At 36.2% G+C, this 144,179-nt stretch overlaps 2 protein-coding genes across 4 annotated transcripts; both read left to right on the forward strand.

Moving 5' to 3' along the window:
* The first annotated feature begins 10,019 nt into the window (after positions 1–10,019).
* LOC149239804 (uncharacterized) lies at positions 10,020–101,843 on the forward strand. Of its 2 annotated transcripts, none has more exons than XM_089373546.1 (2): positions 10,020–10,600; positions 100,945–101,843. In XM_089373546.1, the coding sequence occupies exons 1-2, from the start codon at positions 10,586–10,588 to the stop codon at positions 101,497–101,499; spliced, it is 570 nt and encodes a 189-aa protein (XP_089229672.1). In that variant the 5' UTR covers positions 10,020–10,585; the 3' UTR covers positions 101,500–101,843. The 2 variants fall into 2 exon arrangements, with proteins under 2 accessions (XP_089229672.1, XP_089229674.1); XM_089373548.1 differs by lacking the exon at positions 100,945–101,843 and adding an exon at positions 11,436–12,503.
* Positions 13,212–16,559, forward strand: LOC149239805 (uncharacterized). Of its 2 annotated transcripts, XM_089373545.1 has the most exons (4): positions 13,212–14,022; positions 14,236–14,720; positions 15,478–15,561; positions 15,742–16,559. In XM_089373545.1, exons 1-4 carry the CDS (start codon positions 13,710–13,712, stop codon positions 15,772–15,774), a joined length of 915 nt encoding a protein of 304 aa, XP_089229671.1. In that variant the 5' UTR covers positions 13,212–13,709; the 3' UTR covers positions 15,775–16,559. The 2 variants fall into 2 exon arrangements, with proteins under 2 accessions (XP_089229671.1, XP_089229670.1); XM_089373544.1 differs by having other exon boundaries at positions 13,212–14,720.
* Positions 101,844–144,179: the final 42,336 nt, after the last annotated feature.

Raw genomic sequence — 144,179 nt, forward strand, 5'->3', positions numbered from 1 at the left:
GAGTGAGAGCTGAGGCTACAACCTCGCCCTATCCATGATCTCCTCGCATATGCCCCCACCTAGCCCCCTTTCTCCCAACCATCTTCTTGCCTATCCTCATTGGTAGAGCATTGTCAACCAGGTTGCTTTCTCGCTGATGGTGACAATCCTCCAATCAAACCCCCACCCAAAATCAAATTTAACAACCCCAAAACTCTAGAGCTTCTAGCAAGAAAACCATGCACCAGCGAGTGAAGCTTTTACTACAAAACACTAGGTATACAAACCAAGAGGACCCCCACAATGGTTGGGTCAACTACCACTAGACACCACAGAAGCGTTGAAATGCTAGCGACCATAAAATGCACCCGAGGTCAACACGCAATTATAGCTAGCTCCACAACTTAACCCACTAAGTCACAATGAGCTCAGGACCTCCAAACTAATACAAAGGGATGTTAACTAAGCTCAAACACTAGACCAATAAGTTCAGTACCAAAACATCATACCTTACGGCTTCCTTTACCCCCCACCAAAATGGACATATAATGCATGCTATTGAGTGCCAAAAGGTTTTCCCAACCTAACTAGTGAGAAGCTAAACACAATTCCCCTAGTCCAAGGCCCTCAACCCTCTAACAAAATAACAAACCCACCACAACCTAGAGCTAACACAAAAGGTTTAAAAATACAATGAACAACAACAACCACTGAGCACCACCTTACAATAGCTTTGAAACCAATCTCTTTAGAAAAGAAATAGACAGACTGAGGGAGAGAACCATACTTTCTTACCTCATTCCAAGCATGGAGCTTCCATGACTCGTTTTGGAGCAATATCGGTGCACCCACGGCATAAACTGGCTAGACAAGATTAATTGACTCTCTAGACAACTTCAAGCAACCTCACCATATTCCAGGATCCCAATTAAGTTTTAGTTGAATCGATCGTCCTCCTCTCCAACCTCCCCAGACAAAACAAAAACACCCCTCGACAAGCATTCCCAAGATGCACAGACAACTATCCCCATTATCCTTGCCACCCTACTTAGAAAATGCATGTTAAAAATACTCCCATGTCCATCTCATACAAGTCTAAATAACCTACAAACAACAAATAGGCTCTCTTTCCTGCGTCAGTATCACAACACTGCAAATCCACCTAAATTCCATTAAATATAATAACTATCGAGTAACCTCAGCCTCCTCTCTCACACGAGGGTGCATGTCACTAGGTGCCACACCACCCCTCATTAAATTCCCAAAGGATCATTGGGGTGGTGAGAACCCACCACAGTCCCCACATCTCCACATCCCCACGATGATAAAATTTAAACCCTAGCATTCAACATTATAAATTTTAGGGTTTAAACTCTCATATATTAAACATTAATGTTTATTAATTCCTAGCGTTTAATAATCCCTTGTGTTTTAAATATTGATTCCAAGATATTAATAATCCTTAGGAAGTAATATTGTAAACCCACATTAATTTATAAACCCAATGAATTATTAATATTATAAACCTAAATGACTAATAAACCTAAGGGTTTAATATTATAGACCTAGTAAATTAATAAATTCAAAAGATAAATATTATAAATTGTAAAAAAATGTATATATTTCTTCTTAAATATAAATTTAGAAAAAAATATTTACTTACATAAAATATCTGAATTTTTTTTGGGGAGAACTTCTAATATATATATATATATAAAACAAATTTATTTGTGATTATGTGTATTTTTTAAAATATAATAACTATAAATAATTTTTCATATGCTATATTCTCTTTATCCATTGTGTTATATTCTCTCTCCATTAAATCGTGATTTGTGTTATTGTTTTTTTTTCAGCATGAAATATATATATATATATATATCAGATGGGCCATGTACATAATATCAGCATGTATAACATGAATTATCAGAATCTCCAGACAATCCTGTGAGCATGCTCAATGAGATCCCAAATAAAAATCATGTACAATCATGTACATAACAATGTTGAGAGAACCAAATAAGAGATGCATGAGAGAAACAACATGTATGTAAAAGATAATTTGAATCAACTAACTCCTACAAGAAGCTAGTGATGAAAGCATAACAATCCATATACATAATATTTCTTGTAATTTTAAGACTCCATTTGATGTCAATCCTTGTACCATACAAAAAACAAAACTATTATACAAAAAAGATATAAACCATATGCATGTACTATCTAGGAAACGGGTACTCCATCGTGCCAATCCTCTTGTCTTCTATGATTATATCCATCTACACTTCTCCCATGATGCCTTGTAGTCCTTTTTTTGGGAGCTCATCTGCAATCTGATTATGTTCTCTGCCAATATGACTGATTGAAGGCTTCCTAAGTTGAGTCCAGAGACACTGTATTCTCCTTAACCAACCATGTAGTGTTGGTTGTTTAATCTGAGCCTTTCCTTTCACATGATCCACTATGATCTTTGAATCCCCATAAATATGAATCTCAGGTATATTGAGAAATTTTATAAGCCACAACATACCCCAAAGAGCCATAGCCTCTGCCTTGTTATTTGTTCCCAGGCCAACATTCCATTGAGCTTTATATTGTATATGCATTGATACAACTATCCAGAAACCGCAGCCGCATATATTATTTTGAGTCGCACCATCAAAATAAGCAGTCGGGAATTCCATGTGTGGAAAAATACTCCTTTATTTATTTATTTTTGGAGTACTGTCATGTGTAGGATACAAAACATATAAAGAGATAATTTTTTCATGTATCAGACTGAAATCCACTATCCTATTCTCAAAAATATACTTATTTCTCCATTTCCAAATGGTCCAGAAGAGAAAGTGTGGAATAGTTCTCCAGACAGGTTTCTGTTTATTCCACCATCCCATATAATCTGCAATGTCCTAATATTGATGATATGGAAAACCAAAATGTATAGCTAATTTAATCCATACCTGGATCACCTTTTGACAATTGAGAAACATATGATCATTATCCTCCACCTCCTGTTTGCAAATCACACATATACTGGGTCCATGCCATTGATGCTTTTGCAAATTCTCCCACGTGAGATTCTTGTTGTGGTATACTAACCATGAGAAGCAAATGATTTTAATAGGAATATGATTACTCCAAAGACCAGTAAGAGTCGGGTTCTCCATATTGTTGTCGTCGCCTCCACATAAAGTAGTATATACATCAGCCACGCATATGTTGCCCACCTTCATCTTCCCCGCCCACACCATTTTATCTCGGTGTTTCTCTCGGCATATACCAAAAACTTTATAGCCTACACAAACATTCTTCCATTCTGTAGCCAAGTTTCTGTCCATCACCAATTCATGTGAAGTTTTCCATATAGAATATCTATTCCTCCATGTGTTAATCAATTGATTCCATAAAAAAATACCATGATTATAAATAAAAGTCAGTAAAGTTTCAGAAAAATAGCAGTCCTCACTGACGCCTAGTATCTTGTCCACCCCAATAATAATTGAGTGTCCCGATCCCATACTCCACACCAATTGTTGTATGAAGTAAGATGACACCTTTTGCATATTGTTCCAGATAGCCGATGCACATGATAAACTAATGCTGTGTTTGCGATACCAAAATAGAAATTCTCGATTCTTCATATATTTATGTTTTATCACCTTTCTCCATATACCAGATCCGAATATGGCATGCCAAAGTAATTTCACCCGCTGTGAAATTCCAAAGGATTTTAAATTCATTATACCCCATCCTCCCATATTTTTTGGACGAGCAATATGAGACAGTTTAGTTAAGTGAATTTTGTGGTGATCATTGCTACCAGTCCATATAAACTTGGCCATAATAATATTAATGTTGTGTACAATGGCCATCGGGATTTGATATAAGTGCACCCAATAAACCCCAAGTTGTGCCAGAATAGCCTGCATGAGAATAACATGCCCCCCAGTGATAGACAACGAAATTCTCATCTAGCAACCTGTTTGAAGAAACGATCAACCAACCATTGCCAATCAAAGTTCCCACAACAATTTGGTTTAATGCGATATCCAAGATATTGCATACCATGCAACATTGGTTCCGCATCAATGCCAAAAATATTTTTGATATATTCAATGATCTCCATATCGTCAGAATGATTATATACAATAGATTTATTTAAATTCATACTCAAGCAAGAAGCAATAGCAAATTTGTTAAAAATATGGAAAATGTTCAGCGATGTAAGATGATTCAACATTGCCATAATAAGCACATCATCAACAAAAAAGCTATGATAAATTTTGATATTGATACCCATTACCAGTGCCTGAATGTGTTCTTCCTCCACCACTTTTTTGATGTGTAAACTCAATCCATCCATAGCTAATATGAACAGGAGGGGAGATATTGAACATCCTTGATGCAACCCACCTCTAGCCCGAAAAATGTGAGTTAGAAATCCATTGACAATTACAACATAGTTTATATTCAAGACACAAGCCATGACCCAATTCACACATCTAGGCTGTAAACCAATTTTGAACAAGACCATTCTCAAATAACCCCAATCTATGCAGCCATAAGCTTTTTGTATATCCACCTTCATAATGCGAGCATTAATGTGATTTGTGTTATTGTATTATCACACACTATGTTATATTTTCTTTGTGCATTAGCTCATTATTTGCCTCTCCTTTATTATCTTAATAAATTCTTTATATTCTACGTGTGTTGGCTGCAATATCTCAGTATTCTTATTGTATTCTCCTTCCGCAGAACATTGTTATTCATTTGGGCTATGTTATATCCTGTATGCAAACAAATTTTTTCTCGCGTTGGCTTTATAATAAGACTATGTGATTCTTTTCACTAGTTTCAATCCCACTTCTTCACCCCTGTGAGCATCGCCTGATATAATGAGTGCTAAGTGGACAATTCAAAAATCATGAGAAATTAGTCAGTTACGACTACCTCTCATGGAAATGGTCATAGATGAATGACTTTCTTAATGCATTTGAATCCCAAAATGATATCTAATATAATGCACTGTGAAATACCCTCAATACTTAATTACATAAGAGTGAAGGGAGCTCTGCTTGAATGGTTCATGAGGCACAATACTTTCTAAGGTTTTGCAAATGGGGTAGGCTAAGTGGGCTTCATTGTGGGAAAACCTCCACAATGAAGCGTGCTTGAGCCAAAGGCAATCTGGGATGGGTGACCTCCCGGGAAGTCTTGGTTACTGGGTGCAAGCCCCGGAAGTGATGGTTGATGCTATGTGATTCATTTCACTAGTTTCAATCCCACTTCTTCACCCCTGTGAGCATCACTCGATGCAATGAGTCCTAAGTGGACTATTCAAAAATCACGAGAAATTAGTCAGTTACAACTACCTCTAACGGAAATGGTCATAGATGAATGACTTTCTTAATGCAGTTGAATCCCAAAATGATATCTAATGTAATGCACTGCAAAAAACCCTCAATACTTAATTACAGAAGAGAGAAGGGAGCTCTACTTGAATGGTTCATGAGGCACAATACTTGCTAAGGTTTTGCAAATGGGGTAGCAAGCTAAGTGGGCTTCATTGTGGGCAAAACTCCACAATTAAGCGCGCTTGAGCCAGAGGCGATCTGGGATGGGTGACCTCCCGGGATGCCTTGGTTACCGGGTGCAAGTCCTGGAAGTGATGATTAACGCTATGTGATTCATTTCACTAGTTTCAATCCCAGTTATTCACCCCTGTGAGCATCACCCAATGCACCCGATGCAATGAGTGCTAAGTGGACTACTCAAAAATCATGAGAAATTGGTCAGTTATGACTACATATCATGGAAATGGTCATAGATGAATGAGTTTATGACTACCTCTCATGGAAATGGTCGTAGATGAATGACTTTCTTAATGCAGTTGAATCCCAAAAAAATGATATCTAATATGTGTTATATTCTCTTTTCTTAAGAAGCATTTACTCTACTTGATATTTTTAGGAAGTAAAATAGATAATTATATTATAGATATCACAATATTATATGTGTTATATTCTTTACCTCCTCTTCAGAGGAAGGAATATATTGGATAATGGAATTATATTTTCTTTTCCTAAAGAGTCTTTACTCTGTCTAATATTTCAAAGAATTTCTTAATATGGCCGGTATTATATGGTTTTTTATTTGGTATTCATAGGAATTAAGATAGATACTCAATGCAATGAGTGCTAAGTGGACTATTCAAAAATCATGAGAAATTAGTCAGTTATGACTACCTCACATGGAAATGGTCATAGAAGAATGACTTTCTTAATGCAGTTGAATCCCAAAATGATATCTAATATGTGTTATATTCTCTTTTCGTAAGAAGCCTTTACTCTACCTGATATTTTTAGGAATTAAGGTAGATAATTATATTACAGATATCACAGTATTATATGTGTTATATTCTTCACTTTATCTTCAGAGGAAGGAATAAATTGGATAATGACATTATATTTTCTTTTCCTAAAGAGTCCTTACTCTATCTAATATTTCAAAGATTTTCTTAATATGGTCAGCATTATATGTGTTATATTTTTTATTTGGTATTCAAAGGAATTAAGATAGATAATGCCATTACATGTGTTATATTTTCTTTTTTTAAATATTTTTTATTCTCTGAGGAATCATGCTAGATAATATTTCTAAGAATTAAGGTAAATAATTGCATTACAAATATTCTCTATTCTTAACATTGACTGTATTATATGTGTTATATTCTATTTTGAGGAATTAAAGTAAACTAGCAATTGCACCAAATGTTGCAAAGGAAATGCAGTAAGGCATAAATTGAAGAAGAATCGTGGCATATAAAAATCCATTATGTAGGTGCATAATTTGTCATTAATTCGTCCTCTTGGATCTGAAATCACTGCATATTCATCCTCTTGGATCCGAAATCACTGCATATTTTGAGAGCTCTGGAGGTGATATCAACCTCTTTCCCATTTGCAAACTACTATACCACTAGATTTGCCTCCCTTCAACCTCTTTCCCATTTGCAAACTACTATACCACTAGATCTTTCCCATTTGCAAACTACTATACCACTAGATTTGCCTCCCTTCAACCTCTTTCCCATTTGCAAACTACTATACCACTAGATTTGCCTCCCTTCATCAGATGGTTGGATGTCTGATAAGACATAACACTCAAATTCCTAAGACAGAAACTTGCAAACCTAAAATGCACAAGAATATTGATTCCCAAAACATTTGTATCTTATGCTTCTAAGAAAATTTATTTTATAAGATTTTACTTAAGATGAGATCTGATTAGTTTAACTAAGAAACAATATAAACTGAAAATGCATAGTGCTAAAGATTAACCATGCCTTTATTATCCTACAACTAACTATTAAGACTAGCTATAAATGATTGCCAGATGTGGCACATCATTTCTTCATTATTTTAGCAAAAATGACCCCACCTTCTCAACAAGGGGTGGGAAGTTATGATCAAAAGTAACCTGAGACGACCGTTTTTCCTAAGAAGGAAGTTGGCTTTGGTGCCCAACAAGATACGTCGTAGTCTAATGCTATAGGTCTAGTAGTGTGTCTTCCTCCAACAACTATTGAAAATCCAAAATTTTATCAGGTGGGTGGGAAATGTGAACTTCCTCTTCTAGAATAGGAGGTTCATAGGGCTTGAGATGATTAACATTAACCACATTATGGAGGCAATGCTAGCAAGCCAAATCTAAATGACATGCATTCACACCAACCTAGGCTTGAGATGATTAACATTAACCACATTTTCGAGGCAATGTTGGCAAGGCAAATCTAAATGACATGCATTCACACCAATGTGCTTGAGAATAGTACAGGGACTATAGTATAGGACTATGCTTGAGAATAGTACAGGGACTATAGTAGGGAGAATACTATAGGGACTATAGTAGGGACTATAGTAGGGAGAATAGTACAGGGACTATAGTAGACGTGCTTGAGTTTATGATGTCACTTCACAAACAAATTTAAAAATATAATAAATAACAAGTCATTATTTGACCAAAAAAATTCTACTATTATACTAAATATTAAAAATATTTACTTACTAAAAATCATAAAATAAAATATCAAAAATTTTATTAAAATATTTAAATAGAAAGTAAACTTTTTATGAAAAAATTAAGATTATTATATGAAAATAAACTTCAAAATAATTATTCTTGATTTAGTAAAAATATAATAAATAAAAAGTCATTATTTGCCCACAAAAATTCTATTATTATACTAAATATTAAAAATATATACTTACTAAAAATCATAAAATAAAATATAAAATTTCTTATTAAAATGTTTAAAAAGAAAGTAAAATTTTTATGAAAAAAATAGGATTATTATATGAAAAATAATTACCATCTAGTACTCATAATATTTAGGGTTTTTTTTTTAATACAAAGTCTTTTGAAAAATATATATAATGAAAATATTTATTTTTCAATTTCGTAATTCCTTGCACATATCAATCATCACTTTTGTCTCCTAAACACTATTTAAAAAAACAAACAAATTTAAAAATATAATAAATAACAAGTCATTATTTGCCCAGAAAAATTCTACTATTATACTAAATATTAAAAATATTTTCTTACTAAAAATCATAAAATAAAATATTAAAAAAATTATTTAAATAGAAAGTAATTTTTTTAATGAAAAATTAGGATTATTATATTTCTACTCACAGTTTTAACCTTTCTCAACTTAAATGAAGTAATTTTCCTTTAACTAACACTCATTAACAATTTATTATGGTTCATAAAATAAAATATCAATTTTTTTTTTAAAATATTTCAATAGAAAGTAAAACTTATAAAAAAATAGGATTATTATATGAAAATAAACTTCAAAATAATTATTCTTGATTTAATATCCATAAGATTTAGGGATTTTATTTTAATACAAAGTCTTTTGAAGAATATATATATAATGAAAACAACTTTTTTTTAAACAAATTTTATTTTTCAATTTTGTATTTGGTTGCACATATCAACCATCACTTTTGTCTCCTAAACACTATTAAAAAACAAACAACTTTAAAAATATAATAAATAACAAGTTATTATTTTATGAGAAATTTTTTACTATTATACTAAATATTAAAAATATTTACTTACTAAAAATCATAAAATAAATATCAAAAAAATTTATTAGAATATTAAAATAGAAAGTAAATTTTTTTATTAAAAAAATAAGATTATTATATTTCTACTCACACTTTTAACCTTTCTAAACTTACAAATGAAGTAACTTTTCCTTTAACTAACACAATATTAAAAATATTTACTTAATAAAAGTCATAAAATAAAATATCAAAAGATTTATTAAAATATTAAAATAGAAAGAAATTTATCTACAAAAAATCATAAAATAAAATATCAAAAAATTATTAAAATATTTAAATAGAAAGAATTTTTTTTTGAAAAAATTAAGATTATTATATTTCTACTCATAGTTTTAACCTTTGTCAACTTAAATGAAGTAATTTTCCTTTATCTAACACTCATTAACAATTTATTATGGTTCTTATTGGATTGCATGTGGATGAAAATAAACTTCAAAATAATTTAATTCTCATAAGATTTAGGGATTTTTTTTAATACTAGTCTTTTGATATATATATATATATATATATATATATATATATATATATATATATATATATATATATATATATATCATAACTTTTTATAAAACAAATTTTATTTTTCAATTTTGTAATTCCTTGCCCATATTAATTATCACTTTTGTTTCCTAAACACTATTTAAAAAAATAAACAATTTTAAAAATATAATAGATAACAAGTCGTTATTTTCCCAATTTTTTTTTGCTATTATACTAAATATTAAAGATATTTACATACTAAAAATCATAAAATAAAATATCAACAAATTTAACAAATTTAATAAAATATTTAAATAGAAAATAAAATTTTTTATTAAAAAATTAGAATTATTATATTTGTATTGACAGATAACTTTTCTCAACTTAAAAATAAAGTAATATTCCTTTAGGCTCATTTTCTGAACGCTTATGTTGTATTGGTTAAGAATTGTCTTTGATGTTTTATCAAGTGTAGCAGGCTCTTCAAATTGACAAACCATCCAACCGGTCCTGGAAAAGTTTGTTTCAAGTCCTGATCAAACAATCAGGGTTCGCAGTATATATTACCTGTCTATTAAGGTTACTTTGTTTATCCTCAGGCATTTCAGGAGCAGATTCTTCCAGATCTATCTTGACAGATGCGAGTCCCCGAATCAGATCTGCGATCTGGGGCTGTGATCCAGTGCGGAAGGGAGCCTTTGTGTGACCATGGCCCTGGGCAGATGCAGAACAGATATCTGCATAAACCCTCGCCCTTCCCTTCGTGTACGCTCCATTCCTGCTACCCGCTCGGTCTATGCTTGTCAGGTCTCTCGGGTTGCCCTCCTTGCAAACCAGATCCACTTTTTCCCATTCATTCTTCTCTCCTTCGCCGCTGAGGTAGCGAGAAACCCGTCGCGCAAACCCTTCCTTCCCGTTTTCGCTGATCTGGTTCAGCTTCGTGGCCAGGGCTGGAAGCTTATGGATCCGATGGATCTCGGCTGCGGATGAAACAGCTGCAGGTGCGGCGGCCATTTTCGATCGCACGAAAACTCCCTCAGGACCAAATCCCTTGTATTATACAACTGTTATACAACAGATATATAAATTTTGGTTTTTCTGTCAATTCCTCCTCTTCTTCTGTGCTATTCTGTTTTCCTCTGTTGCTGTTCTGTTTTGTCTACATACAATTCAAGCAAATGCTTGATCCTCATTTGGGATATTTGTTTTGTTTTTAAACATTTGGTGGGTCATTTTTATCTAGAGTACATGTTCAAATATTAAATGAGATAAATAAGACGTCAATTTTGTAACCCATTATGTGTAATTTTCCAAATATGCTTGGAGTTAAATTCAGCGTAATTGGTGCGTTCTTCCTGCAGTAACGCAGCTTCTATGTTTTCAGTGTTCTTTTTGTAAGTTGGTTTCTCTTTGGCCAACACTAAGTATTTTTTTTTTTTTCCGAAGGTGGTAAAACCTATCAACTCAACTCAGGTGTCAAACCAACAATGAGGAAGGCCAACACTAAGTATTAATGATCGGACCAGATTGTATATTTTTAATATTGGGCACTTTCCAGTTTATTATAAATATATCACTTTCCTATACTACATAATGAAATGCAACAGATATTTAGATTTAGTCTGTGTCAATTTATCTTCTTCCTTTTTCCCCTGAATGGATTCAAGATTCTGGTCAGTGCTTTCTGCTTTTAAAGAAGGAAATCTAAAATTCGTTATATTGAAATATAACGAATTTAGTGTCTAGCTTGACAGTAATCTTAAAATTATTAATAATTAGATAATAATAAGTATTTTCTGGATTACTATCTGACCACCACTACCTTTATGTAACCAGGTTTCGATGGATCTTGCCATCCTCCAAGAAATTGGGCTACAGCTAGCAAATCGCACGCTGGATGAAATAATTATTGAAAATATTCTACTAGCAGCGAACAGACTGCAGATATTGCACTTTATAGAAAAGAGGGATAGAGATAATAGTCGAATGATAATGTGGGGATTGTAACGCGCATATAATCAGATCTTCAATGAAGCAAACGTATTGCTTTATTTTAAGAGGATTTCAGGTATTATATAAGAGGATTTCAGGTATTATTTGATGGGTGGTTTTGAACGTCAAAATTATGGAGATCTCCCAAATTATGGATTTTTCCCCTCCTCCCATCAAAATAATCCCTGAAATCCTCTTAAAATAATTACGCCGTAAGGACCTAGGCAAGGACCCAGATAAGTTAGCAAATGGAATATGTAAACCCTCCATCTTTGACAAGTTACTAAGCTGCCACAGATTCCCGCTTGCGTAAGAATTGTGCCCGGTCATCATATCCCTGAGCTCTGCTGGGATTGAACCAGTGATCTCATTGAAGGAGGAGCAGAATTGCGAAAGATAACACTGCAAATTCATTTCAACGACATTGAGTGTCCTATGAAATTTAGATAAAAATGGAGACTTGATGGGATCTACTTTTGAGATTATCAACGTAGCTAGTACACACATCCACAACAGTGGTTACTGGTCAAACCGAACCAGCTTATCGGTCACCCCTCCAGAAATTACAGCCACCATCAGTGACTATCAATATCATATAAAGCCAAAATTGTCTGATATTATATGGCCCGGTGAAAGTGAAACTACGGCGCGGGATTGGGCCCGTGGAAAGGAACTTGCTATTGGTTTGCCTAGAAAGACAGGCTACTAAGAATTTGTAAAAGTGAATGGTAGCAACCCGATGAAAGGATTTTGTGTTGATGCGTTTATTGTTGTAGTGAAATTGCTGCCCTATTTTTGGTACACATTTAAACCTTGTGGAACAGGGAATTCTGCACCCAATCACGATGTTTTTAACGTGTAAAATGCAATGGGTTACCACACTGCCATATTGTTTCATGCAGGTTTTCTTTCTCTACGATGTTCTTGAAGCATGGTGACTAATATTTCTGCTCTTTTTTTATCCTCAGGGATTTTAGCTTCCCTCTCAAAACATTGGTTTTCTTTACATTTGATGGTATTGATGCGCTTAAAATGCATGATTCTGATGAAGACTTTGAGAGAATGATGAAGCTTCACTACGTAGGCAGTAAATGAAAGGTATTTGTGGAAATAAATTTAGGTGCCCATGTTGTTGCAAGTGTCCTAAATAAGTTGTGTTAAGAAGTTTGTGAAAAAAAATTAAATATGATACAAATATTCATAGTGTTTCATACTTTGGAAAATGAGAGTAATTTGGATTTTATGTTTCTGTTTCTTTCATAAGATTAAATTCTGGTGCTAAATGGTTCTTGTCAGGGAGCTTTCTGTACATATATTTTTGCAACTCTGTTTTTATTTTTCCATCATTTCATATATAAGAGAACTTTTGGATTTTATGTTTCTGTTTCTTTCATAAGATTAAATTCTGGTGCTAAATGGTTCTTGTCAGGGAGCTTTCTGTACATATATTTTTGCAACTCTGTTTTTATTTTTCCATCATTTCATATATAAGAGAACTTCAACATGTGTTTTATTTATTGTTTTTTTGGAACAAAATGGATTTAAAGAAATTATTTTTTTTTGCAACTCTGATTTTTCCATCATTTCATATATAAGAGAACTTCAACATTTAAATTTTGGAACAAAATGGATTTAAAGAAATTATATAGTTTTTCAAAAATGAATAGGGAAGATGTTCTCTATGCATAGCTGGAAAGCGTCTTCTTGGATACAGGGTCAAATGCAGTTATGCATGGTCTCATTTAGCCATGCCAGCCTTGCTAAAAGTTCTTTGCCCATACCCCATCTGGATTAAATGAATCTGTGCAGAGTAACGAGGCACATTACGGGCATGAAGTTGATTACGTCCATGACCACTTTCGGGATGGCAGCGGGGCAGACTACGGTCACAATGAGGCAGATCACAATTATGAGCCTTCAGCCTTGTCCTCTGAAACCGAAGGCCAAGAGGATGCAGATAGATTTGATGGTTTATTTTCTCCATCGCAAGAGTATACCGAGGTGCCACGCTCATTTGAGATCGGCTTCTCATGGCCAGAAGAAATCGATGCTGGAACAGAAGGATTTGATATAATATATGGTAAAGAACAAAAAGTTGCTGCAGAATACCAGCAGGTGATGGAAGTCTCAGTTGATGCAGAGAATACCCAAGTTCTTGAATCTGTCATTCTAGACAGTGTACATGATATAGAAAACTTACCAGTAGATGCAGAAAAAAATGTTAATAGTTCTGAGGACAGTATTCCTGAATTGGTATCAATTATGGACTTTGGTGCAGATGTATCTCATGAATCTGAGTCTCATTTTGGTAATAGTGGTTCACATGACTTTGTTTTCTCCTCATCTGAAACAGAAACTAACAGTGAAATACAGAGTTTTGAGAGCCTTTTCATTCAAGATCCAGAGGAACTGAGCACATCATCAGGTGGAGGTGATTACTATATTCCTGCAATGGCCAGTCAGTCCAAGACACTAAATTTTGAGAGCCAAAATGAATTTGAATTCAGACATAATGAATCTGTCATGTCTCTAGTGGAAAAGAGTAGTAGGGAGGGGGGATCAGACATATCAGTTGTTCATGATCTCGGAGATTCTAGTACTCCAGCAAAATCACTGAAATATATCTTGCTTTTTGGAACTATAGGTGCATCTATTTTTGCAGTTGCGATGCTTGCTACATATTTGGTCAGTGTGTATAGAAAGAGTGCCAAATGTACAAGTCCTAAGAGAGCCCAAGAACATGATCAGAACACTGTAGCAGAGAAAAATGGTCCTACAGAAGATGGTCATTCCATACCGAGAAGGGAGATACTATATCCCCAGAGAAATCACTTTTCTTCAATGCAGATGACTGTGCCCTGCGAAAATAACTTCGAGCCGAGGGATTCCTATGTGCCGAAGGTGGAACTTCTTAATGAGTATTTGCCATCAAAGGTGGTAAACACTTCAGAAAGAAAACTCAATACCTGGCTTTTATCAAGTACCCAAGAAAATTCATTTCACACCCCAGAGAGGAAGGTTAGGAGAAGCAACACATACTCGGAAACAGAGCAAGGAAGTATGGCTACTCAAGAGATGTCTATGGATGATTCTCCATCTTATGGGAGCTTCACAACTCTGATGAAAGAGGTATTCTACTTTTAATCCCAACATCAAACTTGTTAAGCTTTTCCTTTGTTTTTTCTACCTTTGTGTTTTGGTTTTGAAATAATATTCCAACCTTTGCAAGGCATTTTCTTGCTTATCAATTGCCATTGAATATCAAGTAAAAGTGGAATTTGGTTTCTTCATTTCGAGGTTGGTAAAATAGTTGTCTAGGAGCAGGGGAATTTGGTTTCTTCCATCCTACCAATCTTCCTTATATATCTTGTCAGACTTTTTCAGTGTTGTGCGAGCCATTTGATGTACAGATGTTGTTCATGTGCTTATTTCAGTCTCAATTCTCTTTTCACTGCACCTTGTTTCCTTTGCATTTCAAGTAAAAATGGAATTTGGTTTCTTCATTACAAGGTTGGTAAAATAGTTCTCTAGGAGCCGGGGATGCTCTTCTTCCATTCTACCAATCTTTCTTATATATCTTATCAGATTTTTTCAGTGTTGTGTGAGCAATTTTATGTAAAGATGTTGTTCATGTTCTTATTTCAGTGTCAAATCTCTTTTCACTGCACCTTGTTTCCATTTTATTTCTAGGATATCTATTCTTCCCTTGAAAATTTTCTTCTGGGTAGTCCTCAATTCATTCCATAAATATGTAAAAACAAACCAGCATGTAGGAAATATTTGAATGAGTTATAGATAGTGATCCAATTTCATACTTGTCTGATTGTGTATCTCCAAAATTTGGTTTCAGAGATACCTTTTTATGAGTTGTTTGTCTACAATGCAGGGTTCAAGTGAAGAGCAGATGAAAGTGACACCTGTAAGAAGATCAAACCGACTTCGTAACCAAAAGAAGTCTCCATTATCAGCTGTACGAACGATCTCTAAATGAAGATCCTGCATCATGTTCTTCCTTAGAGCTACCTGATTTGAGCACAGGGAAAAGCACGAACGACATAAAGAATTTTTTCTCCAAATGACTTTCGCCTTTACATGATTATTTCTCTCAAAAAGTTAAGGCTTCATTTTTATTTTTCATGAAAACGTGCAGGGAAATGGTGAGCATGTTCCCTTGGCGGATTGATAGTTGGCCGTCTTCAAGCTCATACTGTTGCTTAGCTACCATGGTATTGATCCAGTAAGTCTGTTGATGTTCAGCACCAACCTACTTCGATTCTGTTACTTACCTAATTCTGGAGGCAAGGACCCAGATAAGTTAGCAAATGGAATATGTAAAGCCTCCATCTTTGACAAGTTACTGAGCTGCCACAGATTCCCGCTTGCGTAAGAATTGTGCCCGGTCATCATATCCCTGAGCTCTGCTGGGATTGAACCAGTGATCTCATTGAAGGAGGAGCACAATTGCGAAAGATAATACTGCAAATTCATTTCAACGACATTGCGTGTCCTATGAAATTAGACAAAAATGGAGACTTGATGGGATCTACTTTTGAGATTATCAACGTAGCTAGTACACACATCCACAACAGTGGTTACTGGTCAAACCGAACCAGCTTATCGGTCACCCCTCCAGAAATTACAGCCACCATCAGTGACTATCAATATCATATAAAGCCAAAATTGTCTGATATTATATGGCCTGGTGAAAGTGAAACTACGGCGCGGGATTGGGCCCGTGGAAAGGAACTTGCTATTGGTTTGCCTAAAAAGACAGGCTACTAAGAATTTGTAAAAGTGAATGGTAGCAACCTGATAAAAGGATTTTGTGTTGATGCGTTTATTGTTGTAGTGAAATTGCTGCCCTATTTTTGGTACACATTTAAACCTTGTGGAACAGGGAATTCTGCACCCAATCACGATGTTTTTAACGTGTAAAATGCAATGGGTTACCACACTGCCATATTGTTTCATGCAGGTTTTCTCTCTACGATGTTCTTGAAGCATGGTGACTAATATTTCTGCGCTTTTTTTATCCTCAGGGATTTTAGCTTCCCTCTCAAAACATTGGTTTTCTTTACATTTGATGGTATTGATGCGCTTAAAATGCATGATTCTGATGAAGACTTTGAGAGAATGATGAAGCTTCACTACGTAGGCATTAAATGAAAGGTATTTGTGGAAATAAATTTAGGTGCCCATGTTGTTGCAAGTGTCCTAAATAAGTTGTGTTAAGAAGGTTGTGAAAAAAAATTAAATATGATACAAATATTCATAGTGTTTCATACTTTGGAAAATGAGAGTAATTTGGATTTTATGTTTCTGTTTCTTTCATAAGATTCTGGTGCTAATTTGGATTTTATGTTTATGTTTATTTCATAAGATTCTGGTGCTAAATGGTTCTTGTCAGGGAGCTTTCTGTACATATATTTTTGCAACTCTGTTTTTATTTTTCCATCATTTCATATATAAGAGAACTTCAACATGTGTTTTATTTATTGTTTTTTTAGAACAAAATGGATTTAAAGAAATTATATAGTTTTTCAAAAATGAATAGGGAAGATGTTCTCTATGCATAGCTGGAAAGCGTCTTCTTGGATACAGGGTTGGAACAAATGAAAGTATAAGGCCAGTGCATTTTTAAGTTACACAAAATGTTTTTAAGGTTGGAGTTGATCACATTAATTTGTAATACTTGTTTACAGTTTGCCAGAAAATCTAAATGAGCAAGTTAGTTATAAATTTTATTTTATAGTAAAAGGATGGTGGCTTGAAATTATGCTCGACAATAAACAATAATTAAAAAAAATTAATAAATAATAACTAAAAAAAAATTAATCATTGTTATATTAAACATTTTCATAGATTATATTTTTTTATCATTCCCTAAAATATAAAACAGTTATTCTTTAATTATTTCTTAAAATATAAAACAATAATATATAAAAAAAAAATGGTGGTCAAAAATTGTGTTAATGTTTTTTAATCTTTGTTATATGAAACTTTTCCATAGATTATAATATTGTTTGATCATTCATTATAATATGAAAGAAAAATATGTGATTTTTCATAATATTACATATTCATAAATTTTGTGAGATGAATAAAAAAAACCAATTGATCTATTATTTAAATTATGATATTAAACTGTGGCTCTTTACTGGTTTAAAAAATTAAATCCTAAATTAAAAAAATAATTTTTTATTTGTATATTTTAATGTTTAATTTTTAAGAAACTAATTTATTTGTATTTTATTTAAATTAATATTAAATTTAAGTTTATTAATACTTATAATTACATTAATAATATTAATTCCTTGAGCCTCAAAAACGAACTCGATGAAACCAATTTTGCTACATTCGTCCTTCACATATGGGATATGAAAACCTTCATCTTAGATCTCTCGGATTTATAGCAAAATTGGCAATGTGAAAATATAAGGCTGGTGCATTTTTAGGTTACACAAAATGCTTTTAAGGTTGGAGTTGATCACATTAATTTGTAATACTAGTTGGTTATAAATTTTACTTTATAGTAAAAGGGTGGTGGCTTGAAATTATGCTAGACAATAATTAAAAAAAATAATCATTGTTTTTTTTCAGAAGAAAAAAAAGCGGAATTCTATTATATTGGTATATCTGAATTACATAACAGAAAGTCTAGAGTTGATTCAACAACTCAGAATGCAGAAATAACCTTCATAGTGCAGTAATAAAACTAAATCCATGGAGACTGTAGTCATGGGAATTCTGGAAATAAGGTAGTACGAAAGTAGGGCAATACTTACATAACAGAAAGAGCTTGAGCGATAGAGTAAATAAAAAAACCGGGGAATGGTACATACCAGAGCCAGATGTATGGAAGAGAGAGTTATGTACCCGGAAGATCGAAATCCTGAATATGGTACCTTAGTTCCCCCACTGCAATTGTCATTTCCCATTTACCAACTTGTGATTGAAGTCCTTTCTTTGATAGTTCATCTGCCTGTGTATGTTGGGACCTGTTCACATGTTTTATTGCAAAATCCTTTCTTGATGACCATAGGGATTCTATTTTGTTCATCCATCCAGACAGATAGTGATTTTCTATGGAAAGCTTGGCATTAACATGATGTATAATGATTTTGGAATTGCCATAGATCTGCAACGACTCAATATTTAAGAAGATACTGATTTGAAGAAGCCCTGTTAGTGCCATAGCTTCCGCCTTGTTGTTTGATCCTTCACCCCCATTCCAATATATGGCAATATGCTGATCCTCCTTTGTGACAATGTAGACTCCACAAGTACATATTCCATTTTGAGCAGCCCCATCAAAATAAGCTCTAGGAATGTCCGTCGGACAAGGAGAATAAGAATGTTCCTTAGTCTTAGCTTTCTTCTGCTGTGAGCTGTAAGGAGAAATAGAGTGGTACTGAGAGATGATGTTTTCAAAGACAGATTTATAACTATCCTTGTCGTTTTGAAATAGAGACTTGTTCCTCCATTTCCAGATAGACCATAAAGCAATTAAAGGAACAAGTCGCCAGCTCTCTTTCTGATTACTCCACCAGATAAGTGCATCTTTTATAGAAGGATGTGATATATTTGTGAAACCAAAGTAAGTGGCCAGGTCCCTCCATAGCTCCTGGGAGTGAACACATTTTAGGAAAATGTGAAGATTGTTTTCTCCCTCCGCTTTGCAGATTAAGCAAATAGCCGGACCATGCCAATTCCTCTTTTGTAGGTTGTCCCATGTTAGATTTTCATTATGAAAAACTAGCCAAGCAAATATGATAATCTTATATGGAGTGCCAGATTTCCAAAAGGAAATGGGGAAAATGATTGCAGGAAGAGAAATATGAGTTTTTAGAAGTGTTAAATAAATATCTTTCACATAGACATTCAGCTTACCCTTGGCCCCCTTCCAGATAAGATAATCTTCCGATTCAGATTTACATATACCCCTATTCCGCATTGACCAGATTAGTTGATTCCACTGTTGAGCAAGAAGACCATTTAGGCCTAGTGCAGAGGCATTTTTCCATATGGGAAAGGGACCTTGCCACATATCAATGACCTGCCCCTAGAAGAAGATACCATTACGATGGAGAAACTAAAGTAGCTGTTGATATAGATTATATTTTTTTTATCATTCCTTAAAATATAAATCAACTATTCTTTAATTATTTCTTAAAATATAAAACAATAATATATAAAAAGATGGTGGTCAAAAATTGTGTTAATGTTTTTTAATCTTTGTTATATGAAACGTTTTCATAGATTATAATATTGTTTGATGATCCATTATAATGTGAAAGAAAAATATGTGATTTTTCATAATATTACATATTCATAAATTTTGTGAGATGAATAAAAAAACCAATTGATCTATTATTTAAATTATGATATTAAATTATGGCTCTTTACTGGTTTAAAAAATTAAATCCTAAATTTATTAATATAATTTTTTATTTATTTAAATTAATATTAAATTTAAGTTTATTAATACTTATAATTACATTAATAATATTAATAATGATATGAATATAAATATCAAAATTTGGTAATTAATAACAAAGGCCCAAGAAATATTTTTTTTGTATATTTTAATATTTAATTTCTAGAAACTAATTTATTTGTATTTCATTTAATTTTTTTTTTTTCCCCTTGGAAAAAGTCGTAATTTCTATTAATATTTAGAAATTACATTTTGTAGATGCCGAAGCATATTCATATAGAGGCAGCAATGCCTATCGAGTTCACATATCTATAGATCTGTCAATAAACACTAGTGGTCTCCACGCAGGGAGTCTACAAAATACTATAAGCAGTGATAAAAAAAATGTCCACGCTCTACGCAGAGAGCTCATATAAACTGTATGCAACCATAAAAGAGTTTGTCACTCATAACTAAACAGTGGATATATATACATGCTAATAAACAAAAATGGAGAGCTGTAATGTGTGAGCTTTATAGCTCATCTCCTATCTGATCATCAAACGGTCTGTGGTAATGCTGGTAGAAAGTGCCGTCGATTTCCTCCTGAATCAACCAGTCATTTCCATCTCTGTGCGCTGCCTCTTTGGATAGCTGGTCTGTGACTGTATTCTGTTCCCTGTAGATATGTCGACAGACAAATGATTCAAAAGAAGTAATCAGTCTTTTAGCATCATCTAAAATGTGCCTTAATGAAAATGCATAACAATGCGATGCATCATTCAGCCAGTTGCAAACAATTTTAGAATCTCCAAAAAGCTGTAGGTGTCTGCATTGTTTTTGAATTGCAAAATGTATGATATGTTTTGCAGTGCATAGTTCAGCAAAGTTATTTGTGCCTCTGCCAAGTTTCATTTGTATCTTGAAGCAATGCAATTCGTTGAGATATAGAATATCCCCTCCCCCACAACCAACTTCCTGTGTCGAGCCATCAAAGTATGCACAGGGCTTAGATTTGTCAATAATCTCAGGTCTGAGGATACGAGGGGGGACAGAGGGATCCACTTCAGGTATCAAGTCGATGTATTTCATTTAAATTAATATTTATATTTAAGTTTATTAATACTTATAATTACATTAATAATAATATGAATATAAATATCAAAATTTGATAATTAATAACAAAGGCCAAAGAAATTTTTTTTGTGGTGAATTATAATGGGAATGTGGTTGTTCGACCTCATGGTTATGAAACTCTTAGTTTTGAAGAAATCAATGTGATGAAGCTCATCAAGAAGGTTGTTGGTTCCAAATACTCTCTTGACAACAAAAAATAAATAACCATGGCCACCCGATTGAGTAGCATAAGCATAATTGAGAGCACAGACTTTCAAAAGCTGATAAAGCTTGCATTTGGAATAATAATTAATCTAATAATTCTTGCAAGTCTTCTACACCTACTTCCAATATGTTGAATGAGACTCTACCCTAAAATTGAGCTATACTTAGTTAATTTAGTTATATTTCCACTCATTTCTCCATTGTGAGATGTCAGCTATACTTATTTAATTTAGTTATATTTCCACTCATTTCTCCATTGTGAGATGTCAGCTATACTTATTTAATTTAGTTATATTTCCACTCATTTCTCCATTCCAGTACTATGCCCCTTCCTTCGACTGCCCCTTCCTTCCACTACTTCAAATCTTCTTCTAGGGCTAGTTTGGCTATTCAGACAACCTCTAGCTGCTCAGAAGATTGATCTGTAATTTTCCTACTCTTCTCCAGATCCTTCGACTACTTCAAATCTTCTTCTAGGGCTACTTTGGCTATTCAGACAACCTCTAGCTACTCAGAAGATTGATCTGTAATTTTCCTACTCTTCTGTAATTTTCCTACTCTTCTCAAGATCTGAATTCACCGCATTTAACATCTGCAAGGCTTCCTATTCCTTGATATTAACATGCTCCACCTAGGCAAGGACCTTTTCTATTCTTTTACTTGCATGTTCTTTGGCCTCTTATTCTTTCTTGTATAGCAAATCATACCCTTCTTTTGTAATTGACACAAAATTGTCATCTGATTTCTTAGATGAAGCTCATTTTCTTTGTCCAGAAGAGGATCTTTGACAATAGAAATTTTCATATTAGCACTTTGTGCATCTTCTTTTGCTGCAACGATCTCAGTTTTAACTTCTTCAAGGGAATCTAATAATTTAGTTGCATTTTCTTTGGCTATGTTAACCTCAACTTCGGTGCATTAGACAACTTCAACTCAATATCCTTGACATTGGTCAATTCTTTCTTCAACAAGTGAACCTCTTCATTAGCCTTACTTGCCATTGCAAATGCTTATTTGGCTTTAGATTCCCATTTTGCAGCAATAGCTTCCTCTTCATCCTCAACCATTCAACGTGATGCATATGCCGAATCGAGAGCCTCTTTCAGAAAACATATCTCTGCAGACAATTCCTCTGCTTTTTTGGCATTGGCCTTTGAAGCATTCACTGTGTCCATGCCCTGTTTAGCTGTCATGTCCTTACAATCCATCGCAATGGAGATGTTTTTCTCGACCCATTGAAGCTCTTGATGTGCAGATTGCAAGGAAACCGCATCAAAAGCATGTTGTCTCTACACAGCTTCAAGTTCAGATTGTCGGCCTTGATCCCTCTTCTGAGTAGCCTCAATTGTGTCCTACTCAAGCTCATCGATCGACAACTTCTCACTCTTACATTTCTTTAGTGCTCTCTTCTGAACCACACGAGACTCACTCAATCTCACATTGGCTTCATCTAATGCCCTCTTATAAAGAAGTTGATCAGAACTATTGCTTGGTTGAAGTTTATGAGATTCATATGCAATATTAATTCAATAATTAATAAAAAAATATAGTCTTACACACCCTAAATCAACTTCAGTTTATAAACATTAGAATTTCATTTTTGCTACATCTCTCCATCTTATTTATATGGTTTCTCAATTTATGCCACATCTCTCCATCTTATTTAGATGGTTTCTTAATTTATGCCACACCTCTCCATCTTATTTAGATTGTTTCTCCATTTATGCCTTACGGCGTTTCCTTTGCAACATTTGGTGCAAATGCTAGTTATGGATTATGGAGATCTCCCAAATTATGGGTGGTCTTGAACGTCAAAATAATTATGGATTATGGAGATCTCCCAAATCATGGGTGGTCTTGAACGTCATAGTAAAATTTTGTTTCGTTTCCTTTTTATTTTTTCTAATCAAAGAGCTTTTATTAAATCATAAGATTACATCTAAAAGTACAACTTTTCAAAATTTTACTGGCTTCACTCTTACTAGATTTATTGGTGTGTGGGTACAAACCCCAATAAAAGGAAAACTTCCATAAAAACATAAAAAGCCAAAACCATAGAGGCAAGTGATACCAAAAAACCTGCAAGATCAACATATATCCAACAACCATTGAAGAATTGACGAGAGCAAGGTGGTCTAGTCCCAAGCTAGGATATGGTAGAGGTCCAAAGTCACAATGGAAATGTTTCTCCATATGGCTAGAGCCACCTTCAAATCGATCCACCTTCTCTTCAATACGCCTTTGCCCCCTTATTAGGCTCGCCAAGTGATCAAGCATCTACCATTGGTTGCACTAAAGATCATTCATGAAACTTATGACAACATGTCGATTATCATGACGAGCGCAGTTGAGCTTGTCCAAAGTGATAATAATTTTCCACTGAACACTACTAATATCATTAAGGGGGGGCTAGTTATAGTTTCATATGGCTGAGAAAGAGTTGAGTCTACAACCTCGCCCTATCTGTGATCTCCTCGCATATGCCCCCCACGTAGCCCCCTTTCTCCCAACCATCTTCTTGCCTATCCTCATTAGCAGAGCATTGTCAACTAGGTTGCTTTCTCACCAATGGTGACACCATAGAAGCGTTGAAATGCTAGCGACCATAAAATGCATCTGAGGTCAACATGCAATTATAGCTAGCTCCAAAACTTCCTACGTTAACCGACTAGGTCACAACGAGCTCAGGACCTCCAAACTAATACAAAGGGATGTTAACTGAGCTCAAACACTACACCAATAAGTTTAGTACTAGAACATCATACCTTACGATTCCTCTGCCCCCACTTAAATGGACATATAATGCATGCTACCAAGTGGCAAAAGGTTTTCCCAACAAAAGGTTTTCCCAACCTGACAAGTGAGAAGCTAAATGCAATTCCCCTAGTCTAAGGCCCTCGACCCTCTAACAAAATAACAAACCCTCCATAGACTGGAGCTAACACAAAAGGTTTAAAATACAATGAACAACAACCAACACCTAGTGCCACCTTACAATAGCTTTGAAACCAATCCCTTTAGAAAGGAAGCAGACAGATTGAGGGAGAGAACCATACTTTCTTACCTCTTTCCAAGCATGGAGCTTCCACGACTCGTTTTGGAGAAATATTGGTGCACCCATGGCATAAATTGGCTAGACAAGATTAATTGACTCTCTAGACAACTTCAAGCAACCTCACCATATTCCAGGACCCCAATTAAGTTTCAGTTGAATCGATCGTCCTCCTCTCCAACCTCACTGGACAAAACAAAAACACCCCTCAACAAACACTCCCAAGACGCACAAACAACTATCCCCATTATCCTTGCCACCCTACTTAGAAAATGCATGTTAAAATTACTCCCATGTTCATTTCATACAAGTATAAATAACCTACAAACAACAAATAGACACTCTTTCTCGCGTCAATATCACAACACTGCAAGTCCACCTAAATTCCATTAAATATAATAACTATTGAGTAACCTCAGCTTCCTCTCTCACACGAGGGTGCATGTCACTGGGTGCCACACCACCCCTCATTAAATTCCCAGAGGGTCATTGGGGTGGTGGGAACCCACCACAATCCCCACATCCCCATGCAATGACACCCCATCAAGGAATATTTTGTTCAAATTACAATAATTTTATTTTTATTCATAAAATTATATATTAAATGTTGAAAGTTTGGAAGCGTTAGTCCACTCATATTGTACTCATCATTAACAAATAATCATCCTATATTCCTCTTAACTTCATATTTATCAAGTCTCTAGAGGTGCAAACCTTCTTACAAATCTACTTTATAGTACAAAAAGTGTTACTCGATTCAATATGAACAGAGAATCAATTTAGATTTATCTCAACTTTAATTTTATCAAATATCTTAAGGTCAAACTTATTTTAAAATGCGAAATTTAAAAAAATTACACTTAATTTATACTTTCCCAATCCTTAACAAATATCATTTTAAAATAGAAATAGATTCAAGTTTAAGCCCGCGGTAGACCGATTGGTCGGATCCCCTTTTGCCATTTCATCGGAAATCTGTCACGAGGTGCGAGTTCAATCTTCGAGTGCACCCGAGTCAGTCTTCGAAGGTCAAGCCAAATGGTATATGGCTATTACTCACCATAAGACCATTACACTCGAAGAAAAAATTAAAACTATTCAAATTTAAATTCATAATTTAGTCATCAAATTAATTAGCATATAAAAAAAATTTATTTACATGATAAAAAATTAAATATTTAAAATTAATATATTATAAAATATTTCTATATTGCAATTAATTTTTCTAGTTCTAATGAAGAATTATGATAAATATGCATGGACTGGGGAACGAACAGCTAGGGTTTACAGTCGTTCGCAGGTGTTGAACTCCATGGAAGGGCAGAAAGGAGGGAGCTCCACTCCCTCCTACAAGCAAGTTGTAGCCAGCCGAGGTAAGAAGCCAATAGAAGAGGTCAGAGGTATCGCTGAAGTAGGGAAAGAAAGCATGGAAGAAGAGCAAGAGGGAATTACATCAAAAGAGAATAATAGCACAAAGGAAAAGGAGGAAAACGACAAGGAACAGGGGGCAAAAACCAAGGCACAGAAGGGTCCATGTAAACTCAGAGTTAAAGTCAGACCCAGAGTAGTTCTGAATGATCCTGCTCTGCAAGCACACAGGGACCACATGCGGACATATGCTATCATTTGTAAGTTCATGGGAGTATGGCCCACTGAAAAAGCATTACAGTCATGGATTAAATATCATTGGAAACCAAAAGGAAGCATTGATCTACATCTTGGGTCAAAGGGATTCTTCATTGTGGTCTTCACAAATATTGAGGATAAAGACAGATTGTTTGAAGGGGGGCCCTACTTCCTCGTAGCTGCTGGCCTCTATATGAGGCCGTGGATGATGAATTTTGTCTCGGAGCGGGAGACATTCACTTCGGTTCCCATATGGGTAAGGCTTTACTCCCTTTCTCTTGGTTATTGGCAAACAGAGTCGTTAACAGCCATAGGAAATAAATTAGGACGTTTTTTCAAAGCCTCAGAAGCCACCAGAAGGGGAAAATACACTACCTTTACACGAATTTGTGTGGAAATGGATCTATCTGGAGCCCTACCGGATGAGGTTATCTTGGAAGTTTTTGATGAAGAATGGGTTCAAACAGTTGATTATGAACATATTCCATTTAGATGTCGCAGATGCCATGAGCATGGACACCTTTTTAGGGATTGCCCTCTCAGTTAAACAGAGAATAAGAGCAAAGCTACCACTATGAAAGATACTGAAAGCTTTCATAAAGTGAGCCATAGAGGAGAAAGGGGCAACAGAGGACTTAAGCAACATCAAGTAGAAGGGCCTCAGGCTAGTCTAAACAGGTACCAAGTACTCGAGGAAGAAGAAGAGATAAAAAAAAAGCAGATCAGGGAATGGAGGGAAGTCTAGAGGAGAAGGAGAAAGAGGAAGACAAGGAGCAAACAAAGGATAATAATAAACAGAAAGAGGCTATGATGAGTGATGTAGAACTAGATATGGACCAGGAAATGACCCAGAGCTAGATGGACATGGAGGACCATGAACTACAGGATATTCTGGAGAGAGAAAACCTAGATTTGGAAGGGTTCTTGAAACAAGGAACCATGGGAGGGGTAGACTCGTTACCTCAAGAAGAGTTCACTAGAGTACATCAACTGTACTTATGGAAAACCCAGACTACAGGGATGAATAGGCAAAGTAACACTACAAGACAGGGTAGTGAAGGGGTGAAGACTATGAAAAACACACCAGGATTAGCACCTAGATGCCCAGGAAACAAGAGAGGCAGAAAAAAGCAGAACGAGCTGTTGATGGAATGTGGAAAGCTAATGATAGATTCAGGTAAGATGAAAGACCTAACCAGTTACTCCTTCACAAATCTTTAATGATGAAGTTCACTTCTTGGAATATTAGGGGTCTAGGTAGTAAAAGGAAACAAAGATTAATTAGTAAAGGAATGAAATAAGAAGCTCCAGACATGTTTTTAATCTAGGAAACTAAATGTTCCATTCAGAAAATTAAAGAAATATATAAAAAATGGCTCATTCGTTTTGATTTTTTAGAAGTCAAGGCAGAAAATAGAGCAAGAGGCGTTCTTACTCTTTGGAACCCCAAAAATATTGGTATAAGAGATGCTGAGGCTTCTAGAAATTATTTATCAGTGGTTATTCAACCCGTGGGGGAATAGGGAGATCTATCTGGTCACCAATGTTTATGGCCCTCAGAGAATGGATGAAAACTTAGGTTTATAGATTCTCTTGTGGATCTCAGAACAAGATATGCAGATATACCATGGATTTTGGGTGGTGATTTCAACATGATCAAATCACTATCGGAGAAAAAAGGGGGCACCAGAACTCTAAACAAAGACTCCTTAGGCTTTCAAACTTTTATGGATTCTATGAAGCTAGTTAACATTGTTTCGAGTAATGGTCTCTTTACTTGGAACAATAAAAGAGGAGGAGAATCTCTAGTTGCTTCAAAGTTAGACAGATTCATCATCTCAGAGGACCTTATGCTCAATAATAAGGAAATGGCGGCGAGCAGTCTCCCCTTTGGAGGATCAGATCACTGGCCAGCTCAACTAGAGGTCAAAGGCATAGGTACCCCGAGGAATAGACCTTTCAGATTTGAAAATATCTGTCTCACCCATCTAGATTTCATCAACAACATTTCAGGTTGGTTGTCTGAGGATTTACACATTCAGGGTACAAGTATGTTCCTTCTTCACAAAAGATTAAAACATAGCAAGTGCATGCTAAAATATTGGAACAAGAATGAATTTGGAAATATTTTTGAAGGAAAAAAAGCTGTTGAAAACAAATTGTAGGAACTAAACCAAACCCTTATCATGGTTGGCTTTGAAAAAGTCAGAAATGAGAAAGCTACTAAAGTCCAGCAAGAATGGGAGAACTTTTGTAAACAAGAAGAAATATTTTGGAGAAAAAAATATAGAGTGCAATGGCTAAAAGAAGGAGAGCGAAACACCAGATTCTTCCACAGATCAACCTTGGCAAACAGAGCCCATAATAGAATCTCTTCGATCAAGGATTAGGGAGGGAAACTTCTTAGTTCCTACAAAGACATAGAAGCCGTGTTAGTCCAGCACTTTCGTGGGATAGCAAAGGAAATCATTTCGGACAGAGAGCATTTCATCAAGGACTTAACAAGACATATACCAAGACTAGTGTCTAGAGAGGATAAATTCAACCTCAATAGGCCAGTGACTGAAGAGGAGATCAGTGAGGTCCTCAAGGAAATGCAGAATGGTAAAGCGCTAGGCCCTAATGGTTTCAATGTAGATTTCTTTAAAGCTTGCTGGAATATTGTTAAACAGGACATTCTGAATGTAGTAGAAGATTCCAGGAGGAATAGAACTATTCTGAAGGCACTCAACACCTCCTTCATCTCTCTGATCCCTAAACAGGATAATTCCCTAACTCCAGATAAGTTTAGACCCATAGCATTGTGCAATGTGGTTTACAAGATAATATCCAAGGTTGTAGCCAATAGACTCAAACATATTTTGCCCACTCTTGTGTCTGGGGAACAATCTGGTTATGTGGAAGGCAGGCAAATTCTCAATAATATCATTCAAGCACAGGAGGTGGTGCACTCATTGACTAGTAACATGAAGGCTGGAATGATCATGCAACTGGACCTAGCCAAAGCTTATGACAAGTTGAATTGGACCTATATTAGGAGGGTTCTTATTACTTTTGGGTTTGATCATAACTGGGTCAGATGGGTCATGGCCCTGGAAACTTCCCCCAGTTTTTCTATTTTGGTAAATGGTTCTGCCTCCGAGACTTTTATTCCTTCAAGAGGCCTCAGGTAGGGTGATCCACTCTCTCCCTTTCTCTTCATTCTCATGATGGAAGGACTGGGTCGGTCCATCAAGCAGGCAAAGGAAGATGGCAAAATCAAGGGTCTCCAACTTTCTGAGAGTGGACAATCCTTGACTCATCAACAATTTGTGGATGATACCATGCTACAAGGAATCCCTACGGTCAAAGAGGCTCTAGCATACAAACAACTTCTAAGTGACTTTTCCATGGCTTCAGGTATGGAGGTTAATCTTTCCAAATCCAAGATTTTTTTCTTTAATACCAATATTGCTATTCAAAGGAATATCTCCAGAATACTGGGCTTTCAAAGGGATTTCCTTCCTTCAAAATATTTCGGCATTCCTCTAACTGCTAAACCTCTGCATAAGAGCATATGGGAACCGGTGATTAACAAGATGCAGGATAAAATTAGGAATTGGACCATCAGATCTTTAAACTTGGCTGGTAGATTTGTGCTTACAAAGGTTGTTCTTCAATCTATCCCAGTTTTCATGCTTTCAGCTCTCCCTACACCAAAAGGAGTCTTACAACAATTTAGAACCATTCAAAGAGATTTCCTCTGGGGAAAGGGGGAGAATAGAAAGAAATGGGCCTTGGTAGCCTAGGAAAAGATTTGCAAACCCAAAAATCATGGAGGTCTTGGTTTGGATGATCCAGAGATTCTAAGCAAGGCTTTAGGGGCTAAACTTTGGTGGCGTTGGGTTAAAGAACCAAAGGCTCAGTGGGCTAGTATTTGGAAAGAAAAATATGCTAGCACTTGGCAAATTAACGATCATATAAGGATGTCTGGAAGTATAAAGGGCTCATATATCTGGAATAAGGCCTGGGAGAATAGAGGCTTAGTACAAAAGAACAACTTCTGGGAAATCAGAGAGGGAGATCTGGCACTATTTTGGGAAGACAAATGGCAACAAGAACTAATACTATTAAAAGAGGATTTTAAGGACCTCAAGATAGAGACAGACATCATAGGGTTATCTAAGGTTAAATATTTTTGGGATCAAACCAATAATGCAGGAAAATGGAGAAACTGGAGGAATATTGTTTACAGGGAAGACAACCCCTTGAAAGCTAAAGGAGAGGCTCTTATGAAAATGTTGGAACAAAGGAAGATTCTAGTAATAGGGGGGCATGATCAGTTAAGATGGGGCAACAACAATGAGGGCACCTTTAATCTTAAGGAGGCAAAACGCATACTCCTTGAGCTGGATTCTCTTGCTCCGGATAGAATTTGGCAGAATCTATGGAGGCATCAAGGCTAGATGAAGATTAAACTCTTCATGTGGCTGGTTTACCATAAGAAAATTCTGACTTGGGACAACATTCAGAAAAGGGGGGTTCTGGGGCCTTCCAGATGCCAGCTCTGTGAGGCCCAAGAGGAAACTATGGAACACCTCCTCAACAATTGCATCTTCACCTCTAGATTGTGGGACTCTTTTGCCACCATCTTCCAAAATACCGACAGGGATAGAGGGAGTATCATCAATACCCTAAGCATATGGAGGCGAAATTTTTCTGATTCTGAAATTCTTTGCTCAGCTTGGGCTCTCACGCCTAGCTTCATTATTTGGAATGTCTGGAAAGAAAGGAACAATAGGATCTTTAAAAATGAAAAGAGACCCTTCCAATGTCTTTTTGAGCAGACCTTAAGACAACTTAGGGAGACGGTTAGTACGACTGTGAGAAATCCCCCTAAGAATCCACCTTCAGATGCTGAAATGAGAATTCTCAGACAGTTGGGCATGCAGGGGCTTATTCCTCAAGGCCTGGACAGAAAGGTTAGGATAATGGAAACTGAGCAGGACTATTGGCATCCTCCCCCTCAGGGTTTTCTGAAATATAACATTGATGGGGCCTCTAAAGGCAACCCGGGTATTGCTGGCTTTGGAGGGGTGTTAAGGGATGAATTGGGAAATATCCTTTCCATCTTCCATTGCCATTTAGGCAGAGCCACTAACAACATGGCAGAACTAATGGCTATGGAGCAATGCTTAGAACTCCTAGTGAAGGAAAATCGGCAAAATGTTATTATTGAAGCTGACTCTGAGCTAATCATTAACTCGGTCAAAAGAATCAGTTGGGGCATGGGGCCGGAGAAGGTTTCAAAACATTGGAGGTTGATCTAGGTCTTTCAATGGATCCAGCTCCACCTCATGAGCCTACACACGGTAAGTTTTAACCATGTACGAAGGAAGGCTAACAAACTGGCGGATTTATTGGCTAACCAAGGAGTGAATTGTACCATTAGTAGAGTCGTGATGGGTTGGCAAGGGTTGTCTCAGAACAGACTCAAGGAATAGTGTGGTTGCCAAGCAGATGAAGATATGATGGTGTATCGTCGCAGAGCCAGGGAGGCTGTGTCCAGATAATTTGGTTTTGACATGAGTTGCTACTTTTTCCTCATTTTGATCCTTCTTCGGTTGCTTGGCGATTTCTGCTACCCAGGTAGTTGGCCGGAGGGATGACTTTGTTCTTTACATGGGTTCATCAATGGGTGCAGAGGGGATGGTGTGAGAAGCCAGAATCCAGGCTTTTGTGGTGGTTGGAATACCCTAGATTCTCTTCACGGGGACGTAATTCCACCCGCAAAGTGGTTTTCTAGTCATCGAGCGCCTTTCAAGCAGAAAGTGGTTTTCAAGATTTGGGAGCGATTCCACTCAAGTCTCTACATGTGGCTGAGGGGTGGGTATGAATACCACCCTCATCGCACACTAACCAGCGGTGCTTTAGGCCCGTGTGATATGATCCTGGGCAATCAGATCAAGCACGGAGGATCAACGGCTAGGAATCATCGAGCATGTCAGTGGGTTTATGTGGTTATGTGGCGAGATTTTTGGCATTGCGATATCTTCCTTTGCCGTTGGATCAAGCCTGGGAGATCTACGGTCAGGAACCTTTGAGCATGTCAGTGGGTCCATACGGTTAATCGACGGGCTCCTTGGCACTGCGATATCTTCCTCTACCATTAGAATGGGCTTGTTGTTTTGACGATGGAGATTAAGGGTTTCAACGCTCATTTTTGTTTTGAAGATATTAGGTATTTCATTGGTATGAGTGTTAGTCCCCCATTCGGATTGTGGTGAGTCACGTGGCTGGCCTTGGTACAATTTGGGTTTTGCTATTTTGTTGGTAGGGATTAGGGTTTACATCCTTAACTCGATGCCCTTGGTTGTTAGGTGGTAGTTTTTACCTGGTCCATGGATCCACTTGGATGGTTGTAATCTATGTAAATTATTTTCTGATTTAATGATAAAGAAGGTACGGCTCCTGCTTTAGCAAAATAAAAAAGAAGAATTATGATAAATATCAAGTATTACTGCATTTGTTTTTGCAAAAGAACTTGAAATTCACTTAATCATATTTATAAAGGAAACATATATGTACAATATTTTGATAGTAATTGAAGTTTATAAAAATGTTTGGCTTATCAATATTATTTTAGCAATTCTATTGATATATACATACATTGATGATAGATTTAATGTGCTATAGAAACTTGCAAAAATGCTCATTTGTGTTATAGAAATTTGTAAATATGCTCATTGACAAGTTTTATTAATAAATACTTTTCGGAAGTGACTTCAAATATAGAAATTAGTTGGTTTCAATTGCATATTGTCACATATATAAATTGATCATAAACTTAATTTTCTATAGAAACTTGTAAAAATGTTCATTTGTGCTATAGAAACTTGTAAAATTGCTCATTGACAAGTTTTACTACTAAATACTTTTCGGAAGTGACTTCAAACATAGACATAAGCTGATTTCAATGGCATATTGACACATACATAAATTGATCATAGACTTAATATGCTATAGAAACTTGTAAAAATGCTCATTTGTGCTATAGAAACTTGTAAAATTGCTCATTGACAAGTTTTACTAGTAAATACTTTTCGGAAGTGACTTCAAATATAGAAATAAGTTGATTTTAATTGCACATTGGCACATACATAAATTGATCATAAACTTAATGTGCTATAGAAACTTGTAAAAATGCTCATTTATACTATAAAAACTTGTAAAATTGCTCATTGGCAAATTTTACTACTAAATACTTTTGGAAAATAACTTCAAACATAGACATAAGTTGATTAACAAATTTTACTAATAAATACTTTTCAAAATAACTTCGAACATAGAAATATGTTGATTTCAACCTAGAGAAAACAAATAATATGCATTATCTCATATGTTCTACAAATTTTTATACATATTTTTATGCAAGTGCAGTTATTTATGAACAACTTTTTCGAAGTGAAAATGCATATCTAATTTTTTTTAATAGATATGAATGTTCAATTTTTATTAATATAATTAATTTTCTTAATTTTTTTATATTTTTATTAAAAGTACATTCCAAATTATATTCAAGATTTTATTTTTTTTAGAATTTCTTTATTTTTTTTTTCTAAATTTAAAATTAAAATTTTAATAGATATACAAATTCAATTTATGTAAAACTCATATTCAAATTATAATAATGTAAAACTCTAATACAGTAATATCGAATAATCTATTTAGAAAAATATTAGTTAATATAAATTTAAAATTATATATATAATTGATTCATATTTTTTTATATTTCGATCTTGTAAAGATTTTTTCGCTACCATGAAAATATTTATTTAAAAAAATTATTTATCGCATTAAAAAACTATATAATCAATAACAATATATAAAATCAATAAATAACAATATATAAAAACATTAATAACAATATAGAGGCTACTATTAATAGTTTCCCTTTATGCACGAGCCTCCCTTTATAAAATCATTTTTTCATAAATAAGAGTCTCCCATTATAGGATCATTAGTCACATTGGAGACTATGCAATAGGGTGTGTGTAGGTTAATCATTAATTTTTATAGTTAATGGAAATTTCAAAACATATTTCAAAAATTTTGAGTATTTAAATATCCCTTAAGAAAATAAAATTGAATTTTGTAATATTTAATAATAAAATTAATATATCAAACAATATAAAAATTATAGTTCAATTTTTAAAAAAATTATGTATTAATTTTCTTAAAATCAATAAATTTAATTAAAATTTCAAAATAAAATAATAATATCTAAAATGTTAATAAAATATGATAATATTTTAATAATGAAAATAGATATTTTATAAAATAAATGGAGGGGCCAATAGGAAAAGTGATAGCAATAGCATCTAGGTTTTTTTTCTTTTGTTCAGGTCATTCTGAACCAAGGTTTGTTTGGCCTCTATGTGGACATGCGATGGAGTGACACCTGGCCTTCCAACTTCCTTATCTGCGTGGATTGCTATTCTCTTCAGCTTTCACCTGTAGGACTCATGCCCCCATGCATGACAATGCCCTTTTAGCTATCAAAAATGAAAGAAGACGGGTAAAATGAAAATATAGGAGGGCCCACCCTAGTGGAAGCCTCTAATGTTGAGTCTTTGTTGTGGACTATTTTATGCTTCAAAAATGCCTCTAGGAACCCTGTTTCTTGCGCTAAAGGAGGTTTGTTTCTTTCAACTTGGGTGAAGGGAAAACGAAATTAAGGTACCTTAACTTTTTTCCCTTATCCACCATTTTTCATGCCCTATGTAAGCTGAATATATGGAAATACACTATGTTTTTTTACCCAAGGGGATATGAGGCTTACACCGGTAATGGGGCTGAGTCTCCCATGGGTTCAACACTCATTAGTGGTATCACCCTGTTTTCAAACAAATGGACAAAGGAAAAATATTTTCCTATTTTCACAAAAAACATGGGGGAAAATCAATTGTTTTATAGGTAAAAAATACAAATTCATTTTTTCTATTAAGAATTTTTTTTAATAAAAATGGGGCATTACCAAAATGTTTTAATGTTTGTAATATGAAGGGAAGGTCCTTCATGACTTCTCTTTACTCAAAGATAATAGTATAACAACAAACTCATCTATAATTTTGAACTCTAGCTTATTTGAGGGTGCTTCGGCTGCCTCCTTCAAGGAAGGAGTTTAAGGGAGGGCTTTTGAACATGTAGAATAGAGCTAAAATATTTCACAACCCTATTTAGTAGACAAAATGGAACAAGCCCCAACCATGGTGATCAATAATTTGAAGGTGTCTACTCTTTTTCTACTCTTCAAAAGTAGGCAGTCATTTGTAGATTCAATGGCTTTTGGCCAAAACTTGAAATATTTATCTAGTGGATTTTCACTTCATGGACACAAAATGTGACATACACTTATGCTCCAAAGGGTTCTTCATAGTCCAATTCAACACATAAAAGTGCCTAGAATTTGTTCTTCGGGAAGGGCCATGGTTCTAGGGGAATGTTGGATTATTCATCACTCCATGTTTTTTGGAATTTGGTGCCACAACAATGGTGTACACAACCATGCCGATATGGGTGAGGCTTCCAAAACTTCCTCTTCCTTTCTAGCATCACAAAGTTCTTGAAGACATTAGAAATGCTTTGGGAAAAAAAAGTGACATGGAAATAACAAAAAATGTCTCTTTAGCTTTGCTAGAATATGTGTGGGTATAGACCTTAGCAAAGGACTTCTCGATCACATAACTTTGAAGCATAATAATTTACAGAGGTCACAAGTTTTTTACTATGATAATACAAACTCCAATGTTGTGAATGTTTTTAGATAGGGCGTCTACAAAATACTTGTCCATAAGCTAAGAAGAACCCAAAAAAGTAAAAGAGGCACCCAGTTCGACCAAAAAGATGGATATTTCCGAGCTTCCTCAGTCTAGAGACAAAGGAGAAGAAACAATAGAGAATAACCAAACTCAATCTGGTGTAGAGATTAATGCTCAACCTAGATATCATCCAGAAGAGGGCACCTCGACGTAGTTAGGAATGGTCATATGGATTCAACAGGGATCTAACCCAATAGGATTGTAGATATCAAATGGGCTTAGGGGCACTGAAAAAGCCCATGTTTCTAAGAGTTTAGATTCTAAAAAAGAAGCTCCCCCTATGGAAGAAGTTAGAGAATTGGTAATGGTTCCTATTGAACCAACTTTAGATGGTTGGAACAAGGTGCAAAAAAAGAAGGGTAAAATGATTGGCTAAGAAAAAATGTGAGTCAAATGTTCACTATCTTTATATTGTATGTGCATCAATTGTTATGTTTCTTTTTGTTATCTCTTTGTCGTGCAGAGTTATTCACATGAATGCTTTGTAGCATATGAAAAATGTAATTTCATTTATCCTCACGATGAATTAAATTACGCGTCATTTTCTAGGAAAAAAAGACACAAATCTCATTTTGAGTGTAAAACTCAAGGTAATATTGTATATTGTATATTTATATAAATTTTACATATAAATACTGTTATTTTTAATTTTATTAAAACTTTGATAATACATATAGTTACATCTTTTATAATCTTTTTAATTTAAGTTTTTAACATGACATGCATATTATTAATGATATATATAAATAGATGGATAGATACATAACTTAGAACTTTGCACCTTGAGAGTTTTCACATAAATCCAAAGTTTAAATTAAGCTAGACTTATTATAGAACCAATAAGAAATTATTCTTATTACGTCCTAAATTTGTGTTTATTTATACGCTATATCAGTTAGATAATTGTAGGTATTATAATTGATTTGTTTAGTCAACCTCATTAATGGATTGAACAATGCATGTACCTACACATTTATTCAACTAACATAACTATTATATATTATAACTAATATTTTTAGTCAACTTAACTAATCTATTGAACAAATCATTTACCTACATACGTCTTTATGTTGCTGGACTCCTCAACTTAGTCAAGTAAGAAGCTTTCCATGTTCAAAATTTCTCTCGAGTAACATGGGTACCATTTTTTCTCTTATAAGAAGGATACATAAATAAGCATTTGAAAATGTGCATCATGAAAAGAAAAGATTATTGATTTTGGAAAATATAAGAAATACCTAAGATGGGTTTTAATATTTATATTAATCATAGGCAACCAAATAAGATAATATTGTATAAAGAATTTTTTAAATAGAATTAAATTTTTTCATTATAAACTTATAACATTATGATGTTGTATCTATCAATAAATAGTACATTTCAATATTCTTATGCCCAAATCATAGGCTCCCTAAACGAAAAAATAGTAAAACTATAAAAATTATATCAATAATTTATCTTAAATGATAAAAATGATCAAAAGTGCAAAATATTAATGGAAAATAAATTTTTAAAATGCTAACAATCCTTCTTCAAAAAAACGATATCAAGACTACCCTTATAGGAATCATAAATGATTTCCCACTTAAAAAAGAATAAAAAAACTTTTGATTTTAATAAAAACTCATTGTTCCATATAAATCATGAAAAATAACTATTCTAATTTATAACTAGACACTATAGAACACCCACTATGGAGTGACTTTACTTAATAGATAATCATGACATATTTATTAACTGAGTCTCTTATTAGATATTTATACTGAAAGGCATTTTCTCTATGAGATTAGTTTTGGCAAACACCGTTTAACCCATCCAATCCCCTCACTCCAATTTCGTTGTTTTCTCCCATAAAAAATTTGACACGTGTAAACCTTTTATCAAACCCGATTTATCCTTCTGCGCCAAGTATGGCCACCTTTCGAGGTAGGGAGTTAACGCTTGCTGGAGTGAAACTAAAACACAATGATATTCACTTTCCTGAATGCAACTCAGATAAGATATTGAAAAAAGAAAATAAAAATTAACATCAAGTTTCTCCCTTCACCCTTATTTTCATATCTATGCTCGCGAAAATATGAAATTCAAACATATATATTAAATTCAAACATTCTTTAGTAGCTCCAAGGAATGTTTGAATTTTCCTGGCCTTTATGCGGTTTTAATTATTATCAAGGTGTTGATTATCAATTCAACCCATTGCATTATGCTAATTTCACTGAAGTAGGGAATCAAACAAACAAGAAAGTTGTGAGATTGGATGATTGTATGTCGGCCTGTTTGAACAACTATGAATGTCTGGGTTTCTCACACAAATTGGATGACAGAGAATATTGCGTCCACCATTTGAGCACGTTATTGAATGGATATTGGTCTCTAGATTGGCAAACAAACTTACTTGAAGCTGTTTGCAAAAGAGAAAAATGTCTCAAATAAAAATCCATACACAGGTATATTCTTTGTGGAGGAAAACGTCTGCGAGGCTGCTTTTAGTCTGCCTTTTCCAGCAAACAATTCTGATCACACAACACGTGATCTTATAATAATTTGCTCCATATTTGGCATAGAGATTTTCTGTGGAGCTTTGGCTTTCTAGACATTTCTGAGGCTGTACTCCAAATATAGAGACAACGTCATAATATTCAACTTGGATATTTCGCTTAATATTTCAGGCAGGGGACCAAAAAGGTTCACATACGTGGAGCTAAAAGTTGCGACTAATAATTTTAGTGATGAAGTGTGCAGAGGAGGATTCAAAACTATGTACATAGGTGTTATGTTCGATTAGAGACAAATTGTAGTGAAGAAGCTGGAGAGGGTATCTCAAGGGGAAGGGAAATTCTGGGTAGAGGTGACAATTATATGGAGAATCCATCATCTCAATCTTGTTCGTATGTGGGGTTTTTGCACAGAAGGTGAACACAGATTGCTTGTGTATTACTATATACCAAACAGATCATTAGACAAATATTTGTTTAGTATCTAGAACAAAATATTCATGCTGGAATGGAGCAAACGATATCAAATAACAGTAGGGGCAGCGTGAGCCACAACCTACCTACATAGAGATTGCTTAGGATGGGTTCTCCATTGCGATGTCAAACCAGAGAAGATACTGCTAGATGAGACGTTTTGTCCCAGGATCTATGAGTTTGGCCTAAAAAATCTGGTCGAGAGAGAACACAGTATGAAAGTGTCGAACATTAGAGGAACTCGTGGATATCTGGAACCAGAATACTGGATGAGGGACAACCATCCTATTACTGAAAAAGTAGATGTATACAACTTTGGGATTGTGCTTCTGCAGATTGTAAGTGGAAGGAGAATTCCATTCTTTAGTTAGTTAACTATGGAGGGTGATGGATGTTTCTTTCTGGACAAGGCTTTTGAGTGGGTGGTTTTAGGTGGGAATGTGGAGAAGATCGTGGGAAAAAACATTGTGAGTGGAGTAAGGGATGATTTCATTCAGTTGGAAGCAATTGAAAGGATGCTGGATAACATTTTGGTGCCATCAAAACCAACCACTTGACAAGCCTTCCATGGGAAAAGTTGCTAAAGTGCTACAAGGAACCCTCGATGTTCCCCAACCTCTGAGGCACGATTCCTTCGAAAGGCTATTTGGCACCGATAGGAAGGAATAAGATCACATAGAAGTGCCTCCATTTTATTTTTCCAAACAAGAAAATTTAATTTGTAGGAACTTACAGCTAAGTATTGTATCTACAAGGGAGAGGTGATTTGATCACAGGAAATTTATGTGCTAGGGACTTGTTATACCGAGTCCTTCGTATTGGAATTGGGCACTTTGATATTTTGTTAATTAATGTATTTGATGTGAGGGTGTAAATTGAAAAATGCGAATATATTCTTGTTGTAGCCACTTGATCAATGAATGAAATCAAAAGTGATAACCTCCTTACATATCTAAATCAAGTGTTTAAACCCTACTTAAATTAATTTTTTACCAAATGATCATTAAAATATTACTGTGCCTCTTATTTATCTCCACTTATGTGGGATAAGAAAAAATTAAATTAAAAATATAGTGTGCATTAAAACTGATGTCTATTTGCATTCTCAAACGTATGAATGTTGAAACTTGGAGGAAAAAAGTATCATACTAGTTATGCTACTAAGTGTTAATATTCTAAGTGTGTGCCTTTTTCATAAATGTGATTGTGTAATGGCCATGTGTTCACTTTCTCTTTGTCTCGTATGAACAGAAGTTGGTTTCAACTCATAAGATGAAAAGGAGACAAATCGCATGTGAGCGAGAACATCATCTAGACATCTATGCAAGATTGAGGTAAAATGTAATTTATGTCATAAAAATAAAATTGATATTTTATGATGATTAATTTAGTTTAAAATGTAACCTCCTTCGTAGTGAGTGTCATCTAGACATATGTTCAAGATTGAGGTAAAATGTAATTTATGTCATAAAAATCAAATTTACATTTTATGGTAATTAATTTAATTTAAAATGTAACCTCCTCTGAAGTTCATAATTTAGTTTATAATATAACATAAAAATTTAGTTTATAATATAACATATTGCATTTATTTCTTTTAATTTTGAGTTGTTTTGATTCTTTGTCAAGTAGGATGGGGTTGGGGTTATTTCTTTCCAAGATGCAAGGTTAATTGGTATAACCGGTAGCTACAAAGCCCTAATTTTTCTCTTGTACACCTCTTCGGCTTGGAATTTGCGATATCAAAATATAATTTCACCATGCTCTTCCATATTGGTTTTTTTTATCCCAGTATTGTTAGCCATGAGTGTTGAAATTATTGGGATTTCAATCATCCATGATTTCTCAATTCATTTTTTATTCAATTCAGAATGTTGTTAGTCACTTTGATTTTTTAGTTGCATATCATCACAGGAGGAGTTGGAGATTTATTTTTTGATCGCAGTGTTGTTTTCTTGTAAACCATAGCAGCGGTAATTAGAGATTGGTATTTAAATGCAAATATATATTTATGTTTTCTTTTACTTGAAGACCATTGTTGAATGAAATAAAGATTGGTTTTCTGATCACACTATCTTGATGGATGTTGATTCCACTGAAGGAATTGATAATAGGGTTTTTGATTGTACTATTGTGTGAGATATTGATTATCCATATGCTTGTTATTCCACCGGTTTGTTTCATCTTTCATAAATAAAAAAATATTAATGGTTTTTTACATACACCCTTTTCTTGATTATTATTATTAGTTTAGTGAATATATTTATTGTGGGTCTCTCGTGGGAAGAATTGTCGCTTGAAATCAAACATCAAAATTTACTCGGAAAGAAGGAAATACTATGTATAAGTTTATATGAAATATATGAGAGCTAAAACATTTCATTAATAAATTTTATGTCTCATCAACTATTTTCAGGTCTCACCGCTTAGTTTAGAATATTTTTGTAATGTGGATGATATAATCACTTTCTTTTGACCGTGGAAGTGAACTGGCTTAATGATCGTATTTTCATTAGTTGACATCTAAAATGGCAGACATCTAAAGTGAGAGGCCATGGTTTGAGTCCCCTTCGAAGTTTGATTACAAAGTTGAGATTGAATGGCAGCCTTTATCAAGAAACCCTATATTTATCCTTAATAGAAAAGTATTTAGAATAACGAGTCCAATTAGCCATGGTAAAATAGAAATAGGGAAATGGTCACCAACTCTTAGGGCATTAGCGGTGAATGCAACAGAGAAATAAGAGACCACTACATCAACTCAGTGAACCTGTCAGTTCATTCCTACAATTTTATGGAGAAAAATTTGATTGAGCAAAATGGGTGCATTTTTGGTTGAACTCGACACCCAATTAAATAATTGTAAATTAATTTGTATTAGGTGCATTTTGGTGGTAGTCTACTCCTCTTTTTTCAAAGTTGATTTCTCAAGAAGATGGATAAACCTGATGATTTGTTACAATTATTGAACAATTTAATGTCATCTACTATTCATAATAATGTCTAAGTCAGCAAGGACACACTTTCTAACATCCAATCTTATTTGCAAGATGCACAAGATAAGATCGACTTTTTGAAACTCGAATCTCAATTCCAGAGAGATGAACTTAAGCAGAAGCGTTGTGATTCTGAACTTATTTTTGTTTAGAACTTTCCTTTTAATCTTGACTCTCATCAACAATCAAATTTTAATCAGATTTGTAAAAATATTTCAGGAGAAAATTTGGGTGTAGCGGAAAGTCATGTTCAGGAAAATGTATGCAATATTTATTTGCATATAAATGTGAAGCTTGTCATTACCAAAACTATTATAAGGCCATGGGAAGAGATTACACACAATAAATACATAATTGGTTTGGGTTACAAAAAGAATATTTTGGATTTATCTTTTCGCATTCCAGATTTTGATAAACCTATACAATTCTGAAGAGTTAGATTTCTGGAAGGTGTTGTTCTAGAACAATTTGACAGATGCCAACAGTGTAACATAGTTGGAAATATGAAATATCGTTGTTTTAATATTCACCCGTGTAAGCATTGTGGAAAGTGAAATCATCATACAAATAGATGTTCCTAAAAGAAGACTACTGCAAGAGAGAAGCTAACTTTAAGATGGATTACTTCTTGGGATTAGACGAAAATAGCCAAGAAGATTTACAAGTCATAACAAAGAATATGTTTGAGAGTGATGACCAGCCTTACAGTGATGAAGAATACTTCTCACCCTGTATCCACCAAGGGGGGAATTGTTGATAGTTTGCTACAGGTTTGAGTACGAGATGTCAAGTGATCCTGAGTCAAAGTTGAGATTACTGAGTTGATTGATCACTTCCATGTTTAGAATTGTTTGAGGAACTGTTGTGATAGTTCCTGAGTTAGTGGTCACTTTGAAACCACATTTTTTTATTATTATAACTGCTATGAAGGTTCCATAGTTGGTTTTGGTTGAGACCTTGAGTTCTCACATATTGGTTTTTGGTCATCCTTAAAAACCATTTTTTGAGAGACATTCAACTCTTGGCTTAGATGCATTTTTTTCATTTTGAGCTCTCATTCTTGAATTTTGGTACATCCCTTCAAGTTAAGGGGGCTGTTAGGGTCCTATAATAATAGGATTCATAATTTTGAATTGGCTATGGTTAGTCTTGTAATATTGTTCATACTTTTGCTTTCTACAAAATGTTTACCCATATTAGAAATAAAAAATGTAAAGAGGGTAAATTCTAAAATAATAATCAAAGGACTAAAAGAAAGAGAAAGATAAAAGAAGTAAAAAATATGAACCCCAAAAAGAGAAAAGAATAGATCATGAATGTGTGCAAATTCAAATTCCACTCTTTTTACTTTACTTTGCAAAATAATATTGTGTGCAACTTGTCAAAAATGCCACAATCCATGATGGTCAACTAGTTTAATGTTGATTCATTCATGCTTTAAATTTCATGTTGATAGATAGGGAATAAAGATCTAACCAAATTTTTTAATCTTGGCAGATCAGTAGTTAGGTAGAGAATAATAATGAGCTCATCAATTTAATCTAAGCCATTGGAAGTTATAACGTTAGAACTAGATAGTTTTCTTATTAAAGAAAAAGAAATAAAGGATTAGCAAGCTCAAATGCAACCAATGAATAAATCGAAAATGCTAGGGTAAATAAAGGGTAGGTAGAAGAAGTTTTGGAAGTGCACAAGGTTGCTAAGTCAAAAGCACCTTCATAATTCTTAATGTTATGTTTCATGTGCAGGAGGAACTGTCAAAGAGAAAGGACATTCACTAAAGATTATTTACTAATTTTGTCTCATTTCACTAGACCCCCCACATGCTTAGTTTATTATTTTCCCTTCATTATCCCTTCATTGCTTGTAAAAACCCTTTCCCCTCATTTTGACCTTTTATTCCTTTGTTTCACACATTTCCCTTGACGTTACCCTTCAAAAATCATTCCCCCTTCCCAAAACCCCTTTCCCTAGTGTGAAACACATTCCCATCACAAATAATACATTCCCCCCATATCAATTTCCCCTTTTCCCCTTAAAAACCCACTAAACCCCATTTATCCTAGGTTATTTCCTAAACTATACCCCCGCATTATGTAATTAAAGTCCCCCACATTATAATTCCCCGACACCCTTTTAACTCACCAAACCTTGGTGTATAGTTAAAACCTCTGCCATATAAACCATGGTCCCCACCTTTTATTAACCCATTGCTTATATTAAAATCCGGTGATTACATTTTAATTAATCACATTTCATTGTAATTAAACCTTGGGCCCCACCAACCACATCCCAACTCCTTCCGTGCAACTTCACTGTTTCGCGCTATTTCATCATCCGACAGTTAACGGTCCAAAAGCACACGAGATTTGTGGTTTTGGTCAGACACTGTTTTGCTATGTAGCGACACCAAGTTATATTGCGTGCTCTTGAAAAATACTGCCCTTCACCCAAAAGTGGTGAGATATCGCCTAAAACCGCCCCCCATGCATAAGAGAAAAATTGCCCACTATTCATTTGCCAATTCTCACACCAAAATGTAATCGTTGTTGGTTAAAAGGCTGAAAAATCTCCATTTTTCTCTTTTCACTCATTTTGGATGCAAACATCTGTTAACTAATTCTTTAAACTTCAACCTTTGTGCAACCATTTAGCCACCTTTTGCAACTGGAAGACACTGTAGACACCAAATTGAAGCAACAATTAGACAATTGAAGCCTCAAAAACCTTTGCTGCTACCACAAAACCCTATATGCACACCAAATCATCATTTTTCAGTTATTCTTGAAAGAACCAAAATGACCTTGTAAATTTGAGCTATGCACAGTAATTATTAAAAGGTTAATTAATTAAATTAATCAAAAAACCTTGCTAAACTAAAGAGAAAACTTATTGTGCATCCAAACGCCTTTTCTACATATTGTAATTATCCTCCCCACTATTCCAGAGCTTTTTACCTTACTCGTAAAACTAGAGAAAGAGTAATGCTATTGAATAAACCAAATTATGGCTTCCCAAAGCTCTTTGGATGTAAGACCCCTACAAACCCCTCACCTGGATATTGACCACCTTCCATTAGACGACAAAGATTTTCAAATTAAGGAAAATATTTTCCCTAGCCACCTATTGAAACTCCACTACTGGAGTAAAGATAAATTCCTAAACCAGAATGATGACATTCACCTATGGGAAACAAATTTGCCCAAATACTTGTTCCCACAGGTACACCTATTCCCAGAAATCATCCACTTCTGCCAAGCTTGCTATGTCCCCAGTAAAAGAGACATAGTCTCCCCTGACCAACAGGTTTTATTTGCTATTACTGTAGAGTCAATAAATCAAATGCTGCAGATCCAGCCAGGCCAAAATGAGACCCCACTTTGCATTGAAGCTTTACTAGAACTATGCACAGAGCTTAAATCTTTTAGACTTTCATCATAGAAAAGTCTCATACTCCTACAAATAGTCCTCCATATGTTGCCACCATTTTCTCTGAGAGAGTCAGACAAATTATAACCATGCTCTCTTTTATTTTAGGATACACCACTGATGACCATGTGGATGAGGTTATACTTGCTTTCCTTTCTATTTTTTTCCCAAGCAAGCTGCCAGCTACAATTTACAATTTTGCTTAGTTCTTGGCAAACAGAATCCATGAACAATTTATCAGATTTCCAAATGAGAGAGTTTTCAAATACTCATCAGTATTGTTTCACATGTTCTTATACTTTCAGTCAGACAAGTTTCCAGTCAACATCCAAAAGTTAGATACCAAGGGCCATCCAAGATCTGTCATCTTTTGGACACCATTAATCCAAAGATATTCCATTGTTTTTAGTTATAAAGAGATCATTGACTCATTTTTTCATCCAGTTATAAACATGATAACCGGTAGCTATCAACCCAAGATCAATGAGGAGATTAAGAGAGTTTTATAGTTGTCTAAGAAAAGTAGAGTGGGGGACTGGTATCTATATCAAGACCACACACAAATCAAGATATATGGATACCAACTCACTCCCTATAAGCTGCCAAAATACCTCCCCGTGAGGATATTTGCATTAGAGCATTTGAGGCAGATCATAAACTTTGATGAGGTTATTTTTCTATCATCTAGGAAGAAAAATCAATTTAAAATTAGAAATCAATGGGACCCTTTCATTTGTCATAATAGGGAAGCTGGAAAAGGGGTAGAGAAAATCTTACAACAAATGAACTTCAAAAGCAGTTTCATGTGGCAGTATGACCTAGTGGAGTCATAAACAAGTGATGACTCAAGTTCAGATTAAGCCCTTTCATACATGAGCCCAGGCCAGATATTGAAAGATATGCCAACCAGTTAGAGTGGTTGGAGAATACTTTAATAGATGTGGAAAAATAGATTGATACTAGTTCCTTTCTGCAGGTTCCAGCCCTTCATTAACAGATGGGTATTACTCCCATTCTATAGAATCGGGCCAATGACGACAGAAATGTAAAAAGAACCAACGAAGAAGGTTCTAGCTATTGGAATTCAGGGAAAGTTTTAAGGATGGAAATTTATCTTAAAGTTTAGAAATCTTGGCGAATCCCACTAGTCCATAATATGAAATCTATAAAGTGTTGGGAGATATTTTTGTAAAAATATTCAAATTTATAATATTTTTATATAGTCTATATATAATTTTTTGGAAATTTTTATGGAAAAATAATTTCATTCTATCAAATTTGGGCAAATCATTTTTACAAAAAAATGGAAATTAGTGAAACTTCTTTTTTGGAAAAAAGTATAGAAAATTAGCCCATGGGTGAATATTAGCCCCAAAAATTTTCCTTGTGTGGGATGGAAACTACAAATGATAGATTTGAAATCAATTATAGGAAGAGGACCAAGCTTAATCCCATAACTGAGCAAGAAGACACCATTGAGATAGTTGAAATCACCGATACTGACACAATGGTTGGCAACAGTAAAGGTCCAACAGTTTCAGAGGAAACTCATCAGCCTTCCACCTCAAATACTCAAACCATAGAAAAGAAACTTAGTATTGAAGTTTCTTCATCCAGCAAGCCAGTGGATAAAGAGAAATATATAAAATAGAAGTACAAGGAAATCAAGTTGAGGAATGAGGCATTAAAGGTTGAAACTTATGCCTAGTACTTCAAACAAACAACTGCAAATTAGAATAGATTAATATCATCATTTGACACTAAGATTGGTAAGATGCAAATGACCTTTATGCATCCTACAGTCTAGCAGCCTAGATCATTAGCATACTACAGGAAGACAGAGTTTGAGGTTTTGGCTAGGGATGTCCACCCTATTGACCAAGTTGAATTCCATAAGCAGGTAGGTGAGATGATTTATTCTACAACGACTAATAAAGTAATGATTGTGCACAAACTTCAAAGCTCACTAGATAACATCACAACACAACTTAAGCTAGAAAAGGCATCCTCACAGACCAAGGATAACAAAATCAAGTCACTGGAAGACTTTGTAATTGAAATTGGATATAATCCAAGTGAGATTAAGGCAACAGAAAAACTGATAAAGAAGAAAAATGAGCATATTGCTGCTTTAAAGAAACAATTGAAGTTTCCACCTTCTGAACATCCATAGGCCAAGGAGGTCCTAGAGAGCTAAACCCAACAGGAGGAAATGATGGATCTTCATTTCATCACACTCGACTGAGTAATAAAGACATTGCATTATAGGATTTATATGTTGGGCCACTTCAGTAAAGTATTTTCTGTTTGTCAAATTTTTATCTTCATAAGTGTTTCACATACTTGCATGTTATCTAATTTGAATGAATTAACTGGAATATTATTAAATAATTTCCTTAAGTACAATCTGTCTTGAACAGTTAAGCATTTTAATGTTTTCTTCTGATATCCAGAGTAGGGAATCCCTCATTTCTCCCTAGTTTCGATTGACCTCTATCATCTCTCTCAGTATCTAGTTTGAGGAACCCTTAATTTCTCCTTGTCCCCTATTGGAAACCACTTCATCATCTAGCCTAAAAGATCAGAATTCACTTAGCTACCTTGCTCTGCAAACACTATCTTTAGAACTTGATTCAATCATGTTTTCTTGAAATTTGATCCCATAGCCTAATGGTAAAAGAGATCTCTCTATCCATCTAAGTCAATGATTCCACCACCAAATCAAAATTAAAACCCAAATTAAGCTTAAATAACTAGCATAAAATCAATTAACTAAAAAAAGTTAAATCATAAAGAGAGAGCCCTCTGTGAGCATTAGGAAGGCAGATCCTGATCTCAAAAGTAGGTTTGTGGTTACCTCTATTATTTCTTTCATAATAACTCTAGGGAAATTTTAGAGTGATAACATATTGGTAACCATACTGGGGATAGTTCTGAGTTTAATAAAAATTTAAGGAAATCTTAAATCTCATATTTTGCACCTTAAGGTAATTTTAGAGTTCTTAAAAGGTTCTGCTTAAAAAAATAAAATTCTGGCTCCCAAAAGAACACATTATACCAGTGCACATCCAGATCCAAACCCTGCTATAATAGATGATGATTCTGACAGAGTTTTAAGAAAACCAAAAAAGGTAAATACTCAAGGAAGTAGTAGTCAGTTAATTAAAGAAAATTCACTTCCTAAAGAGTTATCAAGTTTAGAGGTAATTCAATTTGATCTATCATTTGAGCTTTCTTTGTTTAGAACCAAATCTGAAAAATCATTTCATGATAATGTAATAGACCCCAATTTTATTCAATTTATTGAATCAAAAAAGGTTCCTATACATCCTGATTTACATCAACATGTTTTGGATACTTTTGACAAACTAGAAGCTTTAACCTCAACTTTGATAAGGGATATAGACAAAGCTTATCTTCAACAATCAGTTGAATTAGCTACCCTAACTATTGCTACCTCTGAAATTTCTACAGAGTCTTAAAAAAATGTAAATAAAACTTCATTTACTACCACTTCACCTATAACATCCACCACACTTCATTCCCCTAAACCATTTGTACCTCAACTTCCTCTCCAACCAAACATCTCAAGTTCATATAGTTCATCTACAACCATCTCAAGTTCTTATTCAAGAACCACTATTTTTCCCCATAGTCAAACCAAAGCCTTAGCGATGGCAAATAGATATGCATCTTTAATCTTACTAGCTCAACTACACGGCATGCCCCAAGACTATCAAAGTAAAATCTTTCTGTTTGATGCTACTGGTTAGTGTACGGCCCAACATCACGTGAATAAAATGATTGATTATCTTGAGTTACATGACATTGATGAGTTTGATGTGAAAATGAGGTTATTTTCCCAAACACTAGTAGGAGATGCAAAAAATGGTTTAAAGGTTTACCTTCTAATATTATTGTTGATTTAGCTGCTTTCTATACATTGTTTATCGATAGATGGGAAAGAAAGAAAAACCCTTTACAAATATTGTCTGAATATGAAAACATTAGGAGAGCTCCTAATGAATCTGTTCAGGATTATTGTACTAGGTTCAACAGTGTCTATAATGCAATCCCTGCAAATATCAAACCTCCACCAAACTTAGCATTAATCAAATTTCTTGATGGTTTTGACACTGATATGTCTTACTAATTGAGAGAAAGAAACCCCGAAACATTGGAACAAATGCAAAGTAATGCTGTTAGTGTAGAAGCCAATTTATTAGCTAAGAAAGATAGTATGAGAAATGAGAAAAGAGTTACCATTAAAGAGGAACCATCCACTTCAGATGGTAAGATAGACAGTTTAGCTAAAAGTGTAGAAAGGATAATGGATGGATTAGAAAATATGGAAAGGAAATCTCAGTAGGAAAATCAACAAGCACCCCCAATTAGAAACCCCAACATCAGGAAAAAACCTAATACTGGAAAAAAAAAGATGTTATACTTGATCAATAGATTAGACCACCTTTCCAGGAAAATTATGTTGAAGGTTCACAAAACCATGAAGAAGAGGAGGACACAGATAAACTTATTGGGGATTAAAAATGAAGATGTTGTTTTTCTTACTCAGGAAGAACATGAATTGTAGATGCTACAACAATTATAATTAGGATCTCGAGAATCCTTTGACTAAAAACAAGGTTATGAATATGTTATCTATGAAGTTCACAAACAGTATAGACATAGAATAAAAAAGAATACAAAAGTTCTCACTAATAAATCAGTCCAAACCCAAACTAAAAAAATAGCAGAAGCTCTTGTGACAAAAGTTATACAAATTCTCCCTAGAGGAACTCAGGAGAATTCCAGCCCAAAAATGATAGATATAGCTTCAGCTACAACTCAAACTTCAACTGTTAATCAAACTATTCAAAATAAGAGAATTCAAAACAAAACTGTTGGTACACAAAGTGAGTTGCCGAGTGCTGAAAAGGAAGATAAAAGTACACAAACCACAATTACTAAGTGTTATAGACATATTTGGGAACTGCAACCCCAATCTCATATGTCCATAAACCAAGGGCTTCTGAGCCCCTAAAAGTGTTGTTTCATACCCTAAAGGAACAAGGTCAGCTAATTACATCGTCTCCCAGAAGTTCTCCCTAAAAAACTACTCAGAACTCGTCAAAACTGGACCATACAGACTGCTCAGTGTTAAGGGTACTATGCATCTCACCTACTACATGCAAAAATTGCAATGCATACTAAAAATCCCTTCTGTATAGTGCGATGAGTGAGAGCAGACAAATGGTAGAGGCAGTTGGCTAGGTGGAAACTCAGAGAATCTTCTAAAGACTGCCCATTTGACACTTGCCTCTCTGAATTCGCCCAGGGATGAGTAAGAGATATTGAAATCTCCAAGTGGAACCAAGAACTATCAGAGAGAAGACACTAATCAAAATCCCAGAAGCTGACTCACCCACATGCAAATATCTATATATGGATCCCTCATCCTAGAGATCCAGAGGCTGGAATTTTGTATTTTGTAAGTGTTGTTGGTTTCTCTGTGCAACATTGTAGTGTTGGGTGATCTAAGATTTTCATGAGGTGAAGAGGGCTTTGATGCTGGGAGGATGGCACTAGGTCTGACCAATGGGTTGTAATCCTCTCTTCTACTACTTCTATCAATAAAGCTATTTGAGTTTTCCTCCATATTCTTGTACATCTCTGAATCTGGTATTTATATGTGCATTTGCATGGTTAATATACATCTGATCCTATATTGTTTATGGTTATAGATCTCTATGCTTTGATGGTATTACGCTTCTTTGACTCTACAGGTGTTCTTTGAAGCGGGACCAATAAAGAATGAGTGGCGAAGCTCTGTCAAAGGAGGGAGGAAACAAGCAAGAAGCCAAGTGAAAGACTAAGGTTGGTACTCTCTACTTCTCTCTCATCTATCTCTCATAAAGGAAAACATAAGTAACTTTAGTTTGTTTGTTTCTAAGATAGCTACCCGTCTTAGTGGGACTAGCAGCTCTGAATGGACACTAGTTTTCCCGATAAAAAAATGGCGACTCCACTAGGAAGTGAATAGCTTGTTTGCTTGTTTCTATTTTTTTACTTTATAAACTACAGACAGAGCCTGAGGTTAAGCCATCTAGCCTTCGAACTGCATTTGCTATGCAAGTGCAAAGTAGATCAACGTTGCTTCAGTCAATCTCTGGGTTCGTTTATGAACTGAATAGTTGACTTGCAAACATCCTAAGAGCCCTAGTGGTAGCTCAAGTAACCTCATTAGATCAACCCCTGTACTTTGTGTTTACTTCCTATCATTAGCTCAGCCTAAACCCCTGAACTTAGCTGCAAACTATGAGAAAAAACCAAGCTCAGTCTTGTCCTTGGATCATCGTACTATCTCTCATTGGTAGTCTGGATGCATCGCACCTCCCATGTGTTGTAGGCGAGATGCATCCCTGTTTCCCTATATTACAGGTGCGATGATCAGATGAGACTATTTCTGCCTCTAGATTTTGGTTTTTTCCTCATTGTCTTCAGCTTTATTCAGTAGTTTTACTGTCTGTGATCAGTATATCATTGTTGAAACTCTCTTCCTTTGCATTATTCACCCTCCATTGATAAAGAATTGTGAATGTTTTTATGTATTTTTCGTCATTTACAGTTCTCTTTTGCAAACAGTAGCTTAATTGAACTGTCGTCTTTTGATTTGAAAGTGTTGTAAGTGTCGTTTTCAGTCAAAGAAAAGAGTCTTCATCTTTTTTTATAGTCGATTACACTTATGCCATTGTATTTGATTTGAATTAATAGTATTTCAAGTGTCAAAAGCAATTTTTGAATTCGAAATCGCAAAGTGTCGTCTTAGTCCTCCTTTCATTTTTTTAAAGAAAATTGTTAGTACTGTCGCTTTGAAAGAAAAATAATTCAGATCTGTGCTTAGCATTATTTTTTCCATTCACACATTAAGAAAGTGGAAAACAAATACATGCATGTGCATTTGCATTTAGGCTGCTTGTGGAAATTGATTTACGACAGTGCATCTTAGTGTGTGCTCTCTGCTCTATGTTGAAAGGATTTTACTTTTCTTTCCTTAGTAGCTAGGATTTTCATTGCGAAAAGAAATTAAACAACTGTTTATCATCTTAGATTGCATATTTAGGAATTGTATATCTATATCACGCCATGAACCTTAAACGCAAACTTCTTAAGAAGGGTCAACTGTAAAATAAATCTCAATGAACATAAAAACACTTTGTAACCTAACGCACAACATTTAGAAGTCTAGGCTAGAGACGTATTCCGGTGTCGTAAATCCTGGTAACTATCACTTTCATCGTAGGTTGGGTGATTCCTCCTCTTTGAGACGACAATTACCAGTACGGACTTGTGCTCCCACGTACCGTCAAGTATATATTGCGAGACCACAATAGGCTATATCATTTATCCTTAGGATTCCATGTTTGTCACCCTATCGATCGCAATGCACTGAACACAACATTCAGGAAGATTGATTGTCGTATCGTAAAAAGTATTCTGTGGTTTTACGATTGGTTTGGTAATCCCTCTATCTATATTTCCAGAGTAGTCACTTTCGTTCGTTTTTAGGCTCCTTAAAAGAAAAGGTCCATCTGAGCACTTGTCACTTTAGGCTCATTAAAAATTGAAGGCGACTAGAGTCATCTTTAGCTTTTTCTCGACTCTTAAAAATTGAAAAAGCAAGTTGTGTCAAAGCGTCATAAAACTTATTTTAATCGGAATAACATCGCTATTCCCTCGTTGGTCTTAGGTTGAGAAAATGGAGTCCACCAATCAAGGATTTCCTCTAGGGGGAAATCCTAGTCCCTTCTCCTCTTGGGAAGATGTTGGTGCACCACATATGGCTACATTATCCCTTCCAGGACTTACAATTGGCCTGCCAGTATGGCTTTTCTTGACCTCTGTCGTTCAAAACACCATAATTCCTGAGCAATCAAGTCAGCAACCAGAAGATACTAGAGTTACTCCCCAACCTTCTACTTCATTTATTTCTCCCTCTCCTTCTTCCTCTTCACTTGGTGAAGCTAGTAACACTAAAAACCAAGTAACTAAGAAGAAGAAGAAGGGCAAGGAGAAGAAGAAGAAGAAGCCAATGGCAAAAGGGGACAACCATGCATCGTCTGGCGAAAATCCACACACCGCACCTTCCAAACCTAAATCTCCATGTGTCATTTGTAAGGGAGACCATTATCATTGAGATTGTCCTTGCATCCCATAGATCTTAAGGGACTGGTCTCCCCGCTTGCACAATCTGGTGTCGTCAACCTCTGACGATCATGTTGAGAGTACACTGTCAACCAGTGAAAACGAAGTCAATAGACAGAAAGGAAAATCTAAATTTCCTTGTAGAATGTGTGAAGGCGATCATGCCCTCCACCGTTGTCCTTTCTTGGACAAAGCTAAAAGAGTATTGGACAACCGTACTGCTTCACCACAACGACTTCCCCTTGGATATAAGAAACTCTTGCCGAATCCATTACTAGCTGAAAATCTGACTGACACACCTTTGTTGTTTGTCGAAGCACCTATCATTGAAGATAAACCCTCTGAGTCCACACCGGACCAAAGTCAATAGGTCGAGACGGCAGTCGACCCAGTCTTGTCTTCAGAAGGTCCACCTTCAGATGATACAGTCACCAAAGAGAATGAGGACGACACCATTCAAATTCTTGTTTTTAACATAGAATCTAATGAACATGGGGGCAATTTACCCATTCCTTTACCGCAGGGAGGAAGTTCGTCAGAGATTCACCCGACTGTTTATTCGGTCCCTCCTCCGAGCAACATAGTCGTTTCCTTCAATTGGAATCTACTAGGCAGACCCTACCTACCATCTAACGTACCATTCCGAATCATAGTACAAGCTTACAAAATGATCATGGTTGGTACTATCATAGATGAAGGGGATTCTGTGAGTATCCTTTCCTCAACTGCTTGGAAAGAGCTTGGTTCGCCATCGCTTCTGCCTGAGATTCGAAATCTGATAGGCTTCAATAAAGGAACCAGTCGACTGTTAGGGATCCTTCCAAATTTGCCTATAACTTTGAGAAGGAAAACCGTTCATCAAAACGTGATGGTAGTCCGAGGACCTTTAGATTATAATCTACTCCTTGGGCATGACTACATTTATAGCATAGGAGCTATTGTTTCCTCGCTCTTTCGAGTGATGTGTTTTCCGCATGAAGGCAGAGTGGTCCAGCTCATAGACCAGCTTTCATTCCCTGGTTCAAACCTAGCTACTAGTCAAGTTCCATCCCTAACTGGTCATTTTCCACAAGGAATGTCTCATCAATATCCAGTTTGTCCAATTGATGAGTGCGAGTGATTCGGTGGTTGTGACTAAAACCTAGGGGGCATGCACCCAGGTCTGCTTCGGCAGAAAAAATTTAGGTATAGAGTAGGTTTCCGCGGAGGATATATGACTAGTCTGACACACCCGTCCGTTTAGGAAAATGGGATTAGACTGGAATAAGATTCCCTTGTCAAAGGTTATGTGATTGGGACTGACAACAGTCACCTTTGTCCATTTCGATGGACATCGCCAAGGAAGTGTTTTGTCTGCGATGCGGATGGAACAATCTTGCAAATGCGAGAACTTTCATATGTTAACCTGGAAACTCTACTTTTCCTTATACCTGGGGGCATGTAAACCTTTTGCATGCAAGTGAAAAGCGACCTTTTATTTTCGTAGTTTGTAGGCTTATTTTCTTAGTTTATAGGCTCTCAACCCTTTAACCTCGTAGGTGGGTCGTTCCTAGCTTGCATAATAAAGGCTCTGAAGAAAAGTTGCACATGGGGCAAGCTCCCTACGAAATGAACCTACTGATAAGAGATATCCTTATTATATGACTAGCACGAGCAGTTTTACGTGAAGTTCAAGCTCGTTAAAAAATATACCTAGCAATGAGCATATGTTCCACCAGAGTTTAAGCTCATTAAAAAATGAACCCACCTTCGATAAATAACCATTGCGATTGCATAATTATCAGCTTTTAAACCTTGGTCGTGTTCTTACCATCACCTCCACTCTTTTTTAGCCCATCATACGCCTCCATCTGATTGTTTACCTCTTTTGAGGAACAGCTGCGACGAGTGATTCTATTAGCCATCTTCTTTACACTGCCATGATTGAAAAGTTCCAAACCTTTCCTAGAACCAGTTGCTATCCAAAAACATCACTTGTTCCTCAAAAAACGAGTCTACTTTAAGCTCTTTTCATCTGACTCATAAAATATGAAAAGATCACCGAGCAACTGGCCTCTCCAGCTCGTTAAAGTGATTGGAAGTGTCATCCCTCTTCTATATTTTAATCTTTTTGGAACTGAGGGATCATTACAAAAAAAGATCGAGCGCTTGTCTTGTTCGGCTCATTAAAACTATCGAAAAGTCATCCCTTTCATATTATTTTATACTTTTTTGGACTTAAGGGATTATACTAAGAAAAATGAATACTGGAGTTTCCTTTTTGTCTCTTTTCAGACTCTCTAAAATTGAAAAGGACCGAGTTATCTTTGTCGTTAAACTCGTTAAAACAATAGCACAAACTTGTCCATGCAGACAAGAGCGAGTTTCACTGTCACTAGGCTCGTTAAAACATAGCGACACGTTTTCCCGAAGGGTAAATTATTGAACAAGCATATGTTATCCTCCTCAAGCTTGACAAAAATAAAGAGGTACTGGTCAGCAATGACTGGGGAAAAATTCGAAAGAAAACATGAAGAAACTTTATTGGTAGCAGGTCGCTCTTGAACATGACACTTTCACTCCATCACCATGATTGAGTCGGGTTGAGTTATTCCGTTCACCAACCATATCACCATTGGTACTCAATACCATCCATTTTTGGGGTTAACGCTACCAGTCCATTTCAGTGTCGCCGATATGTTCAAGAGAAGTCACTCAGAGAATTAACCAACCCAGCTTGTGTCTCATCTGCTGCAATACCTTCACGCTTCATTCTTTCATGACCGCCACCCTAAACCTTGTATCATCAGATCATTTTCACCTCCACAAAATCATTTACTCTGTTCCGTGTCTTAGCTATGGGATTCATTAAGGCCCTCCTACTACAAGTCACTTCTTGTCGACATCAGCTCATTATCCAAGAAGATGACTTGGGAACAATCCTTTCAGTACTTTGAAGCTTGCATGCCTCAATGGCAAGTTTCTCACTTCCGGCGATAGGTTTACATCAATGGCCTTCCACCGAAAGATTTTGCATGGTGTTCGACATCAACTCATGTATTCACACCACGTGAATTGTACTGTAGTACCTTGAGGGTCATCATCATTATCGGTGATTCCTCTCGTGCCTGTTAACGGCTTACATCATTAGCTGGTAATCAGGCGATGTCTTTCCATGTTCGACACCAGAACATCTTTTCACATGGATCGACTTGTACTTCGGGCGAAGAATGAACGAGTTTGAAGATCTCGGATCTAGTTTCATCCATCCGGGCTGCTATATATTCAGGAGAAATAAAGACATCAAATGTACATCATAGCTACATAGATAATCATCCGAGCCATCAGTCTGTCACACAGATGATTATCTGTCATATGTACATGAAAATGAATTTATAAAGCTGAGCATGGGAATGCTCGCCTCAGCTAAATCATGAAATATTATGAAGATAATGTATTGTATTGTATCTTATTACAGGTCTCTTTCCAGTTCGAAAAATCTCGGATCCTCATGATCAAGCATTTCACTTGACATTAGAAGATTTACGACCTCATGCTTTAGGGGGCAATTATTATAGACATATTTGGGCACTGTAACCCCAATCTCATATGTCCATAAACCAAGGGCTTCTAAGCCCCTAAAAGTGTTGTTTCATACCCTAAAGGAACAATGTCAGCTGATTACATCATCTCCCAGAAGTTCTCCCTGAAAAACTACTCAGAACTAGTCAAAACTGGACCATGCAGACTGCTCAGTACTAAGGGTGCAATGCATCTTACCTACTACATGCAAAAAGTGTGATGCATACTGAAAACCCCTTCTGTAGGGTGCGATGAGTGAGAGCAGACAAATGGCAGAGGCAGTTGGCTAGATGGAAACCCGGAGAATCTTCTAGAAACTGCCCATTTGACACTTGCCTCTCTGAATTCACCCACGGATGAGTAAGAGATCATGAAATCTCCAAGTGGAACCAAGAACTATCAAAGAGAAGACACTAATCAAAATCCCAAAAGCTGACTCACCCACTTGCAGATATCTATATATGGATCCCTCATCCTAGAGATCCAGTGGCTGGAATTTTGTATTTTGTAAGGAAGTGCTATTGGTTTCACTGTGCAACATTGTATTATTGGGTGATCTAAGCTTTTCATGATGTGAAGAGGGCTTTCATGCTGGGAGGATGGCGTTGGGTCAAACCAATGGGTTGTAATCCTCTCTTCTACTACTTCTATCAATAAAGCTATTTGAGTTTTCCTCCGTATTCTTGTATATCTCTGAATCTAGTATTGATATGTACATTTGTATGGTTAATATACATATGATCCTATATTGTTTATGGTTATAGATCTCTATGCTTTGATGGTATTATGATGCTTTGACTCTATAGGTGTTCTTTGAAGCGGGACCAGTAAAGAAGGAGTGGTGAAGCTCTGTCAAAGGAGGGAGGAAACAAGCAAGGAGCCAAGTGAAAGACTGAGGTTGGTACTCTATGCTTCTCTCTCATCTATCTCTCATAAAGAAAAACATAAGTAACTTTAGTTTGTTTGTTTCTAAGATAGTTACCCATCTTAGTGGGACTAGAAGCTCTGAATGGACATTAGTTTTCCTGATAACACTAAGGAAAATCTCATACAATCAGGCAAAACTCAATTTCCATTCAACATTTAGACTGAGATAGCCAAGTTAAAAATATCAGCTCCTTTGACAAAGTTAGTAAAAAATGAATCATACAAAGCACAAATCACTGAAACACTAAACATAGGTGAAGGAGAAGACGTTGTAAAGCTTAATGATGATCAATTTAAGTTATTATTTGGTCCAGAAGTAAATGGCACCCATCAACAAGGGGTTATCCCTCCATTCTACATTAGCTTAAATGTTCATGATAAAATCTTACATAATTCTATGCTAGGTTCAGGGGCATCCCATAACCTAATGCTAAAGCAATCATGGAGATATTAAACTTAGATATCACCAACCCTACAAGGATCTCTTTTCCTTTGATTCTAGCCAAGTCAAATGCCTTAGCCTGATTAAAGATTTGTGTGTGACTCTAGTCCAATGCCCAACAAAGAGTATTGTTATGGACATAGTAGTTGCTGATACCCCACCCAAGTATGGAATGCTATTATCTCGTTCATGTGGAGAAAAATTGTAGAGATCTCTAAAATTGGACATGTCATATTCTACCATCTCCATACTTGGTCAGCAAAGAAATCTTTATAGATAAACCTTGATCAAATACATGGTAAGTAGTGTTGAAAAACCACAAAATTTCCCTATATACTCCATGCATTCTGATATGGACTCATTTATCTTGTATAATTCAGAGAATGGAAAAAATGAAATCACAGTTGTAGAAGAAATATAAAAAACACCTGATAGTGAAAACATAACACATGAGTCTCTTTGGCATTTAGATTTTGATGGCTCTATTAATAGATTAGGAGCAGGTGCAAGAGTTTAGATCATAACATGGAAAATAATCATTTTGAAGGTCATGCCTTTAGATTAAACTTTAAATGCACAAACAACATGACAGGGTACGAGACTTTAATATTAGGACTGTAAATAGTAACAAAACTTGGAGCCAAGAGAGTTTCTATCATGGGAGACTCATAATTGATCATAAAACAACTTAAAGGAGAATATTCTGTAAATAATCTTAGACTTAGTAAATGTAGAGAAACTTTTCTAGATATTATTAGGGAACTTCTTGAAACTGATTTTGCCGCTATTCCTAGGAAATAGAACATGCAATCTCACAGTTTAGCTACTTTTGCTAGCACTTGCAAATTACCTTTTCAACCCAACCACCATTACATAGCAGAAGTAAGACACGAACCTGTTATACCTGATAATCTGAAATATTGGCAGATTTTTTCACAAGATTATCAAATCTATGATTTCATGAATGTTGAAGGAGAATTTCTAAACTCTAACATAGATACTGATTATATAGTAGATAACTTCATAAATAGTGAAATAGATATAAATTCTTTAGATGTAGATAAACCCACAAAATTCCCTAAAGTAGAAATATATAACTTAGAAAAAAGTAGAAATAGAAGAAATGATCAATGATGATTCTGAGATTTTAAACCTTAAAAATATTTTTTTTCCTAAGGAATTAGTCCCATTAAAAGATTTGTTTGATTCAAATAATGTATCTAGAAAACAAAAAATGCAGCCTTTAAGATCAGACATATAAGACTGTAACATCGGAACAGAAGAAAAACCCAAGCTTATCAAAATATCTAAATCATTACCTCCAGATGAAAAGATGAAATACATGTCTTTTCAAATAGTTTCAAGATGTCTTTGCCTAGAGTTATGAAGACCTTAAGTCTTATGATACCAGCATTATTCAACATAAGATACCCATCAAAGAATATTAGAAACCCTTTAAGAAAAAGCTTAGGAGAATTAATCCAATGCTTCTGCCATTAATTGGAAAATAAGTAAAAAGGATATATGATTCAAAAATCATAGAACCAATTAGATATTCAAATTGGGTCTCTAATTTACTCACGAAAAGAAAGAAAATAGGAGAAATCACACTCTGTGTTGATTTTAGAAGCTTGAACAAAGTATCACTAAAAGATAACTATGCCCTCCCTAAAATGGACCACATTCTCTAGAGGATAATAGGGTCATCCAGAATTTCATTGCTTGATGGATTCTCTAGATACAACCAAATCTTAGGTCAACTAGAGGATCAAGCAAAGACTACATTTACCACTCCCTGGGGTACTTTCATGTATTTAAAGATGCCTTTTGAAGTAATGAATGCAAGGGATACCTTCCAAAGAGAAATGGACATAGATTTTGAAAAAAAAATCCATGACATTCTAGTTTTTTACCAAGATGACATCAAAGTGTTTTCCAAATCAGATAATGAACATCTAGATCACCTAAGGAGAGTTTTTATTAAATGTAGAAAATTTGGCATTTCCTTGAATCCCAAAATGGCACTCTTTGGGCTAGAAGAAGGGAAACTCTTGGGACACATAATATCAAAAGATGGAATTAGAATAGATCCAACAAGAATAGAGGCAATCCTAAACATCACTCATCCTAGAAACATCAAAGAATTGTACAATAATTCTTATGCAAAATAAATTTTCATAGGAGATTCAATTCTAACTTAGGAGAACTAATAAAAGAATTAAAAAACATGTTAAAGAAAGATTCAACACTTAAGTGGACAGTAAAGGCTAAATAGTCTTTTGAGGCAATCAAAGAAGCCCTTGTGAAAACACCAATCATCATAAGTCCCGATTTCAAAAAAGATTTTATAATTTTTTCTTTTTCTTCAAAACATACTATTGCAGCAGTCTTGTTGCAAAAGGATGATCAAGGTTATGAGCAGCCTATTGCATTTTTCAACAAACCTTTGAGAGTTTCTAGACTAAAGTACAACATAATGGAAAAACAAGCACTTGATTTAGTGAAAGCTATTAATGATTTCAGAGTGTACATCTTATACTCACACATCATTGCATATCTTCCAAATTCAGTAGTAAAGGATATCTTAACACAGAATGGGCCTGAAGGAAAGAGAGGCAAATGGATTGCCACCATTTTGGAATATGACATTGAAATAAAGCCTACAAAACTTATCAAAGGCCAAGGTTTAGCTAAACTCATGGTTGAATCAAACTGTCAAGACTTAGATATAAATTTCATTGGTGTCATAGATGATCAAGAAGAGATGGCGACTCCACAGATGAGTGAAGATTTCATAGATTCACCTTGGTATGCAGATATCATTTTTTTTTTACTAAACCTACAAGCTCCTCCTGGTTTATCTAGAACTAAAAGTAGATTTTTAAAAATGAAATATTGTATCATAGACAATTCTTATTCTAGAAATATAATGGTGACATTTTATTGAATTGTTTATTAAAAGATGAAGTTGACAATGTTATGCAAGAATTTCATGCAGGAGATTGTGGAGGACACTTATACTAGAAAATAACTGTTGATAATATTTTAAGGCGGAGATTTTACCGGCCCACCCTTTTTCTAGGTGTTAAGAAATTTGTGACCTCCTGTCACAAGTGCCAAATATTTGAAGGCAAAAAGAAACTCTTACCATTACCTCTCAAACCCATCTCCACAGAAATGCCTTTTCAACAATGGGGTTTGGACTATATTAGAGAAATTCACCCATCCTCCTCAGCCAAACATAAATGGATTTTGATAGCCACTGACTACTTTACTAAATGGATAGAAGCCATCCCTTCTAGACAAGCCATAGACTCTGTCATCATTTCATTCCTTGAGAACAACATACTTTATAGATTCAGATGCCTCCAAAAGCTCATTACTGATAATGCAACAACTTTCAAATCCAAGAAAATGGTAGACTTTTGTAACAGATATCACATTACTCTTGGCCATTCCACTGCCTACTACCCTCAAGGTAATGGAATTGTAGAATCCTCAAACAAAAGCCTTCTTAATATCATCAAGAAACTGCTAGAAGACTATAATAAGACCTGGAACAAAAGGTTGGTTAATGCCTTACGGGCAGATAGGCTAACTACCAAAAAATACATTGGTACATATCCTTACCAACTAGTACATGGAATGGATGTTGTTTTTCCATCCTCTTTAGGAGTACCACTGATGAAAATGATTCAAGAGTTGCAAGTGGAACCAAATGATATCCAAAGGAGGATAAATTAGGCAATACCTTTGCAGCAAATCAGAGAAGAAGTCTATGTCAAATCACAAGTGGTCTAGGATAAAACCAAAAATATTTTTGACAAGAAAACCAAAGCTGACGAATTTTACATAGGTAACAAAGTTCTTAAATGGGATTCTAGAAGAGAAGTAAAGGTAAACATGCTAAATTTGATTTCCTATGATGAGGCCCTTATATCTTTTATGGTTATAAAGGTAACAATGCATTTTTCTTGAGAAAATGAGATGGAACAGATCTGCCAGAAGGAACAGTAAATGGTAGAATGTTGAAGCATTACTTGTCCATAGATTAACATTACTTCATTTGTTTACTTTTCTCATTATATATAATGTTACAAAGTTTATATTGGATTGGATGGTAATATTTTGAGGTTGAATCCCAGAGAGAAGGACCTGAGCTTTGAAATTTGTACCATCATAAGTATGAATAAAGCAAATCACAGAGGAGAAGTTACAAGGTAACCACAGTCAAAGTTTCAAATGCTACTAATCTTAAAGTTCTTGACACTTCCCCAGGAAATGCCATCCCCATGTGGAGCCACTATTAGGGTCTTATAATAATAGGATTCATAATTTTGAATTGCCTATGGTTAATCTTGTAATATTCTTCATACTTTTTCTTTCTACAAAATGTTTTCCCATATTAGAAATAAAAAATGTAAAGAGGGCAAGTCCTAAAAGAATAATTGAAGGACTAAAAGAAAGAAAAAGTAAAAAAAAAATATGAACCCCAAAAAGAGATAAGAATAAATCATGAAAGTGTGCAAATTCAAATGCCACTCCTTTTACTTTACTTTGCAAAATAATATTGTGTGCAACTTGTCAAAAATGCTACAATCCATGATGGTCAACTAGTTTAATCTTGATTCGTTCATGCTTTAAATTTCATGTTGATAGATAGAGAATAAAGATCTAGCCAAACTGTTTAATCTTGGCAGATGAGTAGTTAGGTAGATAATAATAATGAGCTCATCAATTCAATCTAAGCCATTGGAAGTTTAGAACTAGATAGTTATTTTATCAAAGAAAAAGAATTAAAGGATCAGCAAGCTCAAATGCACCCAATGAATGAAGAGAAAATGCTAGGGTAAATATAGGGTAGGTAGAATAAGTTTTGGAAGTGCACAAGGTTGCTAAGTCTAAAGAATCTTCATCATGCTTAATGTTATGTTTCATGTGTAGGAGGAACTGTCAAAGAGAAAGGACATTCACTAAAGATTATTTACTAATTTCCTCTCATTTCACTAGATCCCCAACATACTTAGTTTATTAATTTGCCCTCATTATCCCTTCATTGCTTGTAAAAACCCTTTCCCCTCATTCTAACCTTTTAACCCTTTGTTTCACACATTTCCCTAGACATTACCCTTAAGAAATCATTCCCCCTTCCCAAAACCCCTTTCTCTAGTGTGAAACACATTCCCATCACAAATAATACATTCCCCCCTTAATAATTTCCCCTTTTCCCCTTAAAAACCCACTAAACCCCTTTTATCCTAAGTTATTTCCTAAACTTTACTCCCACATTATGTAATTAAAGTCCCCCACGTTATAATTCCCCGACATCCTTTTAACTCGCCAAACCTTGGTGTATAGTTAAAACCTCCCCCATATAAACCATGGTCCCCTCCTTTTCTTAACCCATTAATTATATTAAAATATCATGATTACTTTTCAATTAATCACATTTCATTGTAATTAAACCCTGGGCCCTGCCAACCATGTCCTAACTCCTTCCATGCAACTTCACCACACTATATCCCTCTGATCTCCCACCTCCAAATCTAGTGGCACATATCCATATCACGCAATCTCATCATCAAACAGTTAATGGTCCAAAAGCATGAGAGATTCGTGGTTTTGGACAAGCACTATTTTTCTACGTGGTGGCATCAGGTTATATCGCGTTCTCACAAAAAATACTGCCCTCCACCCAAAAGTAGTGTGATATGGCCTAACACTGCCTCCTAGCATAAAAGCAAAACTACCCACTGTTCATTTTCCAGTTCTCACGCCAAAATGTAACCATTGTTGGTTAAAAGGCTGAAAAAGCCCCATTTTTCTCTTTACACTCATTTCTATTGCAAACCTCTGTTAACCAATTCGGAAACCTTGAACCTCTGTGCAACCATTTTAACCACCTTTTGCAATAAAGCAATGAATGTGCACAAATTTCAAAGCTCACTGGATAACATCACAACACAACTTAAGCTAGAAAAGGCATCCTCACAGGCCAAGGATAACAGAATCAAGTCACTGGAAGACTTGGTAATTGAAATTGGATATAATCCAAGTGACATCAAGGCAGAAGAAAAATTGATAAAGAAGAAAAATGAGGATATTGTCGCTTTGAAGACACAACTGAAGTTTCCTCCTTCTGAACATCCATAGGCCAAGGAGGTCCTAGAGAGCTAAACCCAGCAGGAGGAAATGATGGATATTATTCTTCAATTAAATGCTCAATTGAAAGAAATGGAGAAGGAATTGGATAATTTAATATAACTGAAACAAGCCAGCCTTGAGACAGCTACTGCCATTGCTATCCCTATAGTCACAACAATAGTTTCTTCAACTTTAGTAGCTTGATTGGCCCCAACAACTCCATTAGGTACAACACTTCGAGCTGCAACAACAACTACATTAGCAACAGGTTCAACAATAGCACTAGCTCATCCAAGTGATGAAGCAAGTAAGATGGTCAAAGCCATGGAGGACATGCCCACTCGAATCACTGAGATAAATAAACTTAAAGAATAGATAAAAAGTCTAGAGGATGAGAAGAAACTGGCTAAGATTTTGCATAGAAATGAAGTACAGAAGTCAAACAGGTTAACTGAGAGGGTAAAAAATTTGGAAAAAGAATTAACATTGAAGGAGTCACTTGACCAAGTAGAAGAACAACTATGGGTCAATATCATTGATTCTATCAATGATATTTGGCCACCTATGCAAGTCATCTTTGAACAAAATGATTTAGTTAAAGAGGCTACTGAAGCAATTCAAAGAGTTAAGGCCGAACTTGGAGATATGCTAGAAGAAGCCTCAAGAATAATCCAATTCCTTCACTCTAAGAATAAATATGAATTGCAGGAGATGGACATAGCTGACAGGACTGGCATTATATTAGAGGTGAAGAAAGTGCTCAGCAAGAGGAACTTAATGATGCAGCTTGAGGACAAATGCCAAACGATGGAGCTGGCTATAGGTAGGTTCATGGTTAAATTTGATGCTTTGAGGAAAAGAGGTCTACCAAATCCCTTGGTAATAAATGACAAATTAATGACACATGAAGACTATAACAGGAAAATTAGAGAAGTGGCAAGAGAGCAGGCCAATAGTTCATCCATGAAAGGGATGCCTACAAGAAAGGCTATGTACCATACTTTTGAGAACCTCTTTTACCTCCAGCATGAGGTGAAACACCTTTTTGTAAACAATTCCACCTTTGAAAAATACACAGAAGCAGATGAAGTCTATAGAAGAATGGTAAATATTAAATTACCAGACACAAAGACTTGGGAAAAGTTAAATGATTTACAGTGAAATTGTAAGGTAAAAGTGGATATAGAACAGTGAAAGAAAAGAAATAGGTCAGCCTAGTCAAAGAGTATCAAATGAAAGAGTATCAGTCGAAGGGAAAAGTAAAAATACAGCCAGTGTGGAAGACAAACAGTAAATGAGAAAGGGTAGCAAAAGATCTTACAACAGAGCCAAATAAATAGGGATAGCTTGTAGGAGTTATATATCTATCTCTATCTTCTTGCATGAAGATATTTCTTTTTCCTAGAATAATTCCCAAAATGGTTTAGGATATTTTGTAAAAAGTTTTTGTATAAATACTTCATAATTGGAAGTATAGAGGGTGGATTGCTAGAAATTTCTATAGTTGTATTGATTTGAAACCTAAGGGTTCATTGTACCATTTTTTTTCAAGTCAACAGACTGGACTGAGTAATAAAGACATTGCATTATAGGATTTATATGTTGGGCCACTTCAGTGAGGTATTTTCTATTTGTCAAATTGTTATCTTCTTAAGTGTTTCACATACTTGCATGTTATCTAAATTGAATGAATTAACTAGAATATTATTACAGAATTTGTTTAAGTACACTCTGTCTTGAACAGTTAATCATTTTAATGTTTTCTTTTGATATCCAGAGTAGGGAATCCTTCATTGTTCCCTAGTTTTGATTGACCTCTATAATCTCTCTCATTATCCGGTTTGAGGAACCCTTAATTACTCCTCGTCCCCGATTGGAAACCACTTCACCATCCAGCCTAAAAGATCTGAATTCGCTCAGATACCTTGCCCTATAAACACTATCTTTAGAACTTGATTTAGTCCTGTTTTCTTGAAATTTGACTCCATAGCCCAATGGTAAAAGACATCCCTCTATCCATCTAAGTCAGTGATTCCACCACCAAATCAAAACCCAATTCAAGTTTAAATAACTAGCGTTAAATCAATTATCTAAACAAAGTTAAATCATAAAGAGAGAGCCCTCTCTGAGCATTAGGAAGGCTAGATCCTGATCTCAAAAGAAGGTTTGTGGTTACCTCTATTATTTCCTTCATAACAACTCTAGGGAAATTTTAGAGTGATAAAAGGGGGAATGTGAGAAAAATAATCCTCAGGGTTAATGATAGGGTTAATTTGAGTAGTTATTGGAGTCCAAGAATACCCAAGAGTGTATTCAACTATTTCCGATATGTATTTATATGTACACCAAGTACATAATTCTTTGAGATCAATTAATAGAAGTTTGATTTTGTTTCTAGTTTATTGTGTTTTATAGAAATTATTATTTCAAATGACAGAAAGGATTCGAAATCTCAGTTTGTTGAAGTAATATATGCTATTAACATGGACCTACACACTAATTCTTCTAGTTCTTTCACCCAAAAAATATTAATATAAATTAAAATATATAAATAATATTTTTTAAATTAAAGGAAGTGTTATGTACCAGGAGGTTCAAGGTTTAAATCCCCCACCAGTGTCTATAAAAGAGACTCACATATGTTCAAATCCCCCAATTTAAGGATGTCTGCAAAATAGACACACATAGTGACCAAGTGGTTATAGTGGTAGTGGTCGAAATTAAACCTATGTCAAGTGAGTACTAAACCTATCAAATTATCGACTCCTCTAATTCACCAAAACAAATATGAATTAACAAAGGAAAAATTTAATTATCTCAACCAACCCAATGACATTTTATATTAATGAAATATTACAAAACAAATATTTTAAAATAAATGCAAGACCATTATATTTATTAAAATCTTATATATATATGTGGGTGTGTGTGTGTGCACATAATTATTTGAAGCCTCTTCAAACATGGTTATAGATTAGAAAAGATAAAAACACTTTTCAATAATTTTGTACATTTATTTTGACCAATACATAATCATAACAACAACAATTTTCATATAAACGAATTGATAGAGAAATACATGTGTGTGAGAAGTTCACAATTTTTGAAATTTATATTATTTTTAATAATATTTAATATTGATAAATTTAATAAATTTATGTAAAAAGGGATTGCAACAAAGTTTCAGATCGATTGGCCAATCTGGTGTGGTGTGTGAGTATTCCTCCATCTATATGTCGTCGTGTCTAGAAGCTTTGTCAAATTGGATTGAATGAAGGATTGTAAAGAATTTGCCAACAAGGACTAGCAAATTTTGATCGAAAAATAGAATCATCCCAATCATTCCTGCAATTATGGTGTATCATGATTCCAGCACCTGAAGGTGGCCAAGGAATCTGATCTCCACTATCCACTCTTGGATTAAAAATATAATTAATTTATCTAAATATTTATTTATTCATTAGAAAATATATATTTTATTAATATAACACTTTTATACATAATTATGAGTATATTAACATATTTGAAACTATTGTCGAACTATCTCACTCATTATTTGTCCATAAGAAAGTATATGTTTATATATAGAGAGAGAGTTAACACTTTATATATGTTTATTCTGTTGTAAATTCACATTCTTTTCCCCATATCCACTAATGTATCTCTTATGTAGCTGACCTCCACATTCCCTTCAATTGTTGATCCCTAATCCCAACAAAGAAACCATTTGTTGGTTGGTAGAAGGAAAACCCGAGTTTAAAGTGAACAACCAACAAAACTGCTAAGACACGGGCCCTTTTAGCATAATGCGCAAGGAGTTGAAGGATCACCCAAGGAACCTTATGAGGGGGTATAGGAGCAAGGAAAATTTGGAGTGGGGAAGGATACATAATTCCCACACCATTACTATCACTCTCAATACATAAATTTTTAAGTATGTCCCTAATTTTCATGGTAAATCAATCATTCCTAGAGCGCAATAGAGAATAATAAATAAACCAGATAATTTATATCATAATGTGCACAATAAAAAATGTTACTACTTCATAAATCCTTCATTACATCACAAATGTCATTTCTCACCAACCTAATCCTTAAAATTATATTGTGAATCCTCCACATAACACTTGCTCTAACCATAACCATAACACAACACATAACCTAACTTTATGTCATAGCCTTAATTATTTATAATTTACATTGGGACACAAGGTCAACAAACAACCTACTTTAACCATGAGAAAGTCCTAATACTATGGATAAAACCCAAAAAATAGCCTAAAATATTTCTTTCCTTTTAGTGTTCCACATGCTACTCCTTAGTCGACCCTTTTTATGCAGTACTCTTCTGTGCAAATCCCAAAAATCCTCCTCAAAACTCCTACTCCAATAGGCAATATTGACAATTGTGTATATTTATGAGGTTGAGGGGTTGAGTGGTGACCTAATTTATTACCTGCATAATGGGGAAGAGTCCCTTAGAAGGATCTGAAGTTTGACAAGGGGAAATTTAGAGGATTGGAATGAGACCTTTGTGGATCAATCAACCATTCTATGGAGAACAATTTGGTTCAGCCATGGGAAGAAGCTAAGGGCTTCGACACGATGGTTTCATTGGTGACATAAATGGGTTGAATGAGATTTTGGTGATGTGCTAAGGGGTTGGTTGATGAGTTGTGTGACCTGAAAGGATAGTATTTTTATAGTCAATGTGTGGGTGGGAATCGACTCATTGAGTATAATGGTACTCTATATATTGTATTCCATTTGTATAAAGAATTAGTGTGTTGTTAGGTTGTGGGGCACCCCTTGATAAAAGGTATTCAATTTTTTGCATGTTGTGTATGGTTTTAATGATGCATGTAAGGTGTTAATAATAATACTTGATGAAGACAGTAATGTTATGTGTAATAACATTTTTGTCTTGGTTTCAGATTAAGAAGAAAGATTGTCTCTTCAATATAAATTAATCAAAACATTAATTGAGTGAGGTGTAGTTTTTTGTGGAGTAAAACCAAGAGGTATCACATTTGGGAAGAAAAATATCGATGCCACATGCCTGGAGAGTGATCAATGCATATACCTAGAGAAGGTATGCTTTAGGGTCATGACAATTACACATCTAGATTGATAAATTTAAGTGCATCCTTAGTATTTCATGACATGAATTATTTTTAGAATACCTTAGTCTACCATCAAAAGACATGGAAATATAATGTTAAAATAAAATATCCAATGAGTGGGAGCATGAAAGATACTACGCATAATATTATGACATGGTAAATGGGGCTTATTTCCCTTTTTTGCAACCCTAATAGGGTAATTTCTTTGTTAAAGAATCCCAAATTTTGGTTGGATACAAGGAAAAAGAGAGTAACATACCAACTATATTAAGAAGGTGGAGGAGCCTTGTGATATAATAATACTCTCAAGGTTAAGATTTAAGATAAGCTAAAAAAACACTTCAAGTAAGTGGTGGATGGAATACAATTCACTTAGTATAGGGGAAAGGTGGTTATTTAACACTTTTGGAGTTGTCACCAAGAGTGAGTTTTTTATGATATGTAACAATATTTTTTTCCAACAAAGTTACTAAATTTCTATTAAAAGCAGTTAGTCTTTTCGTTTATGTAGAATGCAATAAAATTTACTTAATTTAAATAACTATTTTTTAGAAATAAATAAAATTGCATAAAATAATTCTTAAAACTATATTATTTAGAAAAGAGAAAAAATCAATTTAAAATAATGACAATAATTATTTATAATCTTCTTTAATGATCACCATGCATGGGTATTTCATTTCTTTTATTGCATATATAAGGTTTTCAAATTCAACGATTACAAGATGTTTTCCCACATTGGAATGGTTGGAATCCAATCTTTCCAAGGAGGACCAATCATATTAGAGTTTGAATTGGTCTCTGAAGTTGACCCTGCATGCCTTAATATAAACTAGATTCTTAGAGCATCTGGGTGAAAGAGTCAAGCTTATAATTTCCTCTTATTTTAGTGATATTCTGAGGATGGTAGTACCCTTACCTTCCTACAATGATGAGATCGGGGAAATTCTTCCAGTTAATTGTAGACTGCATGATGCCGAGAGCTCTACCTTTGGTCAAAGGCTTGTGATCCTAGAAATCATGGCCAATTTCAGGTCATATATAATCATGCTTGATCTATGACATGATGATATGATCCTTTGAATGTGTCAATTCTTCTTCAGCAACATCAAAGAACATCACCCTCATGAGGTGAAGGCCAACATGCGAGATATCTTGTCTTTATTGCTAGTCAAAGGTGGTGTCACTAGCAAGTACTTTTTATCAAACTTTTTGGCCATTTGGAGTAATGAATAGGTTGTCTCACGAACCATCTATGAGCTAGAAAAAAGGATGGCTGAGAAAAACATGAGGTTGTTTAGAAGGAAACTTACCAATGAAGAATTGATGGAGATGCGAGCTGGTGGAAAAGAAGAGGATGCAAGGATCCAAACACATAAAACAAATGAGTTGAGAAGGAGGGGTCATTGCTTCATCTGTAAGGACCCTTGGGGGACTAACCAATTATGCTGAAGTAGTATAGAGGAGATGACAGAGAAGATCCCATCTGACCCTTCTAGTGGGGATTATTTTTCTAGTAATTTTCATAGGGATATCTTTAAGGAGCATGAGGAGTGGTGTAGAGATCTTAGTGATGAGCTACCAATGATGATCTAGCAAATAGAGCATAGAGAGGAGCATAAGTTGGAGGAGGATGTTATCCATGATGAGACATTTGTAGAGGGGAATCTAGAGGCTCATTTTGAGCCCATGACAGAGGAGGATGAGCTACCAACTATTGAATAGGGAAATATCGATGCAATGGAAACTAGCAGACATGCCGTATTTTCAGACAATAGCCCTATCCAGGGGTACGTAGATAGGGCATGCAACACTATTTTCCAATCCTTTATCCATTCGAGAGAGGGAGAGAGGAAAACTTCTCCTTATTGGTTAACCAAAAAGAGTGACAGTATTCAAGCATGGAGCAACATTGGCATTGTGTACTAGTTCGATATACATGTGTCTAGGTGTTTGATCTTTCATAGGGGATAGATTGGAGAGAAGTGATGAGTTGGTACTCTATTGATGGGATGATTCTTAGGAGGATACTCTTACACAAGGGAATAACATAGAATGATCCCTTACGTAGGGAGAGTGATGGAGGGTCAAGGTGGTATCATAACCCACAAGTCCCAATATTTATGTGGAATTGGGATCCAAGTGGCTATATTGATTACAAATTGATTCAAAGGTGGATATATGATCTAGGTATTGAGGGATCCATTCAAGTTTTGTTAGAATAGAGGCACGATGTGAACTAGTGGTTTTTATTAGATCCTGGTATTAGTATGCAATTGCCTCTATAGTGGACATATAAGGATTTCTTGAGGGAAAGAAATCTTGGGGTGGAAGGCTTTGTAATATCCCCATTTTTGAGTTTCTGTTATGATGCAATCAAGATGGACTTTGGGAGTTGGTGGTAGGTAGTTTGAAGGAGTGATATTGCATCATATGAGGACTTAAATGATTTTGGAGAAGTTTTATGGGGTCCATTGGAGCACTCCTACTATATTTCACGATTGGGAGGAATTCCACATAGTTCATCAGTGGTTGCGTTGCATTATGATGAATCTTGTGAAACAAAGTTATTTTCAATACATTTTAATTATATGAATTAAAGGTGTTGTTGGGAGTAAGATATTTGGGGAAACACATTATTATGATATCTTGTTGGAACTGAAATGTGGATATCTACAAATAGGATGGTGGAAGGTGACCATGAAGGCAAATTTACCAATTTCATGGATTAAAACTAACTTTAATTAGTCACTTAATTAATTAAAGAGGGGAAAAGTGACTTAGAAAATAAAAAGTCACTTAAAATAAAGAAAAAGGGAGAGGATTATAGAAACATAATGAAATAATAAAATTAAATAATTCTAGAAAGTTAGAGAGAGTTCGATCAAATATTTAAAAGGAGGCAGAGCTAACCATTTGGGATATATTGGATTTGTGTATTTGTCTTTGTTGAGGATTGAAGAATTGATTTCTCTACTTCAGTGACCCTAGGATGAAAACCCTTAAGTGATTTAGTGATATTGGCCGAGAACCCATCTCTTCCCTTGGTGAATTCCCTTAAAATTCACAAGTGTGTACATTAGTTAGATTTCTATTTTGGAGACCAAGTCTGGTATCACAATCAACTATTTTCCTTGTTTGTATTGGAACATGTAATATGATAATATAACAAAAATTGAGTTTTTTGCTTCAATATTTTACTTTTTTTTTCGCGTTTATTGCAAACTCAATTTATATGTTGGTCACTCTTATTGTGTTAAATTATGCATATTTGTATGGTGTGTGAGAAATAGTGTGCCAAGTAAAGATTTTTAATAATTTGGCTGAAATTAATAATTAGGGTATTACAACTTCATGCATGCAAACCATGTGCCAACCCTTGCAATCAAAGTATCACAAATCTTCGGCACCCCATCGTGATTTGCATATATAATTGATAGTCCATTTAAGGGAGAACAACAACATAATGGGATGGATCATATACAACGATAGTTTCTCACATAACTAGATGAGAAGACAAGGATGTAAATCATAGGGTTGTAGCAAATCAAGGGTTATATTAGGCTATATCTTGGGGCTTTTAATGTGGCATCAACCTGAGAAATAAGGTTCACGTACGCATCATCTGGAATGGTAGACGACGAGTTGGTAGATGGAGGATTTATGGATGTTGAGACCTGGGATTCTATTAGAAGAGGTTTGATAGAAGCACATGTAAAAACCCCATAAAGGTTTGCATGTGAGGAACTCAAGGATGACAATAGGTAAAGGATATGGCCTGTAGTGTCCATGATCTTGACATCGAGGGGAGGGATCACAATGGTGGGATTAGAGTCCCCTTGTTCTGGTTGAGTAGGGGTACCAGAATCCATGGCTAGAGGAGTAGGGGTTCCACTACGAGTGGCCTTTTATTCATGAAGCACTTGAAGGCAATCGTGAAATTCATTGAAACGAGGGTAACAATGGGAATAATGAACATGATGATCACATAAGGCACAAGGGTGATTTGTGCGTAATGTTTTGATTTTCTTGGGTGGACCCAACAAGTTAACATGGACTTTAGGGATATTTGACTCAGGAAACATTTCATGAACCAAAGGTTTGGGTTGAGTAAGTTCAGGACAATTATTGGTGGCATGCCCAACAACTTTACACAAAGTGCACAAAGGTGACAACTTTGGGGCCTTAGGGGTTGGAGTAGATTGGGGAGCCTTGTCCCTTAAGTTATTTCCTCTTAGCTTTGCCCCCTATTCGGACACTTTCGCAACACGAGTGGGTTCTTGTTGAGGTTGTGATGGAACTGAAGCAGTGACAGGGGGTGTAGGGACTAGTTGATTCGTGGTCAAAGCATGATAAGGTCTTAGCCAACTAGGCGGAATTCTTGCAGGAGGATCGATGTACCATACTGAGATCCCCAAAGTCATGTTAGGAAGGATCAGTGAATCCATGATAGGGACAGAAAGTACTCCAGGAGGGGGAAATAAGAAAGGTATCTTGCCTAGAGGGTAATGTCTCGATAGAATAGCTCATGGATGGTTGAGACCTGGCGGAACAATTCCTGGTGGAAACATAGGAGAGGCACCCACAAACGGAGGGGGTCCTCGGAGGGTGGATCTAGAGGGCTTAACTAGGATGGAAATTGTAGGGTGCTGAGGAGTTGGTTGTTGATCGGATGTACTAGACTGCTTGAGAGCAGCCTATGATGCTTGTAACATGTAAACACTCATAGAGTTAGGCTTTGATATGCGAGGGGGAGGACCAGGGAAAGCACCCAACAATGAGGAATCTTTATAGAATTCGGGTGAAACATTGGTGAGGGGAGGTGAACACTGCTTATCTGACATTGACGATATAATGGACTTGGGGGAGGCCACAGATGCCAGATCACACTAAGTCAAGTGATCAATGGTAATGATATTCCCTTCATGGGGGAAGCACATCTTTCTGAACATTGCAGATGCGATGACTGACATAGCATATGTGTAACTGTGACCTAAGAGAATGTTTTAATCCAAAGGGGCATTAATGACCTCAATGTTGACATGGACAATCTTGCTCACAAGGGTCGCTACACAATTGCGTACATGCAAAGGGGATGGGAGGAGTGTCCTTCCCAAGCACGCAAAGTGATGGTGGAGGGGGAAAACTCAAGTGACTTAAGTTGTTTCCAGATGGCAATGGACATCACAAAGGTGGATGCACCTTCATCAATAATGCATCTGTAGATGATGGAATTACGGACTCAAACTAGTATCTGGAAAGCAACAAATGAAGGCAATGGGGGATGTTCTGATGTATCAATAGGGAAGATGATCAAGAGATTGTTAGAAGGATCTACTGTGCCCAAGGCAGTTAGTAGAGCTTTCTTTTGAGATGGGCATGACTAGAGTACTTCCAGCATTGACATGGCAACAGGTGATTGTGCCAAGTCGTCTACTATACTGTATGTATGGGAAACTCGGTTAGAAGCCGCATTATGATGTAATAGTTCCTTTGGGATCTTTGGAATTGCCTCAACTTTAGGTTGAGGGGCCTATAACAGACAATTTAGTGTCTTAAGAGGCTCAACAGATACTTTGGTTTTGGACTCAGCGGCAGACGAGGTCAATGGCTTGTCATATTGATGTGACCGAGTTTGTAGGTTGATATCAGAGGGATTAACCTCATCAGAATTCATCATAAGGATATAGAAGTCACCAAGACCAGAAGGTTGGGGGGGATGGGCTACTTGACCTAGTTAAGGTTGAGCAACGACAAATCCTTGCTAAGGGAAAGGATTTGTCAGCACTACCGGTTGAGATGACACTGGATTCTAAGGTGATTATTGACCCTTAGAAGTTGCTTGAGCTTCCCACATTTGGCGCATCAAGGGTAAGAGAGGACACTCATGTGTATAATGGCCATGTATATCACAACATGCACAAGGCTTGTTTGTACGAATAATCTTGTTCTTCTTGGGCTAATTGTCGTGTTGCTGGTCGTTGGTGTTAGGTTGGTTCCCTTGGGGTTCACCAGGTTGATTGCCTTGATTACCATGCTTACCCTTGTTATCTTTCCCCTTATTCTTTTTCTTTGAATTTTGGGGATTGGTCGCACTCTGTTGTTCAAATACTTGACCTTGAGGGGGGGCGGTTGCTTCTGGGGTTGAGGATGCATGGGAGGCTGCGACGCTAATGCTTGAGGGGCATAAGTGTTGGAGGAACTGGTTCCCCCCTACGGATAGCCATATCTTTGTTCGGTATATGATTAAGGATGTGAAAGGGTTCCAATGATACCGTCGGTGGTGTGAGATTCCCTTGGTGCATTGGCACTTCAAGGACGAGGGATGTATGGAATGATGGTATAAACATTATCGAATTGCGCATAAATAAGATCATATGTTAGAGCAGTTTGGAGAGCTTCTTCCTCGGTCTAAGGAAAATGGGATGTGACATATTTTACAATGGTTGATAAAAGGCTCCTAAGAAACCAATCTAGGTAGGCACGGCCTTTGAAGGGTGGGGCACGACATGTGCTCCTACTTCGATGCCACTCTTGAACATGGTCAGAAAGGTGAGTGGTAGAGGACTGACAGAATGAGGTCAATAGCTCTGTATTGGTGTCATACCAGAGAGGTAACTGGAAATATGAAAGGAACTCTTTAGCAAGAATCGTGAAAAAAAAATTAGATACGGTGGTGGGCTGGTCTACATACCATTTTGCAGTGTCTCTAGTGAGCGTGCATTGGAACGGCTGAAGATGAATGGAGTCAACAGTAATGGAGTTGGACGAACACCACATGTGGAAGGATTGTACATGGTTGGTAGGATCCTCTCCAGCATTACTCTCAAAATTTGAGATGTCTGAGGGAAGCTTAGTGTTGTTGGGAAAAGTATCCAATACGGAATGGCCCTATCCCACTCTAAGGGTGATAGTACCTCAGCAACAATTAAAGCAAAGCTATTTGAGATTACTTCTTTATGAGATGTAAGAGAGGGGAGAAAGAGATCCACTAACCGATGTCTTCCGCTAATGATTGATCCAATCTTCTCTCCTTGCTGCTTGCTCCCAGCTCCTTGCTCTTTCACTGGCCCAGCTACACCAAGATCCTGCAAAATGGCGAGAGAGGGAAACTACAAGAAGCATACATTCATAACTGATTCAAGGATTAGAATAAATCAAATATACAAGTATAACAATACACCATTGAGACACATGCATATAGAAGAACCTCAAATGCTTTATTAATGGAAGAAGTAAAGTTCAGGAAGTGATACAACCATAAAAGGCCCAATCCAGCATCACCTCCCAGCAGAAAGAAATCTCCTCTTCACCTCCTTCAAAGAAAATCACCCAATAGTTCTATACTCAAACCAACAGCACTTCCTTACATTCACAAGATTCCAGCCCCCCTAGACCTCATGAGAGAGATCTATATATAGGATTTTTGGAGAAAGGATGAGTCAGCTTGAGCTTGGCATGAAGCTGACTAGTGTCCTCTCTCACTTTAGTTATTCTTCAGTTCTTGAGTCCACTTGGAGGTTCTTGCTTCCACTTGGAGATCTAGACCCTCTTACTCATCACCAATCAAATTCCCTGATCCAAGTGTTATTTTGCAAGCTTCCTGGGCATTAACACCTTGAGGAATGACTGTGCCACTTGGCCAAACTCGCCCAGTGCAGGTAGCCTTCTTTGCAGTTGACATTTAGCGCAAGTACACAGTGGAGCAGTTGACATTCAGCGCAGATGCTCAGTGGAGCAGTTGACATGATCCAGAATTAGCTTGTTTTTGAGTGTTTTCAGGTGGAGAACTGCTATTCAGTGCTGTGGTTTGCTGACCTTGTTCCTCTAGGGGTAGGAACAACATGATTAGGGACTTTGGATCCCTTAGATATGGACATTTCATGCTTCATGCTGTTAGGCACAAAAATGTCTATAACAGTTGCCCCCTAAAGTATGAGGTCGTTTATCGGGTGAAATGCTTTATCAGGAGGATCTGAAGTTCATTCAATCGTTGAGAGGTGACCTGTAATAAAATACAATACAATACATTATTTTTCATTCTGCTTTCATGATCTAGCTGAGGCGGGCATTCCCATGCTCAGCTTTATAAATTCATTTTGGTACATAGAATAGACGATCGTCTGATGATAGATTGATAATTCTCTGCTGAAATTATCATCCTTTGAGTAGGATGATCATCTGCTGCAATGATGTACATGTCAAATGTCTTTATATTTCCTGAATATATATCGCAGCCTGGATGGATGAAACTAGATCCGGGGTCTTCAAACTCGTTCGATCTTCACTCTAAGTACAAGTCGATCCATGTGAGAATTGCGCTGAAGTCGAACATGGAAAGACATCCTTGATTACCGGTCAGTGATGTAAACCGTTAACAAGCGCGAGAGGAATCATCGGTAATGATAATGACCCTCAAGGTACTGCAGTACAATTCACGTGGTGTGAATATAGGACTTGGCGTCGAACACCACGCAAAATCTTCTGGTCGAAGGTCATTGATGTATACCTGTCGCCGGAAGTGAGAAACTTGCCATTGAGGCATGCAAGCTTCAAAGTACTGAGGGGGGTGTTCCTAGATCAACTTCTTGGATAATGAGCTGAAGTCGACAAGAAGCGATCCGTCAAAGGAGGGCCTTAATGAATCCCACATCAGTGACACGGAACGGAGCTAATGATTTTAGTGGAGGTGAAAACAATCTGTGACATATGATTTAGGGTGGCGATCATGGGTGGATGAAGGATAATGTATGGCAGTGGATGGGACACGGTTGACTCTTTCTGAACAACATCTCTTGAACATATAACGACACTGATGCGATGGATCGGTAGCATTACCCCAAATGTGGATGGTTTGGCGAGACCATGGTGATGAGACCGGTGAATGAAACAACCCAACCTGATGTGATACGGAGGAAAAGTGTCATGTTCAAGAGCGACTTGCTACCATTAAAGCTTTGAGGTTCTCCCAATTTTCCCCCAGTCATTTCTGACCAGTACCTCTTTATTTTTGTCAAGCTTGAGGAGGATAACATATGATTGTTCTATAACCTGCCCTTCGGGCAAGCCCATCGCTATGTTTTAAGGAGCCTAGTGATAGGGAAACTCGTTCTCGTCTAAAGACAAGTTTGTCGCTATTTAATCATTTTAACGAGTCTAACGACAAGGAAAACTCGGTCCTTTTCATTTTTAGAGAGTCTGAAAAGGTACAGAAAGTTAACTCCAAAATTCCTTTTTCGTCATCTAATCCCTTAAGTCCGAAAAAGTATAAAACAATACAGAAGGGATTAGTTTTCGATAATTTTAACGAGCCGAATAAAACAAGCGCTCGACCTTTTTGTGTAATAATCCCCCAGGTCCAAAAAGATTAAAATCTAGAGGAGGGATAGCTCTTCCGGTCATTTTAACGAGCTGGAAGGCCAAAACTCGGCAAACTTTTCATATTTTACGAGTCATATGAAAAGAGCTCAAAGAATACTCGTCTTTTGAGGAACGAGTGATAAACAGGGACAACAACAGATTCCAGGTACAGGTTGGAATTTTCCAATCACAGCAGTGTCACAAGGATGGCTAGGTGAAATCACTCTTCACAGTTGTTCCTCAAAATAGGTAAACAATCATATGGAGGTGAACGATCGGCCAAATGGAATGGAGGTGGCAAGTGCAAAACGCGACCAAGGGTTTTATGGCTGATAAATTTACGATCACAGTGGTTATTCACTGGGATAGGTTCATTTTTTATTTAAAAATGAGCTGAAACTCTGGAGGAAACATTGCTCACTGCTTATATTTATTTTTTAACGAGCATGAAGACCGCGTTAAAACTGCTCGGATCTTGCGTTTATTTTTTAACGAGCATGAACTTTATGCTAAAACTGCTCGATTATACCAGTCATAAGATAAGAATGTCTCCTGAAAGATCCCATTTTTTATAGAGCTTGTGCCTTACCAAAGCTATGCTCACTCATCCTTTCTTTATGCAAGTTCGGAAACGGCTAATCGCAAAAACAGATAAATAACCTCTCTTAGCTTGCACTCCAAAAGGTTTGCATGCCCCCAGGTATAGAGTAAAATTTCAAGGCTGCCCCTACTTATCCATCAAAACATTTTTTTTTAAAGGGTGAGGCTTACCTCTTTCTGGTTACCCAAAGATTGTCTTGTTAACTTCTTCAAACGAAAACATTTCCTCGGCACTGTCTACCGAAATAGACAAGGGTGAATGACCTTTGTCAAACACGTAACCTTGACAAAAGAATCTTATTCCAGAACAACCCCTCTTCCATCCACGGACGGGGTACGGACTGGTCATATTCTTTCGCGGAAATTCTACCTTATACCCAAGGTTTCCTCTGCCCGAAGCAGACCAGGATGCATGCCCCCTGGGTTCCAGTCCCATCTTTCTGAATCACTCGCACTCATCAGGAAGGAGGACTGGGGGTGGAGACATTTCTTGATTGAATAGACCATTCAGGGTTGGTATGTGACTATTTGCGATGCGTGATCCCGGAAATGAAAGTTGGTCTACGAGCTTGACCATTCTTCCTTCATGTGGAAAACACATTACTCTAAAGAGTGAGGAGACTATCGCTCCCATGCAATATATATAGTCTCGTCCAAGGAGTAGGTTATAATCCAAGGGTCCTTGAACGACCATCACGTTCATTTGAACGATCTTCCCTTTCAATGTAACAGGTACATTGGGGAGGATCCCTAATGGTCGACTGGTTCCTTTATCGAAACCCGAGAGATTTCTTATCTCAGGCAAAAGCGCCGGGGAACCCAGTGCTTTCCAAGCAATAGAGGAAAGGATACTCACAGATGCCCCTTCATCAATGATAGTGCCAGCCATTACCATTCTGTAAATTTGGACTATGATTCTGAATGGTATACTAGCTGGAAACCGGGGTTTGCCTAGTTGGTTCCAATCAAAGGACACAACCAGGTTGCTTGGTGGTGGGACCGAATACACAGCCGGATATGACCCTGACGATGTTCCTTCCTGCGATAAAGGAATGGGCGCATTGCCCTGACGCTCATCAGAGTCTGTGTTGATGAAAAGAATCTGGATGGTGTCATCCTCATTCTCTTCAGTGAGGGTGTCATTTGAAGATGAATCTTCAGTGACGGTGTCATTTGAGGATGAAACCTCTGAAGGAAGAACCAGGTCAACTGCCGTTTCGACCTTTGGACTTTCGTCCGGTCTGGATTCAGTAGGTTCATTTTCAATGACTGACGCTTCAGCCGACCACTTGAGCGGGCCAGCTGTATTCTCAACCAACGAAGGACTTGGCACGAGTTTTTTGTATCCAGGAGGAAGTCTCAACGGTGAAACCGGACGATCTTCCAAAACTCTCTTCGCTTCGTCTAAGAAGGGACAACGGTGGATGGCGTGATCGCCTTCACACAGTCTGCAGGGGGATCTTGCCCCCCCTCTTTGTCTTGAACCTTCACTTTCGCTGGTTGACGGTAAGCATTCAACATGGCTATCAGAGGTTGATGCCCCTGAATTGTGCAAACGAGGGGACCAGTGCCTTAGTATCCGGGGAATACAGGGACAATCTCTATGGAAGTGGTCTCCTCTACATATGACACATGGCGATTTAGGCCCGGTCTGTGCTGTGTGTGGATTTTTGTCAGATGTCTTTTGCTTGCCCCCAGTCGCCTTAGTCTCCTTCTTCTTCTTCTCTCTCTTCTTCTTCTCCTGCTTCTCCATGGGAGTTTGGCTTTTGCCGGCTCTACCTTGCGAAGATGAAGGATTGGAGGAAGAGTTATAGGAAGTAGAAGGCTGGTGGGCAGCTCTAGACTGATCTAACTGTTGACTCGACTGTTCAGGAACCATGGTGTTCTGAACTTCATTGGTTGAGAATAGCCAAATTGGCAGGCCAATTGTCAGTCCTGGAAGCGACAATGTGGCCATGTGGGGCGCACCAACTTCTCCCCAAGAGGAGAAAGGACTAGGATTTCCATCATGTGGAATTCCTTGGTTGGGGTGTTCCATGTTCTCAACCTACAGATCAACGCAGGAATAGGAGGTGATTATGTTCCGTTTAAAATAAATTTTTTATAACGACGCTTTAGACACAACTTGCTTTTTCACTTTTTAAGAGTCGAGAAAAAGCTAAAGATGACTCTAGTCTCCTTGGATGTTTTAACGAGCCCGAAGTGACAAATGCCCGGATGGACTTTTTCAATTATAGAGTTTGAAAAAGGTCAAAAGAAACTGCTTTGGAGCTCTAGGCAGAGGGTGTGCCAAACTTTTCGCAAAACCACAGAATACGTTTTACGGTACGAGTGGTCGATCTTCGTGAATGCTGTGTTCACTGCATTGCAATCAGTAGGGCGGCCGACACGGCTTCCTATGGATAAAGGCTTTGTTCCTATAGGGGTCTCCCAATATATACGCGACGGTATGTGGGAGCACAAGTCCGTATTGATACTTATCGCTTCACCGTGGAGGAATCACCCAACCACTCAACGCTAAGATATCACGTTTAACGACGCCGGAACACGTCTCTAGCTTAGACCTCTATGTGTTTGCGTTATGTTTCAATGCGTTGTTATGTAAATTCAATTTATTTTAAGGTTGATATTGTTTAGCAGTTTGCCTTTATGGATCACCACGAGATGTATAGTAACACTCCTAAATGCAGTCTAAGATGATAAGCAAGCTTTTCAATCTTTCAACTTTGAAAATCTTAACTACTGAGGGAAAAGAAAGACATCATCTTTTCACACAGATCATAGAGCACACACTAATGCACTTTTTCCTAAATCAACATGCAAGCTGTCAAAATGCACATGCACAATGCAGGTATTTCTTTTCTCTTTCTTAATGTTGATGTAATACAAAAAGAAAGCTGTTGTACAACTTTGAATTCAATTTCAAGTGAAAGCAAACAAGCTTGTCCAAAATCAAAAGACACCTTAAGGTTTACTTGTTTCGACACTAGAAATATATAAATTCAAACCATATGACGAAAGCAAAAGCTCAATCAGCTATGAACAACAAACAAACTAACTCTTAAGATCAAAACGACACTTTATCACAGGTCTAGATCTAAGAGGCCACAGCAAGACTAGTTCACTTTCGTTATGGGAAACTGCAAATGATGTAAGAAATACACAAAGAACAAATACAGTTTCTTTATACAACCAAGGCGGAATAGTGGCAACGAAAGTTGGTTTCAGATAGGTACATTGACTGGTAACAGGCTGCAAAAACAAGGATGAAAACAGGGCAATAAACAGCAGGGAACTCCAGTTGCACAAGGCAAAACTGGTTTAGCGCAGGTAGTACACTGTCAGTTTGACATTCAGCGCAGGTATCCCCTTCGGGACCTGCGATGAAATGCAGACTGCCTTCACAGTGTCTGCAATGAAGAGATAAACTTTCGTTTTTCTTAGTTTTCGGGTCACAGATTGCTCAAAAATCAACAGTTTTTGGCCAAATCAGAAGCTATCAATCAAGTACACACTAAGGGATGAAAAGGAGGATGAAAAGCTATCACTAAGAGCTGTTCAGAGTCCTTGTGGATCAGCTCTTCAAATCATAGACATGCCCAGAAACTGAGCTAGAGTAGCTGCCCTCTACTTTGCATTTGAAAGATCCAAATGCAGTTCGATTCGGTACTCCCTGTGTTTATGAAATGAATAGCAGAAACACAAACAACCAACAAGGTACGATTCCCCAGCGGAGTCGCCAATTTGTTGTTGGGAAAAGTATCCAATACGGAATTACCCTATCCCACTCTAAGGGTGATAGTACCTCAGCAACAATCAAAGCAAAGCTATTTGAGATTACTTCTTTATGAGATGTAAGAGAGGGGAGAAAGAGATCCACTAACCGATGTCTTCCGCTAATGATTGATCCAATCTTCTCTCCTTGCTGCTTGCTCCCAGCTCCTTGCTCTTTCACTGGCCCAACTACACCAAGATCCTGCAAAATGGCGAGAGAGGGAAACTACAAGAAGCATACATTCATAACTGATTCAAGGATTAGAATAAATCAAATATACAAGTATAACAATACACCATTGAGACACATGCATATAGAAGAACCTCAAATGCTTTATTAATGGAAGAAGTAAAGTTCAGGAAGTGATACAACCATAAAAGGCCCAATCCAGCATCACCTCCCAGCAGAAAGAAATCTCCTCTTCACCTCCTTCAAAGCAAATCACCCAATAGTTCTATACTCAAACCAACAACACTTCCTTACATTCACAAGATTCCAGCCCCCCTAGACCTCATGAGAGAGATCTATATATAGGATTTTTGGAGAAAGGATGAGTAAGCTTGAGCTTGGCATGAAGCTGACTAGTGTCCTCTCTCACTTTAGTTATTCTTTAGTTCTTGAGTCCACTTGGAGGTTCTTGCTTCCACTTGGAGATCTAGACCCTCTTACTCATCACCAGTCGAATTCGCTGATCCAAGTGTCATTTTGGAAGCTTCCTGGGCATTGACACCTTGAGGAATGAATGTGCCACTTGGCCAAACTCGCCCAGTGCAGGTAGCCTTCTTTGCAGTTGACATTCAGCGCAGGTACACAGTGGAGCAGTTGACATTCAGCGCAGATGCTCAGTGGAGCAGTTGACATGATCCAAAATTGGCTTGTTTTTGAGTGTTTTCAGGTGGAGAACTGCTATTCAGCGCTGTGGTTTGCTGACCTTGTTCCTCTAGGGGTAGGAACAACATGATTAGGGACTTTGGATCCCTTAGATATGGACATTTCATGCTTCATGCTGTTAGGCACAAAAATGTCTTTAACACTTAGTCGACATAGAATGCCAACCAACATCATGGTGTATGGGGTCGTTTATCAAATGGCTAAAATCTAGTAGACTTAACCCAAAAATAAAGGAGAGCATGGGGGTTACTGGAACCATTCCTGAGATGGTTCTGATTGATGTGACCACCAGGATAGAATCAGAGCCAACACCAGGTTAGGTTCTTGCATTAGCTGTGGGTCCAGACATGGTGACAATATGCAGTGAAGGAGGCTCGGAATCAGATGAGGAATAATATGAACCAGGAGAATACTGGATATGGGGACTCGGAAAGCTATGATCCTGAACCCAACGGGGAGGGGTAATATGCCCAAGCGGAAATTGGGGATGAAGGCCTAAGAATCTCCATGAAAAATTCCTTGGTGGCACAATAATGGTAAGACACATGTGACACGGAAATGGTGAAGGGAGATCAACAATATGCCTTTGTCTCGATGAAGGGAGATAAATTATTATGTTAAGTCTTGGCTTGGCAATGGAAACCAAGCGCCCTTCACTTCAGTTGTGTTTGTGTGTGCAAGTGTATTTATTGATTAAGCCTAGATTGTTTTTGTAAAAAAGAAAAGATCTTGTTGAAAATAAACTGAAATTAACAACAAAAAAATGAACAACAAAACAATTAACTAAACCCCACCCAAACTGGGTTTGCAAACATTGTGCCTAAATCGATGGAAAACACACTAAAAAGGTCAATATATCTAATTATCGGTGTCACTGGGATCAAGTGACACTAGGCTGCTCAAAAGTGGTGTAGCAAGAACAAAAAACCAAAGAGGAAAATTGTTGCAAAAAGATAGGGAGATGGGTGAAACACTTAGGGCAACCAATGGGACCCTAAGGCCAATGACCAAACAAGTTTAAATATGAAACTATGGATGGTGACAACATATCTTTATAGATCTGAAACCGAAGGCTACAGATCTGGAAATTACGATTGAAAGTGTTGCAGAAACTTAGACTACTCACTCAGCTAAACTCCTCCTATAAAGGTGGAAGTGAACTAGAAGCCCTAGGGGGCTAAATTCCACTTCTACGAGTAAATTAGCGTATACCAAGGCCTAAGCGGGATGAAATAGAGGTCAAACAACCCAAGAGACAACTCTCGGCAAAACCCAGAAATAGTCTGATAAAAACCGAGAAACCCTAAAATCACAGGTACTGACCTGCTTTCAGGAGAGATTGAACTTTTTGGGCTGAAAGGTGCGCTATGAAGTCCAGATTACATTTTTTGGGCTATAAAGTGCGATTTCTTCTACGTGATCCCCGGTCAACAAATCTCGGAAAAATTGTCACCTCTGTCGCGGTTGGTTCCTATGACCTGCAGAAAAGACCAAAAAGCTTGCAGAAGTCAGAGATTTAATAGATATAGAGTTAAAAATCTAGGAAAAATTAAGAGACTTGAAAAAAGAAGAAACCCAAACCTGAAAACCGAAGGTCACAGAAGTTTCTAGATCTGAAGTATAAAACCACTGGAGTCACCAATTTTGTTGTAGTGCTTTATTCTCAAAGATGTACAGAAAGGACCCACTTAATATTGTGGATGACAAACAATATAAACAATATAAATGGCTGCTAAACATTGTAGATCTGCAGCAACTGATAGAAACAAAACCTGCCAAAATTTGTATATATGCCACAATCATAGTTGAACAACAAAAAGAAATAGTAATAACTCTAATCATCCAATGGAAACCATATATACAAAGAATAGTTTTATTATAACACCTATGAAGGGAACAAATAAATGTTACCAATCCCCCTCTATGGGATGGGTTCTTGGCTATCCTCAAACGTTTTCAACTTGTGTAGAGTCTCTCTCCTCTATAATGTGTAAACCCAACAAAAATATGGTGTGCGACAATGAAAATAATCAGAGTTTCAATAGTGAGTGCAACAATGAAAATAATCAAGAGTGAACAATGAATGGAAAACCCTTCTATTTATAAAAAATATTGAGTTATCCTCGAATAATGAGCAATAATAAAATATTATTAACCCCATTCTTCGAATAATCACTTCGAATATTTTATTATATTTGGTTGGGAGGGAAAAAGTATTTAAACTTTTATTTAGAAATAATAGATAAATAAATGATTTATTTATAACCTCAAGGAATTGGTTAAGGAATAATAAACAAATAATGATTTATTTAATTATTCCTAAGGGCTTTTGTCAAATTTGACAAGGAATAATAATTAAGTAGGTATTAATAAATTATGCCTAGAGAAAGATAAGATAATTAATAATTTATTTATTTATTTTTCATGATTGGGTCAAATATGACAAGGAATAATAATTTAACAACTGTTTAATTAATTATTCCTAGAAGAAAATCAAATAAATAGTGATTTATTTAATTATTCTTCATGGGTTTAACTATAAATTACTTAACAAAGGTGGTTTATTAAGTAATTTCTCACAGTGAAAGCAATTTTACTATGGTAAAACTGGTTTTACATGGTTTACTTCAATCCATATAATAAATTAGGCTAGATGATCAATTTTTTGGTGATAATAAAGAGCTCCAAATAAAAATTAACTCTATTCCTCATAGCTCATGAAGAAGAGCTCCAAACAATAATTGACTCGCAAACAGGGAAATATAACATTTTCTTCCCAACCACCCAAGCTAGACCCAATTGACATCACTACAAAACTTTCCACTAGACGTGTGTAATTTCCAGACATTTTACAATACAGAGCAAGTAAAGGTAATCTCCTAGTTGATCCATGAATTTTTTTTCAAAATACATGAGGGAATCACACAACACCAATGTTTTCAAGACCCTCTCCATGTCACCAAGGTGTTAGAGACCCACCATTCCAGGATATAAAAATGCATCCATTGAAACCCATATCAATCATCCAATTGATGGAACTACTGAAAACTGAACCTTGGCGATCAGTTTCAAAGTGTTGCACAATCTCTAAAATACATCAAAAAGAGGTTCACATGGGTAGTTAGTAGAGCTTTCTTTTGAGATGGGCACAACTAGAGTACTTCCAGCATTGACATGGCAACAAGTGATTGCGCCAAGTCATCTACTATACTGTATGTATGGAAAGCTCGGTTATAAGCTGCGTTATGATGTAATAGTCCCTTTGGGATCTTTGGAATTGCCTCAACTTTAGGTTGAGGGGTCTATAACGGCCAATTTAGTGTTTTAAGAGGCTCAACAGATGCTTTGGTTTTGGACTTAGTGGTGGACGAGGTCAATGGCTTGTCATATTGACGCGACCGAGTTTGTAGGTTGATATCAGAGGGATTAACCTCATCAGAATTCATCATAAGGATCTGGTAGTCACCAGGACCAGAAGGTTGAGGGGGATGGGCTGCTTGACCTAGGTAAGGTTGAGCAACGACAAATCCTTGCTAAGGGAAAGGATTTTTCAGCACTACCGATTGAGATGAAACTGCATTCTGAGGCAATTGTTGACCCTTAGAAGTTGCTTGATCTTCCCACATTTGGTGCATCAAGGGTAAGAGAGGACACTCATGTATATAATGGCCATGTACATCACAACATGCACAAGGCTTGTTTGTATGAATAACCTTGTTCTTCTTGGGCTAATTGTCATGTTGCTGGTTGTTGGTGTTAGGTTGGTTCCCCTGGGGTTCACTAGGTTGATTGCCTTGATCACCATGCTTACCCTTGCTACCTTTCCCCTTATTCTTTTTCTTTGAATTTTAGGGATTGGTTGCACTCTGTTGTGCAAATACTTGACCCTGAGGGGGGGTTTGCTTCTGAGGCTGAGGATGCATGGGAGGCTGTGACGCTAATGCTTGAGGGGTTGGAGTGGTCGGCTATGCATAGGGAGGAGCAATGGTTTGGTAAACCATTTATGGCCCTGAAAGCATGTTGCTAGCAAGAGGGGCATAAGTGTTGGAGGAACTGGTGCCCCCCTACGGATAGCCATATCTTTGTTGGGTATATGATGAAGGATGTGAAAGGGTTCCAATGATACCATTGGTGGCGTGAGATTCCCTTGGTGCATCGGCACTTCATGGCCGAGGGATGTCTGGAATGATGGTATAAACATAGCCGAATTGCGCATAAATCAGATCATATGTTAGAGCAGTTTGGAGAGCTTCTTCCTCGGTCTGAGGAAAATGGGACGTGACATATTTTCCAATGGGTGATAAAAGGCTCCTAAAAAACCAATCTAGGTAGACACGACCTTCGAAGGGTGGGGCACGACATATGCTCCTACTTCGACGCCACTCTTGAACATGGTCAGAAAGGTGAGTGGTAGAGGACTGACGGAATAAGGTCAATAGCTCTGTATTGGTGTCGTACCAGAGAGGTAACTAGAAATATGAAAGGAACACTTTAGCAAGTGTCGTGAAAACAGAATTAGATACGGTGGGCTGGTCTACATACCATTTTGCAGCGTCTCTAGTGAACGTGCATTAGAACGGCTGAAGATGAATGGAGTCAACAGTAATGAAGTTGGACAAACACCACATGTGGAAGGATCGTACATGGTTAGTAGGATCCTCTCCAGCATTACTCTCAAAATTTGAGATGTCTGAGGGAAGCTTAGTCAACATAGAATTCCAACCAACATCATGGTGTATGGGGTCGTTTATCAACTGGCTAAAATCCAGTAGACTTAACCCAAACATAAAGGAGAGCATGGGGGTTACTGGAACCATTCTTGAGACGGTTCTGATTGATGTGACCACCATGATAGAATCGGAGCCAACACTAGGTTGGGTTCTTGCATTAGCTGTGGGTCCAGACATGGTGACAATATGCAGTGAAGGAGGCTCGGAATCAGATGAGGAATAAGATGAACCAGGAGAATACTCGATATGGGGACTCGGATGACTATGAACCTAAACCCAACAGGCAAGGGTAATATGCCCAAGCGGAAATTGGGGATGAAGGCCTAAGAGTCCCCATGACAAATTCCTTGGTGGCACAATGGTGGTAAGACACATGTGACACAGAAATGGTGAAGGGAGATAAACAATATGCCTTTGTGTCGATGAGGGGAGATAAATTTATTATGTGAAGTGTTGGCTTGGCAGTGTAAACCAAGTTCCCTTCACTTAAGGTGAGTTTGTGTGTGCAAGTGTATTTTTTGATTAAGCCCAGATCGTTTTTGTAAAAAAGAAAAAATCTTACTGAAAATAAACTGAAATTAACAACAAAAAATGAATAGCAAAACAATTAACTAAACCCCACCCAAACTGGGCTTGCAAACATTGTGCCTAAATCGATGGAAAACACACTAAAAATCTCAATATATCTAATTGTCGGTGTGACTGGGATCAAGTGACACTAGGCTGCTCAAAAGTGGTGTAGCAACAACAAAAAACCAAAGAGGAAAATTGCTGCAAAAAGATAGGGAGATGGGTGAAACACTTAGGGCAACCGATGGGACCCTAAGGCTAACAACCAAACAAGTTTAAATATGAAACTATGGATGGTGACAACATATCTTTATAGATCTGAAATAGAAGGGTACAGATATGGAAATTACGGTTGAAAGTGTTGCAGAAGCTTAGACTACTCACTCAGCTAAACTCCTCCTATAAAGGTGGAAGTGAACTAGAATCCCTAGGGGGCTAAATTCCACTTCTACGAGTAAATTAGAGTATATCAAGGCCTAAGTGGGATGAGACAGAGGTCAAACAACCCAACAGACAACTCTCGGCAAAACCCAGAAACCCTAAAATCGCAGATACTGACCTGTTTTCAGGAGAGATCGAACTTTTTGGGCTGAAAGGTGTGCTCTAGAGTCCAGATTGCATTTTTTCAGCTATAAAGTGCGATTTCTTCTACGTGATCCCCCGTCGGAAAATCTCGGAAAAAATTATCGCCTCTGTCGCGATTGGTTCCTATGACCTGTAAAAAAGACCAGAAAGCTTGCGGAAGTTAGAAATCTAACAGATATAGAGTTAAAAATCTAGGAAAAATTAAGAGACTTGAAAAAATAAGAAACCCAAACCTGAAAACCGAAGCTCACAGAGGTTTCTGGATCTGAAGTATAAAACCACTGGAGTCACCAATTTTGTTGTAGTGTTTTATTCTCAAAGATGTACAGAAAGGACCCACTTAATATTGTGGATGACAAACAATATCAACAATATAAATGGCTGCTAAACATTGTAGATCTGCAGCAACTGATAGAAACAAAACCTGCCAAATTTTTTATCTATGCCACAATCATAGTTGAACAAAAAAACGAAACAGTAATAGCTCCAATCATCCAATGGAAACCATATATACAAAGAATAGTTTTATTATAACACCTGTGAAGCGAACAAATAAATGTTACCAGTCCCCCTCTATGGAATGGGTTCTTGGCTATCCTCAAACGTTTTCAGCTTTTGTAGAGTCTCTCTCCTCTATAATGTGTGAACCCAACAAAAATATGGTGCGCGACAATGAAAATAATCAGAGTTTCAATAGTGAGTGCAACAATGAAAATAATCAAAAGTGAATAATGAATGGAAAAACCTTCTATTTATAAAAAAATATTGAGTTATCCTCGAATAATGAGCAATAATAAAATATTATTAACCCCATTCTTTGAATAATCACTTGAAATATTTTATTATATTTGGTTAGGAGGGAAAACGTATTTAAAATTTTATTTAGAAATAATAGATAAATAAATGATTTATTTATAACCTCAAGGAATTGGTTAAGGAATAATAAACAAATAATGATTTATTTAATTATTCCTAAGGGATTTAGTCAAATTTGACAAGGAATAATAATTAATTATTCCTAGAGAAATATAAGATAATTAATACTTTATCTATTTATTTTTCATGATTGGGTCAAATATGACAAGGAATAATAATTGAACAACTATTTAGTTAATTATTCCTAGAAGAAAATCAAATAAATAGTGATTTATTTCATTATTCTTCATGGGTTTAACTATAAATTACTTAACAAAGGTGGTTTATTAAGTAATTTCTCACAGTGAAAGCAATTTTACTATGGTAAAACTGGTTTTACATGGTGTACTTCGATCCATCTAATAAATTAGGCTAGATGATCAATTTTTTGGTGATAACAAAGAGCTCCAAATAACAATTGACTCTATTCCTCACAGCTCATGAAGAAGAGCTCCAAACAATAATTGACTCGCAAACAGGGAAATATAACATTTTCTTCCCAACCACCCAAGCTAGACCCAATTGACATCACTACAAAACTTTCCACCAGACGTGTGTAATTTCCAGACATTTTACAATACAGAGCAAGTAAAGGTAATCTCCTAGTTGATCCATGAATTTTTTTTCAAAATACATGAGGGAATCACACAACACCAATGTGTTCAAGACCCTCTCCATGTCACCAAGGTGATAGAGACCCACCATTCGAGGATATAAAAATGCATCCATTGAAACCAATATCAATCATCCAATTGATGGAACTACAGAAAACTGAACCTTGGCGATTAGTTTCAAAGTGCTACGCAATCTCTAAAATACATAAAAAAGAGGTTCACATGGACCAAAAAACATGCAATAAATATTCAAGCTAGTTGGCTTACCTCCAGACACAAACACAACTAAGCCTTGTGAAAATGTACTCCTCTAACCGACCCATCATGCTCATCAAATCTATCAATGTTCCCTTCTGATAATGCCATAACTGAATAACCCCATTGTGATAAATGGCCAGGATCCATGGCCTTTTCATATAAAATCTCAACACCTTTACCTAGTTACTCCGAGACTCGAATTTGGTCGACATTGAAAACGATATTCCAACCTATATACCATAAAAGGGGTTTAATTAGCATATAGAACCGATACAAACCCTAGACCAAACCTCACGTGAAAAGTCATGAACAATCCAAACCATATGCCCCAATTTTATGTGGTATTTTGGTGATGCGTTATTATTTCTCCTTTAAGATTCTTATTTATAACAAACGTTGTGAGGCATTCCCCTCTTTTATGGGGAGAAATTGCTTAATGTGAATTGTATAGATGACCTTTCTCTCACTGCAAAGCTCATTCAATCATTTAGTGGAGGGAATGACACAATGCCTTGATATCGTCACTACATCAACAGACACCATGGTTAATCAAGAAAAGATAGAGGCCTTTATTATTTGGGCAGGAAGAATTTCTGGATTAGCTTGTCAATTAGGGGATTCTTGTTTCTTAAGATAACTTAAGGTTGAGTTCCCTCACTTTCCTTGATAGTTCCTCTTCATAGAAACTTGAGGTAAGAGAATTCAAAGAAACTCTTCAAGTTGGGATCATTTACGTGTTATTTTCACATATTAAGGAAGGAACTCAAATTATTTTTTGCTATTTTTTAGTATACCTTCATGCTTGTCTCTAAAATAAAAGCTAATCTTCCTAAGACCAATCATTTTGTTCAAAATAAACTTGTTTCCTCCTCTCCACCCCACACCACTTCTAAGGGATAACCCAATAAAATGGATTGAACTTGGTGTTCCGCAATGTAATACTTACAAATAGGATAGGAAAAAAGAAAAGGTGGTTCTCCTTTGACAAGAAGTATGAATATTTTGATGACAAAAAGGCACACGCCATCCTTGTTAAGCAACATTTTTATCAAAATTATAGCATAGCTATCACAAAATCATTCCCCGCTCTTCCTGTCGGCATTCTTTTGCACCTCTTGGTGCAATTGTTAGTATTATACTATTTGGTAAATAAACATTTACGACGAAATGGATTTTAGTTAGGCTCAATACTTTTATTTCGGGACTCTATTATTTATAGAGTTGTATTTCCAATAAACAGTAGTATTGTGATCATAAAATTAAAAAGAAATTTTAAATTATAAAAAAGGTAAAAAGTAAAAAGAAGTAATAGTGTCTAATAAAATATTGCTTTTTATTATATTTTAAATTTGTGTTTAATCGGTTAAAAATTTGTCTACTAAGATTTGAAGAAACAGGTTAATGGCCTAATATTGAGAAGCATCTAACACGAGTAAAAGTCTACCCCTTACAGACCAAGGGGTAATTTAGGTGGCTTAGTTTTCCTTGAATAATAGTGATGAATTAGCCTACACTGTTGTCCAATTTAGTGATGAGTGATGAGCCTCGGTATTGCAACAAGAATGTTGCAACTCCCAAGGCTACCAACTTTAATTATCAACACGAGGTTCGTACAAACTTAAGAGGTGTCAGCACTATATGTGTGGCATACAATGTGTCATTCCTTTGCTGTCATAGTGTAATGGAGTGCATGTACTGAAGTCAAATCCTAAACGAATTGTAGAAAATGAAATGTTTGAAATGGAAACTTAACCTATTGCAAGAAAGAAAGTACAAGGAAAGAGACAGAAATTCAATGCTAAATCACACCATGTCCTAATTAACTGCCAAGAAACTATGCTTTCCAATAACGCTAAATTATCATGAACAAAATGCTACTCTCTAAGAATGGAAGTAAGAAGCATCAAACATCACTAATGTGCAAGTAAAGGGACTGAAATAAATCTGTTTATATATATATATATATATATATATATATTCATGCAAAATCAAGTATGCAAACTAATGTCTTTTGGTGATGTGGAAGGTGAATTAAGGATCTTGGAGGTTGGATAGAAGGGTTATGAGATGGTTGGATGGTGTGGGAGACACTTGGGAGGCTTTTGGTGACTTCCTAGAGGTTTTTCACCAATTCGGCCTCAAAACAGGTCGTTTAGGGAAAACCTACAAGATGTACTAGAAACCTACAAGATGATCCTGTAGGAATTATAGGAAACCTACAAGATACAACCGAGAGCAAAATATGAGGTGTTAGAGGTGATGGGAGGCATAGGAAAGGTGTGTGATGGGTGGAATGGAATGGGAAAATTCATAGGATCACTCAGAGCTCAAAACCAAAGTCGGGAAATGGATGGATTCACTCAAAAATCTTGGAGAAGTTTCCTCATGAAATGATGAAATTGGTGAGGGTTTAATGACCAAGCAAATCAAATACAAATTGGATGGGACAAATTCTTTTATTAACTAGGATGTCTTAGGTCCCTATTCCAAGTGGAATCACTCAAACAGATCTATGTTAACCCATGCAAAAAAAATAAAAATGAAACATTACTAGTCGAAAATCTAGAAATTTGAGAACTAGTGAGCTAGTAAATCTAAGAAATGCCTAATCAAATCAAGTGAAAATGCAATGGGGTAATTTTTGTTATGAACTAGAATGGTTTTTGATATGGTGTAAGTGGAATTAATTCGTTTGAAGCTCGTTAGCATGCTCTAAAAAAATAGCAGAAATTTACTATTCTTTGCTAAAAAGGAGGTCCAACAATCTAGATTTGGGAATAAGAAGACTAATCCAAGCAACTCAATGATTATTATGAACTTCCAAAGCTTTTCCAAGGATGAAATAATTCTTGTGATCTTGCAAAATAACTTACATCAACCATTTAACTCAATCCTATAACAAGAAATCATTAACACTAAATACATAAATAGAAAGAAATAAAAACTAGATATGCATGTGAATAAGCAATGAAAAGAAGTAAACAAAACGATACAAAAAGGCTCTAAGGTTCTTGGGATGGCCAAGTCCAAGGAAACTCAGAGAGCTATGGAGGAGAACAAGATTTAGAGGCTAAACATGACACCAATCTTCATTATTTTCATTAATAGAATTACATCCCTGCAATAAAATAGAATGGAGCTGCAAAAATACAAGCTCTCTCCACAATAACACTAATGAAAAACTATCCCTAGAGGTAAGTTCGACTTGGTACTTATAAAAAATGATTAGGAATCATTCTCCATGAATGGAGGAAGCTTTCCCCACCAAATATCCCTTGGTTAGTGGATCTAGTCCCCAATACTAAGAATTTGCATTAAATGGAAGAGAACAGATTCCTAGATTTTCTCAATCATTCCCTAGAGACAAATTTGACTTGGTACTTATACAAAATGGTTAAGAATCATTCCCCGTGGATAGAGGAAGCTTTCCCCACCGAAATCCCTTGATTAGTGGATCTGCTTCCTTGATTGGTGGATCTGCTCCCTTGATTAGTGGAACACATTCCTAGATTTTCTCAATCATTGGAGTTCCACAATTTCTGCCATAATTCCATAATATCTTGTTGACTTGTTATTTATTATTGATCCTCCAATAGTAGGGAACAAGTCCCTAAATTATCTCCTCCTCCAACTCTTCATAATCTGCCCAATATTCTCATAATATTCCACAAAAATATATAATATTAGTCACAAATATTCAAATTCATAAACCTTCCTAATGAATATATTAAAGTTAAAAATAAATTATCTAATACAAAAAAAAGATGTTTAATGTGCTGAAGGATGGTCATAGGCCTTAATTTATGTTTTAAATTAGAGGCATGGGCCTTAATTTATGTCTAATTAGGAGGCCCATCAATGAGTAGGCAATAACTGTCACTCATTGTTGTCCTCCTTGTTGATTTCACAACTAAATTAATACAAATAAAAAAATAAAAGAAACATAGTTCAATATTTATTTGACAAAGATTTTATGTTGGAGTTACATGAAATATTCAATTATGTTGTAAAATAGAAGTCAAAATTAATAGTATTTAATAAAATATGGTTAAAATATGTAATTGTAAAGTGACCTGATAAATATTGGTAATTTGATATTATTTGAGTCAATTGTAAAAGAGGGTTAGGATTTTTTTCCCTCTTGAGTTTATGTGAAATTTAATTGGAAACCAGTTAATTTGTGTTTTCCTTTTCACACAAATATTGTATGGTAATTTAGTTTTTGTCAAAAAGTCATAAGATATATAATGAATATGAGTAAGTGTTTAAAAGGTAATAGATGATCAAACCTAATATGATAAGGGCATAAGTATGAAATCTACAAAAAGGGATTTAATTATCTATCCTAAAAACATGTTATATTAAGTATTCACACCTCTAACAAAATTTGAAGTACAATCCCGTGTATATTAATTATTAATATTGCACAATTAATAAAAATTGAAATAAATATCTGTCATATATATGTGTATAATATTATTATACATATGTTGTATATATTAATGTATATAGTTTTTTTTAAATATCTTTAAAAGGTTATTAGTTTCAATTAATAATTTTTTTTTTTCATTAGTTACAAGTTTTTATCTTTTTTTTTTAAGCTTTTATTTTTAGTGTGATTACTTTCTACATTGGTTTATAAGGCAAAGTTTAATTTGGTATATTATTTGGTGGTTGTTTTAAAATAAGTTAAATTATTTATGGAGAACATCTCATGGTTAAAAGTTATTATCAATCAAGTATACTTATAATTGTTATCAAAAAAATTATCTAATTTAAAATGTTTTTTTTTAATCATTAATTAACTTGTTTCATTTATTGATTACATAGTAAAATTATAAATTAGTAATATTATAGTTGATTTGTGTTATAAATTCACTTATAATATGTAAAATATTTAAATAATATGCAACACATTGTTATTTTTAGTTCTTGAAAAATGTGGAACCGACAATTATATGTTTCATCAACTTTAGATGCAAAATGCAATGCATATATTGATTCATCCTATGAAGTTGTATATTTTGTTGTTAAGACTTGAAAAAATTTCATGGACAATTACATTTGAGGACAATGCTAATCACCATGTTATAGCCCTACCTTTTTGGAGACAATGCTAATCACGATGTTGTGGCCCTACATTGTAATTGTAGCAGTCCTTTGACTCCACATGTTTTGGTGTAATGGATTAAGGATAAATGTTGAAGCCTATTTAAGAGCTAGCTAGGATGTCTCACATCTCATATCTAGTCAACTTCTCCTACCTATATATACCTTTGAGGGATATGAATAACATCTAATAATGAGTTTAAAACCCTCCATAACCTCTGCAAGAGACAACACGTTCCAACCTAATCTCGACCTTGTGTTATGGGTCCACGGGTTATCTAGACTAGTTGGCATAAGTCCTAAAGAATTTAAGAATGGGTGCCTCGACTTTACAGGCATATTGGCTAGTGGATAATCTAAGGATAGTCAAGCGTGAAGCTTCAATGAGTAGGAAGTGAACTAACCCCGACTCCAAGTTGGGGCGACACTAACGCACACAGTTAGTGTTCAGTGAGTGATACGCTACATCGTGAGTAAGTCTGGCCCGATTTACTGGGGAGCTCAACTCCTATTCTATTAAGGAGAGCAAGAAAGATCTGCAATTATGTGTGGGTCATTCCTTTGAGGTCTCTTTTTAAATTTCTCAAGAAGAAAAAAAGGTTTGAGGAGATTCCCCCACATGGAAATTGTGGAACCGAGACCACCTAGAGGTACTTGAGTTTCCTTTTCGGTGTGCACCTAAAAATAAAGAGAGGAAAAGTATTTTAACCCATGCATTGCTACATAAATATTAGGTAAATTAGGGTGATATAATCAACACTTTTGCTTTGGGGTTATACCTTGAGCTAGATTAATGGTGCATAAATATTAGGGAAATTAGGGTGATATAATCAACACTTTAGATTTGGGGTTATACCTTGAGCTAGATTAATGTAGTCAATATCTTGAGTTATTATGGTAGATGTGGAAATGAGAGATAGAGGACAAAAATAGATATGATAAAGTGCTCAAAGGTGAATTTAATTTTATGTGGGGTCTTGATAGGAACTCAATTGAGTCATAATTTACTTATAAGTCATTATATTTGGATTCCTTATTGTGCTTAATACACTTGTCCAATTCATTTAGAATAATTGTTGGGTGATTATCTATGTAATGTGTTTATTGAATGATTATAGTGATTGTTAATGAAAGGGATTAGATAGTGCACTTACCCCAACTACCTTCATGCATGTGTGATTGTGGACACAAAGAAATTGTGAATAAAAAGCATTGATTTCTCATTGTGATTAGTGTTAGAAAATCTAGTGTGGTTGGTGGCCAACAAATTTAGTGATTTCTAAATGATGCCATTAGTTTTGCCTATCCATAATTGTAAACAATAATGGTGTCTTTGATTATGAGTGGAAATATGTTCCACTTACCTTTGAAGTGACAAATTATTTTGTTGATAATATAAAAAATTAGGTGAATACCATACTAGAGAGTTCATACAAAGCTCCATGCAGCTACTAACAATTCAACAATTCCAATTTAACAATTTTATAAGCCTTTCCTTTCTTTTACACAGGCAGCTACTAACAATTCAACAATTCCAATTTAACAATTTTATAAGCCTTTCCTTTCTTTTACACTTTTAAGAGAATTACTAGGTTATATTGTTTTTATCAATATTCGTGTTGGCTTCGTCAACCAATTTTACAAGCCTGTGACCTCTGTCCAATAGTTTAAACTCCACTTGCATGACATCTGTGGTAAGTATTTTCCACTCATTCCATTTTCGGAATCACGTTAAACGTAACTTTTAAACGATGAATTTTCCACGACGCAGGAAATGGAATCGCTAAAAGTCTGATAAGATGGTCAAAAAGTAGATGTAGAAATATCTATGGGAAAATTAATTAATAATAATAAAGAAACAACCATGTGAATGAAGAGTTGGTAGAAGATATGTTGCCCGAGAAACCTGTAAATGTGAAACGGTGAAAAAGTAGATATAAAAATTTCTAGAAGGGAAAATTACTTAATAATAATAAAGATTAATTATGGTGTTAATATTATTTCTCTAATACTATTAATATCCATCCAATTACAAAGTTCGGCCGTACCGGCAAAAAGAATTCGGGAATTTGCTGATTGGGTTTGGTACGATGAATAATTCGTCAATTTGGTACGATTTTCGTCCAAGCTTTTTATCAATTTATGTTTAGCGTCTACTGTGCTGCTCCTGTTGAGTTGACAAACAGTGTGGCTGCGTAGAACAATGAAGCTCAGGCTCTGTGTAACATGGATAAGAATGTTGACAAATCCCCCTGAATAAAATGACATAAGAAATAAATCGAGTTTTTCAAATACATTTTATAAAATAACGCAGCTTGAGAATTGAAATTTTATAAAAATAATGCAGCGATCTTTGAGCTTTAATGCTAATTTTTTTTTAAGTTTTAATGCTCGTAGTTTTTTTTAGTTTTTATAAAAAAATTATTCGGATACTTTTTTAGAGGATTAATCAGAAAATTGGAGAAAAATAAACAATAATTTTTATAAAAAACAAAATAAAAAATAATAGTTCTTATATTATAAAAAAAACAATTTCTATCAAATTTCTCTATAAAATGTTAAATATGGTTAGAAATTTGATTAGAAAATTGATTATTTTAATTTTAGTTTGATTTTGGTATTTTATTATATATTTTTTAGAAATTGTTCTACCAGAGAATATAGTATAATCTAAAATAAATTACAGTATAATCTAAAATAAATTACTAGTACTAAAATGTAAAAAATTTATTAAATAATTAATTTAATTAAAAATGAATCAATATTGTCATTGACATTAAATAATATAAATAGCTCCTATATATATTTAGGAGGCATCATGTAACTCAATTGTTTTAAATGAGAGGTGAGTTAGTAATTTCTTTGTAATTGCAACTAAAAGAAATATAACTTCCATCTTAACAAAAATTATGAAATAATGAATCTGTTGCAAATTGGTACCTCTTTTATGAAAAACAAAAAACCTAATTTCTATATTTCAAAAAATTATAAATGGAGAAATTTAAACATAGTGATTTTTATATAATGACAAATTGCAAAGAAAGATAACTTCTCTCTTAAAAATAATTATAAAATAATAATTTTTTTGCAAATTGGTAACTCTTATAAAAAAATAAAAATCATAACTTCTATATTGAAAAAAAAATATGAACTAACAAATTTAAGTGTTAAATGGATAACTCCTATTAAAAAAAATAGAAAAAAGATAAATCAATGTTAGAAAAAATTATAAATCGTATAAAATGGTAAACTTTCAAATCCATTACTTTTATACAAAAAAAATAGAAAAACAGTAACTTCTATATTACAAAAAATTATAAAATGGCAAAATTCATTACTGTAAAAGATATAAAATGGTAAGCTTCCAAATCCACAGCTTTTATACAAAAAAAAAAATAGAAAAACAGTAACTTTTATATTAGAAAAAATTATAAAGTGGCAAAAAAATAGAAAAACAGTAACTTCTATATTAGAAAAAATTATAAAGTGGCAAAATTCAGTTTACAATGGATAAGGATTATGAAAAAATTAAAAAAAAAAAAGAATAAATTCAATATTAAAAAAAAATTAGGTATTTGTAATATGTATAATGTCGAATTTTTTTGAATTTTTTCCATATTGAATTTTATAGGTCTGTGGCATTTTGGTGCATTCTTCCCACGCCCACTGTTTTCTACAACGATCCTAGGTACTCCAAGATTCTGGTTAGTGCTTTCTGCTTTTAAAAAAAGAAATCTAAAATTCAATATAAAGAATTTAGTGTCTAGCTTGACAGTAATCTTCTAATTATTTATTAGATAATAATAAGTATTTTCTGGATTACTATCTGACCACCACTACCTTTATGTAAACCAGGTTTCGATGGCTAGCAGCATCCTCCGAGCAATTGGGCTATGGCTAGCAGATCACAGGCTGGATGAATTAATTGAAAATACTTCAGGTCGCGATATTACAGCAGAATCAAACAGACTGGGGATATTGCACTTTATAGAAAAGAAGGATAAAGCTGATAGTGAAAGGATGATGTGGGGATTGTTACGCACATATAATCAGATCTTCATGGAAGCAAACGTATTGCTTTATTTTAAGAGGATTTCAGGTGTTATTTCTATGGGTGGTCCAAATCATGGATTTTTCCCAAATCTCCATAAGTTCTGGGAAATGATAGTAGGCAAGAAAATCTTCTCTTCTCAGTTGTCTCAAAATTCCCCCAGAAGTCCACCCAGAGGCAAGAGCGTTATTAAAAACTCAAATGATTTTGTTAATAGAATATGTGGGCTTCACGAGAAAGGAAGCTCTAGATATGATAGACAGAAACTGGCGCGAGGAGTTGGGGATGGAAATAAATTATCGTTATGGACATTACTGGGAAACACCATGCTGTGTCCTACAGCCTCGCAGGTCATTTGATATGACTCCCAGATATGGAAGAATCTGGGATGCAACAGAAGTAAAGTGGTATGCTGGAGTAAGACGAATCTATCAGGAGGAAATATTCGGTGAAGCTACGAATAAAGCTCTAGATCCCACTCCCAAAGGATTAAAATTATTCGATCCTCCTGGAGAATATGAACCAGCAGGAATAGATGCAAATGGAGACTGGTTTAATGAGGATGCAGAAAGAAGTGCACAAGAATTATGGAAATTACTGGCATCTACTAATGCGTGGCCTGGTTGGGATGAAGCAAGAAAATATTGTAACCTAGAACAACGAGATCTTAGTATAAAGATCCCACTGATTCCCAAAAAGTAAAGTTGGCTTCGTCTGCCATGCGACTCCCTCCTCGCAATCCTTCCATATGTCTGTCAAGAAAGTCGAACAATGTGCATTCCAGGTGTGAGCTTACTCATCATAATATTGTTGAAAATAATAATTACTCCGCCATGGAGTGCAATCAATTTAGAGTTGAGTTGGTATGAGTTAACTGTAGTTTGAGTTCACTCTATATTTGAAAAGTAGGTATGAGTTAAGTCAAGTTCAATATTCTTTGTTTGAGTTTACTTTATATTTGGAATGTAAGTGTGTCTATGTCAAGTTATTTTGGATAAGTAGGGAGTCCAATTAAAGCATAAATATCTTTTTTATGGTTTATTGTAAGAATCAAGTTTTTGTGGTGAATAGAGATGAAAAACAACTCTTATTGTTTGTGTGTATTAATTTGATGATAAGGTAGTTGGTGTTTCAGTGTGGTGAAAGTGTTATATTATATTTTTCATAGATAATTTTTTAATAAAATTGGTTTTTTTATTTAAAATGTATTTTTGAATATTTAAATAAATTTAAAATAATTTAAAATATTAATTTATTATATAAAATTCATAATTAAAATTTATAATTCCACCCAATTAATTAAAAAAAAACAAATTGGAAAATATATATATTATTTAACACATATATAATAAACCAAAAAAATAATTGGAAAGTTTAATAATTATTTATAAATAACAAAAATAGATAAGCAATTTTGTTCTGTTTACTTTTTCTTTTTTCTAATCAAAGAGCTTTTATTAAATCATAAGATTACATCTAAAAGTACAACTTTTCAAAATTTTACTGGCTTCACTCTTACTAGATTTATTGGCGAGTAGGTACAAACTCCAATAAAAAGAAAACTTCCAAAAAAACATAAAAAGCCAGAACCAGAGAAGCAAATGATACCAACAAACCTACAAGATCAACATATATCCAACAACCATTGAAGAATTGACGACAGCAAGGTGGTCTAGTCCCAAGCTAGGATATGGTAGAGGTCCAAAGTCATAATGGAAATGTTTCTCTGGCTAGACCCACCTTCAAACCGATCCACCTTCTCTTCAATACACCTTTGCCCCCTCATTAGGCTCACCAAGTGATCAGGCATCTACCGTTGGTTGCACTGAAGATCGTCCATGAAACTTATGACAACATGTCGATTATCATGACGAGTGTAGTTGAGCTTGTCCAAAGTGATAATAATTTTCCATTGAACACTACCAATATCATTAGGTTAGGCGGGGCTAGTTATAGTTCCATATGGTTGAGCAAGAGTTGAGTCTATAGCCTCGCCCTATCCGTGATCTCCTCGCATATGCCCCCCACGTAGCCCCCTTTCTCCCAACCATCTTCTTGCCTATCCTCATTGGCAGTGCATTGTCAACTAGGTTGCTTTCTCGTTGATGGTGACACTCCAATCAAACCCCCACCCAAAATCAAATTTAACAACCCCAAAACTCCGGAGCTTCTAGCATAAACAAGAAAACCACACACAATGAGTGAACCAACAATCATTTTTACTACAAAACACTACATATACAAACCAAGAGGACCCCCACAATGGTTGGGTCAACTACCAGTAAACACCACATAAGCGTTGAAATGCTAGTGACCATAAAATGCACCTGAGGTCAACATGCAATTATAGCTATCTCCACAACTTCTTGTGTTTACCCACTAGGTCACAACGAGCTTAGGACCTCCAAACTAATACAAAGGGATGTTAAACGAGCTCAAACACTGCACCAATAAGTTCAATACCAGAACATCATACCTTATGGCTTCCTCTGCCCCCACCGAAATGGACATATAATGCATGCTACCAAGTGGCAAAAGGTTTTCCCAACAAAAGGTTTTCCCAACCTGACAAGTGAGAAGCTAAATGAAATTCCCCTAGTCTAAGGCCCTTGACCCCCTAACAAAATAACAAACCCACCACAGACTAGAGCTAACACAAAAGGTTTAAAATACAATGAACAACAACCAAAACCTATTGCCACATTACAATAGCTTTGAAACCAATCCCTTTAGAAAAGAAGCAGATAGACTGAGGGAGAGAACCATACTTTCTTACCTCATTCCAAGCATGGAGCTTCCACGACTCGTTTTGGAGCAATATCGGTGCACCCACTACATAAACTGGCTAGACAAGATTAATTGACTCTCTATAAAACCTCAAGCAACCTCACCATATTCTAGGACCCCAATTAAGTTTCAGTTGAATCAATCGTCCTCCTCTCCAACCTCACTGGACAAAACAAAAACATCCCTCAACAAACACTCCCAAGACGCACAGACAACTATCCCCATTATCCTCGCCACCCTACTTAGAAAATGCATGTTAAAATTACTCCCATGTTCATCTCATACAAGTATAAATAACCTACAAACAACAAACAGACACTCTTTCCTGCATCAATATCACAACACTGCAAGTCCACCTAAATTCCATTAAATATAGTAACTATCGAGTAACCCCAGCCTCCTCTCTCACACGAGGGTGCATGTCATTGGGTGCTACACCACCCCTCATTAAATTCCCAGAGGGTCATTGGGGTGGTGGGAACCCACCACAATCCCCACATCCCCATGCAATGACACCCCGTCAGAGAATATTTTGTTCAAATTACAATAATTTTATTTTTATTCATAAAATTATATATTAAATGTTGAAAGTTTGGAAGTGTTAATCCACTCATATTGTACTCATCATTAACAAATAATCATCCTATATTCCTCTTAACTTCATATTTATCAAGTCTCTAGAGCTGCAAACCTTCTTACAAATCTACTTTATAGTACAAAAAGTGTTACTTGATTCAATATGAACATAGAATCAATTTAGATTTATCTCAACTTTAATTTTATCAAATATATTAAGGTCAAACTTATTTTAAAATGCAAAATTTAAAAAGATTACACTTAATTTATACTTTCCCAATCCTTAACAAATATCATTTTAAAATAGATTTATTCCATCTCTGCAAGTGCACTCATATTTATTTTATTAAGTTTAAAGTCATAATTTTGTTTTTAGTAATAATACAACTATTTGTACTTTCCCAATCCTTAACAAATATAATTTTAAAATAGATTTATTCCATCTATCATGAGGTTTAAGTAATACAATTATTCAAGTTTAAGCCTGAGGTATCCCAATTGGTCGGATCCCTTTTTTCCATTTCATCGGCAATCTATCACGAGGTGCGAGTTCAATCTTCGAGTGCACTTGAGTCAGGCTTCGAAGGTGAAGCCAAATGGTATACGGCTACGACTCACCATAAGAAAAAATTAAAACTATTCAAATTTAAATTCATAATTTAGTCATCAAATTAATTAGCATATAAAAAAATTTTCTTACATGATAAAAAATTAAATATTTAAAATTAATATATTATAAAATATTTCTATATTGCAATTAATTTTTCTCGTTCTAACGAAGAATTATGATAAATATCGATGGATCACGGAACGAACAGCTAGGGTTGACAGTCGTTAGCAAGTGTTAATCTCCATGGAAGGGCGCAAAGGACGGAGCTCCACTCCCTCCTACAAGCAGGTTGTAGCCAGCTGAGGTAAGAAGCCAATAGAAGAGGTAAGAGGTATCGCCGAAGTAGGGAAAGAAAGCATGGAAGAAAAGCAAGAGGGAATTACATCAAAGGAGAATAATAGCACAAAAGAAAAGGAGGAAAACGAAAAGGAATAGGGGGAAAAAACCAAGGCACAGAAGGGTATATGTAAACCTAAAACTGAAGACAAACCCATAGTAGTTCTGAATGATCTTGCTCTGCAGGCACACAGGGACCACATGCGGACATATGCTATCATTTGTAAATTCATGGGAGTATGGCCCACTGAAAAAGCATTAGGACATGGATTAAATATCATTGGAAACCAAAAGGAAGCATTGATCTACATCTTGGGTCAAAGGGATTCTTCACTGTGGTCTTCAAAAATATTGAGGATAAAGACAGAGTGTTTGAAGGGGGGCCCTACTTCTTTGCAGTTGTTGGCCTCTATATGAGGCCGTTGATGATGAACTTTGACCCGGAGCGGGAGACATTCACTTCGGTTCCGATATGGCTAAGGCTTTACTCCCTTCCTCTTGATTATTGGCAAACAGAGTCGTTAATAGCCATAGGAAATAAATTAGGACGTTTTGTCAAAGCCTCAGAGGCCACCAAAAGGGGAAAATACACTTCCTTTGCACGAATTTGTGCAGAAATGGATCTATTCAGAGCCCTACCAGATGAGGTTATCTTGGAAGCTTTTGATGAAGAATGGGTTCAAACAGTTGATTATAAACATATTCCATTTAGATGTCACAGATGCCATGAGCATGGACACCTTTTCAGGGATTGCCCTCTCAGTAAAGAAAAAAATAAGAGCAAAGCTACCAATATGAAAGATACTGAAAGCTTTCATAAAGTGAGCCATAGAGGAAAAGGGGGCAAAAGAAGACTTAAGCAACATCAAGCAGAAGGGCCCCAGGCTAGTCTGAACAGGTACCAAGTACTCGAGAAAGAAGAAGATATAAAAAAAGCAGATCAGGGAATGGAGGGCAGTCCAAAGGAGAAGGAGAAAGAGGAAGGCAAGGAGAAAACAAAGGATAATAATAAATAGAAAGATGCTATGATGAGCAATGTAGAACTAGATATGGACTAGGAAATGACCCAGAGCTAGATGGACATGGAGGACCATGAACTACAGGAGATTTTTGAGAGAGAAAACCTAGATTTGGAAGGGTTCTTGAAACAGGGAACCATGGGAGGGGTAGACTTGTTACCTCAAGAAGAGTTCACTAGAGTACAACAACTGTACTTATGGAAAACCCAGACTACAGGGATGGACAGGTAAAGTAACACTGAAAGATAGGGTAGCGAAGGGGTGAAAACTATGAAAAACACACCAGGATTAGCACTTAGATGCCTAGGAAAGAAGAGACGCAGAAAAAACTAGAATGAGATGTTGATGGAATGTGGAAAGCTAATGATAGATTCAGGTAAGATGAAAGACCTAACTAGTTACTCCTTCACAAATCTTTAATGATGAAGTTCACTTCTTGGAATATCAGGGGTCTAGGTAGTAAAAGGAAACAAAGATTAACTAGTAAAAGAATCAAACAGGAAGCTTCAGACATGATTTTTATCCAGGAAACTAAATGTTCCATTCAGAAAATTAAAGAAATATATAGAAAATGGCTCAATCGTTTTGATTTTTTAGAAGTCAAGGCAGTAAATTCAGCAAGAGGCATTCTTACTCTTTGGAACCCCCAAAATATTGGTATAAGAGATGCTGAGGCTTCTAGAAATTATTTATTAGTGGTATTCAACCTGTGGGGGATAGGGAGATCTATCTGGTCACGAATGTTTATGGCCCTCGGAGAATGGATGACAAACTCAGGTTTATAGATTCTCTTATGGATCCCAGAGTGAGATATGTAGATATACCATGGATTTTAGGTGGCAATTTCAACATGATCAAATCAGTATCAGAGAAAAAAGGGGGCACCAGAACTCTAAACAAAGACTCATTAACCTTTCAAACTTTTATGGATTCTATGAAGCTAGTTGACATTGTTTCGAGTAATGGTCTCTTTACTTGGAACAATAAAAGAGGAGGAGAGTCTCTAGTTGCTTCAAAGTTAAATAGATTCATCATCGCAGAGGACCTTATGCTCAATAATAAGGAAATGGCAGCGAGAATTCTCCCCTTTGGAAGATCAGATCACTGGCCGGTCCAACTAGAGGTCAAAGGCATAGGTACCCCTAGGAATAGACCTTTCAGATTTGAAAATATCTAGCTCACCCATCCAGATTTCATCAACAACATTTCAAGTTGGTGGTTTGAAGATTTACACATTCAGGGTACAAGTATGTTCCTTCTTCATGAAAGATTAAAAAATATCAAGCGCAGGCTAAAATATTGGAGCGAGAATGAATTTGGAAATATTTTTGAAGGAAAAAATGATGTTGAAAACATATAGTACAAACCAAACCAAACCCTTATCACGGTTGGCTTTGACAAAGTCAGAAATGAGAAAGCTACCAAACTCCAGCAAGAATGGGAGAAATTTTGTAAAAAAGAAGAAATATTTTGGAGACAAAAATCTAGAGTGCAATGGCTAAAAGAAGGAAAGTAAAACACTAGATTCTTCCACAGATCCACCTTGGCAAACAGAGCCCATAATAGAATATCTTCGATCAAGGATGAGGGAGCACAACTTCTCAGTTCCCACAAAGACATAGAAGTCGTGTTAGTCCAGCACTTTCGTGGGATAGCAAAGGAAACCATTTCGGACAGAGAGCATTTCATCAAGGACTTAACAAGACATATACCAAGACTAGTGTCCAGAGAGGATAACTTCAACCTCAATAGGCCAGTGACTAAAGAGGAGATCAATGAGGTCCTCAAGGAAATGCAGAATGGTAAAGAACCAGGCCCTGATGGTTTCAATGTAGATTTCTTTAAAGCTTGCTCGAATATTGTTAAACAAGACATTCTGAATGTAGTAGAAGATTCCAGGAGGAATAGAACTATTCTAAAGGCACTCAACACCTCCTTCATCTCTCTCATCCCTAAATAGGATAATGCCCTAACTCCAAATAAGTTTAGACCCATAACATTTTGCAATGTGGTTTACAAGATAATATCCAAGGTTGTAGCCAACACACTCAAACCTCTTTCGCCCACTCTTGTGTCTGGGGAACAATCTGGTTATGTGGAAGGTAGGCAAATTCTCAATAATACCATTCAAGCGCAGGAGGTGGTGCACTCATTGACTAGCAACAGGAAGGCTGGAATGATCATGCAACTTGACCTAGCCAAAGCTTATGACATGTTGAATTGGACCTATATTAGGAGGGTTCTTATTACTTTTGGGTTTGATCATAACTGGGTCAAATGGGTCATGGCCCCGGAAACTTCCCCCAATTTTTCTATTTTGGTAAATGGTTCTCTCTCCGAGACTTTTATTCCTTCAAGAGGCCTTAGGCAGGGTGATCCACTCTCTCCCTTTCTCTTCATTCTCATGATGGAAGGTCTGGGTCGGTCCATCAAGCAAGCAAAGGAAGACGACAAAATCAAGGGTCTCCAACTTTCTGAGAATGGACAAACCTTGACTCATCAACAATTTGTGGATGATACCATGCTGCAAGGAATCCCTATGGTCAAAGAGGCTCTAGCATACAAACAACTTCTAAGTGACTTTGCCATGGCTTCAGGTATGGAGGTTAATCTTTCCAATTCATAGATTTTTTTCTTTAATACCAATATTGCTATTGAAAGGAATATCTCCAGAGTACTGGGCTTTCAAAGGGATTTCCTCCCTTCAAAATATTTGGGTGTTCCTCTAACTGCTAAACCTCTGCATAAGAGCATATGGGAACCAGTGATCAACAAGATGCAGGATAAAATTAGGAATTGGACCATCAGATCTTTAAACTTGGCTGGTAAATTGGTGCTTACAAAGGTTGTTCTTCAATCTATCCCAGTTTTCATGCATTCAACTCTCCCTACACCAAAAGGAGTCTTACAACAATTTAGAACCATTCAAAGAGATTTCCTCTGGGGCAAGGGGGAGAATAGAAAGAAATGGGCCTTGCTAGCCTGAGAAAAGATTTTCAAACCCAAAAATCATGGAGGTCTTGGTTTGGATGATCCAGAGGTTCTAAGTAGGGATTTAGGGGCTAAACTTTGGTGGCGTTGGGTTAAAAAACCAAAGGCTTAGTGGGCTAGTATTTGGAAGGAAAAATATGCTAGTACTTGGCAAATTAAGGATCATATAAGGATGTCTAGAAGTATAAAGGGCTCATATATTTGGAATAAGGCATGGGAGAATAGAGGATTAGTACAAAAGAACATCTTTTGGGAAATTAGAGAGGGAGATCTAGCACTATTTTGGGAATACAAATGGCAACAAGAACCAATACTATTAAAAGAGGATTTTAAGGACCTCAAGACAAAGACAAACATCATAGGGTTACCTAAGGTTAAAGATTTTTGGGATCAAACCAATAATGCAGGAAAATGGAGAAACTGGAGGAATATTGTTTACAGGGAAGACAACCCCTTGAAAGCTAAAGGAGAGGCTCTTATGAAAATGTTGGAACAAAGGAAGATTCTAGTAATAGGGGGGCATGATCAGTTAAGATGGGGCAACAACAATGAGGGCACCTTTAATCTTAAGGAGGCAAAACGCATACTCCTTGAGCTGGATTCTCTTGCTCTGGATAGAATTTGGTAGAATCTATGGAGGCATCAAGGCTGGATGAAGATTAAACTCTTCATGTGGCTAGTTTACCATAAGAAAATTCTAACTTGGGACAACATTTGGAAAAGGGGGGTTCTGGTGCCTTCTAGATGCCAACTCTGTGAGGCCCAAGAGGAAACTATGGAACACCTCCTCAACAATTTCATCTTCACCTCTAGATTGTGGGTCTCTTTTGCCACCATCTTCCGAAAGGCCGACATGGATAGAGGGAGTATCATATATACCCTAAGCAAATGGAGGCAAAATTTTTCTGATTCTGAAATTCTTTGCAGCTTGGGCTCTTACGCCTAGATTCATTATTGGAATATTTGGAAAGAAAGGAACAATAGGATCTTTAAAAATGAAAATAGACCCTTCCAATGTCTTTTTGAGGAGACCTTAAGACAACTTAGGGAGACGGTTAGTACGACTGTGTGAAATCCCCCTAAGAATCCACCTTCAGATGCTGAAATGAGAATTCTCAGATAGTTGGGCATGCAAAGGCTTATTCCTCAGGGCCTGGACAGAAAGGTTAGGATAATGGAAACTAAGCATGACTATTGGCATCCTCCTCCTCAGGGTTTTCTTAAATATAACATTGATGGGGCCTCTAAAGGAAACCCGGGTATTGCTGGCTTTGGAGGGGTGTTAAGGGATGAATTGGGAAATATCCTTTCCATCTTCCATTGTCATTTAGGTAGAGCCACTTACAACATGGCTGAAATAATGGCTATGGAGCAATGCTTAGAACTCTTAGTGAAGGAAAATCGGCAAAATGTGATTATCGAAGCTGACTCTGAGCTAATCATTAACTCGGTCAAAAGAATCAGTTGGGGCACGGGGCCGGAGAAGGTTTCAAAACATTGGAGGTTGATCCAGGTCTTTCAATGGATCTAGCTCCACCTCATGAGCCTACACACGGTAAGTTTTAACCATGTACAAAGGAAGGCTAACAAACTGGTGGATTCATTGGCTGACCAAGGAGTGAATTGTACCACTAGTAGAGTCGCGACAGGTTGGAAAGGGTTGTCTCATAACAGACTCAAGGAATAGTGTGGTTGCCAAGCAGATGAAGATATGATGGTGTATCATAATAGAGCCAGGGAGGCTGTGTCCAGATAATTTGGTTTCGACATGAGTTGCTATTTTTTCCTCATTTTGACCCTTCTTCGGTTGCTCGGCGATTTCTGCTACCTGGGTAGTTGACCGGAGGGATGAGACTGTTCTTTACATGGGTTCATCAATGGGTGTAGAGGGGATGGTGTGAGAAACCAGAATCCAGGCTTTTGTGGTGGTTGCAATACCCTAGATTCTCTTCATGGGGACGTAATTCCGCCTGCAAAGTGGTTTTCTGGTCATCAGGCACCTTTCATGCAGAAAGTGCTTTTCAAGATTTGGGAGCGATTCCACTCAAGTCACTACATGTGGCCGAGGGGTGGGTACGAATACCGCCCTCATCGCACGCTAACCAGTGGTGCTTTAGGCCCGTGCGATATGATCATGGGCAATCAGATCAAGCACGGAAGATCGACGGCTAGGAATCATCGAGCATGTCGGTGGGTCCATGTGGTTATGCAGTGGGATTTTTGGCATTGTGATATCTTCCTCCGTTGTTGGATCAAGCCTGGGAGATCTACAGTCAGGAACCTTCGAGCATGTCAGTGGGTCCATATGGTTAATCGACGGGCTCCTTGGCACTGCGATATCTTCCTCTACCGTTGGATCGGGCATGGTGTTTTGACGGTGGAGATTAAAGGCTTCAACGCTGATTTTTGTTTTGAAGATATTAGGTATTTCATTGGTATGAGTGTTAGTCCCCCATTTGGATTGTGGTGAGTCGAATGGTTGGCCTTGGTACAGTCTGGGTTTTGTTGTTTTGTTGGTAGGGATTAGGGTTTACACCCTTAACTCGATGCCCTTGGTTGTTAGGTGGTAGTTTTTACCCGGTCCATGGATCCACTTGGATGGTTGTAATCTATGTAAATTATTTTCTGATTTAATGATAAAGAAGGTACGACTCTTGCTTTAGCAAAAAAAAGAAGAATTATGATAAATATCAAGTATTACTACATTTTTTTTTGGCAAAAGAACTTGAAATTCACTCAATCATATTGCATTTTCCTTTGCAAAAGAACTTGAAATTCACTTAATCATATTTATAAAGGAAACATATATGTACAATATTTTGATAGTAATTGAAGTTTATAAAAATTTTTGGCTTATCAATATTATTTTAGCAATTCTATATTGATATATACATACATTGATGATAGATTTAATGTGCTATAGAAACTTGTAAAAATGCTCATTTGTGTTATAGAATTTGTAAATATGCTCCTTGACAAGTTTTATTAATAAACACTTTTCGGAAGTGACTTCAAATATAGAAATAAGTTGGTTTCAATTGCATATTGTCACATACATAAATTGATCATAAACTTAATTTCCTATAGAAACTTGTAAAAATGTTCATTTGTGCTATAGAAACTTGTAAAATTGCTCATTGACAAGTTTTACTACTAAATACTTTTCGGAAGTGACTTCAAGCATAGAAATACGCTGATTTCAATGGCATATTGACACATACATAAATTGATCATAGACTTAATGTGCTATAGAAACCTGTAAAAATGCTCATTTGTGCTATAGAAACTTGTAAAATTGCTCATTGACAAGTTTTACTAGTAAATACTTTTCGGAGGTGACTCCAAATATAGAAATAAGTTGATTTTAATTGCACATTGACACATACATAAATTGATCGTAAACTTAATGTGCTATAGAAACTTGTAAAATTGCTCATTTATACTATAAAAACTTGTAAAATTGCTCATTGGCAAATTTTACTACTAAATACTTTTGGAAAATAACTTCAAACATAGACATAAGTTGATTAACAAATTTTACTAATAAATACTTTTCAAAATAACTTCGAACATAGAAATGTGTTGATTTCAACCTAAAGAAAACAAATAATATGCATTATCTCATATGTTCTACAAATTTTTATACATATTTCTATGAAAGTGCAGTTATTTATGAACAAGTTTTTCGAAGTGAAAATGCATATCTATATTTTTTTTTTAATAGATATGAATGTTTTCAATTTTTATTAATATAATTAATTTTCTTAATTTTTTTATATTTTTATTAAAAATACATTCCCAGTTATATTCAAGATTTTTTTTTATTTTTTTTTTAATTTAAAATTAAAATTTTAAATATACGAATTCAATTTATGTAAAACTCACATTCAAATAGAATAATGTAAAACTCTAATATAGTAATGTCGAATAATCTATTTAGAAAAATAATATAGTAATGTCGAATAATCTATTTAAAAAAATATTAGTTAATATAAAGTTAAAATTATATATATAATTGATTCATATATTTTTTTATTTTATTTCCATCTTGTAAAGAATTTTTTGCTACCATGAAAATATTTATTTAAAAAAATTATTTATCGCATTAAAAAAATATATAATAAATAACAATATATAAAATCAACAAATAACAATATATAAAAACATTGATAACAATATAGAGGCTATTATTAATAACTTCCCTTTATGCACAAGCCTCCCTTTATTAGATCAATTTTTCATAAATAAGAGTCTCCCATTATAGGATCATTAGTCACATTGGAGACTATACAATAGGGTGGGTGTAGGTTAATCATGAATTTTTATAGTTAATGGAAATTTCAAAATATATTTCAAAAATTTTGAGTATTTAAATATCCCTTAATAAAATAAAGTTGAAATTTTCAATATTTAATAATAAAATTAATATATCAAACAATATAAATATTTTATAGTTCAATTTTTAAAAAAAATATGTATTAATTTTCTTAAAATCAATAAATTTAATTCAAATTTCAAAATAAAATAATAATAAGTATCTAAAATGTTAATAAAATATGATAATATTTTAATAATGAAAATATATATTTTATAAAATAAATGGAGTGGGCAACAGGAAAAGTGATAGCAATAGTGTCTAGGGTTGGGTTTGGTTGGTTTGTTTGTTTTTTTTTTTTTCGTTCATTGTGAACCAAGGTTTGTTTGGCCTCTATGTGGATATGCCATGGAGTGACACCTGTGACCTGGCCTTCCAACTTCCTTATCTGCGTGGATTGCTATTCTCTTTAGCTTTCACCTGTAGGACTCATGCCCCCATGCATGACAATGCCCTTTTAGCTATCAAAAATGAAAGAAGACGGGTCAAATGAAAATATAGGAGGGCCCACCCTTGTGGAAGCCTCTTATGTTGAGTCTTTGTTGTGGGCTATTTTATGCTTCAAAAATGCCTCTAGGAGCCCTATTTCCTACACTAAAGGAGGTTTGTTTCTTTCAACTTAGGTGAGGGGAAAACGAAATTAAGGTACCTTAATTTTTTTCCCTTATCCACCATTTTTCATGCCCTATGTAAGCTGAATATATGGAAATACACTATGTTTTTTACCCAAGGGGAAATGAGACTTACACCGGTAATGGGGCTGAGTCTCCCATGGGTTCAACACTCATTAGAGGTATCACCCTCTTTTCAAACAAATGGACAAAGTAAAAATATTTTCCTATTTTCATTAAAAAACATGGGGGAAAATCAATTGTTTTATAGGTTAAAAATACAAATTCATTTTTTTCTATTAAGAAATTTATTTAATAAAAATGGGGCATTACCAAAATGTTTTAATGTTTGTAATATGAAGGGAAGGTCCTTCATGACTTCTCTTTACTCAAATATAATAGTATAACAACAAACTCATCTATAATTTTGAACTCTAGCTTATGTGATGGTGCTCTGGCTGCCTCCTTCAGGGAAGGAGTTTAAGGGAGGGCTTTTGAACATGTATAATAGAGCTAAAATATTTCATAACCCTATGTAGTAGACCAAATGGAACAAGCCCCAACCATGGTGATCAATAATTTGAAGGTGTCTACTCTTTTTCTACTCTTCAGAAGTAGGCAGTCATTTGTAGATTCAATGGCTTTTGGCGAAAACCTGAAATATTGATCTAGTGGATTTTCACTTCATGGACACAAAATGTGACATACACTTATGCTCCAAAGGGTTCTTCATAGTCCAATTCAACACATAAAAGTGCCTAGATTTTGTTCTTCAGGAAAGGCCATGGTTCTAGGGGAATGTTTGATTATTCATCACTCCATGTTTTTTGGAATTTGGTGCCACAACAATGGTGTACACAACCATGCCGATATGGATGAGGCTTCTAAAAATTCCTCTTCCTTTCTAGCATCACAAAGTTCTTGAAGACATTAGAAATGCTTTGGGAAAAAAAAATTGACACGGAAATAACAAAAAATGTCTCTTCACCTTTGCTAGAATATGTGTGGATATAGACCTTAGCAAAGGACTTCTTGATCACATAACTTTGAAGCATAATAATTTACAGATGTCACAAGTTTTTGACTATGATAATATAAATTCCAATTTTGTGAATGTTTTTAGATAGGGCGTCTACAAAATACTTGTCCACAAGGTAAGAAGAACCCAAAAAAGAAAAAGAGGCACCTAGTTGGACCAAAAATATGGATATTTCTGAGCTTCCTCAGTCTAGAGACAAAGGAGAAGAAACAAAAGAGAATAATCAAACTTAATCTGGTGCAGAGATTAATGCTCAACTTAGACATCATCCAAAAGAGGGCACCTCGACGTAGTTAGGAATGGTCATACGGATTCAACGGGGATATAACCCTATAGGATTGTAGATATCAAATGGGCTTAGGGGCACTAAAAAAGCGGATGTTTCTAAGAGTTTAGATTCTAAAAAAGAAGCTCCCCCTATGGAAGAAGTTAGAGAATTGATAATGGTTCCTACTGAACCAACTTTAGATGGCTGGCACAAGGTGCAAAAAAAGAAGGGTAAAAAGATCGGCTAAGAAAAAAAGTGAGTCAAATGTTCACTATCTTTATATTGTATGTGCATCAATTGTTATGTTTCTTTTTGTTATCTATTTGTCATGAAGAGTTATTCACATGAATGCTTTGTAGCATATGCAAAATGTAATTTTATTTATCCTCATGATGAATTAAATCACGCATCATTTTCTAGGAAAAAATACACAAATCTCATTTTAAGTGTAAAACTCAAGGTAATATTGTATATTGTATTTTTATACAAATTTTACATATAAATACTGTTATTTTTAATTTTATTAAAACTTTGATAGTACATATAGTTACATCTTTTATAATCTTTTTAATTTAAGTTTTTAACATGACATGCATATTATTAATGATATATATATAAATAGATTGTTAGATACATAACTTAGAAAGTAAGTTTATTGTAATATTAAATATTTATATACTTATTAATTTAATCTAAATATGAAGTTTATATATATACACATTGTTATTAATTAAGTTTTTAAAATTTTTATAGGTTTACTAATAGAATCTTTGAATCATTATTATTTGAATTTATTTTAATGTGATATGAATATTATGGTTTATTTTTGGATGCATTAAGTTGAATAAATTTATTACTTTTATTATTTTTTACATTTTATTATTATTATTATTATTATTATTATTATTATTATTATATCCAAAGAGAAAAACATCATTTTTATTAGAGTAAATAAAATTACATTCTATATGTGCCTATAATGCACTCAAAAAGAGCTTGAAGATCCATCACCCAAAAAGAAACAAAACCATATATGAGAAACCAACTTATAGACAAAAAATATAAAAGACAGTGTGTGATCATACATCATGCTATCAAGCATTTTATCTCCATAAAAATATAATCATGGAAGACCATATAGAATAGTGTCTACCAAATATCGAAAAAGGAATTGAAACATCATCATTCAATGTCTAATCTATGGGATGTTGAGTTGATGACCTTCAATGAAAGATATGTGGTAGTATTTTGAAATGACCCCATTTAACTACTCATAAATTTTCCATAGTCCTCAATTTTGTGTAGCATCACCCTTACAAAGTGTGTCTATTGTGTGGTTATGCTCCCTGTAAATATGTCAATACTTTCAATGTTACAACTATGTCAATACTTTCAATGTTGTTAATGGGTTTATTACTGTTTAGTGGTGCTTGGATATTAGAAGCAAATATGAATGTAGACATGGGTGAAAAAGGACTTGATATATTTTGTAGTTTGTGTGTTTTGATGATGATTGCATGGATGAGTAAAGTGTACAGGTTCAGAACAGGGTGTAAAGATATCGACCAAGTTGGAAAATGGAACCCACATTTGTTTTATGGAATTTAAGACTTTTGGTGGTCCAAAAGGTCTCAGCGGGGAGGAAATGATCCAAAATTGATCAATGGATGATCAAGGAACCTAAAATTCAAAGTTACTAGATTCGAGTGGAAGCATCACCATTGCGTAGAGCTTGTAGAAATGACTCCAACGCAACTTGAATAGGTGCATTTGGCCTCTAGATGAATGAGAAATTGCTTATTGAAGTTTGTGACGAATTAGTGCACGTCGCATTTTTACTGCTCAACACATGGCATTCACAGTCAGCAGGGCCAAAGCTCAATTTTAATTGCAAGTGAAACATCTTCAGTTTGGTTGCAAGGTGAAATAATGGGTTGAATGGATTAAAAGGTGATTTTCTTATTATACATGATGGCATATAAATTTCATAGTTTACAAAAACCATATATTAAAATATATGTTATGCACAAAAATAATTTAAGTCACATAACATATATTAAACATGTATAGTGTGCATTTGATTTATTAACCAAAAACCTATGTTATGGAATGGCGCAAATAGATATGGGTCATCAACCTAAGTTTAAACACGACAATGGATAATGTTAACACTATGTAATAAACATAGTTTAAGGTATAACATGGTGCGGAGTTAACAATCCGAAACTGTCAGATTTTTGGTTACAAAACATGCTATAGTTTCGGTCTCAACAACACCGCCGCTCCAAGCCACGGGATCCACCGCTCCACTGTGTTCACATGCCACAGGTATATGGCTCTATTGACCACCTATTACATATGAGATTTGTTATGCGTTGTGTAAAGTTCTAATTGCACCGATATGGTTATGATATTTGTATGCGTTGTGGATATGGTTAGAAACCATATAATGTATTTATGGTATATGTGGTTAAAACAAACCTTTCGAATATGTCAATTTCAGAGTGGGTTTATAACAATAGAACCATATTGTTATATGGTTACAAAAGTTGATATGTAATTTAATTCATTTACTATATTTGGAACAGCCACAAACACTATATATACATGTAATATTATGCAAAGGATGGGGAGGAGGTGAAATTGGTTCCTTGAGAGGTATTGTAACCTTCTATGTAGAATAAGAGTTGTTCAGCAGCTTTGGAGATTCGGAGGCAAAATTTTGCAGGTTTATTCCAGGAGTTGTAAGAGGTCTTTTTCAGTGCCGTCAGTTGCATTGGATTCCTGAGGCCGAACAGATCACAAATAGACTAGTTAGAAATTCCATTCATGTAACTTTGATATGTTGTATGGATTCTGAAGTTTTATTAACATAAAAGGCCTCCCTGTTGAAGATTGAACCCGAAGATGTAGACTTTGAGATAGCCAAACAACGTTATCAATTTTTTGTGTTGCTTTCTTTCACACATGTTTTATGTTCTATTATTTTGCTACAACATTATTATTCAGCTTTCCATGCTTTAAAATTTATGTGATTAAGTGGTGTTATAATAATTCATGCATTAACTTGTTTTTGAAACATAAGCAAATCACAATTTCAATTAAAGATATTTCTGGGGATCATTTTCGCACATTGGGATCACATGCCCATCTACATTGATGATTACCCTTATAGTGGGATGAACTATCAAGGAGATCTTGACTTGCCACTTATGCCCGGGCGAGCATGGGGACCCGACGATAAGTATTAAGTTGCTATTTTTATGGTGAATTTCATATTTTTATCACATGTATATGGTACTAAGTGTAAAATATGTTCTATGCAAACATAGCACTGGTAAAACTGGCAGGATATGCAGGACGAGTCGTAGCACCTGGGGCTGCAAATCGGGGAACATCGTTATCACGACAGGGTCCAGAGGAGACTGCGTTACTCACTGATCTACATCATAGATTTGAGGTACTTATGACCGGAGTTTCAGAGTTTGGATGTCATGAGTTAGACGATCGATACACAGATGAGTGTACTGGCCTTACCTCAAAGTGGTGAGGTATCATACGACATGTGGTGATGGCTGGTTAGTAATTACGTGATCTACGTGCAAGTGAAGCAGAGCCTTTGGCGCAAGATCTGTCTGACAATGGCTAGATGTAGGGACATGTGGGTCCTTTTGATTTTGTTTTTTGTAACATGCTATGGGCATGTCAGATGTATTTAGAGCTACCAGGACCAAACATTTATATGATACGTAATATGATTATGCATTTTTATATGATGATGATGGTTTGCCATGTTTTATGGTTGTCTTTTGTGGTATACATGTGATAAATGCCAATCTAGAATATTATTTGAAATGGTATCTACATAGTTATTTTGGGCTCTAGGAACGTGACTGAACATAATGATTTCAAATTCATGTACTAACAGCTTAACTCGTAGATATTTTCTAAATAGGACTTGGTTATGCACATGATACACACCATTCAATTACATGACAAGTAGAAAGGAATCTAAACAAACATGAAGATGAAGGATGCGATGAGCAAGGGCATCAACTAACAAACATATCACTGCATCATATTCGGCCTGATTATTGGTGGCAGATCCAATCCATATGCCGATTGGAAGGAATAATGTATGCAAGGGGGTAAAAATGGTCCAGGCTGTCGAGGATCGATTCTGGGAGAAGCGACTCGCACTATTGGCATGACCGATATACAGTGTGGATGATGGATCCACCTGAAAGGTGCAAAAGACAACGGATGAGATGATGCAATCTACCTAACTTCATGGAAGAAATAAAGACACGCAAATCAAAGGGATATGTTATGAGCAACATTTCCTGAGATAGTGTGCACTTTGAGAATTAGGAAAGAGATGGCCTTCAGAATCCTCCAAAGGTATGCCCCCTTTCCTAAGTGTAGGTGTAATTAGGGGTAGACATATCTTCCATGATGTCCTCATCACACTGGAATATGGCCGAATGGGAGGAAGACTTGCTACATGATGTGGCGGCATTACCTAGTGCATCAACCTGAGAAATAAGGTTCACATACACGTCATCTGTAATGGTAGACGATGAGTTGGTAGATGGAGGATCTATGGATGTTGAGACATAGGATTCTATCGAAAGAGGTTTGATAGAAGCACACATAAAAACCCCATAAAGGTTTCCATGCGAGGAACTCAAGGATGATGAGAGGTAAAGGATATGGCCTGCGGTGTCCATCATCTTGACATCGGGGGGAGGGATCAAGATGGTGGGACCAAAGTCCCCTTGTTTTGGTTTACTAGGGGTACCAGAATCCACAGCTAGAGGAGTAGGGGTTCCACTACGAGTGGCCTTTTATTCATGAAGCACTTGAAGGCAATCACGAAATTCATTGAAACGAGGGTAACAATGGGAATAGTGAACATGATGATCACATAAGGCACAAGGGTGATTTGTGCGTAATGTTCTGATTTTTTTGGGTGGACACGACAAGTTCATGGACTTTAGGGATATTTGACTCAAGGAACATTTCATGAACCAAAGGTTTGAGTTGAGGAAGTTCAGGACAATTATTGGTGGCATGCCCAACAACTTTAGACAAAGTGCACAATGGTGACAACTTTGGGGCCTTAGGGGTTGAAGTAGATTGGGGAGCCTTGTCCTGAAGTTATTTCCTCTTAGCTTTGCCCCCCTATTCGGATACTTTCGCAACACGAGTGGGTTCTTGTTGAGGTTGTGATGGAACTGAAGCAGCGACAGGGGGTGTAGGGACTAGTTGAATCGGGGTCAAAACATGATAAGGTCTTAGCTGACTAGGCGGAATGCTTGCTGGAGGATCGATGTACCATACTGAGATCCCCAAAGTCATGTTAGGAAGGATCAGTGAATCCATGATAGGGATAGAAAATACTCTAGGAGGGGGAAATAAGAAAGGTATCTAGCCTAGAGGGTAATGTCCCGATAGAATACCTCATGGACAGTTGAGACCTAGAGGAACAATTCCTGGTGGAAACATAGGAGAGGCACCCACAAACGGAGGGGGTCCTTAGGGGGTGGATCTAGAGGGCTTAACTAGGATGGCAACCACAGGGTGCTGAGGAGTTGGTTGTTGATCGGATGTACCAGACTGCTTGAGAGCAGCCTGTGACGCTTGTAACATGCAAACACTCATAGAGTTAGGCTCTAATATGCGAGGGGGAGGACCAGGGAAAGCACCCAACAATGAGGAATATTTATATACTTCGGGTGAAACATTAGTCAGGGGAGGTGAAGACTGCTTATCTGACATTGACGATATAATGGACTTGGGGGAGGCCACAGATTCCAGATCATACTAAGTCAACTGATCAATGGTAATGATATTCCCTTCATGGAGGAAGCACATCTTGCGGAACATTACAGATGCGATGACTGACATAACATATGTGTAACTGTGACCTAAGAGAATGTGGTAATCCAAAGGGGCATCAATGACCTCAATGTCGACATGGACAATCTTGCCCGCAAGGGTCGCTACACAATTGGGTACATGCAAAGGGGATGGGAGGAGTGTCCTTCCAAAGCACACAAAGTGATGGTGTAGGGGGACAACTCAAGTGACTTAAGTTGTTTCCAGATGGCAATGGACATCACAAAGGTGGATGCACCTTCGTCAATAATGCATCTATAGATGATGGAATTACAGACTCGAACTAGTATCTGGAAAGCAACAAATGAAGGCAATGGGGGATGTTTTGATGTATCAATAGGGAAGACAATCAAGAGATTGTCAGAAGGATCTACTGTGCCCAAGGCAGTTAGTAGAGCTTTCTTTTAAGAAGGGCACAACTAGAGTACTTCCAGCATTGACATGGCAACAGGTGATTGCGCCAAGTTGTCTACTATACTATATGTATGGGAAAATCGGTTAGAAGCCGCATTCTGATGTAATAATCCCTTTGGGATCTTTGGAATTGCCTCAACTTTAGGCTGAGGGGTCTATAATGGACAATTTAGTGTCGTAAGAGGCTCAACAGATGCTTTGGTTTTGGACTCAGTGGCAGACAAGGTCAATGGCTTGTGATATTGACGCGACCGAGTTTGTAGGTTGATATCAGAGGGATTAGCCTCATCAGAATTCATCATAAGGATCTGGTAGTCATCAAGACCAGAAGGTTGGGGGGGATGGATGCTTGACCTAGTTAAGGTTGAGCAACGATAAATCCTTGCTAAGGGAAAGGATTTGTCAGCACTACCGATTGAGATGAAAGTAGATTATGAGGCGATTGTTGACCCTTAGAAGTTGCTTGAGCTTCCCACATTTGGCGCATCAAGGGTAAGAGAGGACACTCATGTGTATAATGGCCATGTACATCACAACATGCACAAGGCTTGTTTGTACAAACAACCTTGTTCTTCTTGGGCTCATTATCATGTTGCTGGTTGTTTGTCTTAGGTTGGCTCCCTTGGGGTTCACTAGGTTGATTGCCTTGATTACCATTCTTACCCTTGTTACCTTTCCCACTATTCTTTTTCTTTTAATTTTGGGGATTGGCCGCACTCTATTGTTCAAATACTTGACCCTGGGGTGTGGGGTCGCTTTTGGGGTTGAGGATGCATGGGAGGCTATGACGATAATGCTTGAGGGGCTGGAGTGGTCGGCTATGCATAGGGAGGAGCAACAGTTTGGTAAACCGTTTATGGCCCTGAAAACATGTTGCTAGTAGGAGGGGCATAAGTGTTGGAGGAACTGGTGCCCCCCTACGGATAGCCATATCTTTGTTGGGTATATTATGAAGGATTTGAAAGGGTTCCAACTATACCATCGGTGGCATGAGATTCCCCTAATGCATTGGCACTTCAAGGATGAGGGATGTCTGGAATGATGGTATAAACATAACCGAATTGCGCATAAATTAGATCATATGTTAGAGCCGTTTGGAGAGCTTCTTCCTTGGTCTAAGGAAAATGGGACATGACATATTTTACAATGGGTGATAAAAGGCTCCTAAGAAACCAATCTAGGTAGACACGACCTTCGAAGGGTGGGGCACGACATGTGCTGCTACTTCGATGCCACTCTTGAACATGGTCAGAAGGGTGAGTGGTAGAGGACTGACGGAATGAGGTCAATAGCTCTGTATAGGTGTCTTACCAGAGAGGTAACTGGAAATATGAAAGGAACGCTTTAGCAAGTGTCGTGAAAATAGAATTAGATATGGTGGGCTAGTCTACATACCATTTTGTAGCGTCTCTAGTGAGCGTGCATTGGAACGGCTGAAGATGAATGGAGTCAACAGTAATGGAGTTGGACGAACACCACATGTGGAAGGATCATACATGGTTGTAGGATCCTCTCCAGCATTACTCTCAAAATTTGAGATGTCTAAGGGAAGCTTAGTCGACATAGAATGCCAACCAACATCATGGTGTATGGGGTCTTTTATGAACTGGCTAAAATCCAGTAGACTTAACCCAAAAACAAAGGAGAGCATGGGGGTTACTGGAACCATTCCTGAGACGGTTCTGATTGATGTGACCACCAGGATAGAATCAGAGCCAACACCAGGTAAGGTTCTTGCATTAGTTGTGGGTCCAGACAAGGTGATGATATGTGGTGAAGGAGGCTCGGAATCAGATGAGGAATAAGATGAACTAGGAGAATACTTGGTATGGGGACTCGAACAACTATGAACCTGAACCCGATGGGGAGGGTTAATATGCCCAAGCAAAAATTGGGGATGAAGGCCTAAGAATCTCCACGACAAATTCCTTGGTGGCACAATGGTGGTAAGACACATGTGACACGGAAATGGTGAAGGGAGATCAACAATATGCCTTTGTCTCGATGAGGGGAGATAAATTTATTATGTTAAGTCTTGGCTTGGCTATGTAAACCAAGCGCCCTTCACATAAGGTGTGTTTGTGTGTGCAAGTGTATTCATTGATTAAGCCCAAATTGTTTGTGTAAAAAAGAAAAGATTTTGCTGAAAATAAACTGAAATTAACAACAAAAAAATTAACTAAACCCCACCCAAACTGGGTTTGCAATGTTGTGCCTAAATTGATGGAAAACACACTAAAAAGGTTAATATATCTTATTTTCAGTGTGACTGGGATCAAGTGACACTAGGCTGCTCAAAAGTGGTGTAGCAACAACAAAAAACCAAAGAGGAAAATTACTGCAAAAGTATAGGGAGATGGAGAAACACTTAGCGAAACCGATGGGACCCTAAGGCCAGTGACCAAACAAGTTTAAATATGAAACTATGGATGGTGACAACATATCTTTATAGATCTGAAACCGAAGGGTATAGATCTAGAAATTACGGTTGAAAGTGTTGTAGAAACTTAGACTACTCACTCAGCTAAACTCCTCCTATAAAGGTGGAAGTGAACTAGAAGCCCTAGGGGGCTAAATTCCACTTCTACGAGTAAATTAGAGTATACCAAGGCCTAAGTGGGATGAGACAGAGGTCAAACAACCTAAGAGACAACTCTCGGCAAATCCCAGAAACAGTCTGATAAAAACCCAGAAACCCTAAAATCACCGGTACTGACCTGCTTTTAGGAGAGATTGAACTTTTTGGGCTGAAAGGTGCGCTCTGAAGTCCAGATTGCATTTTTTGGGCTATAAAGTTCGATTTCTTCTACGTGATCCCCGATCGGCAAATCTCAGAAAAAATTTTCGCCTCTGTCGTGGTTGGTTCCTATGACCTGCAAAAAAGACCAGAAAGCTTGCGGAAGTCAGAAATTTAACAGATATAGAATTAAAAATCTAGGAAAAGTTAAGAGACTTGAAAAAATAAGAAACCCAAACCTGAAAACTGAAGGTCACAGAGGTTTCTAGATCTGAAGTATAAAACCACTGGAGTCACCAATTTCGTTGTAGTCTTTTATTCTCAAAGATGTACAGAAATGACCCACTTAATATTGTGGATGACAAACAATATCAACAATATAAATGGCTGCTAGACATTGTAGATCTGCAACAACTGATAGAAACAAAACCTGCCAAAATTCTTATCTATGCCACAATCATAGTTGAGCAACAAAAAGAAATAGTAATAAATCTAATAATCCAATGGAAACCATATATAGAAAGAATATTTTATTATAACACCTATGAAGGGAACAAATAAATGTTACCAGTCCCCTCCATGGGATGGGTTCTTGGCTATCCTCAGACGTTTTCAGCTTGTGTAGAGTCTCTCTCCTCTATAATGTGTAAACCCAACAAAAAGATGGTGTGCGACAATGAAAATAATCAGAGTTTCAATAGTGAGTGCAACAATGAAAATAATCAAAAGTGAATAATGAATGGAAAACCCTTCTATTTATAAAAAAATATTGAGTTATCCTCGAATAATGAGCAATAATAAAATATTAACCCCATTCTTCGAATAATCACTTGGAATATTTTATTATATTTGGTTAGGAGAGAAAAAGTAATTAAACTTTTATTTAGAAATAATAGATAAATAAATAATTTATTTATAACCTCAAGGAATTGGTTAAGGAATAATAAACAAATAATGATTTATTTAATTATTCCTATGGGATTTAGTCAAATTTGACAAGAAATAATAATTAATTAGCGATTAATTAATTATTCCTAGAGAAAGATAAGATAATTAATAATTTATCTATTTATTTTTCATGATTGGGTTAAATATGACAAGGAATAATAATTTAACAACTGTTTAATTAATTATTCCTAGAAGAAAATAAAATAAATAGTGATTTATTTAATTATTCTTCATCGGTTTAACTATAAATTACTTAACAAAGGTGGTTTATTAAGTAATTTCTCACAGTGAAAGCAATTTTACTATGGTAAAACTGGTTTTACATGGTGTACTTCGATCCATCTAATAAATTAGGCTAGATGATCAATTTTTTGGTGATAACAAAGAGCTCCAAATAACAATTGACTCTATTCCTCATAGCTCATGAAGAAGAGCTCCAAACAATAATTGACTCGCAAACAGGGAAATATAACATTTTCTTCCCAACCACACAAGCTAGACCCATTTGACATCACTACAAAACTTTTCACTAGACGTGTGTAATTTCCAGACATTTTATAATACGGAGCAAGTAAAGGTAATCTTCTAGTTGATCCATGAAATTTTTTTCAAAATACATGACGGAATCACACAACACCAATGTGTTCAAGACCCTCTCCATGTCACCAAGGTGTTAGAGACCCACCATTCCAGGATATAAAAATGCATCCATTGAAACCCATATCAATCATCCAATTGATGGAACTACTAAAAACTGAACCTTGGCGATCAGTTTCAAAGTGCCGCATAATCTCTGAAATACATAAAAAAGAGGTTCACATGGACCAAAAAACATGCAATAAATATTCAAGTCAGTTGGCTTACCTCTAGACAAAAATAAAACTAAGCCTTGTGAAAATGTACTCCTCTAACCAACCCATCATGCTCATCAAATCTATCAATGTTCCCTTCTGATAATGTCGTAACTGAATAACCCCATTATGAAAAATGGCCAGGATCCATGGCCTTTTCATATAAAATCTCAACCCCTTTACCCAGTTACTCTGGGACTCGAATTTGGTCGACATTGAAAATGATCTTCCAGCCAATATACCATAAAAGGCGTTTAATTAGCATACAGAACCGATACAAACCATAGACCAAACCCCACGTGCAAATTCATGAACAATCCAAACCATATGCCCCAATTTTATGTTGTATTGTGGTGATGCATTATTATTTCTCATTTAAGATTCTTAATTATAACAAACGTTGTGAGGAATTCCCCTCCTTTATGGGGAGAAATTGCTTAATGTGAATTGTATAGATGACCTTTCTCTCACTGCAAAGCTCATTCAATTGTTTAGTGGAGGGAATGACACAATGCTTTGATATCGTCACTACAGTAACAGACACCATGGTTAATCAAGAAAAGATAGAGGCCTTTATTATTTGGGCAGGAAGAATTTCTAGATTAGCTTGTCAATTAGGGGATTCTTGTTTCTTAAGATAACTTAAGGTTGAGTTCCCTCACTTTCCTTGATAGTGCCTCTTCATAGAAACTTGAGGTAAGAGAATTCATAGAAACTCTTCAAGTTGGGATCATTTACGTGTTATTTTCACATATTAAGGAAGGAACTCAAACTATTTTATGTTATTTTTTAGTATACCTTCATGCTTGTCTCTAAAATAAAAGCTAATCTTACTAAGACCAATCATTTTGTTCAAAATAAACTTGTTTCCTCCTCTCCACCCCACATCACTTCTAAGATAACCCAATAAAATGGATTGAACTTGGTGTTCTGCAATGTAATACTTACAAATAGGATAGGAAGAAAGAAAAGGTGGTTCTCCTTTGACAAGAAGTATGAATATTTTGATGACAAAAAGGCACACGCCATCCTTGTTGAGCAACATTTTTATCAAAATTATAACATAGTTATCACAAAATCATTCCCCGCTCTTCCTATCGACATTCTTTTGCACCTCTTGGTGCAATTGTTAGTATTATACTATTTGGTAAATAAACATTTACGATGAAATGAATTTTAGTTAGGCTCAATACTTTTATTTTGGGACTCTATTCTTTATAGAGTTGTATTTCCAATAAACACTAGTATTGTGATCATAAAATTAAAAAGAAATTATAAATGATAAAAAAAAGTAAAATGTAAAACGAAGTAATAGTGTCTAATAAAATATTGGTCTTGAGTATATTTTAAAATTTTGTTTAATCGATTAACAATTTGTCTTACTAAGATTTGAAGAAACAGGTTAATGGCCTAAGATTGAGAAGCATCTAACACGATTAAAAGTCTACCCCTTACAGACCAAGGGGTAATTCAGGTGGCTTAGTTTTCCTTGAATAATAGTGATAAATTAGCCTACATTGTTCTCCAATTTAGTGATGAGTGATGAGCATCGGTATTGCAACAAAAATGTTGCAACTCCCAAGGCTACCGACTTTAATTATCAACCCGAGGTTCGTACAAACAAGAGGTGTCAACACTATATGTGCGGCATACAATGTGTCATTCCTTTGCTGTCATGATGTAATGGAGTGCATGTATTGAAGTCAAATCCTAAACGAATTGCAGAAAATGAAATGTTTGAAATGGAACCTTAACCTCTTGCAAGAAAGAAAGTATAAGGAAAGAGACGGAAATTCAATGCTAAATCACACCATGTCCTAATTAACTGCTAAGAAACTATGCTTTGCAATAACGCTAAATTAGCATGAACCAAATGCTACTATCTAAGAATGGAACTAAGAAGCATCAAACATCACTAATGTGCAAGTAAAGGGACTGAAATAAATCTGTTTTTGTCATTTTGTTTTTTTTTAATGCAAAATCAGGTATGCAAACTTGGTGATGTGAAAGGTGAATTAAGGATGTTGGAGGTTGGATAGAAGGGTTAGGAGATGGTTGGATGGTGTGGGAGACCCTTGGGAGGCTTTTGGTGACTTCCTAGAGGTTTTTCACCAATTCGGCCCCAAAATAAGTCATTTTAGGAAAACCTACAGGATGATCTTGTAGGAATTACAGGAAACCTACAGGATACAACCAAGAGAAAAATGTGAGGTTTTGGAAGTGATGGGAGGCCTAGGAAAGGTGTCTGATGGGTGGAATGGAGTGGGAAAATTCATGGGATCACTCAAAACTCAAAACCAACGTCGGGAGATGGATGGATTCACTCAAAAAGCTTGGAGAAGTTTCCTTATGAAATGATGAAAATGGTGAGGGTTTAATGACCAAGCAAATGAAATACAAATTGGATGGGACAAATTCTTTTATTAACTAGGATGTCTTAGCTCCCTATTCCAAGTGGAATCAGTCAAAAAGACCTATGTTAACCCATGCAAAAAAAAATAAAAATAAAACATTACTAGTCGAAAATCTAGAAATTTGAGAACTAGTGAGCTAGTAAATCTAAGAAATGGCTAATCAAATCAAGTGAAAATGCAATGGGGTAATTTTTGTTATGAACTAGAATGTTTTTTGATATGATGTAAGTGGAATTAATTCGATTGAAGCTCGTTAGCATGCTCTAAGAAAATAGCAGAAATTTACTATTCTTTGCTAAAAAAGAGGTCCAACAATCTAGATTTGGGAATAAGAAGACTAATCCAAGCAATTCAATGATTATTATGAACTTCCAAAGATTTTCTATGGATGAAATAATTCTTGTGATCCTGCAAAATAAATTACATCAACCATTTAACTCAATCCTATAACAAGAAATCATTAACACTAAATTTAGAAATAGAAAGAAATAAAAACTACAGATGCATGTGAATAAGCAATGAAAAGAAGGAAACAAAATGATACAAAAAGGCTCTGAGGTTCCTGGGATGGCCAATTCCAAGGAAACTTAGAGACCTATGGAGGAGAACAAGATTTAGAGGTTGAACATGACACCAATCTTCATTATTTTCATCAATAGAATTACATCCCTGCAATAAAATACAATGGAGCTGCAAAAATACAAGCTTTCTGCACAATAACACTAATGAAAAACTATCCCTAGAGGAAAATTCGACTTGGTACTTATACAAAATGATTAGGAATCATTCCCCATGAATGGAGGAAGCTTTCCCCACCAAAATCCCTTGATTAGTGGATCTAGTCCCCAATACTAGGTATTTGCATTAAATGGCAGGGAAAAAATTCCTAGATTTTCTCAATCATTTCCTACAGACAAATTTGACTTGGTACTTATACAAAATGATTAAGAATCATTCCCCATGGATGGAGGAAGCTTTCCCCACCAAAATCCCTTGATTAGTGGATTTGCTCCCTTGATTGGTGGATCTGCTCCCTTGATTAGTAGAACACATTCCTAGATTTTCTCAATCATTGGAGTTCCACAATTTCTGCCATAATTCCATAATATCTTGTTGACTTATTATTGATCCTCTAGTAGTAGGGAACACGTTCCTAAATTATCTCCTCCTCCAACTCTTCATAATCTGCCCAATATTCTCATAATATTCCACAAAAATAAATAATATTAGTCACAATGATTCAATTATTCATAAACCTTCCTAACTAATATATTAAAGTTAAAAATAAATTATCTAATACAAAAAAAGATGTTTAATGTGCTGAAGGATGGTCATAGACCTTAATTTATGTTTTAAATTAGAGGCATGGGCCTTAATTTATGTCTAATTTAGAGGCCCATCAATGAGTAGGCGATAAGAGTCATTCATTGTTGTCCTCCTTGTTGATTTCACAACTAAATTAATACAAATAAAATAATAAAAAAACATAGTTCAATATTTATTTGACAAAGATTTTATGTTGGAGTTATATGAAATATTCACTTTTGTTGTAAAATAGAAGTCAAAATTAATAGTATTTAATAAAATATGGTTAAAATATGTAAATGTAAAGTGATCCAATAAATATTGGTAATTTCATATTATTTGAGTTAATTGTAAAAGAGGGTTAGGATTTTTTTCCCTCTTGAGTTTATGTGAAATTTAATTGGAAACAAGTTAATTTGTATTTTCTTTTTCACACAAATATTGTATGGTAATTTAGTTTTTGTCAAAAAAATCATAAAATATATAGTGGATATGAGTAAGTGTTTAAAAGGTAATAGATGATCAAACTTAATATGATAAGGATGTAAGTATGAAATCTACAAAAGGGGATTTAATTGTCTATCCTAAAAACATGTTATAGTAAGTATTAACACCATCTTAACAAAATATATTCATACAATCCCATGTATATTAATTATTGATATTGTACAACTAATAATAAATAAATAAATATCTGCCATATATATGTGTATAATATTATTATACATATGTTGTATATATTAATGTATATAGTTTTTTTTAAATATCTTTACAAGGTTATTAATGTATATATATATTTTTAAATATCTTTACAAGGTTATTAGTTTCAATTAATAATTTTTCTTTTTTTCATTAGTTACAAGTTTTTATCTTTTCTTTTTTAGCTTTAATTTTTAGTGTGATTACTTTGTACATTGGTTTATAAGGCAAAGTTTAATTTGGTATATTATTTGTTGGTTGTTTTAAAATAAGTTAAATTATTTATGGAAAACATCTCATGGTTAAAAGTTATTATCAATCAAGTATACTTATAATTCTTAGCAAAAAAATTATCTAATTTAAAATGTTTTTTTTTTTTTTAATTCCAATTAATCATTGATTAACTTGTTTCATTTATTGATTACATAATAAAATATAATATGTAAAATATTTATATAATATGCAACACATTGTTATTTTTACTTCTTGAAAAATGTGGAACCAACAATTATATGTTTCATCAACTTTAGATACAAAATGCGATGCATATATTGATGCATCCTATGGAGTTGTATATTCTGTCATTAAGACTTGAAAAAATTTCATGGACAATTACATTTGAGGACAATGCTAATCACGATGTTGTGGCCCTACATTGTAATTGTAGCACTCCTTTGACTCCACATGTTTTTGTGTAATGGATTAAGGATAAATGTTGAAGCCTATTTAAGAGCTAGCTAGGATGTCTCACATCTTATATCTAGTCGACTTCTCCTACCTATATATACCTTTGAGGGACATGAATAACATCTACCAATGAGTTTAAAACCCTCCATAACCTCTGCAAGAGACAACTCGTTCCAACGTAACCTCGACCTTGCGTTATGGGTCCACGGGTTATCCAGACTAGTTGGCATAAGTCCTAAAGAATTTAAGAGTGGGTGGCTCGACCTTACAGGCCTATTGGCTAGTGGATAATCTAAGGATAGTCAAGCGTGAAGCTCCAATGAGTAGGAAGTGAACTAACCCCGACTCCAAGTTGGGACCGACACTAACCGACACAGTTAGTGTCCAGTCAGTGATATGCTACATCGTGAGTAAGTTTGCCCTGATTTGCTGGGGAGCTCAACTCCCAATCTGTTAAGGAGAGCAAGAAAGATTTGCAATTATGTGTGGGTCATTCCTTTGAGGTCTCTTTTTAAATTTCTCAAGAAAAAGAAGAGGTTTGAGGAGATTCCCCCATATGAAAATTGTGGAACCGAGACCACCTAGAGGTACTTGAGTTTCTTTTTTGGTGTGCACCTAAAAATAAAGAGAGGAAAAGTATTTTAACCCACACATCACTGCATAAATATTAGGGAAATTAGGGTGATATAATCAACACTTTTGATTTGGGGTTATACCTTGAGCTAGATTAATGGTTGCATAAATATTAGGGAAATTAGGGTGAATGGAGAGGTACTGGAGAGTCGGTGGACGTGGACGCGGCGAACCATGTGAATGGAGAGTTGGGGAACTGTGGAAGATGATGTTGCGTGGGAAACTTGTAAATGTGAAGGGATCAATGGTCAAAAAGTAGGCCTAGTAATTTCTATGGGAAAATTAATTAATAATAATAAAGAAACAACCATCTGAATGAACAGTTGGTAGAAGATAATGCTGCGCGGGAAACTTGTAAATGTGAAACGGTGAAAAAGTAGATCTAAAAATTTCTAAAGGGAAAATTAATTAATAATAATAAAGATTAATTATGTTGCTAATATTATTTTTCCAATATTATTAATACCCATCCAAGGCATAGTTACCAAGTTCGGCCGTACCGGCAAAAAGAATTCGGAAATTCGCTGATTCGGTTCGGTACGACGAATAATTCGTCAGTTTCCAATTCGGTACAGGTTAGCGGTGAACGATTTTGGTCAAAGCTTTCTATCAGTTTATGTCCAGCGTCTACTGTGCTGCTCCTGTTGAGTTGACGAACAGTGTGGCTGCGCAGAACAATGAAGCTCGGGCTCTGTGTAACATGGATAGGAACGCTGACAAATCCCCCTGAATAAAATCACAGAAGAAATAAATCGAGTTTTTCAAATACATTTTATAAAATAACGCAGCCTGTTGAAATTTGAGAATTGAAATTTTATAAAAATAATGCAGCGATCTTTTAGCTTTAATGCTATTTTTTTAAGTTTTAATGCGCTTAGTTTTTTTAGTTTTTATAAAAAAATTATTCGGGTATCTTTTTAGAAGATTAATCAGAAAATTGGAGAAACATAAACAATAATTTTTATAAAATACAAAATAAAAAATAATAGTTCTTGTATTATAAAAAAACAATTTCCATCAAATTTTCCTATAAAATATTAAATATTGTTAGAAATTTGATTAGAAAATTGATTATTTAATTTTAGTTTGATTTTGGTATTTTATTATATATTATTTACAAATTGTTCTATGATAAAATATAGTATAATCTAAAATAAATTACAGTATAATCTAAAATAAATTACTAGTACTAAAATGTAAAATTTTTATTAAATAATTAATTTAATTAAAAATGAATCAATATTGTCATTGACATTAAATAATATAAATAGCTCTGATACATATTTAGGAGGCATCATGTGACTCAATTGTTTTAAATGAGAGGTGAGTTAGTAATTTCTTTGTAATTGCAACTAAAAGAAATATAACTTCTATCTTAACAAAAATTATGAAATAATGAATCCTTTGCAAATTGGTACCTCTTTTATAAAAAACAAAAAACCTAATTTCTATATTTGAAAAAATTATAAATGGAGAAATTTAAACATAGTGATTTTTATATAATGACGAATTGCAAAGAAAGATAACTTCTCTCTTAAAAATAATTATAAAATAATAAATTCTTTGCAAATTGGTAACTCTTATAAAAAAATAAAAATCATAACTTCTATATTGAAAAAAATTATAAACTAACAAATTTAAGTGTTAAATGGATAACTCCTATTAAAAAAAATAGAAAAAAGATAAATCAATATTAGAAAAAATTATAAATCATATAAAATGGTAAACTTTCAAATCCATTACTTTTATAAAAAAAAATAGAAAAACAGTAACTTTTATATTACAAAAAATTATAAAATGGCATTATAAAATGGCAAAATTCATTATTATAAAAGATATAAAATGGTAAGCTTCCAAATCCACAACTTTTATAAAAAAAAAATAGAAACACAGTAACTTCTATATTATAAAAAATTATAAAGTGGCAAAATTCAATTTACAATGGATAAGGCAAAAAGAATAAATCCAATATTAAAGAAAAAAGTTAAGTATTTGTAATATGTATAATGTCGATTTTTTTCCCTATTGAATTTACCTCTGCGGCATTTTGGTGCATTCTTCCGACGCCCACTGTTTTCTACAACGATCCTGGGTACTTGCTCTTAATTCACCTACTTGCTCTTAATTCACCCTCACACCCATTTTCTTTTTCGGAAATTGTTGTGTTAAGAAGTTCTATTTTTCTCTTATTTCTATGAGCAATCCATAAAGATTTCAGGCCAAGTCTATGTCTGTTACTGTTCAGCGTTTTATCAGAAACAATCAGTAATAACTCTCAGATGCCATGAATAACCAAAATTGTGTCTTAATAATAGTAATAATAATTGTTCGATGGAAAATTGAATTGAATTCAATTCTAAGATTTGTTTATAAACGCTTATGTTGTATTGGTTGGGAATTGTCTTTGATGTTTTATTAAGTGTAGCAGGCTCTTCAAATTGACAAACCATCCAACCTGTCCTGGAAAAGTTTGTTTCAAGTCATGGTCAAACAATCAGGGTTCGCAGTGTATACCTGTCTATTAAGGTTACTTTGGGGACTAAATCTTCTTCGGATCTGTTGGCGAGGCAGGCTGCAGAGTCTGCGGCATGTAGGCTGCTAGTTCCGGCCTTGCAAACATCGAAGTTCCTGTGACCATGGGCCTGGGCAGACGCAGAACAGATATCTGCATAAACCCTCGCCCTTCCCTTCGTGTACGCTCCATTCTTGCTACCCGCTCGGTCTATGTTTGTCAGGTCTCTCAGGTTGCCCTCCTTGCATACCAGATCCACTTTTTCCCATTCATTCTTCTCTCCTTCACCGCTGAGGTAGCGAGAAACCCTTCGCGCAAACCCTTCCTTCCCGTTTTCGCTGATCTGGTTCAGCTTCGTGGCCAGGGTTGGAAGCTTATGGATCCGATGGATTTTGGCTGTGGATGATACAGCTGCAGGTGCGGCGGCCATTTTCGATCGCACCAAAACTCCCTCAGGATCAAATCCCTTGTATTATACAACTGTTATACAACAGATATATAAATTTTGGTTTTTCTGTCAATTCCTCCCCTTCTTCTGTGCTATTCTGTTTTCTCTATTCTTTTAACTCTGTTGTTGTTCTGTTTTGTCTACATACAATTCAAGCAAATGCTTGATCCTCGTGAGGGATATTTGTTTTTAAACATTTGGTGGGTCATTTTTATATAGAGTACAGGTTCAGAGATTAAATGAGATAAATAAGACGTCAATTTTTTACCCCATTATGTGTAATTTTCCAAATATGTTTGGAGTTAAATTCAACGTAATTGGTGCGTTCTTAATGCAATAACGCAACTTATATGTTCTCAGTGTTCTTTTTGTAAGTTGGTTTTTCTTTGGCCAACACTAAGTATTAATGATCGGACCACATTGTATATTTTTAATATTGGGCACTTTCCAGTTTATTATAAATATATCACTTTCCTATACTAGATAATGAAATGCAACAGATATTTAGATTTTGTCTCTGTGTCAATTTATCTTCTTCTTTTATCCCCTGAATGGAGTCGATGCTAATTCAAGATTATGGTCAGTGCTTTCTGCTTTTAAAGAAGGTGTTAGCCTCCTGCTGCAGCAGGTTAATCATCTTTCATGATCGACATTTTTACATGCCAAATATGTCGTACTATGCATACTGTAATGCCCCATATTTGATACAGATGGCCAAAGAAGTGTCCATAAGAGTATGCTAGTCTAAGTGCCACTGTTGTGTTCCAATTTTGATAAGCAATCCATTTTTCGGTTTAAGGCAGTTTTTCAGTTGGAGGTACTCAGGTTGGACTAACCTCTCCCCTCTTCTCATCACCCCAAAGTCACTTACTAACATCCCCCAAGAGGTCAAGATCTGCTTGAGCCTCTCAGTTTCATCATTTCCATGACATGTGCCTTGGTGAACATCTCCTTCACTCAAGGACTGCTCACTTAGTGTTTGTGAGCCTTCTTTTCCCCAAAATGGCCTAAGGTCTCATACCTTAGCGCCCTCTTTTCATCTCCATATTAACTATTAACTTTATTATATAACTCCCTATCAGTTTTCCCTTTCCCCTATTTAAAACATGTATATAAATCCCCTTATGTAAATATTCTCCCCTGGCAATATAGCCATATTATTCACTAAGTCATGGAAATCACAGTCCATCTGGGATTGTTTTTAGCTCATCCGTGTCCAGGGATTACTCTGACATCTGGTCAGAATAATAACCTCTTCCCTAAACCAAAAACCCCTAAAAACCTTCAAAAAACCATTTTTTGCACCTTCTTCCCTTGTTTTGTGCATAATATATTAACCCCGCATGTCAAAAACCCATATTTCACTCATATCCCTAAGTCCGACTGTAAATACATTAATGCGCCCTTTATGAAACCCCATAACCCACTAAAACCTAAGTCTAAAACCCATCCGCCACGCGTATCAAATTTGGAATATTCCTGCGAATATTCCCACCCGCTAACCCGTCGATACCTCGCGATCGCCACCAATCGTTGGATCGCCCGCCCCACAGATCAACGGCTAGCGGGCATCCCCATCCCCAACACGCCTGGGCTTTAGCGTTTGGGCACGCATCAGGCTCTGGGGTGTGGCGGAGCCCCTTCCCCCGAAAAGCGGTGGGCCACATACCGCTTACTGCCCTGCCCAGTGACGTCACCACCTACGTCACCCCTTGTCCAGTCACCCGATGAGTCACCAGCCTGTGTGGCCTCCTACCACGTCACTGCCACGTGTCCCCGCCACCGTACCTGCCACATCATCGTTCGTACGTGATGACGTCATGCTGACGTCATCCTGCCACGTCGCCTTGCTGACGTCATGCTGACGTCACCTGCCGTACAATGCTGACATCATGCTGACGTCATCAGCACTTTTTTGGGCGCAGAGGCGCAAAAGTCGCACTTCGGAGCCCCGGAATCCAATTCTAAGGCAATTTTTGATGAGCGATTTGCGTCGCAGGTTTTTTTAGGCCAAAATGGAGAATCTTCAGGGAATCTTTAGGGAATCTTCTCACCGTGCGGCCCCAGGAAGCCCGAAAAGGCGCAGAAATGATCCGTTTTCTTCACAGAGCATACCAAAAGGATCAGAAGACAATTCCAGATGATACAGAGGCCGAACATCGTCCATTTACTGGTGATTAGACCCGCAGCATATCAGATCAGCAGTCCAGATTTTGTCAGAGAGTATCAGTGGAAGAAAAGACGCCAGAGAGTATCAGTCAAGATTTTTTAGGGGCTCGAGGCACCTGAACATTGATGAAGCCCCCAGAAAGTCAAATCAATAAGCATCAGCCCATCCTTGCCTTCAAATCACCATCAAGGCATCCAAAGCACCAGGACAACAAGAAATCAGAAACCCATACTCATTTATTGCAGAAAACACTGCAGCAAGCCACCAAAGACAACATCATTTTTTCAGTTTTGATACATCGGCCCTGAGCACGGCCCGAGATATTTTTTGTATTTATTTCAAGATAGGATTAGGTTAAGTAGTCATTTTTTATGACCTAATTAGGTCAAGATGTAATAAAAGCAGTAGATAGAAAGTTTTGCCCTATATATACCTCCCTCTGTATAGTTTTAAGGGTTGGTTAATTGTGAATTTTCACTAGAGACTCGCTGTGTATACCGGAACTTTCTATAATCAAAGATTTCCTAAAGCTTGGAGAGTGAACTGTCTGTTGTAGATGAATGTTTTGAAGAGTTGAAGATGGAATTCTTGCGCTGCGGCCCGAAGCAATAAGTGCCTCTTATCTCCGTTTATGTGTTTGCCATTATCTAAATAGCAGAAAAAAGGAATAGCCTAGAATTAGTTTAAATACTCTCTATGCTCAATTTCTGCTGTTTCTTGATGTTTTCTTCTAAAAGAATTGGTTATGAACATTGAATTCCTTCCGGCTCATGTTTACCCCAATTCACCTGTGTTGGCCAATTATCTAGGGATTCTTAACTGCCCCTAGGTAGCGCCCTGTTGCCTCTTTGCTAATCTGTTGGAGAGATTCTTAATTGCCTCTCTTTCTTTAGCATTCATTCCATCCTTTGAACCTGAAGATTGCTTCGACCTCAGCTATCTCGCTCCATGTTCCCTCACTGTTATTAAGAAAATGCACCAGTAGTTCCCCTCCTCGACTCCATGCCCAATGGCTTGAAAGATTCAGACTATACTCTGCCTCTCTACCTGAAAGTGCCAGTTTTCCCACCAAAACTCAATCAAAACCCCTGTGCATCATATCTAGCCTAAAATCATCCCTTTCAACAAAGCTAAATCATAAAGAGAGAGCCCTCTCTGACTGCAGGTAGGCTAGGACCTGCAGTCCAAAGTTGGTTTGTGGTTACCTCGGCCGTATCCCTTTAGGAGTCAAAAGGGACAACCTGAGTGATAACATAATGGCAACTCAGCTGGGGAGTGAATCATGTGTTTATTATTGTAAATCCTCAATTTTGACCAGTTCGCCTCGTTTTCTGGAGAAAGTGTTCCTTTTCTTCAGGGATTTTCATGTTCAGCTCTGATCTGTGATGGTGGACAGAGATCAGGCACTTCAAGGTTGATTCATCCACCTGGCGACTCCACATCATCCCCATAATAAAGACTTCGCTGGGGAAATGAACCCGAAGGAATTATATAAGCAGATCAAGCCCTTGACTTGGACTATCATCCAAGAGATCATGTTCTTTCTCTTGCACCAGATTTTGTTGTGCATATTGTACTTTAAAAACGATTTTATGTCATATTTTTATGTTTTTCCTTTGGAAAAGGTTGTTGAAAAGCCTCCTTGCACATCAGAGCAGCAACTTTCAAATGCTGTTGAAGATCATCATACAGCCAAGGAGGAACCAAAAATAGAGCCCAGTCTTCTAGTTCTTGTACATACTCCCGTGCCTCGTAAAGTTCCTGAAAGATGTAAGCCGCTCATTTTGCCTCCTGTGCTTGCTCCTCTGCCGGCAAATCATCCTGAATATCTCCCTAGATTTGATGGAGAGAATGGTATTACTGCCCAGAAACATATCCAGGCTTTTGAAGATTATCTTAATATATTTGAAGTGGAAGATGAAGATGTCAGTCTTAGACTATTTGCCCTTTCTTTGCAAAGCGAAGCTAGGACTTGGTTTAAAGCATTGCCTGAGGCGAGCATCTCTAAGTTTCAGCAGTGTGCCAAGATTTTCCTTGATAGATGGATGATAAGAGTTAGTCTCTTCGTGCTCATCGAAGAATACAATCATTTAGAAAGGCATCCAGATGAATCTGTTCAGCAGTTTTCAGACAGATTCAATCAAGTTTATCAGTCCATGCCTTTAAATATAAGACCTCCCCTTGATCTAGCTCTATTGCAATATCCTAGAGCATTTGACACAGAGATGAAATTCTGTTTGAGAGAAAGATGCCCGTCCACTTTGAAACAGATGCAGGACATAGTCGTGGACGTGGAGGCAAATCTAAAAAGGAGGGAAGAACAGCGCAAAGCAGAGCAAGAAGAAAGATTCCATAGTGTGTTACAAAAGACAGAGGAAATGATGCAGCTAATCACAATGAAAGTGGAATGTTCAGAGCACCAGAACAGATCTGTTTCGCAACAGGAAAGTAGTGACATTCACGAACAAACCTGCCACAAAACAGATGACATATTCATCCAGCCATACATGATGTAGCAGTCTCCTGATATACTGCGTGAATATAATAGCTTCTCTTCTTTCAACTGTCTGCCCAAATATGATCTTATGATGATGATTATGAGCCAAGCGACCAAATCAGCCTTGCAGAGGAATCAGATCCTATTTTGGCAGGAAGCAGTGTTCAGGTTCAGCAACCTGAACCCAATGATCAGCATGCCCATCTCAGCTATGAAGAAAAGGAAGAAAATGCAGAGTGTGTTGATTTCAGTGAAGGAACTTTACCCTTTTGTTTTGAATCTTTTCAATTTATCAAGGATAACTATCATGCTGTATATGATCAAGTGTCATCGCGTGTTGCTATTGACCATCTGGAGGTTAATCAAGATATTGTTCCAAAGGTATTGCCTCTAGTTTTGCAGCCACAAAGAGCCATTGAATATCAGATTGAGGAGGACCCAGAAGCAACAGCATATGACCAAATGATCCAAGTGGATCCCCTGACTCTTTGTTTTCAGCCATCTGAATTGTTCAAAGAAGAAGAAGACCAGCAACCTGCACAGATTAGTCAAGTCCTATTCGAGCCAGATTGTAATAAATTACAAGCACCCCTGCAAGTTCTGAATGACCTATCCGCTGGCAGGCAGAATGGTGAACGAGATCAGTGCTCTTCTCCATTAACAGGTTGCAAGGCTCAGTATCGAGTTGTCGATGATCTCCCAACTCCAAGGCATGGTAGCGATCCTCAACCTTTGTACAGTTCTTTAATTCAGCCTAGAAATTGTATATATACATTGCAGGACAGTTTTGTACAGTATTTAAACACAGCAAAGGAGGTCAGTAGCTTCCTGATCTTCTCAAAGATTGACAAAGCCATAACAAATTGCAAAATCTCAGTTGGTCTCACTAGCAAGCACAAGCAGCAAAGCCCACTCATGTTATTATTGCTTAAGTGGCTGCATTGGCTATTTCACTTCACCTAACAGTAAAGTAAGTACCGGTTAGGGTAGGTAGGTAGGTAGGATCAATAAGGCAGCCAGCCAAGGGAAATTTGCAGAACACAGCAACAATTGAATACAAGGCAGTCTGACCTGCTGTTCTTGGCTTTTCACAAGGTAAAGCCATCCCCAAGTGGAGCCACTGTTAGCCTCCTGCTGCAGCAGGTTAATCATCTTTCATGATTCACATTTTTACATTTTTACATGCCAAATATGTCGTACTATGCATACTGCAATGCTCCATATTTGATACAGATGGCCAAAGAAGTGTCCATAAGAGTATGCTAGTCTAAGTGCCACTGCTGTGTTCCAATTTTGATAAGCAATCCATTTTTCGGTTTAAGGCAGTTTTTCAGTTGGAGGTCCTCAGGCTGGACTAACCTCTCCCGTCTTCTCATCACCCCAAAGTCACTTACTAACATCCCCCAAGAGGTCAAGATCTACTTGAGCCTCTCAGTTTCATCATTTCCATGACATGTGCCTTGGTGAACATCTCCTTCACTCAAGGACTGCTCACTTAGTGTTTGTGAGCCTTATTTTCCCCAAAATGGCCTAAGGTCTCATACCTTAGCGCCCTCTTTTCATCTCCATATTAACTATTAACTTTATTATATAACTCCCTATCAGTTTTCCCTTTCCCCTATTTAAAACATGTATATAAATCCCCTTATGTAAATATTCCCCCCTGGCAATATAGCCATATTATTCACTAAGTCAGGGAAATCACAGTCCATCTGGGATTGTTTTTAGCCCATCCGTGTCCAGGGATTACTCTGACATCTGGTCAGAATAATAACCTCTTCCCTAAACCAAAAACCCCTAAAAACCTTCAAAAAACCATTTTTTGCACCTTCTTCCCTTGTTCTGTGCATAATATATTAACCCCGCATGTCAAAAACCCATATTTCACTCATATCCCTAAGTCCGACTGTAAATACATTAATGCGCCCTTTATTAAACCCCATAACCCACTAAAACCTAAGTCTAAAACCCATCCGCCGCGCATATCAAATTTGGAATATTCCTGCGAATATTCCCACCCGCTAACCCGCCGATACCTCGCGATCGCCGCCAACCGTTGGATTGCCCGCCCCACAGATCAACAGTTGGCGAGCATCCCCATCCCCGACACGCCTGGGCTTTAGCGTCCGGGAGTTCGGCGGTTTTGCCGCCGTACTCCCGCCACGCGTCAGGCTCTGGGGTGTGGCAGAGCCCCTTCCCCCGAAACCACCATCCCCGAAAAGCGGTGCGCCACATACCGCTTACCGCCCTGCCTAGTGACGTCACCACCTACGTCACCCCTTGTCCAGTCACCCGATGAGTCACTAGCTTGCGTGGCCTCCTGCCACGTCACTGCCACGTGTCCCCGCCACCGTACCTGCCACGTCATCGTCCGTACGTGATGACATCATGCTGACGTCATCCCGCCACGTCGCCTTGCTGACGTCACCTGCCGTACAATGCTGACGTCATTAGCACTTTTTTGGGCGCAGAGGCACAAAAGTCGCACTTCGGAGCCCCGGAATCCAATTCTGAGGTAGTTTTGCGCAAATCGCTCATCGCAGGATTTTTTAGGCCGAAATGGAGAATCTTCAGGAAATCTTTAGGGAATTTTCACACCATGCAGCCCCAGGAAGCCCAAAAAGGCGCAAAAATGATCTGTTTTCTTCACAGAGCATACCAAAAGGATCAGAAGACAATTCCAGATGATACAGAGGCCGAACATCGGCCATTTACTGGTGATTAGACCGACAGCATATCAGATCAGCAGTCCAGATTTTGTCAGAGAGTATCAGTGGAAGAAAAGACGCCAGAGAGTATCAGTCAAGATTTTTTAGGGGCTTGAGGCACCTGAACATTGATGAAGCCCCCAGAAAGTCAAATCAATAAGCATCAGCCCATCCTTGCCTTCAAATCACCATCAAGGCATTCAAAGCACCAGGACAGCAAGAAAGCAGAAACCCATACTCATTTATTGCAGAAAACACTGCAGCAAGCCACCAAAGACAGCATCATTTATTCAGTTTTGATACATCGGCCCTGAGCACGGCCCGAGATATTTTTTGTATTTATTTCAAGATAGGATTAGGTTAAGTAGTCATTTTTTATGACCTAATTAGGTCAAGATGTAATAAAAGCAGTAGATAGAAAGTTTTTCCCTATATATACCTCCCTCTGTATAGTTTTAAGGGTTGGTTAATTGAGAATTTTCACTAGAGACTCGCTGTGTATACCTGAACTTTCTATAATCAAAGATTGCTTAAAGCTTGGAGAGCGAACTGTCTACTGTAGATGAATGTTTTGAAGAGTTGAAGATGGAATTCCTGTGGTGCGGCCCTAAGCAATAAGTGCCTCTTATCTCCGTTTATGTGTTTGCCATTATCTAAATAGCAGAAAAAAGGAATAGCCTAGAATTAGTTTAAATACTCTCTATGCTCAATTTCTGCTGTTTCTTGATGTTTTCTTTTAAAAGAATTGCTTATGAACATTGAATTCCTCCTGGCTCATGTTTACCCCAATTCACCTGTGTTGGCCAATTATCTAGGGATTCTTAACTGCCCCTAGGTAGCGCCCTGTTGCCTCTTTGCTAATCTGTTGGAGAGATTCTTAATTGCCTCTCTTTCTTTAGCATTCATTCCATCCTTTGAACCTGAAGATTGCTTCGACCTCAGCTATCTCGCTCCATGTTCCCTCACTGTTATTAAGAAAACGCACCAGCAGTTCCCCTCCTCGACTCCACGCCCAATGGCTTGAAATATTCAGACTATACTCTGCCTCTCTACCTGAAAGTGCCAGTTTTCCCACCAAAACTCAATCAAAACCCCTGTGCATCATATCTAGCCTAAAATCATCCCTTTCAACAAAGCTAAATCATAAAGAGAGAGCCCTCTCTGACTGCAGGTAGGCTAGGACCTGCAGTCCAAAGTTGGTTTGTGGTTACCTCGGCCGTATCCCTTTAGGAGTCAAAAGGGACAACTTGAGTGATAACAGAAGGAAATCTAAAATTCGTTATATTGAAATATAACGAATTTAGTGTCTAGCTTGACAGTAATCTTAAAATTATTAATTAGATAATAATAAGTATTTTCTGGATTACTATCTGACCACCACTACCTTTATGTAAACCAGGTTTCTATGGCTAGCAGCATCCTCCGAGCAATTGGGCTATGGCTAGCAGATCACACGCTGGATGAATTAATTGAAAATACTTCAGGTCCCGATATTACAGCAGA

This window comes from Pinus tabuliformis, chromosome 8 (genome assembly GCF_031772625.1).
Source record: "Pinus tabuliformis cultivar Carrire ecotype Pingquan chromosome 8, CPIR1, whole genome shotgun sequence".
NCBI lineage: Eukaryota > Viridiplantae > Streptophyta > Pinopsida > Pinales > Pinaceae > Pinus > Pinus tabuliformis.

Excerpts from the sequence above, each read along its gene's own strand:
- LOC149239805 (XM_089373544.1), top strand. The coding sequence starts at position 13,710 with ATGGAAGTCTCAGTTGATGCAGAGAATACCCAAGTTCTTGAATCTGTC. Across the intron at positions 14,721-15,477 it reads TCACAACTCTGATGAAAGAG|GGTTCAAGTGAAGAGCAGAT; the intron begins GTATTCTACTTT and ends TCTACAATGCAG. Across the intron at positions 15,562-15,741 it reads AGAAGTCTCCATTATCAGCT|GGAAATGGTGAGCATGTTCC; the intron begins GTACGAACGATC and ends GAAAACGTGCAG.